A 144,179-nucleotide genomic window follows, 5' to 3' on the forward strand; every position below is an offset into this window, starting at 1 on the left:
TGTGGCACGGTTGCCTGAGGCCATTGAGTCCCTGGCTCATAGTGTGGCCGATTTCGGCGCCTCACAGGCCAGGAGTTTCGAGCAATTCGAAGCAGCACACGCCGCGAGTCGGTCCGAATTCGGGGCAGCACAGGCCGCGAGTCGGGCCGAATTCGGGGCAGAACAGGCCGCGAGTCGGGCCGAATTCGGGGCAGCAAAGGCAGCGAGTTGGGCGGAATTCGGGGCAGCTCACGCAGCGAGTGGCCAGGTGATCAGTGGTGCCGTGCAGTCACTGGCTGGTCTGATGCGGGCACAGGCCAGGGCAGTACGGGCACTCACTGCTGCCACACTCGCTGTGTCAGCCAGGCATCGCCAGGGCACCCGCCGCGCTGCAGCAGCACAGTGGTCTGTCCTTCAGCAGATTGCTGCGCATGCTGCAGTGCTGGCCCGGGCGAGTGCCAGTGTCTCAGGCGAGCAGCGAGCGCCTGCCATCAGCCAGCTTGCCCCCATTCCTGCAGCCACCACTGCCACTCCCCCAGTGGAGCTGCGACGAGCTGCTGGAGAGACTGCTGCTGCCCAGCCACAGCTGCAGCAGTCACCAGCCGGCCCCTCGAGGGCCAGAGCTCATCTAGGCCGACCCCCAAGGGCATCTGCCGTCACGCCATGTGCCCCTCAGGAGCCTTCCCCCAGCCTTGCAGCAGCCACTGGGCACACTTTGAGGAGGAGCAGCAGGGCGGCCAGGGGCCGCAAAAGGCTGGTCAAGGAATCGCCCTCGCGGGCCACAAAGTAGAGGGTGTGGGCAAATGTGTTTTTATATGGGGATGGTTGTTTTTATATGGGGATGGTTGTTTTGTTTATGGGGATGGTTGTTTTTGTAAGGCCGAGGATGAAGGCCATTTTTGTGGAAATGTTTTGTTATTCCTCCCCAGGTTGTGGGAGTGAGTCATGTGTGTGACTGTTTTTTGGGGGTGTTGTCTATTTTTGGGTTTCATGTGGGAAGGGCCCTGAGTTTGTTCAATAAAGCATTTTATTTATTCAGCTTGTCCATGTTTGATGTTTGAAGTGGTTGTTGCCTTAACCGGCTGAGGGCTTGCGGAGCGGCTGCATTCAGGTCCCTTCATTGCCACAAGCCATTCCCTGACAGGGGGCCTAGAAGTGACGTTCAATAAGCCGCCGACGGGCGGCCCTTGGACCTTGTGCCTCCCTCCTGGGCTGGTACTCCTCCTCCTCCTCCTCCTCCTCCTCCTCATGCTCCTCCTCCTGAGGTGGTGCTCCAGCGTGAGGTGGCAGTGCCTGAGTCCTGCGGATAGCCAGGTTGTGCAGCATGCAGCAAACGACCACGACCTGGGAGACTCTCTCCGGCGAATACTGCAGAGATCCGCCTGAACGATCCAGGCAGCGGAACCGTTGCTTGAGGACGCCAATCGTTTGTTCTATGATGTTCCTAGTGGCTTGATGGCTTTCGTTGTATACCTCCTCAGCAGGGGTCCTGGGCGCGCGGAGCGGGGTCATGAGCCAGGTACACAAAGGATAGCCTTTGTCCCCGATAAGCCATCCTCTTGGGGGAGGCTGTGCCTGGAACATGTCAGCCACAGTAGTCTGTCGCAGGATAAATGCATCGTGGCTGCTGCCTGGAAAGCGGGCATTGACAGCTAGGATGCGCTGCCTGTGGTCACACACTAGCTGTACATTGAGGGAATGGTAGCCCTTCCGGTTGCGGTAATCCTCGGCATTGTCGATAGGTGCCCGCAAAGCCACATGCGTGCAGTCAATGGCGCCCTGCACCATGGGGAAGCCTGCTATTCTTGCAAATCCCACTGCACGCTGCTGCTGCTTCTCCAGGGTCATGGGGAAGGAGATGAATTGGTGTCTCCTTCTGAAAAGGGCATTGGTCACCTGGCGGATGCAGCAATGCACGGCGAACTGGGATATGTTAGCAATGTCCCCAGCAGCGGCTTGGAAGGAGCCGCTTGCATAGAAGTTCAGAGCCAACGTGACCTTCACTTCCACCGACAGAGACGTCCTGCACCTCAGCTGTGGACGCAGATCTCTGTGAAGCAGCTGGCAGATCTCTGCAACCACCTCCCTTCTGAAGCGCAGCCTCCTAACACACTGCGCGGCAGGCATGGTGAGATAGGACACCTGCTGGCGGTATTTCCTGAGTGGGTAAGGCCTACGTTGCCGACGCCTGTTGCCCCCTCTGCGTCGAGCCAGGGCTGCCCCTCTCACACAGCGTCTGCGAGCCCTTCGCACATAATGCTGAAACTGAGGGTTGGCACCCCATGCAGCCCCCATAATATACTGGCAAACAATGACCACACAATGAAGGCGAATTGCCAAGCTCTGGCTCTGAAGCCAAAAATACCTCTCCTATGTTGGGCCAAAGCAGTAAGCTCTCTTCCTTGGTCTCTGTCCATAAATCCGTTGCACAAGAGTGATTGCTGCAAAATGGCTGGCCTTTATAGTTCAGGGTAAGTGCCCTTTAATTTGCGCTCCCCGCGGCCGCATGGCCTCTGCTGCGTTCCAGTTCACAGTTCTTAGGACCGCCACGCCCACATTGGGCGGGCGCGACTGAAGTTCCGGATTGGGGCGCACAAAGGGCGTTGCACGAGGAAATGACGTCATAATCTGCGCGCGCAGCTGAGCGCGCGCAAACACTTTGCGCCGGCGCTAAATGTCTACTGAAGTTGGGCGTAGGCGCAGATCGCGCTGCGCCCGGCCGCTAAGTGCCTAGCGCTCGAGATCTACTCCTCCTAAGGCGCTAACGGCTGGCGCACGCAACTGAATTTCTAGGCAAAGAAGCAGAATATTATTATAATCCTAATTAATGGGACACACTCGTGGTACTGAAAGAGACTGGTTGTGAACAAACATACATATGTTGTTATTGCAGTGATACACAGCAATATTCAGTAATGCCACTTTCCACTAAGTAAATAGCTCTATTATAATTTTAGTTTATAATTCAGAGCCACATTTTTTAATGAAATTTGAATCTTACCTCAAAAGGTAGTCTTATCAATGGCAATGGGCTGAAACATGTGCAATGATGATTATATTTTTAAACTGAAATAGTTTTGTTACCACTTCTTGCACTGTCAATTCATTCATTTAAATGTTCCACACCCTCCATGATTGATCAATGATAAACCCCAGCACCATCACAAAAGGTATAAATAAAATAGATAGTTTTGGCCTAAGCCATATAGCCCAGGAAGGTTCGACCCTCGTCTGTGCTCAGTTGGCTAATATCTACCAGGGTAGTGGGATAGCAAAAGCAAAGTAAAAGAAAATCAACCAATGTCACTGCTCCTTATTGTCAGTATACCTCAGAGTGAGAATATGGTTGGGTCTGACTATAATCTCCCTACAGTTGAGCAGTCTTCTAACACTCATTGTCCAGGTTCATACATAAAGAATTACCGGTTAATCAAGATACCAGAAAATTGTTGGACCTGTGGAACCATATAGCAGTATGATTCACTGCCTTCAGGAGAGGAGGGAAGAAATATGGCACTAACTATTTTCCATTACCATAGGCGCCAATTACAAAGACGCCGCTGAAACCGCATTAAGCGTGCCGACTATTCCCTATTCCCTGTCACAAATTCCAGGCTCTGTTTTATAATCAGGTTCAAATTTAACACATTACAAACTTTTCTGTTACCAGTGACAAAGATGAGCGAGCAGACTCGGCCCGCTTAATTCACCCTCTGACTGTAGCTGGAACAGCTTGTACTCATTCAAATATGCAACAGCAGCCCCGCCGCCTCCAGTCCCCTCGGGGCCTCTAGAACTTGTTACCGGCTTGTTGAGCTCCTTGTCGTTGCAGAGGATGATGCCCGACTTTTTGTTGTCTGCCAGGTCCAGGATCTCGGCCTTCAGGTACTAGAGGGCCCAATCCCAAAGCTTTCACGAGGAGGCAAGGACTCTTTTGCACAAAAGTATCTTTTTAAATTTCTTGGTTACAGTGCCAACTGCGGACAAAGCGCATTGACACCAACACGCCCGCTATAAGCGGTGGGGACTGTACTCCCTTTGATTATATGCTGTTGCACTGGAAAATATGGCTATCAAGGCTATGTCTGGAATAAAGATATATATTTGAGGTAGACCTTCCTCCTTTGTTGTATTTTGACACTGATGATTTTGTAGCTGGTGACTGTACTTGTCTAAAATGTAAACATTATCTACCTGCATTCAACAGTCACATTAAACAGCTGTGTAGCAGGTTTTACTAAAGGTATTAATACATCATGACTGACTCCTTCACTATGGTAATTCCCAAGGGTATTGTACTGTAATGGTCATGTTACTGGGCTAATAATCCAGTGAATATGAGTTCAAATACCACCAGGGCAGTTTGAGAATCTGAATTCAGTTAAAAAAAAAATCTGGAAATAAAAAGTGACCATGATGCTGTTGTTTTGTCATAAAACCCAACTGGTTCACTTATGTCCTTTAGGGAACAAAACCTGCGATTCTTACCTGGTCTGGCCTACATGTGACTCCAGTCCCACACCAATGTGGTTGACTCTTAACTGCCCTCTGAAGTGGCCTAGCAAGCCACTCAGTTGTATCAAAAAACCTTTCCCCAGCTGTTCAAGAAGAAGGCGCACCGCCACCTTCTCAGGGGCAGGCAATAAATATCGGCCTAGTCAGTGATGCCCATATTCTGAGAATTAATAGAAAAAATGATATTGAAAGCATTCAAGTAAAATAAGCACTGCCTTAGTTGTATTAAACCCACCCCTAGTATCATCACTCCTTTCCTTCTTTAGACTCTGCATTGAGCGAGTTGGTGTTTCAATCTCCATCTCAGTTCCTCTTACCTTCTCTTCTCTTTCCAAATAAACTGTCCTACCCGTATTCACGGTCACCCCCTTGACCTCACTATTTCAAGTAGCCTCTCTCTTCTTCTGGTCTTGATCAATGACAACACTGACACTCCCTCGTATCCCTCAAGCTATAACCTTCTATCCTGTTTTTTTTAATTTATTCATTCACGGGATGTGGGCATTGCTGGTGGGATTTGAACTCACGTCTCTGGATTACTAGTCCTGGCCTCTCGGATTACTAGTCCTGGCCTCTCGGATTACTAGTCCTGGCCTCTCGAATTACTAGACCTGGCCTCTCGGGTTACTAGTCCTGGCCTCTCGAATTACTAGTCCTGGCCTCTCGGATTACTAGTCCTGGCCTCTCGGATTACTAGTCCTGGCCTTTCGAATTATTAGTCCTGGCCTCTCGAATTACTAGTCCTGGCCTCTCGAATTACTAGTCCTGGCCTCTCGAATTACTAGTCCTGGCCTCTCGGATTACTAGCCCTGGCCTCTCGGATTACTAGCCCTGGCCTCTCGGATTACTAGTCCTGGCCTCTCGGATTACTAGTCCTGGCCTCTCGGATTACTAGCCCTGGCCTCTCGGATTACTAGTCCTGGCCTCTCGGATTACTAGTCCTGGCCTCTCGGATTAATAGTCCTGGCCTCTCGGATTACTAGTCCTGGCCTCTCGGATTACTAGTCCTGGCCTCTCGGATTACTAGTCCTGGCCTCTCGGATTACTAGTCCTGGCCTCTCGGATTACTAGTCCTGGCCTCTCGGATTACTAGTCCTGGCCTCTCGAATTACTAGTCCTGGCCTCTCGAATTACTAGTCCTGGCCTCTCTGGATTACTAGTCCTGGCCTCTCGGATTACTAGTCCTGGCCTCTCGGATTACTAGTCCTGGCCTCTCTGGATTACTAGTCCTGGCCTCTCGGATTACTAGTCCTGCCTCGCGAATTACTAGTCCTGGCCTCTCGAATTACTAGTCCTGGCCTCTCGAATTACTAGTCCTGGCCTCTCGGATTACTAGTCCTGGCCTCTCGGATTACTAGTCCTGGCCTCTCGGATTACTAGTCCTGGCCTCTCAAATTACTAGTCCTGGCCTCTCGAATTACTAGTCCTGGCCTCTCGGATTACTAGTCCTGGCCTCTCGGATTACTAGTCCTGGCCTCTCGGATTACTAGTCCTGGCCTCTCGGATTACTAACCCTGGCCTCTCGGATTACTAGTCCTGGCCTCTCGGATTACTAGTCCTGGCCTCTCGGATTACTAGTCCAGTAACATAACCACTATGCTGCCGTACCCCTGTTTTAATCCACTTCCTTCTGAATCTGCCTCTGCAAAAAACTTCCCCCAAGTTGCTTAAAACTGCACTCTCAAACTCCAAACTGCCTAGCCTTTGGCCCCATATTCGCCACAATACCTCTGTCTGCAGCTGTTGATTTGCTTAACTATTCCCTCACCTCCATCTTCGATGTCTGAATTCCCAACAAAACCATCATTGTCCACAAGTTGGGGAAATTTTAACCCCAAAAAATGAGGCTGGCGTGCCTTAGATTTAACCACCATTACAAATTTAACTCTGGCTGGTCGGGTTTCTCAGCGAACTAGCCAGCTAAAGTCAGGCCTCAGGGAACTAGCCAGGTAAAGTAAGGCGAGGACCGCTGGATCCAGGCGGTAAGTGCCTTTACACTTACCACCTGGATCCAGCGTCCCTGCCTCACCCACCCCCCCACGAGCCCTCCAATCCCCTCCATGAGGCCTCCGATCGCCTTTCTGGACTCCCCCCTCCAACCCAGATGCTCCTCGAGCCGCGATCCTTCCACCCCTCGATGCACCGGCCCCAATTCTTCCACCCCCCAATTCTACATCTCCAATCCTTCCCCCCCCCCAATGCTCCGGCCCAGATCCTTTCACCCTCCGATGCTCCGGCCCCGATCCTTCCCCCCCCCCCCCCGGCCACCTGATGCTCCTTCGGCCCCCAATCACTCCTCAGACCCCACACCTCCCTCCTCTCTGCAGCCTAGTGCCACAGGCCTACCTGCCCACAGCCAGCCAGCCTCTCCATCTGGCTGGCTGTGGGTGGGAAACAGAGCTTTGAAATGCAAATCAGGCCCTGCCATTAAATTCAGCAGGTTCTGTGGGAAACCTGTTCTTCTGGGTTTCCCGACTGCTTTCTAGCCCCCGCCACCACCCCCACCACCGCTCCCAATCCACTGCCACATTAAAATTTCAGCCCTTTTTCCCCGTGAACGGCCCCTATCTTCACTCCCATGCACCCAAGGGTGCAAACTTGAGCACACTAGCTTAGCCATCACATTCACATTCAAGTTCTACCCAGTCTAAACCATTCACTACTCTAGCCAGTACTGCACACCCATTCTTACCTTATTTCCTCTTCTTCCACTGGTCCACCACAGCAAGGGGCGGGGGAGCAGAAAAGGAGGAAGATGATGAAAGTGATGATGATGAGAATGATGAAAATGATAAGGAGGAGATGAAGGAGAGCGATACTTCTTGTTGGGTTATGATGATGATGATAATAATGACCATCCCACCCCATGCACCATTGGCACACCTCCCTCTCCCCTCAATTTTTTTATTCATTGATGGGATGTGGGCGTCGCTGGCTGGCTAGGCCTGCATTTAGTGCCCATCCCTAATTGCCCTTGAGAAGATGGTGGTGAGCCACCTTCTTGAACTGCTGCAGTCCATATGGTGTAGGTACACCCACAATGCTGTTAGGAAGGGAGTTCCAGGATTTTGGCCCAGCAACAGTGAAGGAATGGCGATACAGGTCCAAGTCAGGATGGTGTGTGGCTTGGAGGGGAACTTGTAGGTGGTGATGTTTCCATGCGTCTGCTGCCCTTGTCCTTCTAAGTGGTAGAGGTCGCGGGTTTGGAAGGTGCTGTTAAAGGAGCTTTGGCCTTTGCCACCCACATTCTCTATTCCACACAAATTCTAAGTGGGTGATATCTTGGAGGGTATGTCTACTTCAGACCTACATAATTTTACAAAAATAAAAGTATTTCTCAGTATTTTGAAACAAAATATGTTATATTGAAATTATAAGTTTATATTTTTTTAAATATTAATTTTTATATGTAACAATAAGGCCAGTGTTGAGGCTGGGACTGATCTTCAAATACTTTTACTGCATTTGGTAACAGCGCACAAGGGGAGATTTTCCTGGGACCGTGCCCAGTACACTAAGCGCCATGGGACGTTTTACTATGTTAAAGGCACTATATAAATACAAGTTGTTCGGAACATAAGAACATAAGAAATAGGAGCAGGAGTAGGCCATTTGGCCCCTCGAGCCAGCCCCGCCATTCAATAAGATCACGACTGATCTGATCTTGGCCTCAACACCACTTGCCCGACCGCTCCCCATAACCCTTGTTGTTGTTGTTGTACACTGGATCACCTGGGTTCAGAAAATACTGAAAAAGTGGCTGGGATCCTTTATTGCATGTGCTCTGACCCATCCGATTTCATGGTATTTGCTGCATCCAGGCAATCCAGTGCAACTGGGTGCCAACCCAGGAAAATCGCCCCTACACTTTTTGAAAAAAGACACAGCAACTTCAAACCAAATGATAATAAATAAATACAACATGTGGTAAAAGAACAAGTACTAGTTAGTGAGTGCTATTAAATTGCTGGCCTCACATGATCACAAGATAGTTTGAGATGAAGAAGGCTAGTTGATCTCATCCTTCCAGAATGCCAACCCTTCTGTCTTCCCATTACAACATCTAGCAAATTCTTAAATCAGTCCAGTGTCCTGGCATCAACTACCCTTCCTGGCAACTTTTGTGTGAAGAAGTATTTCCTAATTTTTTTCTTAAATTTGGCCTTTACAGCGTTGTTGCTCTCCTCAGCATTGCATGTCAGAATTGGATGGCTGTCTCATCTCACAATGACCAGAACTATACGCAATGCCCCAGGTGCAGCCTGATCAAGACACTCTATAGCTTCAGCATGACCTCTGGGAATCAGAACTCAACTGATTTGGCAATGTAACCCAGCATCTTACTTGCTTTGTCTGCCTTCTGATTCTATGCATATTTCAAACGCTGTCACAAAAGGCAGTCAGCGAAAAGGAGGAACAATGAGCTCTCTGCCCGCTTCTGCTTTCTTGCATGTGTTGCTCAGCTGAGGTCATTTGATTGATTGAAAGGTGGTGTGTGGGTAAATCTGTGATTTTTTTCCCCCTGAATTTTTACATTTTGTTCTGTATTGTGTCATAAATGTTATTTTTAGGGGTAGATAGTGAGTTGGGTGACAAAGTGACATGGTAGCTGTTAGTCAGAGAAACCTTTTTTTATTTTGGGGAAGAAGAACATTTGGGATAAAGATTTTTGCATAGTATGATAAGCGAGTTAACAAACATGGAAAATATACAATCAGAAAGCAAAGAACCACAAATACCATGCAGAAAAAATACAACTCGACAAAGAAAAGGTGGAAAACACACACTTAACTTGAGAACAAATTGACACATTCATGACAAACACTATGTTCAGACTATTCATAATGGTCACTAAAGACACAGGAAATGTTACTATATTGTAAGTATATAGCTATATTTTACACATCCTTAATTTCTACTAATTATTAGCTCACTATGTATTATTATTGCATCATGTTCCAAATGCCTTGTATTCATTAATATAACAGTATTGGAATATGGAGAGCATTAAATGCAAAATGTAAGGGCATTACAAAAATAACATAATTTCAGTACATGCATTTGATTTTTAAACTGAATAGATTAATTGATGCAACTCATCATCAGACACAGCAGCAACCAACATCACAACAAGCTTCACCAATCATCAGATGGCAAAAACTTCCATTTATTTTGATCTCAGAGGTTTTAGCCCCAGGGGTTGCTATGGTTACTTGATCAGGTGACACATAAAACAGCCTTCCTGTCCTGTTGTCATTGTCACCATGCATTGTCAGCCAGACCACCCACTGGGATTTGATTGGGTAAAAACACTGACAATATCCTTTACGTGCTACATAATGAGCTCTGTAAATATCCAAACTGGAACTGAGAAACTAATTAGAAAATGCCATAAGAAACAGTACTTAATATAAAAATATGAACAACGGAACAAATCTTCAGACTAACTGAAAACAGTACTCGCAAATTGCATTCCCCTTTACAGTGTGTGCAAATTTTTTTTCAAAATTCAATGGATTCCATTCTGGTTTCTTAAAATGATTACCAGTATCTGACACTGGGAAATAATTCTTCCACAAGAACGCATCTATTTGGATGGTTCAACAAAATAATACACTTGAGACAGCATTGGCCTATGGAAAAGATAGGTTTCAGTGGCACTGACAAAGTCTCTAGAATACACCAGAAATAAATTTACAGCAGAACTTGTGCGATAACGTGATGACAGACAAAAAAAATTCAAAACATTCTTTTTATTAAAGAACTTATTACAAAAGTCTGAATCTGCTACAGTAAAACATAGCTTTTTCTCTGGCTTTTTAAGTAACTAGACATAATGGCCTGGAGCTTCCGCATGATTCCGTCCAGATATCAGCTTAATCTGGGTGGAATCGAATGAAATAGCACTAAAGATCGTGGAATTTTAAGCATAAGTGAGTTGCGCCCATAACATTTTACGCTGAAGTATACATGATCTTTTACACTGGTTCAAAAGTCCATTCACCTGAAGCAGCCCCCACTCATAAAACTGGCCATGTCCCCAGGTTCGGCCTATATATTTTACCTCCTGGAACATGGACATGATTCCATCAGTTCTGGGAAGTTTACAATGGGCCGGAATTTGCGGTGGGTAATAACAGCGAACTAACAGCTAAAGTGTCGGGCTGCTTAGACAGTTTGTTGACATCACAGGAGGGAATCCCTACTATACTGCACTGAAATGACTTACACGTCAAAAAAGGCAAACTTCTCGCCACAGAGATCATGAGAGATCGCAAGATTTTTATGGGCAGCTTTCTTCGGGGCCAGAGGCAAACACATTTGCTTCACCACTGACCGTAAATTTCGAGCCATTGTTTTATTAAGCCATGTTCACTGGATCACAAGACAGATAGGGAAATGAAGACCATTTGGCTCATCTTAGCCGATTCATCCAGAAAATACCTACAGTCCCCTTATCACAGAATCAAATTGTTTCTTAAATGATTCCAGAATGATGCAAAACATTTTCAATACCCTGGAAGCAGACATATGCCTTATTTTGTGTTAGCCCACCATTATTTGAAGGAGCAGGCAGATTGACTTGTTACTAGGGGACTGAGGATACCTCAAGCAGCCCTGGCTAATGATAGCATTGAGGAGACCCCCAAAAAGAGGAAGAACACAGATACGACAAAATTCTAGTGGAAAATGCAACTGGTGTTCTTAAACCGAGATTTCAATGTTTGATCAGATTGGGGGCGGGGGCACTGTTCTGTAGCCATACCAAGATGTTCAAAATAATTTGCATCTGCTTTATACTGTAATAATAATTCTGCCATACAAAAAGGGGCAACCATGCGGTAAGACAACCAGGAGGGGTAACCTGAAGCTTTGGCAGTGGAAAAGGAGGAGCAAGAATAGTTGAGGGACATGTACAGCCATGGAGACTGATGTATAAATCATTGATTGACAGGACCTTCACAAAGGTCTATAAATGAGCTCCTGTCTGAACAGTCCTGTGGTCTTAAGTACAATATATTGGCTCCACCTAATCAGCACTACCTTTACTGTTATATATGCCTATCAACCTGCTACATTAATATGCCCCTTCTGAAAATACATCTCCACACTACATTCCAAAGCAGGTGCAAGCCGTATTACTGTTTTGTGTATGTGCTCTGACTTTGCTTGGCCAGTTCTTGCTCTTACTCTTTGTGTGGCTTTCCGCATCTAATCTACAGTGCTATGTGCAACCTCAAAGGGAGGAATAAGTGGGGTGGCCATCTGTTGCTCCTCGGTGGGGACCTAGTGACGCGACGGAGGCTAAATATACTTGTGGCTACTCAGCATATGTTCATACATGTGTGCAAATATATACGTATGGCACATTGCTAAATGTTCTTCAATATTATTATTTCAGCCTGTCATCTTTATTTGATGTGATGTCTACAATTGTGAATCAAAACCTAAACAAAATTCCAATTTTCTCCCATGCAGAAAATTGGGAGAAATTTTACTGACACCCAGAATATAATCACAAATAGTTCAATTGTTTTCACAATAATGTTCGAAATGTAACTGGCTGCCTGCTAACATTCACTTTCAAGGCTCACAAATGAATAATGCCGACTTGGATGAGGTGTTAGAGAGTGACTGACCTCTCTGCACTCATCCTCCCAATGAGTCAAAGGTTTCAGGAGAGGGGAGAAAATTAGCTCCAGTGCATTCCATCATATTACAACAACAACTTGTATTTATATAGCGCCTTTAACGTAGTAAAACATCCCAAGGCGCTTCAAAGGAACGATTATCAAACAAAATCTGACTCCGAGCCACATATGGAGATATTAGGACAGGTATGGTCAAAGAGGTAGGTTTTAAAGAATGTCTTAAAGAAGGTGTGGAGGTTTAGGGAGATAATTCCAGAGCTTAGGGCCCAGGCAGCTAAAGGTACAGCCGCCAATGGTGGAGCGATGTGAAAGAGGCCAGAATTGGAGTAGCACAGAGATCTAGGAGGATTGAAATAACAACAGAAAATGCTGGAAAAACTCAGCAGGCCTTGGCAACATCCGCGGAGAGAGAAATAGAGTCAACGTTTCAGGTCGAAACCCTTCGTCAGGACTGAAAAAACGCAGGAAATGAAACAGATTAAAAGGCCAGTTTGGGGGCTGGGAAATGGGGATGAGAGAACAAAAGAGAAGTGAAGAGACATTAAGAGGTATTCAAAATGAGATGAGATGGTGATTGGACTAGTAAAGAGACAAAAGACGGCTCTAGATGAGGTGTGAAATGCGCTGGCAGAATGAGAGACAGCTGCCATGTGGGAGAGAAAAAAAGGGGGAAGGGCACAAAACAAAGGTGTGGATAAAAAATATATATAAAATTGTAATAGGGGCCGAGGTTATGATCTGAACATGTTGAACTTGATATTGAGTCCGGAAGGCTGTAAAGTGCCTAACCGGCAGATGAGGTGCTGTTCCTCGATCTTACGCTGGGTTTCCATTGAACAATGCAAGAGCCCGAGTACGGTGAGGTCTGAGTGGGAATGGGGTGGTGAATTAAAATGACAGGCGACCGGAAGCTGAGGGTCACCGTTATGGACTGAACGGAGGTGTTCCACAAAGTGGTCACCCAATCTGCGTTTGGTCTCCCCAATGTAGAGGAGACCACATCATGAGCAGTGAATACAGTATACTAGATTGCAAGAAGTACAAGTAAATCGCTGTTTCACCTGGAAGGTGTGTTTGGGGCCCTGGACAGTGGGACGGGGGGAGGTATAAGGGCAGGGGTTGCATCTCCTGCGCTTGCACAGGAAGGTGCTGGGAGAAGGGGAAGGGGTGCTGGGGGTGATAGAAGAGTGGACTAGGGTGTCTCGGAGGGAGCGGTCCCTATGGAATGCTGAAAGGGGAGGGAAGGGAAAGATGCGTTTGGTGGTGGGATCACGTTGGAGGTGGCGGAAATGGCGGAGGATGATCCGTTGAATGTGGAGGCTGGTGGGGTGAAAGGTGAGGACAAGGGGAACTCTATCGTGGTTCCAGGAGGGAGGGGTAGGGGTGAGGGCAGAAGTGCGGGAGATAGAACGGACACGGTCGAGGGCCGTGTCAACCACGGTAGAGGGGAATCCTCGGTTGAGGGAAAAGGAAGACATGTCGGAAGCACTGGTGTGGAAGGTGGCATCGTCGGAGCAGATGCGGCGGAGACGGAGAAACTGGGAGAATGGAATAGAGTCCTTACAGGAGGCGGGGTGGAAGGAAGTGTAGTCCAGGTAGCTGTGGGAGTCAGTGGGCTTGTAGTGAATGTTGGTCAATAACCTATCCCCAGAGATGGTGACGAAGAAGTCGAGGAAGGGAAGGGAAGACTCGGAGATGGACCATGTGAAGGTGAGGGAAGGGTGGAAATTGGAGGCAAAGTGAATGAAATTGTCTAGTTCAGGGCGAGAGCAGGAAACGGCACCGATACAGTCATCAATGTACCAGAAAAAGAGGTGAGGGAGGGGACCTGAGTAGGACTGGAACAAAGAGTGTTCCACATATCCCACGAAAAGGCAGGCATAGCTAGGACCCATGCGGGTACCCATAGCAACACCTTTAATTTGGAGGAAATGAGTGGAGTCAAAGGAGAAGTTGTTCAATGCGAGATCTAGGAAGATTGTTGGGCAGGATCAGGTTACAGAGATCGGGAGGGGTAAGGCCATGGAGGGATTTGAAAACAAGGATGCAAATTTTAAAATCAAGGTGTTGCCGGACCAGGAGCCAATGTAGGTCAGCGAACATAGGGGTAATAGGTGATTAGTTCCCATTAATTTTACTTCAAAATTAGTCCATAGAAATCAATTACTTTGTGGTTAGGTGGTGTAACTTTTATTTTATGTTTTACATTGCCTCATTCTACCACAGAAAGTCTCCCTGTGGTAGAAGAATTCACGATACTAAAGAAATTAATCAATGGCATTCTGGACATGATTTTTGAATGTGTATGTTAAGTGAAAGGTTTTGCATTTTGTGTCAGTACTAAGCATTTCTTTAACACATAAAGGATAATTGTCTAACTCTATGCTATCAGCTGGAAGCCTCAGATGCTGGGAGTGCATATCGGAAATTTGGGCACATGCTGTGCATGATTTTCCAGCCATTTAAGTCAGTGGTCAGAAAATCCTCAATTTGTGCTCAAATTTGCAATATGTGCTCTCAGCAGGCGGGGGATCCCTGCCAGGAGAGTGAAGTTAGAAAATTACCCTTGCAAGGTACAAGCTAATGGTGGCATTTGGCTTATCATACAGTGTCATGAAAATTACTCTAAACCTCAGAATGTGCACAACATACTCTCTATCCCCTGCTCCTCCTCCATTGAACTCCCAGTCAGTCTACTCTCAAAATCCTGTGACTCTTAGGCCGCAATTTTATCATCGGGATGGTGGCGGGAGAGCTGGTTTTCGGGTTCCAGTCATGATCCTGGCTGCAGCCGTTCTGTCAAAGGGAATTTCCCTTGATTGGCCTTGTTAAGCCTGCCCTGCGGGCTTCCCGGTCAATTAACAAGAAGCGGGTCTGATGACGTCATTTGATGACGCGTCATCAGCCGGTTTCCTTAAAGGGGCCACGGACACATTGGGCAGGATTTTCATTGGGCCGTGGAGGCGGGATTGGAGGCGTGTGGGGGGTTAAATTCGCGAAATCGGGGGGCACAAACCCATCCCTCCCTCAACCCGCGTCCATGCCAGTTTCAAAGGAGGCGGATACCTGACCTGTGCTGGGACCTGCCTCCCCGAGGCGGGAAGGGGATTAGTGCCAATTAACTGCCTGTTAATAGGTAGTTAACAGGCAGTTTTTAGCCTAATCCCTATTTTTATTCCTGAAGTGTGGGATTCCCAACGGCTCCAAACCACGCCAAGTAAGTGAGGCGGACCGTCAGGCTGAAGGGCTTGGAAGGTTCGAGATGTCCGGTGTTCAGGTGAGTGATGGGTGCATGAGTGCAGAGGTAAATGTGTTTGGTGTGTGTAAAGTGTTTAAAGAAGTTTAATTACCTTTACAGCCTTCCTTCCTCGGGAGTCCCTCATCTCACCGGCACAGAAAGCAGAATGGCCACAAGCTGTCAAAAGTTGCAGCCTCTGCTTTCTGTTCTGGAGAGATCTCTAAATCAGCCTGAGAGGAAGGAATTAACTTAGTGTACAGATTGTCAGTGTTTGACAGCTTCAAACAGCTGTCAAACACTGATATTTCATCTGTCAAAAGCTCTTGACAGATGAAATGTCAATCTGTGACGTCACCTGTTGCCGGGTGGCCCTTAATTGGTCTGCTGAGCCCGCTGGGTGGGCTCAACAAGGTCAATCAAGTGAAAATCGAGTGGGTTGGCCACAACTTGATGGAGGCGGGACTACAACCCCAAAAGTTGTAGTCCCGCTTCCTACATACCTCCAGTATCAAAATTCAACCCATTGGGCGTGATCTTGCCAGCCCTGGGGAGGCGGGATTGCCGGGAAAATGGCAGAATCTGGGGGCAGGTGCCCATCCCACCCCCAACCCGCCTCCATGCCATCTTCCCAGGAGGTGGGTAGCCGACCCGCATCGGGTCCCATCTCCTGGTGGCGGGAAGGGGATTACAGCCACTTAACTGCCTGTTAACAGGTAGTTAACAGGCAGTTAAGAGGATTATCCCCATTTTTCCAACAGAGGCGCGGGCTTCCCAACGTCGGGAAACCCCGCCAGGGTCACCGAGGCGAGCAGTGGGTCTACGGGGGACGGAGGGGTGCAAAAATGCACTGTTAAGGTAGGTGATGGGTGCAAGTGTGGAGAAGTAAGTGTGTGAGGTGAGTGGAAAGTGATAGAAAATGTTTACTTATCTTTGTTTCTTCCTGCAGGCTTCAACAGTTGGGGATGCGGAGAGTCTCACATCTCACCGGCAGAGATGACAGATGGCTGCTGCATTCTCCGATTCAACAACCATCTAATTTCTGCTAATAAAAGAGATTTGATGAGTCTTGAATACAAGGACTCATCAAACAACGTAGAATGTCAGTGTTGACAGCTTCACAGAGCTGTCAAACGATGACAATTCATCTGTCAAAAATTTTTGACAGATGAAACGTCATACGCTGACGTTCTCTATAACCGACTTCCCCTTAATTGGCCTGCCAAGCCCGCTGGGCAAACTTAACAAGGTCAATCAAGGGAAAATAGCGTAGGTTGGCCAGAAGTCGATGGAGGCAGGACTAAAACCCAACAAGCAGCAGTCCCGCCTCCAACATGCCCCCAGTGGCAAAATCGCCCCCATTGAGTTTGACAGTTGTTCTGTCAGTGTTTAACAGCACTGAGGTGCTGCAAACACTGACAAGTACTACACAAAGATGGACGCTTGCACCCAGGCTCTCCAATGACTCCCTCTATATGCTTATGGAGGGAATCACAGCACGCAGGGAGGTTCTCTTCCCTTCCAAGGGTGGAAGAGACCTCCCCAGGACACCAACGCAGCCTGGATGCACATTGTACAGGAGGGCAAAAGCAGGGATATCATCAGGGGTCCCTGGCTGCAGTGGCGTCAACCTTTCAATGATCTCAGTGGATCACGAAACGTTACTACCACACTCAAACTCACCCTCCTGTGCCACTCAACACATCCCCATCACTTTGCCTTACATACCCTTCTCCTGCTCATCCTTACTCACACCAATTTACCTTGCAACTCCACCCATCCTTCTCTATCTACATTATCACTGCCCCATCTCACCAGCCACTCCTCACACTCACCCTCATCCTACTGCTAGCATACCAACTAACAACACACAAGGGTAGGCACTTGTGAAGTTTAGCCAATGTCCATGTGAAGTTTCTGGTAATGTGTTGTCATACAGTGAAATCTATATTTCAACACTACCCCTTATTGGACAGATCTGAGCGCACCTTGAGAAGTGTCTTACTGAGTTCAAGTGAATACTGAAGCATAACTCCCCCCCCCCCCCCTCACCACCCCCGCTATAGTGATGAGTGTGCATGGAATGGCTTGGACATTAAAGGGATGCTTCACGGTGCTGGTGTGGGATGGTGTCAACCTGGCACATCATGTGGCAGCCAGGGTTAACAGCGTCAAGTGAAGTAAATCTGGCCATGGTGATACCATCGCTGGCCTCCCGGGCAGCAATGTTGTCAGGGGCTGATGCCCTGTGTCCAGTGCAGCATCAGCTGATGGCGGAGAAGGTTGGTGATGTTGTTGGTGATGTTGGTGTGCCTGGCTGATCGTGGAAGGATTCGGAGGACCAAGCTCTGATTGTTTCAATGGCTCCGATGTTGCTGCAATAGATGGCAGCTGCAGGTGAGATGACAGAAGTGATCTGTCAATGGTGAGAGAGGTTGTTCCAATGAGGTGGCACTGGACATACAGTTGCCTCTTAACACTTACAAGCTAAAGAAATCTCTGTATGTCTTACCAATGAAGTAACCAAAAGTTTCTGCGCTCTGAAACTGACCATCTGTAACATGGCATCCTTTACACCACTTCTGCTGCTGTCAGCTTATCCGAAACATCAGAGCAGACTCAAATCACACTAGGGTGAGCTGGCGTGTCTCATGAGCAGCGGGTAACCCATGGGGGAGAATGTAAACTTGGAAGAATGCCTCAAAATAGCATTAAATTGGCTCTTAACAAGCCATTTAATTAGCTCAATTGTATCCCCCGCTGCTTGGTGTCGGGTCAGTTCTCTGCTGACAGACCCAGCACCTGGGAGACTCGCGTGGAGACGGGTTGACAATCTTTGTTATTTTGACAGCGGACCCGCCCTCTGAACGCAGGCAAAAGGTTGGAATTTCTTGCTTCACCATTCCTAATGCAGGCAAGGAGTCGTTATCAGAAAATTCCACAGCCCCAGCCCATGATTCACTGGCCATTAACTTTAATGGTCCAAAAATCAATGGCTAGGGGTGCAGAATTACCTGATGTGCAATCCTTGCAAGAGCGCTGAAGCAGAAACTCTAGCCTTAGAGTTAAGATAGCTAGATGAAGCACATACTACATTATTCAGAGAGAGAACCTATAACCCATGGCAGTCATTAGTGCAAGAACAGATTCATCTCGCCTCCCTAGGCTAATTTTAACCTTGGCTGTTTTAAGAACTAGATAGATTGAGGTGGGCATCCCAGACAGTGAATTCATCTAAAGTGTTTTCTGAAAAATAATTACTGAAGATTCTTTTCAAAATTTCTCTGAATAACAAACATTCTTCAAAAATTAACCTTATTGTTTATCACTACAGAAATAAACAGATGTTTAAGTTTATTGAGCTGGAATAGAATTATAAAGGTACCTAGATTTGTTAGCGTTATATATTACTTGTTTTTATGGGGGGGGGGGTTTAACCCTACCTGTCTAGCAGAAATGGGTGGGTGGGCAGTTAAAATTGGCCCAGTGACTTACCTACTGATGTCCTGCCTGGATCCTACCGCAAAGGTGCCAGTCTGAGTCTGGTTAGGTTCCAAAATTAAATATGCAGATTGGGGTCCAAAGACATCATTGGGCCCCGACTGCAATTTTAACTCTGACTTTAGCAGGGAAGTCTCTGCAGCTTTCCTGCCCGGTGAAACAGCAGGAAGCGGGTCCAGGACCAGAAGAGGCCATTTAAGGTAAGTTTTCTTATGTTCCTTGTGGGGCCAGGAGGAGCACGAGTGCTTCTGCGGGCTCCACAAGGAATATTTAGACGTTCCCTGCCCCTGGGATTCCCATTATCTTCCCTCCCGCAAAGCCCTCCTGAAACCTCCTACCCGCAACTTACCTTCTTGCTGGTGAACCTCCCTTTGGTGCCAGCCAACGGCCTCTTGTCACCCAAACCTCCGCTCCCACACCCCAGCCAGCTGCTGCTTCCCGCTCGTTTCAGCCAAGCAGCTGACCGGTGGCATGCAGATGAGGCCTAGGCTTTAAAATCACCCAGCCTTACAATGCGGACTTCGGGCATGTTTGACGCTTGCCCCGCCCCTGCCCACCCGAATTCCCCTCCCAGTAAAAATCCCCCTAATATTTTTTCTAAAATTTCTACTTTTTTTATTTGAGGAACAGAATACACGGAAGCACATTAAAGAAAAAGATACAAACAGTTGTAATGGGCATTCATAATACAAGGAAAAATAAAGCCTTTTACAGGTTAGTCTCATGAAGCTTCAGCCAAATGAATAAATTTACAAGTCACTGCATGTAGTAATTTTAAAGATGACATGTGAAGATCAACATTGATTTTATCAGCAGGATTTTGTCCCTTCAACTGCTCTGGGATGTTGTCAGCATATCAATTCGTAAATGGTGTTTCACTCTGCCTTCGAACTGTTTGTTCACCATTAAGTCTAGTGGCTGGAGAAGATCTGTACACAAAACAGGAAAGGATATAAGCACTTTATCTCACTTTTTGAGAATCTGGAGAAAATATTGAATTGTGTGTGCTGTAAAAAGGTCCAGAATGAGGGTGGTGCAATGTTTATGTGGTTGAGCACTTGTAAATTTAATGTTGTTGATGCTCAGAAATAAAATGGTGTTAATGTAATATTTCATACCATCATGGTTAGCCGAGTGTGTGATATCCCATTCTGAAGGGATTTGAAAGGCTGCATGGCCCTGCAATGCATCCCCTTAGTAAATGCCTTGGGGAGGCACTGTGCATGGTAACACAAACAAGCTAAATAAGCCACAGAGTTTTAATACAGGAATGTTGGATGCTCAGCAAGTTCACATAGAGCGAAGTCTACATTTTCAATCAATGAGAAATTATATTTATTCAGAAATGCATTTTTTAGTAACACATAATGCAGAATATGGCTTCATCATCAAGTCAATAAGGCCAATTCCGTGATTCCGGGAACAGTGGTTGCTGGATTCTTGCAAACTAGCACAGTAAGTGGAGTGGGCAGTTAACCTCATCAGATTCGATGGGATCAGTTCATTAACATAGATAAGTTCTCTCAATGTTTGCCACGAATTCAGGGAGCACACTGACTGCATGTGGGTGGGAAATATGAAGATCAACAGGTTTTAAAAGGGGGGTTACTCTTTACAAAGTATCCTGCTTGTTTTGCCTGATTGTTGCTGGAACTATGGAACCTCAACAGAGGGTAGGTGAAGAACTGACCTTTTCGATAAGGCAGTATTGAATATTTTGTCAAACAAGGTGAGACAAAGGACAAAGAAGGGTATCCATATTTGGGGCAGAGGGGAACCTCTTCTATGACCAACTGTGCAGCATATTGGAAGGAGATAGCACTGTGTGTGAATGTTGTCTCTCACATCTATAGGTAGTGAAAGAAGATGAGAAAGACATTCTCTGGAGGACGAGTACCGCGGTAAGGCTTTCTATACTTTGTCAACTCAAATTAAATCTATGCCTGTAGTAAGCATACCACAAGCATTGTGTTCCCAATGAAGTGTGTAATGAATTGTCACAGCTCCTCACATCTTACACACCCAAAATTTCATATTTGTAATGCTTTATATTGTACTTTGTGTCTGAAAGTTTGAAAGACTTAGAATGTCAGATATAATTTGCATGTTGTGGCACCAAATCAAAATGCCACCTCCAACTAATTTAATGCTTTGCAGTCATCCATTCACACAATGGGGACTGTAAACAGCGCACTGAGTTGCAACTCATGTTACATAGCTCTTCCCAGACAAGCCTCCACCCTGTCAAATCCAACAGTGGCAATACTCCTGTACGTGGGTGTCCAAGGTCTCAATTACAGCAGTCATAGAGTTCATAACAGAAAGTGGGTCTGTGTTAGCTTCTTTTATGCTTTAGGTCACCCCTTCTGATTGCCATGATAATGCCACCTACAGCATGGTGCTCTACATTGCTGGGCATACTCTTCCAGTTGTTGCAGGCTGTTCACAACAAAATCAAAGGATGTCATGAAGGCCTTTTACTCCTCCATTATCTCCTGTCTGAAGGCAGTAAGGTATCAATTTCTTGTCAATACAGCAGAGAGACACCTTGGGGGGAATTTTTCGGGGGGTCAGCAGGCACGTTCAGTGGCAGGTCGGGTGGGTAGGAAAAAATGTTTTGACAGCGGAGCGGGACCCCGCTGTCAAGCCACCGCCACGTGCCTTTCCCAGATGTCGGGTCTGTCAGCGCTGAACAGACCCGACACGCAGCGGTGGGGGAGGCAATTCAGGTCATTATGACCTTGTTAGCAGCCCATTAAGAAGTATTTTGAGCTCACCTTTACATTTTACGAGGTTGCCCACGGGGTCCACGCAGCTCGGGGATCACATCAGGTCGGGAGTTGTATGACTATGGGATCATCTCATTACTTGACGTCTGCAAATGTGCTATAAAAGCTCCCATCTCACAGCTGTTCACTTTCCAAGCTCAGAAGCTGTTACTGCATTTGGAAGACACTTTTGAGCTTTATGTAAGTTGCAAGTGTTTGGAGTAAACCCTCTATCAAGTGTCACATCATTGGAACAACCTCTCTCACCATTGACAGATCGCTTCTGTCATCTCAAGTTCACCTGCCATCTATTACATCAGCATTAGTGTCCTTGAAACTATCTCACCTTGGTCCTCAGAATCCCACCATGATGAGCCCCAACACCAGCATCACCAGGCACACCAGCAGCACTAACAACAACACCAACCTTCTCCGCAATCAACTGATGCTGCACAGGACACAGGGCATCAGCACCCGACCACATTGCTACCCGGGAGGCCAAGGATGACCTCACCATGGCCAGATTCACTTCACTTGATGATGTACACCCTGGCTGCCACATAATGCGCCAGGTTGACACCATCCCACACCAACACCATAAAGCATCGCTACAATGCCCAAGCCATTCCTTTCACATTCATGACCATTGTGGGGGGGGGGGGGCGGAGGTGTGCCGTTATGTCTCACCATTCACTGCAACTCACTAAGCCACTTCCAAAGGTGAGCACAAATCTGTCCAAGAACATAAAGTGTTGAAAATAAAGGTTTCAATGTTTGACAGCACATTAACAGAAACTTAACATTGCATAAAATACCCAAGTGTCTACCCTTATGTGTTGTTAGTTGGTATGATTGGACTAGGGTGAGGGTGAGTGTGAGGGGTGGCTAGTGAGATGGGGAAGTGATAATGTAGAGAGAGAGGGATGGGTAGAAGTGCAAGGTAAGTTATTGTGAGTAAGGATGTGCAGGAGTAGGGTAGGGAAGGCAGAGTGATGGGATGTGATGAGTGGCACAGCAGGATGAGGTTGAGTGTGGCTTTGTACTAATGTTTCATGATCTACTGAGATCATTGAAAGGTTTACGCCACTGCAGCCTGGTCCTCCTGATGACATTCCTGCTTGTATCCTCCTGTGCAATGTGCAAACATAGGATTACATAGGATATATGGCACAGAAACAGACCATTCGGCCCAACCAGTCCCTGCTGGCATTTATGCTCCACTCAAGCCTCCTCCCGTCTTTCCTCATCTAAATCTATTAGCATATCTCTCTATTCCCTTCTCCCTCATATGCTTGTCTAGCCTCCCCTTAAATGCATCTCAACTATTCGCTTCAACCACTCCCTGTGGTAGCGAGTTCCACATTCTCACCACTCTCTGGGTAAAGAAGTTTCTTCTGAATTCCCTATTTGATTTCTTGGTGACTATCTTATATTGATGGCCTCTAGTTATGCTCTTCCCCACAAATGGAAACACTCTCTCTGTATCCACTCTATCAAAACCTTTCATTATTTTAAAGACCTCTATTAAGTCACCCCGCAGCCTTCTTTTTTCAAGAGAAAAGAGACCCAGCCTGTTCATCCTTTCCTGATATGTATACCCTCGCATTTCTGGTATCATCCTTGTAAATCTTCTCTGCACTCTCTCCAGTGCCTCTATATCTTTTTTATAATATGGCGACCAGAACTGTACGCAGTACTCTAAGTGTGGTCTAACCAAGGTTCGATAGAGGTTTAGCATAACTTCCCTATTTTTCAATTCTATCCCTCTAGAAATAAACCCTAGTGCTTGGTTTGCTTTTTTATGGCCTTGCTAACCTGTGTCGCAACCTTTAGTAATTTGTGTATTTGTACTCCGAGATCCCTTTGTTCCTCTACCCCCACCTAGACTCTCACCCTCCAAGTGATAAGTGACCTCCCTATTCTTCCTACCAAAATGTAATACCTCACATTTATCTGTGTTGAACTTCATTTGCCAATTATATGCCCATTCTGCAAGTTTATTAATGTCCTCCTGTAATTTGTTGCAGTCCTCCTCAGTATTGGTGTCATCCGCAAATTTAGAAATTGTGTTTTTGATTCCAAAGTCTATCGTTAATATAAATTGTGAACAGTGGTCCCGGCACTGATCCTTGTGGAACACCACTAATCATCTTCTGCCACTGTGAATAGCTACCCCTACTCTCTGCTTTCTGTCTTGAAGCCAGCTAACTATCCATTCTGCTACTTGTCCCCTGACTCCGCATTCTCTGACCTTGTTCATCAGTCTATTATGGGGTACCTTATCGAAGGCTGCGTTGGTCCCCTGGAGGAAGTCATGGGAGAGCCTAGGTGCAGCTGTGCACCTTTGTGCAGTGCTTGTCAGTGTTTGCCGCACCTCAATGCTGTAGAACACGGACAGCACAAATGTCAAAATTAATTTGGTCATGGTCCCTTTAAGGAAACCGGCTGACGACGGTCATCAAATGACGTCATCCTTCAATTGGCCGGCAAATGCGCTGGGCAGGTTTATCAAGCCCAATCAGGGGGAAATCATTTTGGGCAGCGGGCTGGAGCCAGCAGTGAGGTCGGGACCCGCCATCGACATCGCCTGCCACGGACCCGCCGAGGTAGGGGAAATCGCGGCCCTTAAGTTCTCAGCCTGGCATGCTCCTTCCCGTTCCTCTCCTGTCCCCTCCACTTGGGCATCATCGCCCAGTGCGCCTTCTTCACACACACATGCCGCACGCAGGCACACCCATTTTAAAAGGCTCAGGACCATCTCCTCAAATTGCAACAGCCATTTTAACATAACCAGCCTACTGTCTGTCCTAGTCCTCTCTCTGTGCATGTGGGCAACCTTGGCCTGGATGCACACAATTTCTAAAGATGTTAGAAACTGCCGGAGCATCTCAAATAGCAACCTTGTGCCCAGTCCACTTCCCTTACTATGTGAAGGTATTGCAAAGCAGCATGTATTCTGTTTGCGGAGGCACTGCTCCTTCAGAGCAGAATTTTGAACTATTACATGCAAGGTGCCCCACTAGAATTGTGCCCCACAGGTTTTGCAAAATAAAAAGGTCACAGAAAAAGGGGCTAAAGTTATCTTCATGCTTTGCATGATGTCTTCTGAGAATGCATGGCTTCTTTGCCCCAATAGTAATAATGTTTTGAACGATGGAAACTCACATCTTGGCACTCCTCCGAATGCCATTGAACTTCTTTCAAATTTGATCCCAGATCCAAAGGACCAACGAGACCTCCATCCATGTAGCTTGGACCTGTGCTTTAGCAGAGCGATGACCTTCTGCTCCAAAATAGGGTCATCTCCTTTGCTCCACCCTTTGTAACAGGACCTTCATTGATTCCTCTGAAAACTGCCCTCACTGTCTGCATTTTTGTACAAAACAATTTGCACACCTCTGTTCTCACACCAATAGCAGTCCTTCTGTAGCCACTTTAAGGTAATAAACAGTCCCTCCCCCGTTAATGGTGAGCAGCAAGCCTTTAAGAGCAGATGGTTTACCAGATTTTGCTCTCCACCCACAACCAATCAAGCGACTGGTCAGCCTCCCTACACTTGCTTTCTACGTGCAGAGATTATATGGAAACTAGGGAGAGGAGCTAGCCTCACAAATTTCAGCAGAGCCAGCTCTTCCCGTTGCCTGCAAAGGCATGCTCATACCATTGGGAGGAATAAATTAACTGGATGGCTGCTGCATGTCAGTGTCTGGCTCTAAAGGTGTTGCTAGTCCAAAATCTCAGTCACTGTTGTAGGGCAGCATTATTGGCCCCGTAAACATATTCATGTCACTCCTGACCAACAAGGGGTGATATTCAACATTGTGAGATAACTATTTCAAATCACTGAGCTCTGCGTCCAATAGAACCTCTCAGAAACCCCAGTGCATTCTGTAAGCCAGCAGCTATTGATATTGCCTCAAGCTAAAATATTTCCCACCAAAGATATTTTTACTTATAAGTAGTAAAGTATGTGTTTTAAACGTATTTATTCTACACACCTGAAAGAATTGATAGAATGATGGCAACTATATCAGGAAAGTGCTGAAGTGGTTTTCATCAGATCATCTCTTTCATGTGTGTGTCTTACACCTGCCCAAGGAAGAAAACCTTCAAAGCCACAAGTGTGTTCATCTCAGAAACTCACTATATTGTCTGTTAGGTGTTACACTGCATATGGCCATGCCTAAACTGCTAAATATGTAACTCCCTGCAGCTGGAGAGTCTCATGAAAAACACTGGAACCTCATACTAGACATCTAAAGATTTAGACAGAATGGAATGGAATGTAATAAGAACAGAGATAAATGCCAACTATAACACTGCAATGATCAAAATGGCTGAGAATTCAAGTTCCATACAGAATAGACAGAAGGTTAAATACAACACTGAAGATCTGCTGGGGTAAAGGCATGGTTCATATATGCACTGATAGTAGTAAAGAAGCGCCATTGTTTTTGACCAATATATGTAAAAAAGATAGTTGTATATAAGAAATTGCTGCTTTTAATGTTGGGGGACATATACAAACTCTTAGGGGTCGATTTTAACTCAGGTGCGGGGAATTGTCGGGTTCCCCGAATTTGGTGTTTCCCACACGAATCTAAATGGGTCTGTGAGTTTGATGCAATTTTAACTCAATTGGCCAATTGATTTCCAACGTGTGGGAACCCTTGGCAATTGAATATTTCCAGTCAGAAAGCCGCAGAATATGACGTCATTATTGCTGCTGCATTTAGGGTCTGCAGCAAGCCTTGCTTCTTCTGCAGGCTGCCAACATTTTGCCCTTTCATGCTAGAGGGACCTGGAGGCAGAATGACCAGCGAGAGACCTAGGTCTGCTCCCAGGTTTGATGATGTGGCCCTGCAAGCTTTAGTTGAGGGAGCAAGAGCTCATAAAGAGGTGCTCTTCCCTTCTTCGGGGAGGAAGATGCCTCCCCAGCAGACAAAGGCTGCATGGCTGCAAGTGGCAGAGGAGGTCAACTCCTTATCGGCTACCCACAGAACCTGGATACAGTGCAGGAAGAGATTTCATGACCTTCAGTACACTGGAAAAGTGAGTATGAAGTTCCCATCACTCTCAATCTGATCTACATTGCCTCTCCTCACCAGCACTCAGCTTTAACAATCTCTTCCTCCACATCCCACTTCACACTGACATCCATGCACCCTTACCCATTCCCTCTCTCTCTATGCTCACATTCACCTAACTATTCGACTATGCAGCCCTCACACTCCCTATCACTCTGATGCTATGAAAACAACTGACAACACACAGGGAGGGCCCTTGGCCTTGCCACCTCACTCCATCTTTGTCTCCTTCTAAGCATCTATGCTATGGATTCTCTACACTCACTCCTTCATTCTCACTCAAACTCCACTTGTCTCCCTCATTGCAGGAAAAGAGAGCTCACAATAAAAGAGAATGAGCGAGGACAGGAGGAGGGACAGCCTCAATAGCCCACCTGACCCCCTGGGAGGAGGCGGTCCTGGAGATCGTAGGACTGGAGGATGAGGCGCAATTGGGGGATGGACAGATGGGTGCATCATAGCAAGCTGGTGACAGAATAGCTTTCCATCTCTCTCATTGACATTGCATGAGTCGCTGATAATGATTCTGAAGCTATAACAGATGGACCTATGATCATCTGCAATATGCATTGTGCATGTAACCTTGATCTCACATCTTTAACTCTTTCCTTCACTCCCCCACAGGACCATTGAGAGCCCCCGTCCCCACTGTCCAGGAGGAAGAGCCTGAGCTTCCAGACTCCTCAGAGGAATCTGCAACCTCTGAGGGCGCAGCGTCAGCAGAATTCAGCGCACCCAGCACCAGCGCAGGCACTCACACATCGGTGGGACCTTCAGGACATAGAGTAGTGTTGTCACCTGGTGTATCACAGCTCACAAGTGAGCATCAGCAGATTGTGGAGACAGGGACAGCAGTGGCGAGTGCTAGTCGGAGGGCGCAGGACTCTGCCAGCTCGGCTCAGCTGCATGTCGACTCTCTGCCTCTGGGTCCATCCATAAGATCAGCGGGGCTGGAACTCCAGGAACAGATGCAGGAGTCTCTGGCAGGTTTTGTCTCCAGGGTCGATGTGAGTGTGGAGCGAATGGAGGAGTCCATAGCGAACATGAGCAGAGCCTTTGTGGAGTCATTGGCACATGAACGCATCACCATGGAAAGGATGGCAACCTCCATGGAGGAGGTAAGTCGCCAGGGTATGGAAAACATGGTGAGTGCTCATAATAGAATGACATCTCTTGAGGAGCGATGGTCATCTATTCAACAGAGAAACCAGACCTTCGTGGAAGTCCTTCTGAGTAGGACTGCCAATGCAGATACGGGTCCCCATGGCCCCCTGATGTGCAGCAAGGTGCTCTCAAGCCATTTCCAAGCGCTGGCCCCTTCTGGCCTGTGCAGCTTCAGGTGGGTAAGCAGCAGCCTGGTGCTCCTGTTGCTGCTGATGATTTTCCTGGTTCTACTGGCGCCGCGGCTGGTGTTCGAGCTCATCTAATGCCCAGAAGGGAAGGAAATAAGTGGCTCCCATGCTTCTGGTATATGCCTCCATTGAGGAAGCGCTGAGTGAAGGTGGTGAGCGGGGTTTCCCAGGAGGTCACACTGGAGAAGTGTGTGAGGCTCCAACCTTCCACAGGTGTGGCTAAGCCTGGTAAAAGTTGCCCCAGGCCTGAAACAACAAAGTCCTGCCACCTGCAAATGATGACTGATCAAATCTCCTCTTTAGTGGTTGACCTGCAGCTGATAGTCAGCAAGCCAATAGTGCTCGCCCAAGGTTTCACAGGCATGATCCCCACCAGGCGTGTTTTACGTGGGAAAAGGGTTAAACAGGCAAGGGCCTGTTAAAATGGGATTATAAAGGCCAATCAGTGCTGTTTAAGGGCCCTAAATACTAGTCCCGCCTGTTGCAGGCGGGACTGATTCGGGACCATCAGACACGCCTGGGTTAAAATGGCTAGGCGAAGAGACTCGAGGTGTTCGGCGCCTTCCCGGATGCTTCTCCTGCTGAAATAGCGGGTGAGAAATGCCATACAAGTGCTTCAAACATAAAATTCTCATCTTTGTGTTTAAATCCCTGCATGGCCTCACGCCTCCTAATATGTTCTTCCCCCTGAAATATTTGTTCCTCTTGACTCCGCCCGCTTGTGTAGCCCCCTCTCTTCTCACCCCACCATTGGTGGCAGTGCCTTCAGCTGACTTGGCCTCACTCTGGGATAAAACCCTTCACTTCGCCACCTCCCTCTCCTCTTTAAAACCCTTCTTAAAACCCACCTATTTGACCAAATGTTTGGCCACCCCTCCTAATATCTCTTTCTATGGGTCGGTATTCATTTTTTAATTGATGCCTCTGAGAAGCACCTTGGGACATTTTTTAAAGGAGCTATATAAAAGCAAGTTGTTGTTGAGTGTGAAGCATTCATCCATTGATATTGTGTATAGTAATTTTTAGCCTATGGAATAAATATTTTGTTTGTGTGTGGACAATAGTTCCTTTTAATGCTCTCTGTCTTTCCTTTTACTTTTAAAAAGTAGTATGAACATATTAGGAAGGATATCCTTTGTGTTCACAAACATATCTATATATATAAATCGGTACTTCTGTCCTTCTGTCTGTCATCGCGTGTGCGTCTGGGGGGTATGCGCTCGAAAGTTACAGGGCGTACCTACGCGCGCGTTACCTCCAAAGAAAGCTTACACTTCCGAGACGGTTTTAAGCGTATTTACGTTTCGGCCGGGCTAAAATCGCGCCCGCGGTATCCCAAAAACCTTCAACGTTCCGCTCATTAGCATCTCATTATCCGCTCATTAGCGACAGAGTGACCTCGAGCTCGACCAATCGTACGCCGGGTTGCTGGCGTGTGCCGCCGGGCCAATCGGTGCGTGTGTGGCCGGGCCTTATCGTTCTGAACCGAGGTGAGTCGCCGCCATCTTGATTCCAAACTTTTCCTTTCTTTTTCCCGCTTTCTGCATCTTTAAAAAAAACGTTGCTTTTAAAACACATAGGCCTAGAAATTCAGTGCCCTTAGCGCCGATTTTGCGGCGCTAGAGGGCCTAGCGCTGCAATTGGCGCCGGCGCCGAAATTGCCTGGGGCCCTTCCGCCGCGGTAGACCGGTAGCGCTGCGCCGGCACCGATGACGTCATCGGTGTGCGCAGCGTCCCGGTTGCCATGCCGACGGGCCCCAGCGCCGAAATTCAGTTGCGGCCGCCTCGCCCGTGGCAGCCGCAACTAAGACTCTGGCAACAGAGTCTTACATGACTTTGCGCCGGCGCATTAAAGGCACCGCGGCGGCCGGCCGCTTTCCCGCCGGCCGCCTGGCCGCAGCTCCCTCCCCGGACTTCCCCCCCACCCCCCCCGGAACAGAAGCAAGCCCGGCACTTGTCCGAGGTGCCGGGCTCATTTTTAAAAAGATTTTCGCGGGCCGCGGCCGGGTGCAGGCAGCTCCTCCTTAAGGGAAGGAGGAGGCCTGCACTTCCCGAACCTGCCGCACCGCAGCGGGCGCCGCAGCGCCGGAATAGCGCCGATATTCAGCGCGTAGCGCCAGTTTTCAGGCGCAAACAGCTCTCAGCAGCGCCGGCAGCCGTTTGGGCGCAGAATTGGTGAATTTTGGGCCCGACCAGCGCGACTTAGCTCCGGCACTAACTTCCGGCGCTAAAGCCCTGGCTGCGCCAAAACTCAATTTCTAGGCCATAGTTTTTTTTAAAAATGATTTAGAAACGAATTAACTTATCTAATCTCATTAATTTTCCTACCTTTCCCCGTTTTTCCAGGTAGGCCTCGAAGCCTCGGCTTCTCCTTCGCACCCACGCCCGAGCTAGGCACCTCCCGGCCCCACTCGAAGGCTGGAGGGCCAAGCCTCAGCCCAGCGCCGCTAGGGTGCGCGCGCAGCAGGAGCTGAGACGCGGCGTCTCTCTCTGGCTTGGCCGGGGGGCGGGGCTTGCTGAGCGTCAAGCGTCACCCTGGCAACCGGCCCCCCGGCCGTCTCGCACAGCCGCAATCGGCGGTCTTCACCTCGGGGGGGGGCGCGACCCTCGGGCGGGGGGGCGCGACCCTCGGGGGGGGGGGGGGGGGCCGCGACCCTCGGGCGGGGGGGGCCGCGACCCTCGGGGGGGGGGGCCGCGACCCTCGGGGGGGGGCCCCCCGCCCTCTCTCCCCTCCCTCCCCCCCCGCCTCCCCCCTCCCCTCCCTCCCCCCCTCCCCCTTCTCCCCCCTTCTCCCTCCCCCCTTCCCTTCCCCCCTCCTCCCTCCCCTTCCCTCCCCCCCTCCCTCCTCCCTCCCCCTCCCTCCCCCCTCCCTCCCAGTCGCTCTCTCTCTCTCTCTTCCAACAACAACATGCCCTCGAAAAAGCCTCGGCACCGCCGGGCACTTGAGCAAGTTACTTATAAACAGAAAATAAAGATTCTCCTCTGTGCTGCATCAACCTGATGTTTTATGCCCAGGAGCCAAAGGAGAAAACCTACTCCACATACTTCAAGCAGGGGTCACTGGACAGTGACCAGGACTGGGAACCCTGAACAATTTTCTGATCCTAACCCAGAGGTGCTGAGGCTAAGGCGGGCAATTTTCCTTGGAGCTGCTCCCACTCCGCTGCCATAATTTCATTTACAAGCGTAAATGAGGTTTCCACCACACGTCCGGTGAGGTTACAGCAGCAGAGCAGGAGCAGTTTCAAGGAAATTCACGGCCCAATTGTTTTGCCCTTATCACTATTACTATTAAATGAGGAAACCGTACAGATGGGTTATTGAGCCTAAGACTTTCTTGCTCTGCATGGCTCAGCAACTCAGCGGACAAATCATCAGGAGAGCCTGCAGCAATGATATAATTATATTTTCAAGATATATATATATATATTTTTAATTTCCAGAATTATAGGATTCTGGTTCTCCCTTGCAATTTACCAAATGAGATTGCAGTCTTAGCTGGGTTATGGTGGAGATGCTGAACAAAAAAGAGGTGCTTACCCAGAGGAGTGGGAAAAACTAGAAATAAGTCACCCCATGCCACTCTCGCACCTACTGGCATTGACAGAATCTTGGGATCAAATTGACTGCCGAGCCAGTTGGAATTGAGACAGGGGAAGGGAGCAAGGGATCTTACAAAAATTCAGAATATTAAAAAAATAAGAGAACCCCCTCAAACCACTATAACAAACAATGCAAAAATGTATTTACAGTACTCAGTAATTCCCACATTAGTAACAGTAGAGGATTTCTCTAATCCGTTTAATGTGATAAATCAGTGCCAGTGGTGTTCTAATTGTTTTTATATTGTATCAATCTCTTCCCAGCAGCATCAATAAGAGTATTTTAGCAATACTATTGGATACATACCACACCACCATTACATGTTCTACCCAAAAAAAGGACCCTGATTAAAATGAAACAAGGGTTACCAACACCACAAAACAAATGTTTCTTTGCTTTGTGATTGGCAAGTGGGGCAGGGAAATGGCCACTTTATGTTCCAGTGTCATGTGTAGCCAGTCCCCTTGGAAGACTAGTGCACACTGAGCGATGTGAAATCATGCCTACAGGATATTTAAATGATGGTTTAATCATTTGGCAGAGCATAGTCTCTCTGTGTTGCAGTGCTGAATATAACAATCTTTTAAAGAAAGAAAGGAAGAACTTGCATTTATATAGCACCTTTCATAATCTCAGGATGTCCCAAAGCACTTTATAGCTAATGAAGCACTTTTGAAGTGTAGCCACTGTTGTAATGTAGAAAGCAGAGCAGCCAATTGTGCACAGCAAGCTCCCACAAACAGCAATGAAATAAATGACCAGATCATCTGTTTTTTTAAGTGCTGGTTGAGGGATAAATGGTGGCCAGGATACCAGGAGAGCTCCCCTGCTTTTGTCTGAATAGTGCCATAGGGATCATGAGAGGGCAGATGGGGGCCTCAGTTTAGCATCTCAACTTAAAGGTGGCACATCCAACAGTGCATCATCACTCTTTCAATATTGCACTGAAGTGTCAGCCTAGACTATGTACTCTAGTCTCTGAAGTAGGACTTGAACCCACAATGTTCTGACTGAGAGGTGAGAATGCTACCACGAGCCAAGGCTGATATTGTAGTATTGAGATGTGTTATTAACACATTATTGTTATTGCCGTCACAAAAATAAAATTTTGCCTAGTCATCCAAAAATAGAAATATCTGTTTCAAAAACAGTTTTAACATGCAAGCCACAATCAGTGGTTTTTAAATACACTAGAATACATACCATTTGAAGTACACTTCAATACTGCTTCAATACTTCCATAGCAATGCTTGTTTCATATGTTATGAAAGTAAATTCATTTTATTGTTTTTATTAATGCAGTGGTGTATACCTTTAATGTGCTGTGCAGGTGAATCTTATTCTTGTGCACTGTGAACTTTTACATAATTGGGTCTTGATGTGCCCTGCAACAATGTTCTCTTCCCTGGAAGGACTACCCTGGTGTGTGGCTGCCTGGCCAACTCACTAGCTGCGGGGAATATATAGCTGGCCTGTGACGAACTCTGACACACTTTCATCAGTAAAACCAATTTCATTTGCTAGAGTCACTGTGGATTCATTGCTATTCGAGGCAGCATGAACTGCCACTAACATGAGTGCCAACTGGCGATTACTGTACTACTCCACTTACTGCTGGAGGGCACCTCCTCACAAGGTCCACCGATCTGAGTGTAGAACAGTAGGCATTTATGAAATCACAGAATGCCGCACCCATAATTGCCTGTAATTATTGTCCAAGTGGGTCTGGATCACAACGCCTCTATAGCTTCTACTATTTGAAGCAAGCTCCTCCTATAGTGACCTGCATTACTGAGGCCTCCACTGGAGATGTCACTGCTGTAGACATGTGCTCAGCGGTAGACTCCAAACAACCATTCCGCCATGACAGCACATATTTATGTATTGGAGTCCTCCACGTGACCCAGATCACGTCCTACTGACAAACTAACACTGTCAAAAAAAACCAGATTCCCACTCCACGACCAGACCTCCCGGGAGTAAACCATCAGAAATCAATGCCATCCACAAAATAACTAGTTAATTAAATAATAATACTGAATTTAAAAAGTAAATAAAAACATTAGAGTTGTTGTGACTCCAGCCACTCACCCAACAGCTTCTGTGATGCTGGATAATTAACACCAGGGCTGTGGTGTATGTAACCTGTTCCACCTTAAGAGAACTTAAGCCTGTTCCACCTTAAGAGATGTACTACTTTCTCTGGCTGCTGTATACGTAATACCAGTGGTGACCACCGGTATATAAGTACTGTGTAGTGATATTGTATTTTAGTATAGTCCTGACCTCCAACTAGTAAAGACCTGTTGAACTTTATTCTTGTAGTCTGTGTCAGTAATTAATCTTAATACAACTGGAACACACAGACTTAACAAGGGCACATGCTGCAGTCAGCATCCATGAACAGCCCTTCTGTCACTTTGTATGCAAGTCTCACCGACCCTGCTTTTTCAGCAGGAATGGGGCGGTGACAAGACTAAATATAAACTTACCACTGACTTCCTTCTGAAGACCTGCCTGCTGCCATTCTGAAGCAGGCTCAATTTAGGCGACTAGCACTCCCACCAGAAACAGGCGGGAACTCATTATTCAAGGCAAATCGGGGTCTTATGACATTGTTAGTATCCAATACCATTTTTGTGCCGGTAAGCACGGTGCCCGCTGAATGATTAACCTGCCAGAATGGCCAGAACCAGCGTCATAGAGTCATAGAGTCATAGAGTAATACAGCACGGATAGAGGCCCTTCGGCCCATCGTGTCCGCGCCGGCCATCAAGCCCTGCCTAATCTAATCCCATATTCCAGCATTTGGCCCGTAGCCTTGTATGCTATGGCATTTCAAGTGCACATCCAAATGCTTCGTAAATGTTGTGAGGGTTTCTGCCTCCACAACCCTTTCAGGCAGTGAGTTCCAGACTCCAACCACCCTCTGGGTGAAAAAGTTCTTTCTCAAATCCCCTCTAAACCTCCCGCCCTTTACCTTGAATCTATGCCCCCTAGTTATTGACCCCTCTACTAAGGGAAAAAGCTCCTCAGCATCCATCCTATCTATGCCCCTCATAATTTTGTACACCTCAATCATGTCCCCCCTCAGCCTCCTCTGCTCCAAGGAAAACAAACCCAATCTGCCCAGTCTCTCTTCATAGCCGAAGCGCTCCAGCCCTGGTAACATCCTGGTGAACCTCCTCTGCACCCTCTCTAACGCGATCACATCCTTCCTGTAGTGTGGCGACCAGAACTGCACACAGTATTCCAGCTGTGGCCTAACCAGTGTTTTATACAGCTCCATCATAACCTCCTTGCTCTTATATTCAATGCCTCGGCTAATGAAGGCAAGTATCCCATATGCCTTTTTTACCACCTTATCCACCTGTTCCGCCGCCTTCAGGGATCTGTGTACTTGCACACCCAGATCCCTCTGACCCTCCGTCTTGCCTAGGGTCTTTCCATTCATTGTGTATTCCTTTGCCTTGTTAGTCCCCCCAAAGTGCATCACCTCGCACTTTTCCGGGTTAAATTCCATTTGCCACTGTTCCGCCCATCTGACCAACCCATCTATATCGTCCTGCAGACTGAGGCTACCCTCCTCGCTATTTACCACCCTACCAATTTTTGTATCATCCGCGAACTTACTGATCATACCCTTTACATTCATATCCAAGTCATTAATGTAGACCACAAACAGCAAGGGACCCAGCACCGATCCCTGTGGTACCCCACTGGCCACAGGCTTCCAGTCACAAAAACAACCTTCGACCATCACCCTCTGCCTTCTGCCACTAAGCCAGTTTTGTATCCAATGTGCCAAGGCACCCTGGATTCCATGGGCTCTTACCTTCTTGACCAGTCTCCTGTGCGGGACTTTATCGAAGGCCTTACTGAAATCCATGTATACCACATCCACTGCGTTACCCTCATCCACACACCTAGTCACCCCCTCAAAAAATTCAATCAAATTAGTCAGACATGATCTTCCCTTGACAAAGCCATGTTGACTATCCCTGATTAATCCTTGCCTCTCCAAGTGGAGACAAATTTTGTCCCTCAGGATTTTTTCCAATAATTTTCCTACCACTGATGTTAGGCTCACTGGCCTGTAGTTCCCCGGTTTTTCCCTACTACCCTTCTTGAATAATGGTACTACATTAGCGGTTCTCCAGTCCTCTGGCACATCCCCTGTGGCCAGAGAGGTCCTGAATATATGTGTTAGAGCCCCCGCAATCTCCTCCTTTGCCTCACACAGCAGCCTGGGATACATTTCATCCGGGCCTGGGGATTTATCCATTTTTAGGCCAGCTAAAACCGCCAATACCTCCTCCCTCTCGATGTTAATATGTTCGAGCATATCACAGTCCCCCCGCCCTATTTCTATGTCTACATCGTCCCTCTCCATAGTGAAAACAGATGCAAAAAATTCATTTAGAACCCCTCCTACATCTTCCGGCTCCACACACAGATTGCCACTTTTGTCCCTAATGGGCCCTATTTTTTCCCTAGTTATCCTCTTACCCTTAATATACTTATAAAACATCTTCGGATTTTCCTTTATTTTGCTCGCCAGTGTTATTTCATGGCCCCTCCTTGATCTCCTAATTTCTTTTTTAAGTATCCCCCTGCACTTTTTGTACTCCTCTAGGGCTTCCTCCGTCTTTAGCCTTTTGTATCTACCAAAAGCCCTCCTTTTTTTCCTAATCCATTCTCGTATATCCCCTGACATCCAAGGTTCCCTGTGGTTTTTGGAACCACCCTTGACCTTTACGGGAACATGTTGCCATTGTATGATCTCAATCTCCCTTCTGAAAGCCTCCCATTGCTCCGATGCGGATTTTCCTACAAGTAGCTGATCCCAGTCCATTTTGGCCAGATCCTGCCTTATCCTATTAAAATCGGCCTTCCCCCAATTTAGAACCTTTATTTCCGGCCCATCCCTGTCCTTTTCCATGACCACCTTAAATCTTACCATATTATGGTCACTATCACCAAAGTGCTCACCTACTAGCACTTTTTCCACTTGGCCGGCCACATTCCCTAGAATTAGGTCCAGTACCGCCCCCTCTCTTGTAGGACTTTCTACATGCTGGCTCACAAAGCTCTCCTGGATGCACTTTAAGAATTCTACACCCTCTGAGCCTTTCACACTCTGACTATCCCAGTTAATATTGGGGAAGTTGAAATCCCCCATTATTATTACCCTATTATTTGCACATTTCTCTGAGATTTGCCTACATATCTGTTCCTCTATCTCCCCCTGACTGTTTGGAGGCCTATAGTACACTCCCAGCAAAGTGCTTGCCCCCTTTTTGTTTTTAAGCTCCACCCATATGGCCTCATTAGAGGACCCTGCTAATATATCATCCCTCCTTACTGCAGTAATTGACTCCTTAATTAATATTGCGACACCCCCTCCTCTTATACCTCCCCCTCTGTCTCGCCTGAAGATTCTGTACCCCGGAATATTGAGCTGCCAATCTTGCCCTTCCCTCAACCATGTCTCCGTGATAGCAACAATATCATACTCCCATGTGTTTATCAACACCTTCAGTTCATCCACCTTATTTGCAAGACTCCTTGCATTAAAATAGATGCCATCCAGCCTTGCCCTTATATATTTGCCCTGTCTACCAAGCTGATTTGTTTTTTTCTCTATAATTGGCAGCACATCCCCCCCTATTTCAGCTCCCCTCTGTATCCCACCCCCCTGCCAAGTTAGTTTAAACCCCCCCCAACAGTGCTAGCAAACCTCCCCGCAAGGATATTTGTCCCGCTCTGGTTCAGGTGCAACCCGTCCGACTTGTACAAGTCCCACCTTTCCCAGAAGCAGGCCCAGTGATCCAGGAAAGTAAAACCCTCCCCCCTACACCAACTCTTTAGCCACGCATTCATCTGCTCTATCCTCCCATTCCTATACTTACTAGAACGTGGCACTGGGAGTAATCCAGAGATTACAACCTTTGAGGTCCTGCTCTTTAATCTGTTACCTAGCTCCCTAAATTCTTGATGCAGGACCTCATCCCTCTTTTTACCTATGTCGTTGGTACCAATGTGGACCACGACCACTGGCTGTTCACCCTCCCCCTCCAGAATGCCCTGCAGCCGCTCAGTGACATCCTTGACCCTGGCACCAGGGAGGCAACAAACCATCCTGGATTCACGTCTACGGCCACAGAAACGCCTATCTGTTCCCCTTACTATAGAATCCCCTACCGCTATTGCTCTCCCACTCTTTTTCCCCCCTTCCTGGGCATCAGGAGATCACCATTAAAGAGATCACTGGAAGCAGCACTGGGAATAATGAACAATAATTTCTTTGGCACTTTTTGGGCTGCAGTTTGAGCAGAATTGCTCTTCCTGCAGCTCACTGCAAATCCTCTCGCCGCTTCAATAAAGCTCTCTGCCCTCCGCTCTCCCCTATTGCCCAGCTCTCCCCTTTAATCCACTGCTACTGGCTCATGCTCCTACCCATATGGAGCTGCTCATCAATGACCTTGCCTCCAACATAAGGTCAGAAGTGGGGATGCCCGCTGATGGTTGCAGTGTTCAGTTCCATTCACAACTCCTCAGGGATAATGAGGCAGTCCGTGCCCATGTGCAGCAACACCTGGATGACATTTAGGATTGGGCTGATAAGTGGCAAGTAACATTTGCGCCACATAAGTGCCAAGCTAAGCAATATTGTTAACTATGAGACACAAAATGTTAGATTTCCATAAAACTACAGAAACGGAATTTTAAAAAATTCATTCACAGGATTTGGCCGTTGCTGGTAAGGCCAGCATTTATTGCCCATCCCTAATTGCCCTTGAGAAGGTGCTGGTAAGCTGCCTTTTTAAACTGCTGTAGCCTGTGTAGTGAAGGTACTCCCGCAGAGCTGTTAGGGAGGGAGTTCCAGGATTTTGAGCCAGCGACGATGAAGGAACGGAAATATATTTCCAAGTAAGGATGGAGGTGGTGGTGTTCCATAGAAAACATAGAAGATAGGAGCAGGAGTAGGCCATTTGGCCCCTCGAACCTGCTCCGCCATTTAATGAGATCATGGCTGATCATCCAAATTCAGTACCCTGTCCCTGCTTTCTCCCCATATCTCTTGATCCTTTTAGCCTTAAGAAATATATCCAACTCCTTCTTGAATATATTTAATGAATTGGCCTCAACTGCCTTCTGTGGTAGAGAATTCCACAGGTTCACCACTCTCTGGGTGAAGAAATTCCTCCTCATTTCTGTCCAAAAAGGCCTACCCCTTATCCTTAGACTGTGACCCCTGGTTCTGGATTCCCCGACCATCAGAAACATCCTCCCTGCATCTAGTCTGTCCAGTCCTGCCAGAATTTTATAAGTTTCAATGAGATCCCCTCTCATTCTTCGAAACTCCAGCGAGTACAAGCCCAATCGACCCAATCTCTCCTCATACGTCATTCCTGCCATCCCAGGTATCAGCCTGGTGAATCTTCGCTGAACTGCTTCCATGGCAAGAATATCCCTCCTCAGATAAGGCGACCAAAACTGCACACAATACTCAAGATGTGGTCTCACCAAGGCCCTGTACAACTGCAGCAAGACATCCTTGTTCTTGTACTCAAACCCTCTCGCTATGAAGGCCAACATACCATTTGCCTTCTTAACCGCCTGCTGCACCTGCATGCTTACCTTCAGCGACTGGTGCACAAGGACACCCAGGTCTCGTTGCACTTCCCCTTCTCCCAATCTATTGCCATTCAGATAATAATCTGCTTTCCTGTTTCTAACACCAAAGTGGATAACCTCACATTTATCCATGTTATATTGCATCTGCCATGCTTCTGCCCAATCACCCAACCTGTCCAAATCATCCTTTAGTTTCTCGGCATCCTCCTCACAGCACACACGCCCACCCAGCTTTGTGTCGTCTGCAAATTTGGAGATATTACATCTAGTTCCCTTGTCTAGATCATTAATATATATTGTGAATAGCTGGGGTCCAAGGACCGATCCCTGCAGTACCCCACTAATCACTGCCTGCCACTCGGAAAAAGACCCGCTTATTCCAACTCATTGCTTACTATCTGCCAACCAGTTCTCTATCCAAGTCAATACCTTGCCCCCAATCCCATGTGCCTTAACTTTACATGCTAATCTCTTATGTGGGACCTTATCGAAAGCCTTCTGAAAGTCCAAATACACCACATCCACTGGTTCTCCCTTATCTATTCTACCAGTCACATCCTCAAAAAATTCCAGTAGATTAGTCAAGCACGATTTACCTTTTGTAAATCCATGTTGACTTTGTCCGATCCTGTCACTGTTTTCCAAGTGCTCTGCTATTACATCTTTTATAATGGACTCTAGCATTTTCCCCACTACCGATGTCAGGCTTACCGGTCTGTAATTCCTCGTTTTCTCTCTACCACCTTTTTTGAATAGTGGGGTAACATTAGCTACCCTCCAATCCATGGGTACTGTTCCAGATTCCATCGAATGTTGGAAGATGATCAGCAATGCATCTACTATTTCTAGGGCCACTTCCTTAAGTACCCTAGGATGTAGATTATCAGGCCCTGGGGATTTATCGGCCTTCAATCCCACCAATTTCCCTAACACCATTTCCCTACAAATACTGATTTCTTTCAGTTCCTCCCTTTCATCAGACCCTATGTTCCCCAACATTTCCGAAAGGTTATTTGTGTCCTCCTTTGTGAAGACAGAACCAAAGTATGTATTTAATTGGTCAGCCATTTCTTTGTTCCCCATTATAAATTCCCCTGATTCTGACTGCAAGGGACCTATGCTTGACTTCACCAATCTTTTTCTCTTCACATATCTATAAAAGCTTTTACAGTCAGTTTTTATGTTCCCTGAAAGCTTACTCTCATATTCTATTTTCCCTTTCTTAATTAATCCCTTTGTCCTCCTTTGTTGAATCCTAAACTGCTCCCAATCCTCTAGGTAACTGCTTTTTTTGGCCAATTTATATGTCCTCTCCTTGGATCTTATGCTATCCCTAATTTCCCTCGTTAGCCACGGTTGAGTCACCTTTTTTGTTTTATTTTTATGCCAAACTGGGATGAACAAATTCTGTAGTTCATCCATGCGGTCTTTGAATGTTTGCCATTGCCTATCCACCGTTAACCCTTTGAGTGACATTCCCCAATCAATCCTATCCAATTCGTGCCTCAGACAATCGTAGTTTCCTTTATTTAAATTCAGGACCCTAGTCTCTGAGTCAACTATTTCATTCTCCGTCTTAATGAAGAATTCGATTATTTTATGATCGCTCCGACCCAAGGGGACGCGTACAACAAGATTGCTAATTATGAAGATCATTGATGAAGCAGCTGAAGATGGTTGGGCCTAGGACACTGCCCTGAGGAACTCCTGCAGCGATGTCCTGGGGCTGAGATTGTTGGCCTCCAAGCCATCTTACTTTGAGCTAGGTATGACTCCAGCCAGTGGAGCGTGTTCCCCCGAATTCCCATTGATTTCAGTTTTATTAGGGCTCCTTGATGCCACACTCGGTCAAATGCTGCCTTGATGTCAAGGGCAGTCACTCTCACCTCACCTCTGGAATTCAGCTTTTTTGTCCATGTTTGGACCAAGGCTGTAATGAGGTCTGGATCTGAGTGGTCGTGGCGGAACCCAAACTAAGGATTGGTGAGCAGGTTATTGGTGAGGAAGTGTCGCTTGATAGCACTGTCAATGACCCCTTCCATCAATTTGCTGATGATTGAGAGTAGTCTGATGGCCGGATTAGATTTGTCCTGCTTTTTGTGGACAGGACATACCTGGGCAATTTTCCACTTTGTCGTGTAGATGCCTGTGTTGTAGCTGTACTGGAATAGCTTGGCTAGAGGCACGGCTAGTTCTGGAGCGCAAGTCTCAGCACTGGCAAGGGGATGTCATGGGACCCCAATCTGCAAATTTCAAGAAGGACTCCGTTAGCTTTGGGCAGGCAGCTTGGCTGCCCATCTGGAAGCCTGCATAAAAATCACAGTCAACAGGATCTGTGCAGCTCACGGTTTGGGTTAAGTAACTTGATTTAACTGCCCACCCAGTTTCTGATGGGCAGATAGGGTTAAATTACCCCCACCGCCCATATTTTATCTTCATTAAAAAACTATACTGGCAAATATCACAAAATAATTACATACATGGAAATCTAAAATGAAACCCAAAGCAGCAAATCTATTTCCACCATTACTATATTTTGCTAAAAGAGATTAAGCTAAACAGATAAGTATTTCTGAGAGTCATGGCCGACAGAAGACAGGAAACATGGTAACACCCATTTCCACGCAAATATTACACATTATAACTAACTGCTAATAAACTTTGGAAAACAGAAATACTATTCTAATATTAACAAACCGGATCTAGATGACTCCATTTTTTTTACAATTTAACCTTTACACAAGCGAGTGCATAGAATCAGTATGATTAAGAACATGTGTTTCCTTGGTGATAAGTCTTTTATTTGCTAGGCAACACTTGAAATAGAATTTTCCCCTGGGATGTAATGGTGCACTTACTAAATCTCTTGCATTTTGATTCAGTAATTAGTTTTAAAGGCATTTTTACTTTGTATTGCAGAATGTTTTGTAATCATCAGAAAGACAATAGCTTCGTAATGTATGATGCAACATTTTACAGAATTTGATTTATAACAAAAATATTTAAAAACTGCCAAAAAAATCATGTATTACCGTGAATAAAATATATTTGAAACCCTTCATATTCTTTAAAATATATACAGCTCATTTGCACAAATATTCCCTGTGATATTCGAATTCTGACTAATACAACATAGGACTCTTAAATTGTGTATAAATCACACAAAATTTCTCTCTCTCTGGTGTTTGATGTGTAGCTTTGGAAACCCTAGAATGTGGTTTGACATTCACTTCATGTCACCCAATCTTTACTGATACCAAAGTGGAGCTTTGAATGCTCAGCCCTGTAAGTCACAGTCCCAACACTTTACTTTTGTTTTTAGTCAGCTGATGTCACTGTTGCCGTTTATCGGTACCCTGATGTCGTAGAATGTGGGTCTGCACCCATGGCTTTTGTCTTGCGATGTCCCAATCAATGGCCATGTGAAGAGCTAGACACTGAGCAAAGGCTAGCTACCTCTCCATGGAGAGGGATGTTTAGAGGGTGAACTTACCTTGGTCTTTCCCATACACCTTAAAGTTGCTCATTCAAGAAATTGCATTTTTGGCTAGGGAATAATGTGTGGCCTAAAGCCTACAGGTGGATAAAAATGTTAAAAACAAAATCGAAAACTTACCACTTCTCCATTTTTTTTAGTTTGTTACGAGATTAGTACCTTCATCCCCAAAGAGATGAAATATTAATATCACAACCTGTGACACGGTTTGCCAATAGGAGCTGCTCAAATGAAGGTTTTACTTTAGATCTACAAGAGAATGAAATCTAGAGGTGAATTTTCCAAGATCCTGCCCGAAATTGAACAGGATCATAGCAAAGTGATCTATGCTGGCTCTCAGACCACCAGTGCCTCAAATTTAAAATCCTCATTCTTGTGTTTAAATCCCTCCATGGCCTTGCATCTCCCTATCTCTGTAACCTTCTTCAGCCCTTGCCCCCCCGCCCCCCAACACCAAAGAGCTCTAATCCTCCGACCCGGTTTCTTGTTCATCTCGCCCCTTCCCTGTGGCATATCACTGGTGGCATGCCTTCAGCCAACTAGGTCTTATTGTCTGGAAATCCCTCTCTACATTCCTCACCTCTCCACCTCCCTCTCTTCCTTAGAAGTCACCTCTTTGACCAAGATGTTGGTCATCCCTCCTGATACCTCTTTCTCTGCCTCAATGGCCAATTTTTCACCCCATTTTGTCCATCTTATAGGTGCACACGACATGTTAAGATCAGGAATGTCACAGCCATTATTTCACAAGTTGTTTTTGTACAATATTGTAACAATTCTGGCAACAGACTGCCTTTTAAATATTCTACTCATATTTCAACAATTCTGCCTTTGTTAATTTTAACAAACATCATTTTATATTCACATTTACCTTTTGCTAAAATTAAAGACAAGAATTTCCCTCTTCTAGTGTCAGAAGCTGAATTTTTTTTGTTTCTCTTGCAAAAACCTCAAAAGCTCAGTCACTCTTCAAGTCATGTATTCTGAACCAGTCACTAAGTGGTTAACAATTAATAGCAACTCTACAGTAATACTGAAGTTACTATCCAAGATTATAGCTCACCTTCCTTTTGCTATCGATTCACTAATGTTAGTAGAAAAAGTAGCTTTAAGAATAAAGCTGACTTGTCTATACGCAAACATCTTTTTTGCAAATATTAGGAGGGAGAAAAGTACACCCTATTCTCTGCAAACTATACTGATCTGAGCTGCATAATAATACTTTTCACTTCATTGATAACTGATCAAATTACATTTAAAAAGAAAATGCACTTCCTTTACAATGTTACGAGATTTTTATATGACTAAAGATAACTGCTAACTGCATGTTGTCTGGGTAATAACTTAGAGATAGGCATGTGGCATATCAGCATTCTTAGCAATGCAGCAGCTATGGAATAGATTAAAAAACATGAAATATATCTTGAACCTCTCCTTCACATGACTCCGCTCTTTGAGTTATCTTTTGTATCTCCTCTCTTTCACACTCTCTCCACTGTGGCCTGCCCCATTATGTCAGTGTCCTTCACATTTTACCATTGCTTGGTGCACTCCTTCACATAGCACCCCATCAAGTCTCCTCCTGCCTGTCTTCCTCACAGTGCTATCCACTACATCTGCCCCTGTCTCTTTCTGCCACTGTCAGTCTCCAGCTTGCTATCCCCGTGGTTGCATTTCCTACAGCTCACATCATTTCACAGTTCTATTGCCACTAAGGCCTAAGCCTCACAATTGCATCTCAGCTTTAACAAAGTTTCGGAGACATTAAAGCCAATTTTCCTGCCCCTCCCCCACCCCAGTGCTAGACAGGAGCATTGAACCCAAAGTGTGCTATTTTCTCTGGCCCTAGGATTACTGGCATATCTTGTCCGTCAGCCATTTACGTGGCTCAGAGGCAGTCCCAATACAGGTCCACCCTCTAGCAAGGCCTAGCACTAGTGGTAGGGCTAGGAAAAATGAGAGACATCTGCAAATTTCTCAGGCCTGCAGCTGGGAGCTGGCTATAGTGATAAGGACCTTCTGTAGATTGGCAGCCAGAAAATCCCAATTGGACTTCTAAGGGGGAACTTTAACCTCAAAAACGGGTGGATTTGGGTCGATGGGGAGTTATAATATTTAAAATTTCAAACCCAAACCCAACCCGCCTCGAACCTGCCCACTTCCAGTTTTAACGGAGGAGGGATGGGGGGTGGATGACCAATCCACTCTAAAGAGGCAGGTCAGTCATTGAAAGCTTTTAAGGAGGCTCTGAGCCTCCATTTCTATTTTTAACATGTCGACTGGGTTCCCTGGCCTCGGGAAACCTGGCAGGTAAAAAGAGGCATAAAGGGGTGGATCCATAAAATATGTGCATGTGCAACATTGCTTGTGGCCAGGAGGAGCAGGAGTGTTTCCTCCAGGCCCTACAAACTTACCTGTAAATCCTCCCATGATCTGTCCGACCTCCACCTCCATGATCTCCAGCCATCCTCCTCCCGCCAATCTCCCCCGTCTCCCCCATGATCTGTCCAACCCCCCACCTCCACGACCTCTGACCCCCCGCACTATCTAGCCCCCCACCTCGACTCCCATCTACCCCTGCAACCATTATGTCATCCACCTGCAATGACCATCATGCCCCGCCCCCCTGTGACCACCGTCTCACTCCTCCCCCAACCACTAGACCTAACTGCTTTCCTACCGGACAGGCAGCTAGCCTGTCAATCAGCCTGTCTGGCAGTAAACCTGAGGAAAAAAATGAAAACACTGCAGGGCGTTCTGGGAAACCTGTACTTCCGGGTTTTCCATCCAGAACTCCTCCACCCGCCCTCTTTAAATATGCGCATCTGTAAATATCGGGGCCCTAGATTCTGGGGAGGCGGGGTGGGAAATATCAAATGCAGCGGGCCTACTCTCTGATATCTTCGGGCTGCCCAGGATTCTCGTGGACCCTTTGGCTGGTTAGAATTCAGGACCGGTCACAGCAACATCTTTTTCAGGTGACCCTGTGCTGGGCCGTCCAGCAAGCTCTGCAGTCAAAAAAATGAGGCGGCAGGCCAGGAACGGCCCTCATTTAACTGGTTCTGTCAAGTCTGTGCCTAGCGCAGGCACTGCCCAAGGTCTGCCTCCTCCCCCCACGCTCTCTCACTCTGCGCAACACCCCCCGCCCCCAACCGTAGAAAAGCCCCAGATATTCCAGGGCAGCGATAAAGGGCAAAGACACGGGTTGCAATTCTTCGTCCCGTTTTCTGACTTTAATGCCAGGGAATTGACTGTTTCCAGTGACAAGGATTAGGAAAATCAGTCCTATCAACAGCTGCCCATGCAAATAATAATGACATTGCAGAATCCCTTAACTGAGACTGGCTCACGCAACCCTTCTGAAATATCAAGGTCACCAACAATCCATAAAGCAAGACAAGTTCAACAAATTTGCTTTAAAACATTTTCATCATGCACAAAGCAAAATTAAATAAAAATAAACAACACAAATTGGTATAAACAAGATGTATAATGGCTTTATGAGTTATATTTTACAAATTCATTAATCTCTATCATGTAAGTATTAATTTGAATTAAAGGAAACTACTGAAGCAAGGGTTACTAATAAGAGTGAAAGTAGGTTGTAATGCCTAAAGCATAAGGCTGAGGAAATTACTGAATAGTTGAGATCACTTATTCAACCAAGAGGCAAAACCTTACCTTGGAACCTGAGAACGGATGTCAGCATTTGTTCCATTATACCCTGGAATTAAGCTGATTTTAAAAACAAGAAACATTTCCACTCTATAATTTCCAGCAGCTGCTTGGACATCATCTATTATTTTAAAGCAAGTACAACTCCAAATTATTAGTGTGAAAATTACCTACTGTAGCTATCTATTAAATTGTAATTGTAGAACAGCTGCTTAGACATTAGGTATTACTTTAAGCACCACGTTGCACACCATTGCAGCTTAGAGCTGCCAATCAGAAAACTGCTAACATCTCTGTATTTGGGTTTGTTAGTTTGTAACATTAAGACTGGAGGATAGAAAATCCGGCTGGGTACAGAACGGCAGAGCAATCCCGGTGGGTGCACCACAATTTGGGGCGGAACCCAAGTACGGGTAAAGGGACAATGCTCGAGCTTAAAGGGAAGTCATTTTTATTTGCTGTGGAAAGCTTCTTTTTAACTGCAGGGTCTTAGCTGGAAGGACAATGTGAGCAAAAGTATCCCTTTCAATGATGAAGTGTTAGTGGTCCTTCTGCAGCAATGGGTCTTTTTGGGGCAGAGTGCCATCCATCTGCAAAGGGAGCAGCTCCAGCTGCATCGAACAAAGTGGTGAAGCAAAGCAACGCCATCTTCCAGGTCCGACAAAAGAGGTTTTCAGGCACAAGTTCACACTCCTTCGCGCACTTGCTGCTTCTCCCTCCATGGAAAGTGTGGCACACAGGATTTGGTGTTCACTTGTCCCCCCATGAGGACATGTTTCCCTTTCCACAGTACTTTTGCACGGAATACAAGGTGCAAGGCAATTCTGTAGTGGGCCAATTTAACATCTTTCATTTAGCAGTTGTAGGTTCTGCTCCTCAATACTGCCATCACAAAGTGGTGGCACTGGCAGTGAAAAAAGAAAGAACTTGCATTTATATAGTGCCTTTCAGATCCTTAGGACATCCCAAAGCACTTCACAAACAATAAAGTCTGTCAATAAAGTCAGGGACTGTTGAAGGGATGGGCAAGGATAAGTTTGGAGATATGGTGCCACCATCTAGTAAGTATTTTCCATCTCTGAACATTTTCCTCACACTCCATTCTTCTTCCTGCCTCTGGGGCTACATTTGCTAAGCAACTGTATCATTCACAAAATGTTATGTTCCTTTGATGGGATTGTTTTGGGGATGCATTGTAACTGCACTTGAATCTTAGTGACTGCTATGAGCAGTATGCAGCACTTGTCCAATATTGTGCATCACTACAGTGCAGCATAAGGATTTTCGCAATGCAGAGTTCCCAGTAGCAAGTGGCATTTTTTTTTCATTATTCATTGATGGGATGTGGGCGTCACTGGCTAGGCCTGCATTTAGTGCCCATCCCTAATTGCCCTTGAGAAGATGGTGGTGAGCCACCTTCTTGAACCGCTGCAGTCCATATGGTGTAGGTACACCCACAATGCTGTTTGGAAGGGAGTTCCAGGATTTTGGCCCAGCGACAGTGAAGGAACGTCGATACAGGTCCAAGTTAGGATGGTGTGTGGCTTGGAGGGGAACTTGTAGGTGGTGATGTTCCCATGCGTCTGCTGCCCTTGTCCTTCTAAGTGGTAGAGGTCGCGGGTTTGGAAGGTGCTGTTGAAGGAGCTTTGGCGAGTTGCTGCAGTGCACCTTGTAGATGGTACACACTGCAGCCACAGTGCGCTGGTGGTGGAGGGAGTGAATGTTGAAGGTGGTGGATGGAGTGCCAAACAAGCGGGCTGCTTTATCCTGAATGGTGTCGAGCTTCTTGAGTGTTGTTGGAGCTGCACTCATCCAGGCAAGTGGAGAGTATTCCATCACACTCCTGACTTGTGCTTTGTAGATGGTGGAAAGGCTTTGGGGAGTCAGGAGGTGAGACACTCGCCGCAGAATTCCCAGCCTCTGGTCTGCTCTTGTAGCCACAGTATTTATATGGCTGGTCCAGTTCAGTTTCTGATCAATGGTAACCCCCAGGATGTTGATAGTGGGGGATTCAGCGATGGTAATGCCATTGAATGTCAAGGGGAGATGGTTAGAGTCTCGCTTGTTGGAGATGGTCATTGCCTGGCACTTGTGTGGTGCGAATGTTACTTGCCACTTGTCAGCCCAAGTCTGAATGTTGTCCAGGTCTTGCTGCATATGGACACGGACTGCGTCAGTATCTGACGAGTCTCGAATGGTGCTGAACAGTGTGCAATCATCAGCGAACATCCCCACTTCGGACCTTATGATGGAGGGAAGGTCATTGATGAAACAGCTGAAGATGGTTGGGCCTAGGACACTGCCCTGAGGAACTCCTGCAGTGATGTCATGTGATTGAGATGAATGACCTCCAACAACCACAGCCAACTTACTTTGTGCTAGGTATGATTCCAACCAATGGAGGGTTTTCCCCTTGATTCCCATTGACTTCAGTTTTGCTAGGGCTCCTTGATGCTACACTCGATCAAATGCTGCCTTGATGTCAAGGGCAGTCACTCTCACCTCACCTCTTGAGCTCAGCTCTTTTGTCTATGTTTGGACCAAGGCTGTAATGAGGTCAGGAGCTGAGTGGCCCTGGCAGAACCCAAACTGGGCGTCAGTTAGCAGGTTATTGCTGAGTAAGTGCCGCTTGATAGCACTGTCGCTGACACCTTCCATCACTTTGCTGATGATTGAGAGTAGACTGATGGGACGGTAATTGGCCGGGTCGGATTTGTCCTGCTTTTTGTAGACAGGACATACTTGGGCAATTTTCCACATTGCCGGGTAGATGCCAGTGTGATGCTGGGGACCTCAGGAGGAGGCCGAGATGGATCATCCACTTGGCACTTCTGGCTGAAGATAGTTGCAAATGCTTCAGCCTTGTCTTTTGCACTCACATGCTGGGCTCCACCATCATTTTCATAACTATTTACAGGTAGTCCCAAAGCAATGAGGGACCACGCACAGAATGGCATTTTCTCACAACCACTGTGACTGCTGCCATTGGGACCTTGGACACTCAGTTACAGGAGTCTGTCTCTGCCAGATTGGAAAGACTCAAAGATTGTTTAAAAAGTGAAGTGATGGTGGCTTGACCTAATGCTGTAGGGTGACGAGGTGTATCTCTTGCACCATGGACAATGGCCCCTCTAAGATCTGCATGGGCAGCAGCTGAGGAGAGCTACAACAAGGCACAAGCCTCTACCAGAACAGTCACTGAGAAGCGTGTCAGCGTCTCAAAAGGGTGTTTGCACCACCATGATATATCGGGAGGGGCTTTGAAATATGCTTTTAACCAAGTATCCCACATAGTTGCAGTTTGCTGCCCTGTACAACTTCACCATCCAAAAAGGCCGGAGCACGGACATTCCAGGAAGGTGGCCCTAGCTGCTTTGGAGGCAGAAAATCATAGAGTAGAGCACCAGGAAGACCATCATGCGGAGATCTGCTCAGTGACAGCTACAAGGGCTATCAGGACTCAACTTATCAATTCAGTGTTCCCATCGGATAACAAAGTCTACCTTTGTCAATACTGCTGTTACGCTATCATCACCCATCATAGAACACCACATCACATTAGACTTCATTGGCCCTACATGACTGCGCAAGTCTTAATCTTCTAACAGAATAACTCAGCACAACATATGTGCACCTTTTCTTGTGTGACTATAATCTCCATGAATAACAGAGCACAACAGAAGTAATACAAGGAACTTAAAAGCCAACCTACTCTTTTGTCACACCGTGCTTTCTCTTTGGTAGCTAAACATACCCTTTTTCTCCTCGTGCTTCTCCTGCGTGCAAACTGAGCACCAGTATTGCAAGAGGTGGTTGGCTCCTGCCGTACAAAAGGCTCATGGAACTGAGGTGACCCTCATTTCATGGCAGCTTGCCCCTGGGAGGGAGCCGCACTTCTGAAGCTTTTGCTTTGGCAGCCTGGTATTGCCTCTTACGTGCCACTTGCTTGGTGCTCTGAGGGGGAAAGTCAGATGCCTGGCATGTGCTGTTTTTCAGAGAAATGGCCATTCCAGTGAGCTCTGTGTCACTGATCAGCAGGCTGGCTGGTCTTATGACAGCTCTCAAATCCTGAAAGCCCTGAGAGACAGCAGCCTGTATCCAGGCCCCCAAGGTCTGAGAGCTGGCATGCAGGGTGTTGTCTAATCTGTCGTCTACTGCCACCAGAGCTGCAGTGTGTGTTTCCATGGAGGAGGAGGAGGTATCGACTGGTCTCAGTCCACTTCTGAGGCCTCCTTTGCTGCATCTCATCTAGCAGTGTCTGAAGGTCATGTCCTCGAGTAGAAAATGTTTTAAACGTACCACAAATTGCACATGAGCCACTCATAACAGCTATCGTTCAGTCAAATCACTGTGCCAAACATTCTCCTGCGTACCTGGAGCTCCCCCAGCCTGCTGCTGTGATATTCAGCCATTCTTGGCTTTTTAAAGATGACATTCCTGATTTTCCAAGCTCCTCCAAAGTACTACTCCCTTGGTACACAGAAGTTACCCTACTGAAGCGTTATTTATGGCGAGGCCAGCACTGGACAGCATCAGTAGATGCAAGTCCTGGTTTGGGGAGCAACACATGGAATTGTGGGGTCAGCATCCCAATAGATCTTGTCGTCCAATACAGCAAATTTTAATCTATAAATTCTGATTGGTAAATGCAAAGGAAACTAACTCAGAACAGTGAAGACATCAATTGCCTTGTTCAGTGATCTTGCTGCAAATCCAGCCATCCTCAAGTGCAAACTGTATTTACTGCCATGCATTTCTGAAGGTGCCTCGTTAACAGCCTAAGCACTGACTAAGGAAATCAATACATCCTTTTCATTGAACTATTTGCACAGTGCCTAGTGCTTCAACGTCTCCAAGAATCTGGGAATGACTTTGCAATTAAAAAAAAATCTATAGTGTGAATAATATTATTGTAAACACCTGGGAGTAATTTCAATGGAAATAAAAACAGGAGAGATGTAAAACGGGCCACTGAGTCGCTATCACTTGTTTTAAACTATCGCACAAAGACAAGATTACCCCCAGTACGTTTGTAGCAAATTCTTCTCCCTTCTCTGTTAATGGCAACACTACCATGGGGTCAGTAAGGCTGGATTACAGGTGCTAGTTATTGTAGCCTTGACTTACACAGTTTATTTTCAGGTCAAATATGTTGTAGGCTAGCACACATACTTGGGATACCTGGGGAGTATAGTTTCTTCCAGTAAAATAATGTTGGTGCAAGTATAACATTTTCCCTCATACTATTTTGTTCACATTGAAGCTTTTTCAATGGGATGCTATCCTAACTCAACCTTAAAGGGTAATCTTACTAACGCCTCTCAAAGCAACATCTGTCAAACTGCAGTAGGTTTGTTCTATCTGCTCAAAACTAGGTTGGAACTGCCAGAATGCATTAATCTTTCCTGCCATATGGAGAAAGATTTACTTTGATCTGTCCAAGGGTGAATTTGTTTGCAGGCAAAACATAACCTTTCCCACCTGTTGGTTGACATTTCCAAACGACTAGGAGATAAATCTGCTGAAAACTGTTTTTAAGCCAGGATTTTATAAAGGATTGCTATTTTTCATGTACATGAGGAATTTGTAAGAGATGCTGAAAAATATAGGCTGTGATTTTACCTCCGGGCAGGTTTTGGGCCAGTGGTGGCCTGGTGAGTTCGAAACTCACTGGCGGCACCAGAAAATAAGCCAGAGTTATTTTAACGCCTAGGCTTCACTGGAGTCACACAGCTGGGTTTCCCGCCCGATTCGCTGACACGCCGGGAAACCTGCCCAATTTCTGGCAGGACAGCCAGCGGCCTATTTAAAGTGGCAATACGCCTCTTATACCTAGGTTGCAGTGCCTTTTGCCTGACTTCACTGTGGAGTACTGCAGGAAGAAAGAGCTTCAAGATGAGTTGCAGGAAAGCTCCCAGGTTCTCTGAAGTCTCCTTGGAACTCCTACCGGAAGAGGTCAGGGTGACAAAGGGAGTTCTCTTTCGAGCCAGTGGGAGGAAGATCCCAAAACATCAAGTGCACTAGGCATGGAGAGAGATTGCTGAGATTGTCAGTTCCAGGAGCATCAGCCCTGGGACCTGGGTGTAGTGCAGGAAGTGTTTCAAAGACCTCACAAGAGTAGTAGAGATTAGTACAGCTCAAAAGTTTCACCTCCTTGGCTGAAAGTCATCTCTCATTGCATTAGAACTCTGCAGTCTATGTTGGAGTGTGTGGCCACCTCCAGGGACCCTGCAGCCAGGCCTTCTCAACTGGAGTCAATGTTCACAGCCTTTGCAGCTTTGGTGGAAACTCAGACGACTGCCATGCAGACTCTGAGCTCAAACCTATGGTCCACCTTGTAGAGGCAGATTTCCACCTTGGAGAGATTGGTGGAGCAAATGAATAGGGGTTTTCTGGGCAGCAATCTTCTTCTGCAGTCTGTTCTCCCTCAGATTAGTGAACATGATGAGCCGCAGCCCATGGCACAATGGGAGTGGCATGATATGCCCGCTCTCAGGATGTCAACATGTCGGCCACCCTCAAGCACATTGACTAGCAACTCATCGTGTCTCTGACCTTCATTTGTTCTACCCACATATATTACATTTTGACAACGAGGATGGGATCCCAAAGCCATTTTTAGGGATCATGGAAGGACTCAATGTTCAACCTTCGAGTGGAAAAGTTTAAGGTGAATTTGTGACACCTAAACTGAATTTTTGCGATGTTTTACTGTTAATGCTGATGCAGAATTGTCTTTGCGTGTGTGTATACACAGCAACAGTGGCATTGATTCTCACAGGTACACAGGTAGTGTGTTGAGTCACTGTTCGACGGGATCAGGACAATCATGGCCGCACCTACGGGATTCATTGGAAGCCTCAGCATGTATGACCGAGCTCATGAATAATTCAGTTCTTACATTTGAGCGGATGGAGATGTTTTTAGGGCTAATAACATTATTGAGACTCAAAATAAAGTAATTCGTGAACAGAAAAAAGCAATCTTTTTAACGGCGATCGGGCCAGATGTCTACAGAATGTTGACAAACCTACTCGCGCCAGAGAAAGTGAAGGATACGTCGTTTGAAGACATTGTCGAGAAACTCGAGGATCAATTCGACCCAAAGCAGTTAGAAATAGCAGAGAGCTATAAGTTTGGTACCAGAAACCAAAAACAAAGTGAAACCATTAGGAGTACATTGTAGCTCTTAAGAACCTGTCTTTGCATTGTAACTTCAGCACTTTTTTGGATCGAGCGTTGCGAGATAAGTTTGTGTGTGGACTGGTGGATAAGTGCACACAGTCCAAGTTACTGAACACACCAAACCTAACGTTTGACATAGCATGCAAAATTGTCCTATCTATAGAGATGGCGTCTAAGAATGCTAGGGAGCTCTGTCCAACTCAAGTGACTCGAGCAGCTGAGCTCTACAGTAACAAAGCCACCGCCAAACCTAAAGTTGTGAGACTGAGTCAAAAGCATGTCGATGAGAACAGTTCAGTGAATTGTTATCGCTGCAATGGAAATCACTCACCACAGTCCTGCCAATACAGAAATGTGAAGTGTTTTCACCGCCATATTTCAAGGCCATATTTCAACAGCTTGCAGAGCTAGATCGAAAGAAGGAAGTAAGAACCACTCAACAATATTGAAATGAACACACCTGATGTTGAAGAACTAGGCATCTACAGTATCTATGCCACTAGCGGCAACACCAACAGTCATGAGAAAGACTCCATACAAAACTTTTGACCATTGACCATGGACTGCTCTATCATGAGTAAGGACACATATGAGAGTAAGTTTAATCAAATACCACTTACAAAGAGTACCGTAGAGTTAAAAACCTACTCCGGAGAAATTCTAGAGACATGTGGACAAATGGAATGTACAGTTCAACACAATGGCCAGTCAGTAAAGCTGCCTATTATTATAGTGAGCTACAACAACAGGCCAACCCTCAGACTGGTTGGGAAAGTTAAAACTAGACTGGAAAAACATCTTCAGTGTAGATGCTACAAAGAAGCGACTCGACACAACGCTGAACAAGTACGAAAGAATGTTCTCAGACAGTTATGAGGGCATCACAAGGTATGACGCGCATATCCATATCAAGTTCAACGCGAAGCCTATCTATTGTAAAGCAAGGCCAGTCCCCTAAGCATTGAAAAGTCAGGTGCAGGAAGAGCTAGCGAAGCTCAGAGGGAACAGAGTGCTAGTAAAAACTGACAAAAGTGAATGGGCTACCCGATTGTGGTAGTGCTCAAAGCAGACAAAACTGTACACTTGTGCGGTGACTACAAAGTTACTCTCAACCAAGCAGTTGACAATTAGCAGTACCCGTTACCTACATCACAAGATTTGTATCTCTGGGTCAAAGGCTTTCTCCAAGCTTGACCCGTCGCACGCTTACACTCAGCTGAATGTTGACAAAGAGAGTCAACAGTATCTCACCATCAACACACACAAGGGACTGTACTCGTACACCAACCTGCCGTATGGTGTAAAGTCCTCCCCCAAAATCTTCCAGGCTACGATGGATAAGATTTTGCAAGGAGTTCCAAATTGCTTATGCAATCAAGATGATGTGCTGATCGCAACAAGCAGCGAGGAAGAAAATCTAGAAGTATTAGATTTAGTGCTTCAAAGGTTGAATGCCCACAATGTAAAATTGAAAAGGAGCAAATGTGCTTTTGTGCAGCCCGAGGTTGTGTACATTGGTCTGAAAGTTGATGCAAATGGTTTGCAACCAGTTAAGGAAAAGGTTGACGCTGTCATCAATGCCCCAAAGCCATAGAACGTGTCTGAGTTAAGATCTGTCCTTGGAATGGTCCAGTACTATGCACGTTTCTTACCTGAGTTAGCGACCATGTTAACTCCATTGCATGATCTCCTCAAGAAGGATGTCCAGTGGAAGTGGATGAAAGCGCAACAGGAAGCTTACAACGCTTGTAAGAGAAGTCTCTCTAGCGATGCTCTACTTGTGCACTATGACACAGAGCATGAGCTTAAGTTAGCATGTGATGCTTCCAGCTATGGTGTGGGAGCTGTCATAAGCCACCTAATGGATGACAGCCAAGAGAAACCAATCGCGTTCGCATCATGAACCCTCACAAAGAGCGAAAGACCAGCCGCGGCAGCAGCAGAACCATGAACAATAGCAGCACCAACAGCAGGAGCATCAACAGGAGTGCCAAACTGCTAGTCACCCATCTGAAGCTGCACAGGTCAGAAGACGCCAGCGTGCGACAACATTGCTGCCCGGGATGCAAGGGGCGCACTCATCCTGGCCACATTTGGAGAGCCTGCACAGTCAAACACTTTTGCCTCGCACCTTCTTACCAGAGCATCCACAATGGACAAGAACCTGCGGGTTCCTATCACTCTGACCACCATACTGACAATTGCAAGGCGCCCTAAGCCCTCAATGTGAAAGTCCCATTTGCGAAATGACACAGGCCACAACTTCAACAGTTTGCTATCAAATCTGTTTCTAATACAATGACAATGATGGCTGGTCCAAATACAAAACATCACAGCACCCAAGTGACTACCCTTGTGACTACTTGTGCTTTGTCTTCCTCTTATGCGTGCTCCTACGTGGTGCTTCCCCTGTGGCTTCAGCAGATGTGGAGGCCCCTTGCTCACTTTCTTGCTGCTCCTGTCTCGACACCTTTGGCAGCCATCCTCTGGGGTGGCGGACCTGTGCGGGCTCATCAACAGTCTGCTGCTCCTGCGGCTGTGCAGGGGCTGAGATGCCCATCTCAGTTGGGTGAGGACTCTGGTGGGGCTCTGATCGAGGGCTCTGCAGTGGCATGGTCGTGTGAGCGCTTGGAGAGGAGCCCCCACTTCTTTGTTCTCTGCCACCAACATCCATCTCATGGGTCAGCCCCACATCAGAGATAGCAAGTGGCTTGTCAGCACCTTGCTGCACTTCAGGGGGGCCATGAGGACCTGTTTCAGCACTGGAAGTCCTACTCCAGAGGACTTCCATGAAGGTCTGGTTTGTATGCTCAATAGCTGACCAGCACTCCTCAAGAGATGTCATTCTATCCTGAACAATTACCATGTTTTCCATACCCTGGCGACTAAGCTCCTCCATGGCTGCAGCCATCCTCTCCTCTACCATAGCCATCCTCTCCTCTATGGTAGCCAGACTTACCAGGGAGTTAGCCATCCTAGCCATCCTTTCCACGGAGGTTGCCATCCTATTCACAGTAATGCGTTCATGCGCCAATGCCTCCACAAAGGCTCTGCTCATGTTCGCAATGGACTCACAGCGACCCTGGAGACAAAACCTGCCAGAGACTCCTGCACCTGTTCCTGGAGTTCCAGCACGGCTCTCCTTCTGGATGGACCCGGAGGCACAGGGCTGACATGCAGCTGAGCCGAGCTGGCAGAGTCCTACGTCCTCTGATGAAGACTCTCCACTGCTGACCCTGTCTCCGCCATCTGCTGATGCTCACTTGTGAGCTGTGATACACCAGGTGCCAACACTACTCTATATCGCGAAGGTCCCACCGAGGTGTGAGTGCCTGCGCTGGTGTTGGGTGCGCTGAATTCTGCTGATGCTGCTCCCTCAGAGGTTGCAGCTTCCTCTGAGGAGTCTGGAAGCTCAGGCTCTTCCTCATGGACAGTGGGAACGGGGGCTTTCGATGGTCCTCTGGGGGAGTAAAGGAAAGTGTTAGAGATGTGAGGTCAAGGTTACATGCACATTGAATAGTGCAGATGATCATAAGTCAATGGCCCTGAAATTAGGATTGGGTGCTTGCCGCGCGTGCAAGCCCCCGATCTGCACTCACCCTGCGCACCGACATCTGAAGCCCGGGCCTGCTTGCATTTCCTGTCACTGGCCCGGTTCAGATGTCGGCGCAATGTGCTTACCTGATCCAGCGGCGTAGTTAGTGCGATGTGCCGGCTGGGATCAGATGAGCACTGTGCAGCCAATCAGGGGAGGGGAAACTCATTCATGAGTTTGACAGAAAGAGCTGTCAAACTCATGAAAACTCCTGGCCCCAAAACACTACTTAAACCTGAAAGAAAATTAAAAAAAACATTGCACTGCTTAAATGAGCAATAAAGAACTCTGAAAAACTATTTTAAACAATAATTTTAAAATTAAAAAAAAAAAAAAAAAATTTAAATCGGGGCTAAAACTAAACTTACCTTACTGTAAATTCTTTAAAAATAACAAACCTGTGGAAAAAAAAATTCTCAATTGTACTAAAAGCCCACTTACCTGAAAAACTAAGTACATACGTGTGGTTTTTCCACGCGTAAAGACCGGAGGCCTTTACACGCGCGCAACTCTGAAAAAAAAAAGGAATTTCACTGCGCACGCGCTGCCTGTGCAGTCGCACGCGTTCTGCCTCTTAACCCCTTGGGCCAGAGGACAGGAAATGCCGGTTTTCAGCGCATGCGCTGTGCATGCTGAAAACCGGCAATTCCTCCGGGCACACGCGTGAGTACCCCGTCCTTACTCACGCGTTGTGCCCGGAATTACTGGGCCAATCTGTTAGAGCATCAGAATCATTATCAGTGACTCATGCAATGTCAATGAGAGAGATGCCAAACTATTCTGTCACCAGCTTGCTGTGATGCACCCGTCTGTCCGTCCCCCACTTGGGTATCGTCCTCAATCCCAGCGATTTCCAGGGCCGCCTCCTCCCAGGGGGTGAGCTGGGCTATTGAGGGTGGCCCTCCTCCTGTCATGGCTCTTTCCCTTTTATTGTGGGCTCTCTTTTCCTGCAATGAGGGACACAAGTGGTGTTTGAGTGAGAATGAAGGAGTGAGTGTTTCATCAATGACCTTCCCTCCATCATAAGGTCAGAAGTGGGGATGTTCACTGATGATTGCAAACTGTTCAGCACCATTCGAGACTCGTCAGATACTGACGCAGTCCGTGTCCATATGCAGCAAGACCTGGACAACATTCAGACTTGGGCTGACAAGTGGCAAGTAACATTCGCACCACACAAGTGCCAGGCAATGACCATCTCCAACAAGCGAGACTCTAACCATCTCCCCTTGACATTCAATGGCATTACCATTCCCCCACTATCAACATCCTGGGGGTTACCATTGATCAGAAACTGAACTGGAACAGCCATATAAATACTGTGGCTACAAGAGCAGGCCAGAGGCTGGGAATTCTGCGGCGAGTGTCTCACCTCCTGACTCCCCAAAGCCTTTCCACCATCTACAAGGCACAAGTCAGGAGTGTGATGGAATACTCTCCACTTGCCTGGATGAGTGCAGCTCCAACAACACTCAAGAAGCTCGACACCATCTATCTATATATATAAAAGGATCTGTCCTTCTGTATGTCTGTCTGTATGTCTGTCTGTCTGTCTGTCTGTATGTCTGTCTGTCTGTCTGTCCGCTATACACTCAAAAGTTATAGAGCGTACCTACACATATGTTATATCAAAAGAAAGCTGATGATTAGGGGAGTGTCATAGGTGCATTTACTTTTTGGTCAGACAAAAATTGCTCAGACAGTATACAAAAAACTTTCAAAAATCCGCTCATTAGCGGTTGACCAATCCTACCGTTCATTAGCGTTGAGTGACGTGATGGTTGACCAATCGGTGCATCATGGGGGGCATTTGATTCCATGTGTGGGCGGGACCTAATCCTGCAGCCTCCCGAAACATAGCCGCCATTTTTTTCACTGCTTTTACTCAACAGCGAGCGGGGCAGCTGCGGCGGCCCGCCGGAGCGGGAGGTGAGTTGGGGTCACTCGGGCCGGGCCTGACAACCGCTCGGCCCCAGACACAGAGTGGGGGAGCGGCAGCGGCCGGCCGTCAACCGTGCGGCCCAAGACACAGAGCGGGGGAGCGGCGCGGTGGCCGGCAGCTCAGCTGAGGTCACTCGCGCCGGGCCTGACCGCTACGCCACGCACGGGGCCTCTGGCTCACCAAGGCTGGGCTCCCTCACTCTCTCTCTCTCTGCCTCTCTCTCTCCTCCCCCCTCTCTCTCCTCCCCCCTCTCTCCTCCCCCCTCTCTCTCCTTCCCCCCTCTCTCCTCTCCCCCTCTCTCTCCTCCCCCTCTCTCCTCCCCCCTCCCCCCCTCTCTCCTCCCCCCTTTCTCCTCCCCCCCTCTCTCTCCTCCCCCGTCTCTCTCCTCCCCCCTCTCTCTCCTCCCCCCCTCTCTCCTCCCCCCCCTCTTTCTCCTCCCCCCCTCTCTCTCCTCTACTTTTTTCATAACAACATGCCCTCAAAAAACCCTCGGCACCGCCGGGCACTCCAGCTAGTTCAGGATAAAGCAGCCCGCTTGATTGGCACTCCATCCACCACCTTCAACATTCACTCCCTCCACCACCGGCGCACTGTGGCTGCAGTGTGTACCATCTACAAGATACACTGCAGCAACTCGCCAAAGCTCCTTCAATAGCACCTTCCAAACCCGCGACCTCTACCACTTAGAAGGACAAGGGCAGCAGACGCATGGGAACATCACCACCTACAAGTTCCCCTCCAAGTCACACACCATCCTGACTTGGACCTGTATCGCCGTTCCTTCACTGTCGCTGGGCCAAAATCCTGGAACTCCTTTCCTTACAGCATTGTGGGTGTACCTACACCATATGGACTGCAGCGGTTTAAGAAGGCGGCTCACCACCATCTTCTCAAGGGCAATTAGGGATGGGCACTAAATGCAGGCCTAGCCAGCGATGCCCACATCCCATCAATGAAGAATTTTTTTTTTTAAATCCATAGCATAGATGCTTAGAAGGAGACAAAGGGCCCTCCCTGTGTGTTGTAAGTTGTTGTTGTCATTGCATCACAGTGATAGGGAGTGTGAGGGCTGCACGGTCAAATGTGACCATAGAGAGGGAATGGGTAAGGGTGCAGGGCTATCAGTGTCAAGTGGGATATGGAGGAAGAGGTTGGCAAAGCAGAGTGCTGGTGAGGAGAGGCAATGGGGATCAGATTGAGGGTGATGGGAAAGTCATACTCACTTTTCCTGTGTGGAGAAGGCCATGAAACCTCTTCCTGCATTGCAGCCAGGTTCTGCGGCTCATTGAAATGGAGTTCACCTCCTCAGCCACTTGCAGCCACCCAGCTTTTGTCTGCTGGGGTGGCTTTTTTCTTCCTGATGAAAGGAACAGCACCTCCTTATTACATCTGGCTTCGTGCACCAGAGCTTGGAGGGAGGGCTCATCAAATCAAGGTGCACACTTTTGCTTGATCGTGGACATTGTCGGGAAATCAACTCGTTTGCAGTCTCCAGAAGAAGCAAGGCTGCTTGTAGGCTTTAAATCCAGCAGCATTGATGACGTCATCGGAGGCGACTTTCTGTAAGAAAAGACTCATTGGGCCAGGGGTTCCCAGACGCAGGAAATCAACTGCCCAATTTGGGGAAAATCCCACTTTTTCAACACTTCACTTAGGAGTCGGGGTCCAGACATGATTTCCACCTGACACACCCCAGCCCGCCCACACTGGCAAAATCCAGCCCCTTGAATCACTTGTCAGCAAGTGCAGCGTTTGCCAAAATTGCAGAAACAAACCACCCAAATCTCCACTACAACCCTGGTCATGGCCAAGTAGACATTTTCAGAGAGTACATGTAGACTTCTGTGAGAAAGCAAATGATTATTTCCTGGTACTTGTCGATAGTCACTCAAAGTGGATTGAAGTGAAACACATGGGTTCAAATATTACAACTGAACGTACCATAGATGAGTTGAGGTCTTTCTCTGCATGTCATGGCTCACCTGAAGAGCTTGTTTCTGACAATCGCCCTCAGTTTCATTCTGCTCTATTCCAAGAGTTCATGAAATGGAACGGTATCAAACACACTCTCGTTCTACCAAATCATCCAGCTTCAAACGGAGCAGCCGGAAGGTCAGTCAGAATAGTAAAAGAAGCTCTCAAAAAGCAAGTGTTGCAGGGTTGTTCAGGGCTCAGCATGAACATATCGGGGATCAGCAGGGGCTCAGTCGGGGGGGAGAGATCGGCAGGGGCTCAGTCGGGGGGGGGGAGATCGGCGGGGGCTCAGTCAGGGGAGGGAGATCGGCAGGGGCTCAGTCGGGGGGAAATCGACGGGGGCTCAGTCGGGGGGGGAGATCGGCAGGGGCTCAGTCGGGGGGGAGATCGGCGGAGGCTCAGTCAGGGGAGGGGGGAGATTGGCAGGGGCTCAGTCAGGGGGGAGATCGGCTGGGGCTCAGTCAGTGGGGGGAGATCGGCAGGGGCTCAGTCGGGGGGGAGATCGGCAGGGGCTCAGTCGGGGGGGAGATCGGCAGGGGCTCAGTTGGGGGGGGAGATCGGCAGGGGTTCAGTCGGGGGGGCGAGGGTCGGCGGGGGCTCAGTCGGGGGGGTGAGGATCGGCGGGGGCTCAGTCGGGGGGGGAGATCGGCAGGGGCTCAGTCGGGGGGGCGAGGATCGGCAGGGGCTCAGTCAGGGAGCGGGGAGCGGAGAGCGAGGAGTCGGGAGAGTCGGGGATTGTGGGGGGGTCGGAGGATCGGCGGCGGTGGGGGTGGGGAGGTGTCGACCGGTGATTGTAGTCAGCCAGGGGATTGGGGGGGCCGGAGGATGGGGGGGCTCAGCCAGAGGATCAGCAGGGGGTGAGAGAGAATTGAGGCCGGCCACCGGACGATTGTGGCTGGCCTCAGCATCATCGATGGGGTGGGCGATCGGAAGCCTTGTGGTGGGGTCTCCGATCATGGGGGGTGGGTTAGGCAGGGACCCTGGATCCAGGAGGTAGGTATAAAGCAGTCCCCGCCTTGGTTTAACTGCTGGGTTTCACGAATTGTGTGAAACCCGTCCACATGCAGTTAAATTCAAAATGGAGCTGAAAAAAGAGGCTTCCAATCTCATTATAATATTTAAATTGACCTACCGGCCCCTGGCAGCGGGTTGGTTGCCCGTCCCCCGTCCCGCCTCCGTTAAAACTGGAAGTGGGGAGAGGGGGTTGGAAGTGGAATCAGGTCGGGAATCCCATTTTTAACACTTTAACTGCCCCCACGCTCCAAACCCCCTCTTTTTTTAAGGGAAAATTCTGGCCAATGTACTGGTTTGCTCTGGCAAGGTGACCTGCTTGATGCAGCTGCTGTCCCCTTTAGCAGCCTGGAAGAGGCCTGTAGTGAAAAAAATTAAGGGCGGTGGTGACTTTGATAGTCACTGATAAAGTATGGTCCCCGGACCAGTAGGCAGCATAACCTGCTGAAAGAGGCTGCATGGTTAAGCTACAGCCTGCGTGGTGAAGTGAAGCCTCCTCATGTACTGCTCCTCAGAAAACCCAAGGAAGTACATCTTGGGCTATAGACCCTGTGGGCTCGGTAGGGACGTTTACAAGCAGCTTCCCTCGCTTTCTGTCTTCTAACAGGTCCTCCTGCTGCTTGTCCTAGTTATTCGAGCTCCTGCTGTTTCTCTTTCTCCAACTGTTCATCCATCCAAAGGAGTGAAGCAAAAAACAGCCCCCATGATAAGCAGTGAGTGCTTAATGAGGTAAGTGGGGGGGAAAATCATAAAAAAGCAAACTAGAAGCTCCGAACAGCAGAGGGAGGCATTGAATGAAATCAGTATTTGTAGGGAAATGGTGTTAGGGAAATTGACGGGATTGAAGGCTGATAAATCCCCAGGGCCTGATAATCTACATCCTAGGGTACTTAAGGAAGTGGCCCTAGAAATAGTAGATGCATTGCTGGTCATCTTCCAAAATTCTATAGACTCTGGAATAGTTCCCATGGATTGGAGGGTAGCTAATGTAACCCCACTATTTAAAAAAGGTGGTAGAGAGAAAACGGGGAATTATAGACCGGTAAGCCTGACATTGGTAGTGGGGAAAATGTTAGAATCCATTATAAAAGATGTAATAGCAGAGCACTTGGAAAACAGTGACTGGATCAGACAAAGTCAACATGGATTTACAAAAGGTAAATCGTGCTTGACTAATCTACTGGAATTTTTTGAGGATGTAACTGGTAGAATGGATAAGGGAGAACCAGTGGATGTAATGTATTTGGACTTGCAGAAGGCTTTTGATAAGGTCCCGCATAAGAGATTAGCGTGCAAAGTTAAAGCACGTGGGATTGGGGGTAAGGTACTGACTTGGATAGAGAACTGGTTGGCAGACAGGAAGCAAAGAGTTGGAATAAACTGGTCTTTTTCCAAGTGGCAGGCAGTGACTAGTGCGGTACCGCAGGGATCGGTGCTAGGACCCCAGCTATTCACAATATATATTAATGATCTAGATGAGGGAACTAGATGTAATATCTCCAAGTTTGCAGATGACACAAAGCTGGGTGGGCGTGTGTGCTGTGAGGAAGATGCAGAGAAACTCCAGTATGATTTGGACAGGTTGGGTGATTGGGCAGATGCATGGCAGATGCAGTATAATGTGGATAAATGCGAGGTTATCCACTTTGGTGGCAAAAACAGGAAGACAGATTATTATATGAACGGCAATAGATTGGGAAAAGGGGAAGTGCAACGAGATCTGGGTGTCCTTGTGCGCCAGTCGCTGAAGGTAAGCATGCAGGTGCAGTAGGCAGTTAAGAAATCAAATGGTATGTTGGCTTTCATAGCGAGAGGATTTGAGTACAGGAGCAAGGATGTCTTGCTGCAGTTGTACAGGGCCTTGGTGAGACCACACCTTGAGTATTGTGTGCAGTTTTGGCCACCTTATCTGAGGAAGGATGTTCGTGCCATGGAGGGAGTGCAGCGAAGATGCACCAGACTGATACCTGGGATGGCAGGAATGACGTATGAGGAGAGATTGGGTCGATTAGGCTTATATTCGCTAGAATTTAGAAGAATGAGAGGGGATCTCATTGAAACTTATAAAATTCTAACAGGACTAGACAGACTAGATGCAGGAAGGATGTTCCCGATGGCAGGAGAGTCCAGAACCAGGGGTCACAGTCTAAGGATAAGGGGTAAGCCATTTAGGACAGAGATGAGGAGGAATTTCTTCACCCAGAGAGTGGTGAACCTGTGGAATTCTCTACCACAGAAGGCAGTTGAGGCCAATTTATTAAATATATTCAAGAAGGAGTTTGATATATTTCTTAAGGCTAAAGGGATCAAGGGATATGGGGAGAAAGCAGGGACAGGGTACTGAATTTGGATGATCAGCCATGATCTCATTAAATGGCGGTGCAGGCTCGAGGGGCCGAATGACCTACTCCTGCTCCTATCTTCTATGTTTCTATGTTTCTATGGAAATGCAATACTTACAATGGCTCACATATCTTAATGACTTAAGCGCCCGTAGTTGCGTGCCGCTTTAAATGCAGCCGCCAGTCTTGTCAGTCAGTTAGTGAAGCCAGTCCCACGTGCTTTCACTAAGCGTATTTGCTGCTGGGCTTCTGACCCCGCCCAGTTAAAATTGTGTTGGGGTCTAAATGATGTCACCATAACCACATTTGAATTTATTCATGAAGCATCTATCTCTTTCCGGTGGGTGCATTTGCAACTTGAGTCAGCTCCACATTAAAAATGCCAGTCAGTGGGCTTCTGGTGGGTATGGGTCGATAAGTCAATTTTCGTGATTTTAACCATGCCCTGTTCTCAACAGCGGATGGGGGGTGGGGAAGTTGGGGGTGCGGTGGCAGTGGCAGGGATGGGGGGTGGGGAGGTTGGGGGTGCGATGGCAGTGGCAGGGATGGGGGGTGGGGAAGTTGGGGGTGCGGTGGCAGTGGCAGGGATGGGGGGTGGGGAGGTTGGGGGTGTGGTGGCAGTGGCAGGGATGGGGGGTGGGGAGGTTGGGGGTGCGGTGGCAGTGCCAGGGAGGTTGGGTTAATGTTGCGGCCATCGTCGTGTGCCACTTTCCATTCCCACACCACCCACTCTGAGATGCACAATTTGGTATCAATTGGTAAAGGACAGTTCAGTGCAGTGAACCCTTGCCTGTTAGGAAGTCCACTCATGTAGAGCCCTACAGCTGGCAGAGAGAGGAGACTTTCATCTCACCAGTACAGATTCAAATCTGCCTCCTAGAATTGAAATGGCAATGTTCAAACCCACTGGGGTCAATTTTAACTCAGGTGCGGGGAATTCTCAGGTTCCCCAAATTTAGTGTTTCCCACACGAATCTAAATGGGTCTGTGAGATTGATACAATTTTCACTCAATTGGCCAATTCATTTCCAACGTGTGGGAACCCTTGGCAATTGAGTATTTCCAGTCAGAAAGTCGCAGAATATGATGTCTTCATTGCTGCTGCTTTTAAGGTCCACAGCAAGCCTTGCATCTTCTGCGGGCTTCCAAACTTTACCATTAAGAATGGCACGGGAGCCTGCAGGAGCAATGGCCAACGGGAGGGCAAGAGCTGCCCCAAAATTTGATGAGGCTTCACACCAGGTATTGCTGGATGGTGCTAGGGCCCACAGGGAGGTCCTGTTCCCTTCTTCAGGTAGGAAGAGGCCTCCCAGTCAGACCAAGGCTGTGTGGCTACAGGTGGCTGGGGAAGTCAACTCCTTGGGGCTCACACGGCGCACCTGGATGCAGTGCAGGAAAAGATTCCATGACCTTCATCGCACTGGAAAAATAAGTATGAAGTTTCCATCACCCTCAATCTGATCCCCATTGCCTTTCCTCACCAGCACTCAGCTTTAGCAATCTCTTCCTCCACATCCCACTTGACACTCACATCCATGCACCCTTAGCCATTCCCTCTCTCTCTATGCTCACATTCACCTAACTATTTGACCATGCAGCCCTCACACTCCCTATCACTCTGATGCTTTGAACACAACTGACAACACACAGGGAGGGCCCTTGGTCTTGCAACCTCACTCCATCTTTGTCTCCTTCTAAGTATCTATGCTATGCAATCTCTACACTCACTCCTTCATTCTCACTCAACCTCCACTTGTCTCCCTCATTGCAGGAGAAGAGAGCTCACAACAGGAGAGAGTGAGCCAGGACAGGAGGAGGGCCACCCTCATTAGCCCAGCTCACCCCCTGGGAGGAAGCCGTCCTGGAGATTGTCGGGGCTGACAGAGATGCGGAAGTTGGGGAAGGACAGACAGGTGCATCCCCGCAAGCTGGTGACAGAATAGTTTTCAATCTCTCTCATTGGCATTGCATGAGTCGCTGATAATGATTCTGAAGCTACATCATATGGACTTATGATCATCTGCAAAATGCAATGTGCATGTAACCTTGGCATCACATCTCTAACTTTTTCCTTGACTCCCCCAAAGGACCATCGAGAGCCCCCGTCCCCACTCTGCAGGAGGAAGAGCCTGAGATGCCAGACTCCTCAGAGGAATCTGCAACCTCTGAGGGCGCAGCGTCAGAAGAAATAAGCGCACCCAGCACCAGCGCAGACACTCACACCTCAGTGGGACCTTCGGGACATAGAGTAGAGTTGTCACCTGGTGTATCACAGCTCACAAGTGAGCATCAGCAGATTGTGGAGACAGGGACTGTAGTGAAGAGTCCTCGTCAGAGGGCACAGGACTCTGCCAGCTCGGCTCAGCTGCATGTCGACCCTCTGCCTCTGGATCCATCCATAAGATCAGAGGTGATGGAACTCCATGCACAGATGCAGGAGTCTCTGGCAGGTTTTGTCTCCAGGGTCGCTGCAAGTGTGGAGCGAATGGAGGAGTCCATAGCAAACATGAGCAGAGCCTTTGTGGAGTCAGTGGCGCATGAACGCATCAACACAGAAAGGATGTCTACCTACGTGGAAATGATTGCTGCCTCTGTGGTAAGGCTGGCTACCATAGAGGAGAGGAGGGCTACGGTAGAGGAGAGGAGGGCTACGGCCATGGAGGAGGTTAGTCGCCAGGGTATGGAAAACATGGTGAGTGTTCAGAATAGAATGACATCTCTTGAGGAGCGATGGGCATCTATTGAACAGAGAAACCAGACCTTCATGGAAGTCCTTCTGAGTAGGACTGCCATTGCAGATACGAGTCCCCATGGCCCCCCTGATGTGCAGCAAGGTGCTCTCAAGCCACTTGCAGGCACTGAGGGGGATCTGACCCATGAGAGGGAGATTGGTGGCAGACCTCAAGGAAGTGGGGGCTCCTCTCCAAGCGCTCACACTTCCATGCCACGGCAGAGCCCTCGGTCAGAGCCCCGCCGGAGTCCACACCCAACTGAGATAGACGGCTCAACTCCTGCACAGCCGCAGGAGCAGCAGACTGCTGACGAGCCCTCACAGGCTCGCTACCCCAGAGGACGCCCGCCAAAGGTGTCGAGACAGGAGCAGCAGGAAAGTAAGCACGGGGCCTCCACATCTTCTGCTGAAGCCACAGGGGGACCACTACGTAGGAGCACGCGTAAGAGGAAAATAAAGCACAAATAGTCACAAGGGTAGTCACTTGGGTGAAATGTTGTGTATTTTGTAAAAATGCCATCAGTTGTTTGTTTTGCATTAAAATTCTGATGGCAACTGCTGCAGTTCTGGCGTTTGTCATTTCGCGAATGGGGCTTTCACATTGAGGGCTTAGGATTACTTTCAGTTGTCAGGATGCTGGTCAAATAGCTCAGAATCCGTAGGGTTTGGCCATTGTTGATGCTCAGGTAAGAAGCTGCGAGGCAAAAGAGTTTGATTTACTAGGCTAAGCAAATCTGGCCAGGATGAGTGCGTTCTTGCATCCTGGGCAGCAATGTTCTCGCCTAATGCTGTCGCTGGTTGATGGGCCTCTGCAGGATGCTCGTTTTTGCCCTCCTCCTCCTCCTCCTCCTCCTCATCATCATCATCATTATCATCTGAGGAGGGTATGTGAGGAGCCACTTGGTCCTCAGGAATCTGAAAGCCACGACGCTGTGCCATGTTGTGGAGTGCACAGCAAGCCACGACGATTCTGGAGACCCTGGCTGCTGAGTACTGTAGGGCTCCACCTAATCTATCCAGGCATCTGAAGCGCATCTTCAGCAAGCCGATGGTTTGCTTGATTATGGATCTTGTGGAAATGTGGCTGGAGTTGTAGCGCTCCTCATCTTCGTTGGCTGACCTCCTCAACGGCGTCATTAGCCAAGTCCTCAGGGGATAGCCCTTGTCTCCAAGTAGCCATCCGTGAAGTTGGTCTGGCGGCCTGAATAGTGGAGGCACACTAGACTGGCGCAGTATGAAGGAGTCATAGCAACTGCCAGGGTACTTGGCACAAATATGCAAAATCTCCTTCTTGTGGTCACACACCAGCTGAACGTTGAAGGAGTGGAAGCCCTTGCGGTTGACAAAAATACCTGGATTGCGATGGGGTGCCCTAAGGGCCACATGTGTGCAGTCAATGACGCCCTGCACCCTTGGAAAGTCTGCCAGATGAGCTAATCCAACCGCTCGCGCCGTGACTTTTGTGCGATCCCTGGTGAAATGGATGTGACTGTGCGCGAGGGCAAAGAGGGCATCGGTTACCTGCGTGATGCAAGTGTGTACGGCCGATTGGGAGATGCCGCTGATGTCTGCTGATAATCCCTGGAATGAGCCTGAGGCAAAAAAGTTGAGTGCGGTGGTGACTTTGATGGCCACTGGTAAGGAGTGTCCACCTGGTCCTCTGGGCAGCAGGTCTTGCTGTATCATTGCACAGATGTCAGTCACTACCTTTTGCGAAAGTCGGAGCCGCCTTTGGCACTGCTGCTCAGTCATGTTGAGGTAGCTTACCCTGTGTCAGTAGACCCTGTTTGGGGGATCTCTCCTGTGCCGACGGGCTTCCATGCTCTGGTCCCTTCTGACCTGTGCTGCCTCAGGTGGCTGAGCAGCAGCCTGTCGCTCCTGCTGCTGCTGGTGTTGCTGCTGTTGTTCCTGGTTCTGCTGCTGCCGCGCCTGGTGCTGGAGGTCCTCTAATGCCAAGAAGGGAAGGGAAAAAAGGCCTCCCATGCTTCTGGTAGATGCCTCAGTTGAGGAAGTGCTGAGTGAGGGTGGCAAGAGGGGTTTCGCAGGAGGTCACACTGGAGAAGTGTGTGAGGCTCCAACCTTCCACAGGCGTGGTTAAGCCTGGTAAAAGTTGCCCCAGGCCTGAGACAACAAAGTCCTGCCACCTGCAAATGATGACTGATCAAATATCCTCTTTAATGGTTGACCTGCAGCTGATAGTCAGCAAGCCAATAGTGCTCACGCCAGGTTTCACAGCTAGGCTGAGCTGAGAGCAGGTAGGTGCAGTGGGGAGGGGTGGGGTAGATCGTGGGGGGGCGGTTGGTGGTCAGGGTGTATTCATTCGCGTGGGCGGTGGTTCTGATCCTGGGGGGGTGGAGATGGTTGTCGGGGGAGCAGATCTGGTGGGCGGGGGGAGCAGATGGTGGGCGGGGGGAGCAGGTGGTGGTCGGGGGGGAGCAGATGGTGGGCGTGGGGAGCAGATGGTGGGCGGGGGGAGCAGATGGTGGGCGGGGGGGAGCAGATGGTGGGTGGGGGGGAGCAGATGGTGGGGGGGAGCAGATGGTGGGCGAGGGGGAGCAGATGGTGGGCGGGGGGGAGCAGATGGTGGGTGGGGGGGAGCAGATGGTGGGTGGGGGGGAGCAGATGGTGGGCGGGGGGAGCAGATGGTGGGCGGGGGAGCAGATGGTGGGCGGGGGAGCAGATGGTGAGCGGGAGGGAGCAGATGGTGGGTGGGGGGGTGCAGATGGTGGGCGGGGGGGAGCAGATGGTGGGCGGGGGGAAGCAGATGGTGGGCGGGGGAGCAGATGGTGGGCGAGGGGGAGCAGATGGTGGGCGGGGGGAGCAGGTGGTGGTCGGGGGGAGCAGGTGGTGGGCGGGGGGAGCAGGTGGTGGTCGGGGGGAGCAGATGGTAGGCGTGGGAGCAGATGGTGGGCGGGGGGAGCAGATGGTGGGCAGGGGGAGCAGATGGTAGTCGGGGCGAGGAGCAGATGGTGGGCGAGGGGGAGCAGATGGTGGGTGGGGGGGAGCAGATGGTAGTCGGGGCGAGGAGCAGATGGTGGGCGGGGGGAGCAGATGGTGGGTGGGGGGGAGCAGATGGTGGGTGGGGGGGAGCAGATGGTGGGCGGGGGGAGCAGATGGTGGGCGGGGGGGAGCAGATGGTGGGTGAGGGGGAGCAGATGGTGGGCGGGGGGAGCAGGTGGTGGTCGGGGGGAGCAGATGGTAGTCGGGGGGAGCAGGTGGTGGCCGGGGGAGCAGATGGTGGGCGGGGGGGAGCAGATGGTGGGCGGGGGGAGCAGATGGTGGGCGGGATGGAGCAGATGGTGGGCGGGGGGTAGCAGATGGTGGGTGTGGGGAGCAGATGGTGGGTGGGGGAAACAGATGGTGGGTGGGGGGGAACAGATGGTAGTCAGGGGGAGCAGATGGTGGGCGGGGGGAGCAGATGGTGGGTGGGGGGAGCAGATGGTGGGCGGGGGGGAGCAGATGGTGGGCAGGGGGAGCAGATGGTGTTCGGGGGGAGCAGATGGTGGGTGGGGGGAGCAGATGGTGGGCGGGGGAGCAGATGGTGGGCGGGGGAGCAGATGGTGAGCGGGAGGGAGCAGATGGTGGGTGGGGGGGTGCAGATGGTGGGCGGGGGGGAGCAGATGGTGGGCGGGGGGAAGCAGATGGTGGGCGGGGGAGCAGATGGTGAGCGGGAGGGAGCAGATGGTGGGTGTGGGGAGCAGATGGTGGGTGGGGGAAGCAGATGGTGGGTGGGGGGGAGCAGATGGTAGTCGGGGGGAGCAGATGGTGGGTGGGGGGGAGCAGATGGTGAGCGGGAGGGAGCAGATGGTGGGCGGGGGGGAAGCAGATGGTGGGCGGGGGAGCAGATGGTGAGTGGGAGGGAGCAGATGGTAGTCGGGGGGAGCAGATGGTGGGCGGGGGGAGCAGATGGTGGGTGGGGGGAGCAGATGGTGGGCGGGGGGGAGCAGATGGTGGGCAGGGGGAGCAGATGGTGTTCGGGGGGAGCAGATGGTGGGTGGGGGGAGCAGATGGTGGGCGGGGGAGCAGATGGTGGGCGGGGGGAGCAGATGGTGGGCGGGGGTTTACGATCACGGGGGAGTGGAGCAGACAGTTCGTGGGAGTTGGGGGGGTGTTTACAGGGTAACTTGCTGGGCCTGCAGGAAACACTCCTGCTCCGTCTGGCCCACAAGCAATGCTGTAAAGGCACTTACCTCATGGAGTTAGACCTTCTCGCCTCCTTTCAGCTGTCTGGTTTCCTGAGGCCAGGGATGCGGACGACTGTGGTTAAAAATAGAATCACTGTTAAATGAAGGCACGCAGCCTCATTAAAATATTTAAATGGCCAACCCGCCTCCTGCAAGCAGAGTGGTCACCGTAACCCCACCCCTCGCCCAATCCTGCCTCCATTAAAACTGGAAGTGGGCATGTTCGAGGTGGGTTGGGTTCCTGTTTCAGATTTCTGCCATTTTAACCTCCCACCTGAACGACCCGTTTTTGGGGGTTAAAATTCCCTCCTTTATTTTTAATCCATTTCGGCCGGGTTACCCCAACCTCGGAAAACCTGGCAGGTAAAAGGAGGTGAGAAGTGCCGGATCGATAAGGTAAGTGCATTTACAGCACTGTTGTGGGCCAGGAGGGAGCCAATGTAGGTCAGCGAGCACAGGGGTGATGGGTGAACAGGTCTTGGTGTGAGTTAGGACACGGGCAGCCGAGTTTTGGATGACCTCAAATTTATGTAGGGTAGAATGTGGGAGGCCAGCCAGGAGTGTGTTGGAATAGTCAAGTCTAGAGGTAACAAAGGCATGGATGAGGGTTTCAGTGTGAAGGAATAAGCCATATAACTTATTCAAAAAAAAAAATTTCTTATGAAAAAATTCTGGCCTTATTTAAACATGACAAACTGGGTTTGGAAATTTAGAAACCTAACTATGAAAGCATTCTGGCTATTGAGATAAGATAGTTGTTAACCCTGAATAAATAACCATATTGAAACAGAAGGTGAAGGGCTCCGACAAGCTGAACTTTTGGGAACAAAACAATGGTTCACCCTGGATAAGGTGTTCTAATTTACACTTCGTAATGAAGCACATAAGATAAGGAACATCTGCCCTCGTAAAGATGACATAAAGTAAGGAACACCTGCCCTCACACCGTTTTTATATGGTAAACTTAGAACACCTAGAGATGAGACATGATTCTGGTTGAGGTGGCAGTAAGAGTTGCAGAAGTCAGCAGAAAAATGACTAAAGATAATTAGCTTGCATCAGCAGAAAACCTTAAAGGAAATACCACTGGAAAAGGGTATAAATATTGAACTCTCAAATGGGATAACAGACTTGCTTTAATCAGGCAAAGCGGTTCTCGGCTTCAGAGGCGGCTCTGTAGTCTACCACTCTTTGTACCTTGGGGAATCAAAGGTATTTGATATTGGTGAATATCCTGTATAAGAACTTTAAGAACTGTAATACTGTAGTGAAGTTAAGATTTAAAAGTAAGATTCTCTGTTAATAATGATAGCATTTTTTTCTCTTTTAGAACGGTTAATGTTGCGATTGACTCACCAACTGTAAATTGCATGTCGGTTCTTTAAAAAATCTATATATTTTTAGAATTGTCTCACATAAGACTTCTGTATCAAAAATTTGCAAACTCAATCTCTGTACACTCTTTGGAGAGGAGTTGCAGAATTCTGAGCGAGTTTCCCGGACCCTCATAATATCCGGAACGTTACAGTCCAGCTAAACTTATTAAAAGCGCTATCTGGAGGAAGGTAACATTCTCAGGTTGTTCCTTTCCTTTAGGAAGAGATAGCCCGGACCTTTAGACCCAATTAAGCGTCTTTAGGATTCGGCTACCTCGAACTTTAGTTGAAAGTGAACGTCTGAGAAATACGCCTGATCCAGGTTAGTCCTAAAGGGGCTAGGACTAGTAAATATACCTTCATCAGCAGCAGAAGAGCTGAGGCAGGGGCGGAGACGGGCGATATTAGAGAGGTGGAAATAGGCGGTCTTAGTTATGCCACGGATATGTGGTCAGAAGCTCATTTCAGGGTCAAATATGACACCAAGGTTGCGAACAGTGTGGTTCAGCCTCAGACGGATGTTAGGGAGAGTGATGGAGTCAGTGGCTAGGGAATGGAGTTTGTGGCGGGGACCGAAAGCAATTACATCGATCTTCCCAATATTTAATTGGAGACAATTTCTGCTCATCCAGTACTGGATGTCGGACAAGCAATCTGACAATTTAGAGACCGTGGAGGGGTCGAGAGAAGTGGTGGTGAGGTAGAGCTGGGTGTAGTCAGCGTACATGTGGAAACTGATGCTGTGTTTTCAGATGATGTCACCAAGGGGCAGCATGTAGATGAGAAATAGGAGGAGGCCAAGGATAGATCCTTGGGGGACACCAGAGGTAACGATGGGAAGAGAGTGGGAAGAGAAGCCATTGCAGGTGATTCTCTGGCTACAATTAGATAGATAAGAATGGAACCAGGCGAGTGCAGTCCCACCCAGCTGGATGACGGTGAAGAGGCGTTGGAGAAGGATGGAGTGGCCAACTGTGTCAAAAGCTGCAGACAAGTCAAGAAGGACGAGGAGGGATAATTTACCTTTGTCACAGTCACAAAGGATGTCATTTGGTACTTTGATGAGAGCCGTTTCGGTAGGGCAGGAAACTGATTGGAGCTATTCAAACATGGAGTTGCGGGAAAGATCTCCCTCTGCTTCTTCCCCACAAATATTGGGGCCACTGTATCAGCCAATGAGCTGGAGGTGGGCAGGACTTATGGTAAGATTTACAAAAGACAGTCTATTTTGCAGCAAATAAAGTCTATTTACTCGCCAACTGTAAACAGAGTCTATTTCAACAGTGCACTACAACAGTCTATTTACACAGCAAACACAGGTCAATTTAGTATCTATGAACTATAGCAAACACAACTCAGGACCGAAACTACAACAAAGTCTCCCGATAAAAGCAGGATTATTTCTCCAGCAAAATGCAGTGAATGGAGGATAGTTACATAATACAAATTATGTGTGCAAAATCAATCCCAGTCACTTACAGCAGTGCAGTCTCCAGGTGTGATTGACCTGGGAATTACCCATTCAGCTCCATTCTGGCTGAGACTTGTGATGTCACTATATGCAGCCAAATTTATATGCTTAAACACAGAGTTGTTTTAAATGTTTTGCGAATGTAAACAGCTTTACCTGTGCTCTGAAAACATTTAAAATTTGATATTCAAAACTCATCCGAAACTCTGCTGCCCACATCCTGTCCCATACAAGCGTGTTGAGCTTGAATAAAGGGGACTATGAAGGTATGAGAGCGGAATTGATTAGAGTGGACTGGGAAAATAGATTAAAGGGTAAGACGGTACATGATCAGTAGTGTACATTTAAGGAGTTATTTTACAACTTCCAAAAAATATATATTCCACTGAGGAAAAAAGGGTGTAAAAGAAAAGATAGCCATCCGTGGCTAAGTAAAGTAATTAAGGATAGTATCCGACTAAAAACAAGGGCATATAAGGTAGCCAAATCTAGTGGGAGGATAGAAGATTGGGAAGTCTTTAAAAGACAGCAAAAAATAACTAAAAGATTGATTAAGAAAGGGAAGATAGATTATGAAAGTAAATTAGCAAAAAATATAAAAACGGATAGCAAAAGTTTCTATAGTTATATAAAAAGAAAAAGGGTGGCTAAAGTAAGTGTTGGTCCCTTAGAGGATGAGGCTGGGAAATTAATGGTGGGAAACATGGAGATGGCAAAAACGCTGAACAAATATTTTGTATCAGTCTTTATGGTAGAGGACACTAAGAATATCCCAACACTGGACAAACAGGGGGCTCTAGGGGGAGAGGAGCTAAATACGATTAAAATCACTAAGGAAGTGGTACTTGGTAAAATAATGGGACTTAAGCCGGATAAATCCCCTGGACCTGATGGCTTACATCCTAGGGTCTTGAGGGAAGTGGCGGTAGGGATTGTGGATGCATTGGTAATAATTTTCCAAAACTCCCTGGACTCAGCAAAGGTCCCGGCAGATTGGAAAACTGCTAATGTAACACCCTTATTTAAAAAGGGTAGTAGGCAGAAGGCTGGAAACTATAGACCTGTTAGCCTAACATCTGTGGTTGGTAAAATGTTAGAGTCCATTATTAAGGAGACAGTAATGGGACATTTGGATAAACATAATTTAATAGGACAAACTCAGCATGGTTTCATGAAGGGGAAGTCATGTTTGACAAATTTGCTTGAGTTCTTTGAGGAAGTAACATACAGGGTGGATAAATGAGAACCAGTGGACGTAGTGTATTTAGACTTCCAAAAGGCATTTGACAAGGTGCCACACAAAAGATTATTGCTCAAGATAAAAAATCACAGGATTGGGGGTAATATCCTGGCGTGGGTGGAGAATTGGCTCGCTAACAGAAAGCAAAGAGTTGGGATAAATGGTTCATTCTCAGACTGGCAATCAGTAACTAGTGGTGTTCCGCAGGGGTCAGTGCTGGGTCCCCAACTCTTTACAATCTATGTTAACGATTTGGAGGAGGGGACTGAGTGTAACATATCAAAGTTTGCAGATGATACAAAGATGGGAGGGAAAGTAGTGAGTGAGGAGGACATAAAAAACCTGCAAAGTGACATAGACAGGCTAAGTAAGTGGGCAGAGGTTTGGCAGATGGAATACAATACTGGAAAGTGTGAGGTTATGCACTTTGGCAGGAAAAATCATAGAGCAAGTTATTATCTTAATGGCAAGAAACTGGAAAGTACTGTAGTACAAAGGAATCTGGGGGTACTGGTGCACGAAACTCAAAATCTAGTATGCAGGTGCAGCAAGTGATAAAGAAGGCCAATGGAATGTTGGCTTTTATTGCTAGGGGGATAGAATATAAAAACAGGGAGGTATTGCTGCAGTTATACAAGGTATTGGTGAGACCGCACCTGGAATACTGCATACAGTTTTGGTGTCCATACTTAAGAAAAGACATACTTGCTCTCGAGTCAGTACAAAGAAGGTTCACTCGGTTAATCCCGGGGATGAGGGGGTGGTCATATGAGGAGAGGTTGAGTAGATTGGGACTCTACTCATTGGAGTTCAGAAGAATGAGAGGCGATCTTATTGAAACATATAAGATTGTGAAGGGGCTTGATCGGGTGGATGCGGTGAGGATGTTCCCAATGATGGGTGAAACTAGAACTAGGGGGCATAATCTTAAAATAAGGGGCTGCTCTTTCAAAACTGAGATGAGGAGAAACTTCTTCACTCAGAGGGTGGTAGGTTTGTGGAATTTGCTGCCCCAGAAAGCTGTGGAAGCTACATCATTAAATAAATTTAAAACAGAAATAGATAGTTTCCTAGAAGTAAAGGGAATTAAGGGTTACGGGGAGCGGGCAGGAAATTGGACATGAGTCTAGGTTCGGAATGGTCATGGCCCTGTGGGTAGTGGAGCGGGCCCAGGGGCCATGTAGCCTGGTTCTGCTCCTACTTCTTGTGTTCTAATTCTGTGTTAGATTTCAGGAGATGATTTTATTCCTGTTCCTGGCTGGGGTGGAGATTGCCTTTACAGAAGGTAAGTACTGTAGAAAATATAGGGACAGAGTGATCTCCTGGAAGAGTTTCGATCGCCTAGATGGGTCGGAGAGGAATTTCCCAGATTTTTTCTCCCAAATTGGCCATTGGGTTTTTTATCTGGTTTTTCGCCTCTCCCGGGAGATCACATGGGTTCGGATGGGATGGAGAGTGATAGAAGATTTGAAGTTAGGATCAGATCAGCCATGATCTTATTGAATGGTGGAGCAGGCTCGAGGGGCCAATTGGCCTACTCCTGCTCCTATTTCTTATGTTCTTATGTTCTTATGTTCTTATACCAAATCCAACTGGCCCATCACTCCTATTCGTGCTGACCTACAGGATGCCAAGATCAGCTGAGGCAGGTATAAGTGAGAAGTTTCTAGCCTGAAGAGTCTAGAGAGTTTCATTAGCGATTTCTGTAGCTGGGAAACACCTTTTTCTCATCATTTCTTTTATCATTCTAACTACACAGATCTGGACTTGCTTTTCCCTGCTTCTGACAGGGTCAGACCATTGGCAGATTTTTCACCCACTTCCGACCTGCAGTGAGGATTTATCAAGAGGCGGTGTGGCATTCCTTATGGGAATGCTCTTGCATGCCATTATTATGGAGGATTACTAATACACTTTACAGGATAGCTGGTGAATTAATTACCTTTGCCATCACAGCAAGGCAGCAGTGAGATAGAGCCATCCACTTCTAAGAGGTTATTGGCTTCCCATGGTCCAGGGTGCTCCCGCAGAACAGCCCCTCAACTACCTCAACTGAGAGTTCTTCCACTCCTGCAATGTACAGATTGTGTGTGATAACATGCAGAGGATACTACATGTCAATGCCAGACATAATGGAACATTCATCCTTTGAAATGTGGTCCTTCCTGCCCTTTTCAGGGAAGAAAATCAGGTCAAAGGATGGCATGAGCTGAGTGCCTCTTCATAAACTCTATGGCCTTATTCTTGCACAGATTAAGTTGTTTTAAGATGGGCATATCCTCTCTAATGATTCATCTCTCATGCACTAATTTCTCCTTCAAAAAGATACAGTAAATGAAGAGAAGCTAGCAGTTGCGGAGTGACTGCCAAGTGGCATGGGAGAGCTGAAGTAAGAGGTATGAGGGTATCAGACTGTTAAAATGAAGGATGTCTATCTCTATTCCCCCCACCCCGCAGCTCACCTATTGGGTTTATAGGGATACATCAATATTTTTTCCTCGTCTGGAGAACACTTAGTCATACATCACATAAAAACCAACATTGAGATGCTAATGACACACAAGGGAAAAATATAGGAGTAAAACAAACTTTGTGAGTGATGAGAATATTTGCAATTTTGTCAATAATTCTTAAGCCTTTAGTTGTGCCTGCAATTTGTTTGACTTGAGTAGAAATTTCTTCACCCAAAGGATTGTGAATCTTTGGAATTCTCTACCCCAGAGGGCTGTGGATGCTCAGTATATTCAAGGCAGAGATCAATAAATTTATGGATACTAAGGGAATCAAGGGATATGGGGATAGGATGGGAAGGTGAAGTTGAGGTAAACGCTCAGCCATTATCTTATTGTATGGCGGAGCAGGCTCGAAGGGCCGAATCACCTACTCCTGCTCCTATTTATGTTCTTATTAAGAGAATTGAACATTAAAACGTCTGTGGTTTAAAGTTACTGAACATGGACAATACAACACTTACCACTGAACCACTTGTTAACTATGGAACAAGTTCAGAAATCTTGCAGAAAATCAGGTCTGAAAATAAATATCCAAAGTCTGCAGTCATGAGTCCATCAAAGCACAACTAAAACCTCAAAATGGAACCAACTGAAAATTGTAGAATATGTTTACTTGAAGACTGCAGCTAGTGCATGACTTCAACAACATTTAACCCATTATGGTGCAGCATATGGAGAAAGATAAGGCTTTCATCAACCTCAAGATCCATATCTGCAGCTTGTTTATTCTATCAACTGTTACCTATAGTTTTGTAACTTGAACCATGGGTTGCAGTGATAATCATAAGCTGCTAGTGTTCAAGAGAAGTTACCTAAATATATTGCTAATTTCACCAGAACCAAATCTAGTGATAATTATGTATGACTACAGATGTATATGTATTTTTCTGCCTCCCAACAGATAAAAAAGACTGACAAATCATCTTCCAAATAGAGCATGTTCATGGTTAGACATTTGAAAATGTTCTGCCATATGATTTTAACAAGCTTAATTATGGTACAAAGCCATTGCTCATCACAGAAAGGCATATAATGACCTTTTGCAACCAATTAAGCTTTCAAAGATATGTAATGTTATTTTGTCATTTTAATTAATGGCTTTTTCTAATACAGGAAACATTTTCTTTGACAGTCTTAGAAATTGCTAATTAGTAATTTTATTATTTTCAATAAACAGAAATGTCGCACTGTTACTGAACATAATGGCTATCATAAACTGCTGGCTATTTACGAACACCTGAACTCACAGTGAGATATAAGCACAGCATCCAAAAGGAATACAAATAGGTCACTTTTTTCACAGTTTTAAGAGCAAGTTTCAGGCTCTGTCAACTTTCATTATACCCCAAAATACTGCAAATTTTGGATTTATGAAGTGCAGGGATTCAATCAAGCCAAACCCAAAGGTTCATTAAAATACTTCTTCCCAATCTCAACTGTGGGGTTTAAACAGGGTCAGTTCCAAGCATAGGTTACACACTGAGGTATTTTATGTGTCAGTCAAGCTTAAAAGCAAGTAATACAAATCAATGAATTTACTTCTCTTTCTTTAAACCTTACACTGCATACTGTATTTGCATTTATTGTTTCCCAATTGAAAAAGACTGAAAGGAACTGACAGAAGAAAACAGAGTGAAGATTCTGGAGGCTGTGGAAATCTCTATCCTCATGAGTATGCATTGAATCACACACGTGCAGAGTGCTAAACCTGTCAGCAACTGATGCAAATTGGCACTTTTCATTTGCACCACTGTGCAAACAGCCAAAACTGTCCCAGCAAACGAGGTTTAACAGAGATTTTAATGTTCATAAAGTGCAAAAACTTCAGGCTTTAAATATGATGGCTCAGATTTTCCACACAAATAGCATAACTCCAGTAGAATACATCAGGACATTCTTTGGGAGCCATTCCGCTAGCTGCCCAGCCATCCCCTCATTCTATCATTTTCCATGAGAAGTGATATTGGGCATATAACACATAGCCCAGATATGGGTGGGTGTTTTATAATTAGAGGCGAATGACGGGAATATATCAAATGATGTGTTTCTGGTCATTTGTGCCATAAATCTTATATATTTACAGCACAGAAGGAGGCCATTTGGCCCACTGTGTTTGCGCCAGCTCTAGAGTAATCGAAACGAATCCCACTGCCCTGTTCTCACTCCTTAGCATTGTGTCTTCCTCTGCTTCAAATATTTTCCAATTTTCCTGAATAAGTGGTACAATCTCTGCTTCAACCACTCCCAATGACAAAGGATTCCATGCTGCAACAACTCCTGTAATGTCTTACCTTACTCTCAGTGAGTTTTAAATTGATGACCTCTCATCAGCAACTCCCCAACCAGAGGAAATAGTCTTTCCTTATTCACTTCATCAAATCCCTTCATAATAAAAAAAACCTCCATTAAATCTTCTCTTATCCTCTTCTCCAATAGAAATAGTCCCAGTATCTAAAGTCTCTCTCGATGGCTTTTTGGATAGCTGAGGCACAGCTATACATGCTTAACCAAGCCAGCATGTTACGATGACAACAGGCCCTTCCTGTGGAATCCTGCCCCCAACTTTATAAGCTGTATATTATCATTTGTTAACTGCATTATTCAGCATTGTTTTCTTTTAAACCTTTACGTCCAGATTGGACTTTAAAAAAGCAGCCAAAACTTTGTAGAAAAAAACTAACTGGAGCAGCACCAGACTGTTGTGCAAAATTTTGCTGCTCTAGGTTGTCAGTGAGGATTACAAATCAATGGTAATTTTTTCAAATTCCTGAAGTTGGATGGAGCATAATACTATAACAACTTACATTTATATCAAGAAGCTCCAGCCTGGAGCTCTGATAACGTGTGTCATATTCAAATTCCATTCCTTAAGAGCTAAAATATTGCAGGTTATTTTCCTATATTCTTGTTTGAGGTGATATTGGAGTTAGATATTCTATTTGAAAAGATAGACTGTGAATCTCTGTTTAATATATAGAAACAGCGGATTAACTTACTGCGTGACTGTTATTTCAACCTCGTTTGAGACTCATTAACAATCCCCACCCACACACTCAATTCCGTTAACTGGGCGTTGGAAGCTTGCTTCCTGAGAGGTGACAACAGAAGCTGGAGAGAGGGGGAGGTGTCAGTGGACTCCGGAGAGAGGGGAAGAAGGGGAGTGGGGCAGTTGTGTAGTCGGCCCAAATAGAGAAATTTGCTGCTGGTTGAAGATTGCACAATCTGCTGGGTGCTGCCTACAGTGACATCGACTCACTGCTCGCACATACACACAAAATTCTAGGTGAGTTAGTGTCTCATTTGCCTCTCAAGATGAGCTGCCTCTGAGTCTCTCCTCATAACTATAGTTTCCTCAGCATCATCCTGTTGAATCTCCGTTGTACGCTCACTATGGCTTTAATGCCCTTTCTATAATGGAGCACCCAAAACTGCACACATTACTGTAATTGTGACCTAACCAATGTTTTGTATAAATTTATCATTATATCTTTACTCTTGTACTCTATGTCCCATTTATAAAACCCAAAGTGCTGTTAAGCCTTTTTTATGGCTTTATCTACCGGCACATGGACTTTGGGTGTATTATGTACTTGAACCTCTAGGTCGCTCTACGCTTCAGTGTCTTTTCACTGAGTATATACTCCCATTCCTTGTTTTTTCTCCCAGAATGCATTCACACATCCACATTAAATTCTATTTGTCACCTGTCTGCCCATTCTGCAAAGGATGGCACAATTACTATGGGTGGTGATTGGGGGATTTCATTTTTAAATCCTTCTGAAAGGGGTTGAACTGATAAAGGGCAATCGGTTAAACTATCCAGCCCTGAGATTTGGATTTTTTTTCAATTCTGCTTTTCTTCGGCTGCTCCAGAGATCAGCTATTCTATGATGTGACAGGATTCTGCCACAACAATTGTCCCTACAAAATTATTTAAATAACATTGACCCTGCAAATGTAAATAGGATCAGGGGCACATCTTTGCACTGGGCAGAATTCCTGCCATGTTGCATTTCTTTTGGTGTTACCAATGAGCAAAAGATCTAGGTTCACATATACATGTCATATACAATACTTCCTATTTCCATTCCCACTAAACAGATCTTTTCACACCTAGTGACCCAACTGAACAACACAAGAATAATGAAATTGCATGGGTCACGTCTAGTCTTCTCACTAGGAAAATATATCACGTTGCTCTTTGGCAAACACATTATTTATTCCTTTGTATCATAATTGTGTTGAAATATATCTATGTCATTAGCAAAAGAAAATAAATAAATGATATAATGAGGCTAGAAATGATTGTTAATGATATAAATCAATGAGTACATTCACATGAAATTCTTCTATCCACTATTTAAACGCTAGTGTTAACCTGTTTATTTCAAATGGGTTAACACTTCTGCTAAAATGGCAGACAGAGGAATGTCATACATGTGTGTTAAGCATTCCTTTTCTAATATCAACAGTAGTAATTTTTAGGCTATTGAGTATAAGATTTTGAAACATCCAGAAGCATTCTCAATCAAGTAATGGCAATGGATTTGGATGTGGCAGGAGATTTCTACCATAACACAATTGATATTAATAAATCCACAATTCATAAACTGAAACGATGTCAATGAATTTTCTTCCTTTGTCTATTCCACAGTTCCTTTACAGTTCTAGTTGCATTATTCTATTATTTTCTGTTCTTTTATTCTTGAAATATTTGAACATTAGCATCAATATTGTGCATATCTCAATGTTAGGCATCCATAAATGATATGAATAGCAACTAAGTATTAGCCAATTAAAATCAAAGTTATTGAAGGCAATGTGAAATTGGGGACATCCACCTACAAAGCTCCATATAATTTCCTTGGTGTAAAAGCAACAAAATTCAGAAATATATCATTTTATTGCTAAATATTTCAAAGCAAATGTGCTTAGAAATTTTCACTCGAAGGTAAGAACATTGTGGCAATTATGCAGGGTGAGTAGATATGTGAAAACTGCTTATTTGTAACAAGTACAAGGAGTATATGATCCATTACAGTACACAACCTGTTAACTATAACTAAATACGCACTTCCCCATGTGAGCTAAAAACTTACCAATTATTACGTATTCATTATGAATGTCTTTCACTATTTAATCAATTTAAAGTTTTAGTGTGTGGATGGCTCATCTAAATCTTTGAATATTCACTTAGAAAGGGTACCACTGAGTGTTTTTTTCATAAGTGTTATTGCTAAAAATGTAGTTGTGATAATGCTAGCTGTAAGAGGTAATGCTTTGGAGTTTTTGGATTTACTTTCTTTGTAGCCCAGTTTTTCTCTTTGTCTGTGTCATTTGCCACCATATACCTCCTCTAGATGAATGAACAGGAGGATCTGGGCTCAATCCTGCTCTGTGATTATCTGTCAGGAGGAATTATTCAAGTGGTGTGAAGTGGACATGATCAATTTTCCCTGCCTCCAAGACAGAACAGCCAGCAGTGTAAGTGAACATTGAAAGGAGTCAGCCAAGTAAAGCAAACAAAACTTGAGTTCCAGATAGATGTGAAGCTCAAACTTCAGAAACTTTAATTACTAGTTAAGCAAACAACTACTTCAGCTACCAGGGAACTTACTTTGTACTTACTTTGTATCTCTTTAAAGAATTGTTGGTACCTCAAATTCAGCTGCTGGAATTGTCAACTCCAAAACTTCCACTTTAGCATTGCCATATTTGCCAGTTGGTGATGCTGCACAAATGTTTACATTCTGGTTTTCAAAAATAATAAATATATACAGGGCTAGGCATGAATCAGTAAAGCAATATTTCATTTCATTGTCAATCAAGGAATTGCATTGTTCTTTGTGTATAAACATGATAAAAGCATCTTGCAGGATACTTCACTTCACTTCACAATTGTGACACTGTTCCTTTAACAATTATTGTCAATGGTTTCACTTTTGATCATAGGTAATACATCAACTTGCTGACAATATGTGTGATTCAAGATAACAAGAAGCTAAGTACTAAATAAAGAAAAATTAAGCATGGTGAATGTCAATTTTAAAACATATAACCATTTATTGTTCTGTTTAGCAAATTATAATCTGAAATTATGTTCTTTTACAGACTGATATGTATCATTTACGAATAAGAACAACATTGTTTTCTTTATACATAAAATGATTTATATATCCCATAATGGTCATAATATACACTTTTAATATCCATTCTGAAACACCACTTGGAAAGGATTAATCATAGAAAGCAATCTTAATCGATATAATTACATTTTATTTTGTGTTAAATAGACTTAGAAGGCAAGCAGTAAATTCAGGTACTAATTGTCTGAACTGTAGATCCTACCCCAATTACTGGCACTGGCCGGAAAATACCACCATACATAATAAATAAATAATACTTTTTCTACTTTATTCACACAGCAATTAAAGAAGCTTTAAGGTACTCAAATTTTGTCAGAATAAAACAATTGTTATTTGGATAGAGTTTTGAAAGTGACAATTATTCCTCTAAATTTTGAGGTCTAGATATGCAGTCAAAATTTTTAAATAAAAAAATCCTACGACGGGATTCTCATTACAACTTTAACAACATTAATACATTTTGGTACAAATCAAAGCACTCCAAGGCTAGCTAAGCACACTGTAAATAAATCAGTGCTCACTGTCCTCTAAACAAACATCATTCCCTCCGGGTTTCTTCCAAGGCAATTATATTTACCATCTGGAAACGAAACTTAATTTACTATAAATTTATCCTTTAACATATCAGTCATATATGATATTACCAGGTTTAACAGACAAAGAGATAATCCACTGTGACATAACATGATTTTAGAAACAAGAAAATATGATTCCAAGTTCATTTCAATACGGTTGGTCTGAGCGTTTGTATATCAGGAATGTGTACGAAAAGGAAATCGAAGCAAATAGCGCCAACCTCTCAAAAACGTTTGTTATAGAGTCGGTATGTTCAACACAAAAAATAAAAAAGTCAATTAAGACGTAAAATGGCTAAATGCAAGTATATCGATTGACAAATAATAATCGTATCCCATTTGTTTTGGATACAAGAGCTGCAACGCCTTGCTTCCTACCATCGAACTCCAACGTCAAATCTTTTTTGTCATCAATTACTGGCCGCCAAATATATAACGAGACTTTATTTTTTAAATCAAATGTGGCTAGAAAAAAACATTTCAAACGCACTAGTTTGCGCAGTAATTCATAACAGATCCTTTGCCTAAAGGTATAAACAACTGGTAAGGGGAAGGGGCGGCATCACGTTCTCTGGAGAAAACCTTTGTATTGGATTTTTGTTGGGAACCAAATACAAGACTTCGAACCAGCAGTGCACAGAGTCATCTGCTTAACCTATATGTTCGTTGAATTGTTTTTTTTAACAAATCCAGTATTGCATTCGACTTAACAATCAAGCCAACGATAAATCAGTCAAACAAACCAAAGAGCGTCCTAAAGCAATATCATAATTTCATTGCGTGCCACGTCCCTTCTCAAATGTCACAAGTGTGTTTTCTGCAAAACTTACCCATTCGAGGAGGCGCACAAACCCCAGAGGCTCCTTCGCGATGCGAAATGTACCAGATGCTACAAGCTAGCAGGATAAAGTGTAAAGAATATTTTAGAGAAAATGACTCTGAACAATCTTACTATTGTTTTATTTCACCAATGTAACTTGAAATGTGTGGACGTGTAGCTCTTACCTGATTAATTATGTCCATCTCTGAAGGTTGTGATTATGCTGATTGGTGTGAAGACCACAGCGAGCTATCCCAGTCCAGCCGCTGTTGACAGCTCAAAATGTAAATCTCGCAAAGATTCGGATTTGCCGAAAATTGCCGAAGACTGACGGAGCTGGGGGGGAGGGCGGGCTGACGCGAGGGGCGGGCGCCGCGTCTCAGCCGATCCTATTGGACAACCAAGCTTCGCTCAGGCGGCCGAGTCGGGGAAGGCTAGTTCTGATTGGCTAATGGCTCTACACCAGCCAGCACTATTTCTATTGGACAGCCACAGCCAACGCCTTTGTTGCCTTAGCGATGGCAGGTGCGCGTGAATCGGAGCAAGTGACACAGTATTAAAGTTGCATCGAATACAACAAGCAGTAATTACATTTCCAATTTGGCCAAACAGATCCTATTAATTTACAAAATGCAACATATTAAATACTTATACGAGGTGTATTTTTTGCATTTTCCGCACTACAGCTTGGATATTGTCGGGGGGCTGGTAGTCTTTGCTGTGACAAGTGCACTCAGCCATTTCTTGATGTCACCCGGAGTGAATCATTGGCTGAAGACTGGCATCTGTGATGATGGGAACCTCAAGAGGAGGCTGAGAAAAATCATCCACTCCTCACTTCTGGCTCAAGATGGTTGTGAACACTTCAGCCTTGTCTTTTGCACTCACATGCTGGGCTTTGCCATCATTGAGGATGGGGATATTCATGGGGCCTCCTCCTTCTGTTAATTGTCCACCACCATTCGGGACTGGATGTGGCAGGACAGTAGAGATTTGACCTGATCCGTTGGTTGTGGGATCGCTTAGCTCTGTCTATAGCATGCTGCTTCTGCTTTTAGCATGCAAGTAGTCCTGTGTTGCAGCTTCACCAGGTTGGCACCTCATTTTCAGATATGCCTAGTGCTGCACCATGCTCTTCTACACTTCTCATTGAACTAGAGTTGGTCATCTGCAATGTTCCCCCTAATTGTTTTTGGGTGTGCAGCCCCTTTAATGGGGTGCGCAGCCCATTCAAAATTTCGCACATACAAAAGCTCCCATTTGAAAAGCCAGTCCCGGGATGCGCGGCACCTCCAGACAGCTGCATGGCTGTGTGGTCGCGTAGCTTAAAGGGAGCTTTGGTCATCCGGTCTGATGGTGATGGAGGAGTGAGGGATATGCTAGGCACGAGGTTACAGATTGTGGTGGCATACAATTCCGCTGTTGCTGATAGACCACAGAGCCTCATGGATGTCCATATTTGAGCTGTTAGATCTATTAAATAAAAACAGAAAATGCTGGAAATATTCAGCAGGTCAGGCAGCCTCTATGGAGAGAGAAACAGAGTTAACGTTTCAGGTCGATGACCCTTCGTCAGAACTGTTCATCGACCTGAAACGTTAACTCTGTTTCTCTCTCCACAGATGCTGCCTGACCTGCTGAGTATTTCCAGCATTTTCTGTTTTTATTTCAGATTTCCAGCATCCACAGTATTTTGCTTTTGTAGTAGATCTATTCTTAATCTGTCCCGTTTAGCACATTGGTAGTACCACATGACATGATGGAGGTTATTGTCTGTGTGAAGATGGGACTCGGTCTCCACGAGAAGGATGAACCATCCGTGGCTAACTAAGGAAGTTAAGGATGGTATCAAATTGAAAGAAAAGACATACAATGTTGCAAAGATTAGTGGTAGGCCAGAGGATTGGGAACTTTTTAGAAACCAGCAAAGGATAACTAAAAGAATAATAAAGAGGGAGAAGGTAGATTATAAGAGTAAACTAGCAAAAAAAATAAAAACAGACAGTAAGAGCTTCTACAGGTATATAAAAAGGAAGAGAGTAGCTAAAGTAAACATTGGTCCCTTAGAGGATGAGACTGGGGAATTAATAATGGGAAACAGGGAAATGGCAGAGACTTTGAACAAATATTTTGTATCGGTCTTCACAGTAGAAGACACTAAAAGCATCCCAATAATAATTGATAATCGAGGGGCTATAGGGAGGGAGGAACTTAAAACAATCACTATCACTAGAGAAAAAGTATGGCAAACTAATGGGACTAAAGGCTGACATGTCCCCTGGACCTGATGGCCTACATCCTAAGGTCTTAAAAGAAGTGACTGCAGAGATAGTGGATGCATTGGTCGTAATCTACCAAAATTCCCTGGATTCTGGAGCGGTCCCAGCGGATTGGAAAACCGCAAATGTAACGCCCCTATTCAAGAAAGGAGGGAGACAGAAAGCAGGAAACTATAGGCCAGTTAGCCGAACATCTGTCGTTGGTAAAATGCTGGAATCCATTATTAAGGGAGTAATATCAGGACATTTAGAAAATCATAATACAATCAAGCAGAGTCAACATGGTTTTATGAAAGGGAAATTGTGTTTGACAAATTTACTAGAGTTCTTTGAGGATGTAACAAGCAGGGTGGATAAAGGGGAACCAGTGGATGTGGTGTATTTGGATTTACAGAGGCATTCGATAAGGTGCCACATAAAAGGTTACTGCACAAGATAAGAGCGCATGAGGTTGTGGGTATTATATTAGCATGGATAGATGATTGGCTAACTAACAGAAAACAGAGAGTCGGGATAAATGGGCCATTTTCAGGTTGGAAAACTATAACTAGTGGGGTGCCACAGGGATCATTGCTGGGACCTCAACTATTTACAATCTATATTAATGACTTGGATGAAGGGACCGAGTGTACTGTAGCCAAATTTGCTGATGATACAAAGATAGGTGGGAAAGCAAGTTGTGAGGAGGACACAAAGGGCTGGACTTTACTCACTGAGACGCGTTGGGGGCGGGACTGCTGCCTTTCGGGTTCTAGTCCCGCCCCCAGCGACGTCTGATGTACAGACGCTACTTTCCCCTGATTGGCCTTGTTAAGCCCTCCCTGTGGGCTTGCTGGCCAATTAAAGGAAAACTGGTGTCAGATGATGTCAGTTGATGATGCTTCATCTGCCGGTTTTCTTAAAGGCACATGAACCATAAATTTTTGACAGATGATTTGACAGTGTTTGACAACATTGAGGTGCTGTCAAACACAGACAATCACTGTACAAAGGTGAGCCCTTGCACTCAGGCTCTCTAGTGACTCTCTCCTTAGGATAAAACAGATGGCAGCTGCAGATGAGGGTACAGAAGTGATCTGTCACTTCTCCCATTGAGGAGCGGCCACACAAACACTTCCAAGCTTGTTACCTACAGAAAAATCTAAACACATTAAAAATGACTTTCCCAATATTTCCTTACCTCTGATACTCACCAGTGTCCCATTGCATCCTTCACACCACTTCTGCAGCTGTCATCTATACACCAACATAACAACAGACCCACAGCACGCCTCACGTACCCTGGCGGGGTTCCCCGACATTGGGAATCCCGCAGCAAAAGTCTAAAAATTGGAAAAAGTCTCTTAACTGCCTGTTAATAATCCTCTTCCCGCTCCCATTCTTTTTGACTTTCCCAGCAGTCCCGCCTCCAAACCTGCCTCCTCAGGGCTGGTAAAATCCAGCCCAAAGTGTCCGCAAAGCGATATAGGTACGCTAAGTGAGTGGGCAAAAATTTGGCAGATGGAGTATAATGTGGGAAAATGTGAGGTTATCCACTTTGGTAGGAAGAAAAAAACCCAAATTATTATTTAAATGGAGAGAGACTACAAAATGCTGCGGTATAGAAGGGTCTGGGGGTCCTCGTACATGAAACACAAAAAATTAGCATGCAGGTACAGCAAGTAAGTAAGAAGGTAAATGGAATGTTGGCCCTTATTGCAACCTACTTATAAAAGTAGAGAAGTCTTGCTACAACTGTACAGGGCGCTGGTGAGACCACATCTGGAGGACCACGTGCAGTTTTTGTCTCCTTATTTAAGGAGGGATATACTTGCATTAGAGACAGTTCAGAGCATATTCACTAGGTTGATTCCTGAGATGAAGGGGTTGTCTTATGAAGAAAGGTTGAGCAGGTTGGGCCTATACTCATTGGAGTTTAGAAGAATGAGAGGTGATCTTATTGAAACATATAAGATTCTGAGGGGGCTTGACAGGGTAGATGCAGGGAGGATGTTTCCCCTCGTGGGGGAATCTATAACTAAGGGCCATAGTTTCAGAATAAGGAGTCGCCCATTTAAAACGGAGATGAGGAGGAATTTCTTCTCTCAGAGGATCGTGAATCTTTGGAATTGTCTACCCCAGAGAGCTGTGGAGGTGGAGTCTGTACAGGGCTGGATTTTGTCAGTGTCGGCGGGCTGGGGCGTGTCAGGTGGAAATCGTGTCAGGACCCCGACTCCTAAGTGATGTGTTGAAAAAGTGGGATTTTCCCCTAATTGGGCAATTGATTTCCTGCGTGTGGGAACCTCCTGACTCCCCAAAGCCTTTCCACCATCTACAAGGCACAAGTAAGGAGTGTGATGGAATACTCTCCACTTGCCTGGATGAGTGCAGCTCCAACAACACTCAAGAAGCTCGACACCATTCAGGATAAAGCAGCCCACTTGATTGGCACTCCATCCACCTTCAACATTCACTCCCTCCACCACCGGCGCACTGTGGCTGCAGTGTGTACCATCTACAAGATGCACTGCAGCAACTCACCAAAGCTCCTTCAACAGCACCTTCCAAACCCGCGACCTCTACCACTTAGAAGGACAAGGGCAGCAGACGCATGGGAACACCACCACCTACAAGTTCCCCTCCAAGCCACACACCATCCTGACTTGGACCTGTATCGCCGTTCCTTCACTGTCGCTGGGCCAAAATCCTGGAACTCCCTTCCTAACAGCATTGTGGGTGTACCTACACCATATGGACTGCAGCGGTTCAAGAAGGCGGCTCACCACCATCTTCTCAAGGGCAATTAGGGATTGGCACTAAATGCAGGCCTAGCCAGCCAGTGATGCCCACATCCCATCAATGAATTAAAAAAATTTTTAAAAATGAGTCTTTTCATACAAAAAGTTGCCTCCGATGACGTCATCAATGCTGTTGGATTTAAGGCCTGCAAGCAGCCTTGATTCTTCTGGAGACTGCAAAGGCTCTGCAATTTATACGAAGGAATTGAATTGTGGAAAATGTGAACAATCAAGCAAAAGTGTGCTCCTCGAATTGATGAGCCCTCCCACCAAGCTCTGGTGCACGGAGCCAGCTGTAATAAGAAGGTGCTGTTCCTTTCCTCAGGGAGAAAGAAACCACTCCAGCAGACAAAAACTGTGTGGCTACAAGTGGCCCAGGAGGTCAACTCCATATCGATGAGCCGCAGAACCTGGCTGCAATGCAGGAAGAGGTTTCATGACCTTCTCCACACAGGAAAAGTGAGTATGATTCTCCCATCACCCACAATCTGATCCCCATCGCCTCTCCTCAACAGCACTCTGCTTTGCCAACCTCTTCCTCCACATGCCACTTGACACTTACATCCCTGCACCCTTACCCATTCCCTCTCTCTCTATGGTCACATTCACTTAACTATTCAACCATGCAGCCCTCACACTCCCTATCGATGCCATGACAACAACAACTTTCAACACACAGGGAGGGTCCTTTGTATCCTTCTAAGCATCTATGCAATGGATTCTCTACACTTACTCCTTCATTCTCACTCAAACTCCACTTGTGTCCCTCATTGCAAGAAAAGAGAGCCCACAATAAGAGGGAAAGAGTGAGGACAGGAGGAGGGCCACCCTCAGTAGCCCAGCTCACCTCCTGGGAGGAGGCGGCCCTGGAAATTGCCAGGATCGAGGAGGATACCCAAGTGGGGGATGGACAGACGGGCGCATCACAACAAGCTGGTGACAGAATAGTTTGGAATCTCTCATTGACATAGCATGAGTCACTGATAATGATTCTGATGCTCTAACAGATTGACTTATGACCATCTGCAATATTCAATGTGCATGTAACCTTGGCCTCACATCTCTGACTCTTTCCTTTCCCCCCCCACAGGACCATTGAAAGCCCCTGTCCCCACTATCCAGGAGGAACAGCCTGAGCCTCCAGACTCCTCAGAGGAAGCTGCAACCTCTGAGGGTGCAGCATCAGCAGAATTCAGCGCACCCGGCACCAGCACAGGCACTCACACCTTGGTGGGACCTTCGCGAGATAGAGTAGTGTTGGCACCTGGTGTATCACAGCTCACAAGTGAGCATCAGCAGATGGTGGAGACAGGGACAGCAATGGAGAGTCCTCGTTGGAGGGCGCAGGACTCTGCCAGCTCGGCTCCACTGCATGTCGACCCTGTGCCTCCAGGTCCATCCTGAAGGAGAGCGGTGCTGGAACTCCAGGAACAGGTGCAGGAGTCTCTGGCAGGTTTTGTCTCCAGGGTTGCTGTGAGTGTGGAGTGAATGGAGGAGTCCATCGTGAACATGAGCAGAGCCTTTGTGGAGGCATTGGCAAATGAACGCATCACCGCGGAAAGGATGATAACCTACGTGGAAAGGATGGCTACCTCCATGGTAAGGCTGGCTACCGTAGAGGAGAGGTTGGCTAAGGTAGAGGAGAGGATGGCTACGGCCATGGAGGAGCTTAGTCGCCAGGGTATTGAAAAGATGGTCATTGTTCAGAATAGAATGACATCTCTCGAGGAGCGATGGTCAGCTATTGAGCAAACAAACCAGACCTTCATGCAAGTCCTCTGGAGTAGGACTTCCAGTGCAGAAACGGGTCCTCATGGCCCCCCTGCAGTGCAGCAAGGTGCTGTCAAGCCTCTTGCTAGCTCCGAAGTGGGGCTGACCCATGAGTGGGATGTTGGTGGCAGAAAACAAGGAAGTGGGGGCTCCTCTCCAAGCATTCACACGACCATGCCTCAGCAAAGCCCTCGATCAGAGCCCCACCAGAGTCCTCACCCAACTGAGATGGGCATCTGAGCCCCTGCTCAGCCGCAGGAGCAGCGGACTGCTGGCGAGCCCACACAGGTTCGCCACCCCAGAGGACGCCGCCAAAGGCGTCGAGACAGGAGCAGCAAGAGAGTGAGCAAGGGGCCTCCACATCTGCTGAAGCCACAGGGGAAGCACTATGCAGGAGCACACGTAAGAGGAAGATAAAGCACAAGTAGTCACAAGGGTAGTCACTTGGGTGCTGTGGTGTTTTGTTTTTGGACCAGCCATCATTGTGATTGTATTATAAAGTGTTTTAATGGCAAACTGTTGAAATTGTGGCCTGTGTCATTTTGCAAATGGGACTTTCACATTGAGGGCTTAGGGCACCTTGCAATTGTCAGTGTGGTGGTCAGAGTGATAGGGTTCCGCAGGTTCTTGTCCATTGCTCTGGTAAGAAGGAGCGAGACTAAAGTGTTTGATTGTGCAGGCTCACCAAATCTGGCCAAGATGAATGCGACCCTTGCATCCCGGGCAGCAATGTTGTCACGCGCTGGCGCCTTCTGGCCTGTGCATCTTCAGGTGGGTGATAGCAGCTTGGCGCTCCTGTTGATGCTCCTGCTGTTGGTGCTGCTGTTGCTCATGGTTCTGCTGCTGCCACGGCTGGTCTGCATCCGAATCTGAGGTCCAGGAGGAAAGGAATTAAATGGTCGCCATGCTTCTGGTATATGCCTCAGTTGAGAAAGCGCTTAGTCAAGGTGGGGAGAGGGGTTCCCCAGGAGGTCACACTGGAGATGGGTGTCAGGCTTCAAACTTCCACAACACTGAGTATGCCTGTTAAAAGTTCCCCCAGACCTGAAACAACAAAGTTATGCCTCCTGCAAATGATCATTGGTGAAAACTCCTTTGTAATGGTGGAGCTGTAGCTGTGAGTAAGCAATCCACTTGTGAGGCCACCAGCATTACTTGGCGTGTTCCAGAGGAGGCGTGTAGGATGGGGGGATTGTCTAAAAATCGGAAAGGCCTCTCAAAATGGGATTATAGAGGCAATTAAGTGGTTGTTAAGGGTCTTAAGGGCCTATCCCGCCTCTTGGAGGCGGGATGGAAAGGGGGTCAGAAAACATGCATTTGGGAAAATTGCTCAGAGGCGGGATGGAGGCGGGATCAGGACCGCCCGCCATTTTTGGTGATTTTAACAACTCACGCACTTCCAATCCTGCCTCCTCAGGCCTGGCAAAATCGAGCCCAAAGAATATATTCAAGGTGGAGATAGACAGATATTTGAGCTACAGGGGAGTCAAGGGTTATGGGGAGCGGGCGGGAAAGTGGAGTTGAGGCCAAGATCAGATCAGCCATGATCTTATTGAATGGCGGAGCAGGCTCGAGTGGCCAAATGGCCTACTCCTACTCCTATTTCTTATGTTCTTATGTTGTTATAGGACTGTGCGGTGGTCACTCCTAACAGTACTGTCAAGGACAGATGCATCTCCAACAGGAAGATTGGTGGGGACGAGGTTAAGTAGGTTATTCTCTCATGTTGGATCTCTCAGTACCTGATGCAAGCCCAGTCTGGCAGCTATGTCCTTCAAGACTTGGCCAGCTCAGTCAGTAGTAGTACTATCGAACCACACTTGGTGATAGATATTGAAATCCCATTCCCAGAGTACATTCTGTGCCCTTGCTACCCTCATTACTTGCTCCAAGTGGTGTTCAACATGGAGAGGTGCTGATTCATCAGCTGAGGGAGGGCTGTAGGAGGTAATCAGCATGACACTTCCTTGCCCAGTTTTACCTGAAGCCATGAGACTTCATGGGGTCCAGAGTCAAAGTTGAGGTTTCCCAGGGCAACTCCCCCCAACTGTATACCACTGTATCTCTACCTCTGCTGGGCTTGTCCTGCCTCTGGGACAGAACATACACAGGAATGGTTGTTGGAGGAGTCTGGGACACTGGCTGATTTTGTGAGTATGAGTATGTCAGGCTGTTGCTTGGCTAGTCTGTGAGAGCTCTCCCAACTTTGGCACCAGTCCCCAAATACTAGTATGGAGGACATTGCAGGGTCGACTGGGCTGGGTGTGCCTTTGTCGAGTCCTGATTCAATACCTAGGTCGCAGCCGACTCGTCTGTCCGGTTTTATTCTTTTGTTTCTTTCTAGTGGTTTGATACACCTGAGTGGCTTGCTAAGCCACTTCAGAGAACAATTAAGAGTCAACCACATAAAGGACATTAGTGAATCAGTTGCTGGGCCCAGTGCTCCATTGGAAATCAGTTTAAAAAGACCAGTAGTGAGATTGAAAAATTATCAGGCTATTGTTGAAGTTATTTTTTTTTCTGTCGCCTGAAATGTTTAAGAGATCGTTGTGGCTATTACTGTGCTGTTGTTTGTTTTTCTATCCCTGCTGCCATAGTGCCACAAGCAGAATTTCACAATTTCTGTGCTTTTTGGAAAAACAGAGAGATGCCAGGCTGGTCAGGCTACACCCCTAAAGAAGAAATATATAGGCAACAATGCACATACATCCACCTATCCAAGGAACAGTGTCTGTGGAGGCTTCAATTCACCAGGGAAGCATTATGAGGTTATACTATATACCGACCACTACAGGAATGGCATGCCATTGGCAGTGGCAGTCATGTCTAAACCGAATGTTTGTGCATCAGGATTATTTTAAGCTGTCAGTGGGGATGTTGTGAATTTCAGCCAATCAGCTGTGCATAGATGTGTGAAGCAGGTCACAGCTGAATTGTTTGCTCGAGCATCACAGCTCATCTCCCCCATGGGAAATCAACAGTAGCATGAGAAGACTCTGCAATGTTACAGACTGGCCAGATTCCTATAGGTGTAGGAGGTTATGGATCACAAGGATTCTAATTTCTCGATGTTCAGCATGTCTACAACCTTCAGCATCAGATTGTACAAGTAAATGCTCGCTTTCCGAGCAGCTGTCACATTGCCTTTCATTTTAAACCAGTCCATGGCTTCACCAATATTGACCCCGATAAACAAGTCTCAGGATGGTTCCTTGGGGATTAAGGCCTTAGCTTATGGCCTTATAGCTTATGACATCTCTGTGGAAACTTTGGACTCCAGCTGATTGCAGAGATGATGAGGTGCATGCTTCCACCAGAGTCACCATCGAGCACAACATTTGCATGCAGAAGGAGCACTTCCTGTGACTGGATCACTATGAGGGTGTCGTGCCATACTGCCCAGCAAGAGATTCTAGGATTGTTGCCATCTGCTGAGTGGCTTTGCAGGCCATGGAGGAGGAAAGCCCCAGGTGCAGCAAGGGAACCGAGGACTTGGAGCAACATGAAGAGCCAGCAGAAGAGAACCTTTAAATTTTGCATCAACACACGATTTGCACCTCCCCTCCTCCCCCAACAGGCGAACTCCCAATCAAAAACATTTCTAATGGCTGCAGTTTACCTATAATATTATAATGAGGTTGATCCCAGAAATTAGTGGGGTCAGCACTAAGGATGCTGCGCTGGTACATATTACAGGTCAGGCTCACATACAATCAGAAAATCTTAATTCCAGCCACAGAAGAACACCAGCTACTACATTTGTGTGAAATTTCCCTTTTGCCTAACAACTGTCCTATGGCCTTTCACTGTAAGATTGCCAACTTGTGTCAAAATAGACCAAGTTTGTGCTGTGACTGTAGAAGTTAGGTTATTTCACTAAGGACCCTTGCAGCCAGCAGGGAAAAGACACTTTCATTTTATCCATCTGAATTGAAATCAAGCCTAAGTGCTAATTGTGAAAGGACAGTGTGTGAGTTCAATATGCCATCCAATTGTCCTGTACATTGCTTTTAATTATGAGACACAATAGTTTTTGTTGTGATAGTTCTTCAATATACATTGCAGTAAACTATCCAAAGTTATCAAAAATTATCAGTTTACTTTTCAAGTAAATCTGTTCATAAGTTAGTAAGTAACCATTAGCTGCTTCTTTTATAACAGTGTTTAGCACTTTTAACTTACAATTTTTACCTGTCATTCACCCTTCCTCACTGTTGTTATTGGGCGTTAGTACTTCGCTTTTATTTTTCAACTAAAAAGAAACAGGAGCAGTAATGCACAACAAATTACTGTAGTGAGATTATTGCTAAAAGTGGGCATCAGAATATCTCATCACTCAGAAATGCTAGTGCACAAATGTGGTTTGAATGAGTAATGTTGTGCATTCTTCATCCCTGACTTTCTTCATCTCGAAGCCATTGTTTTCGGTCCTCGCCACAAACTCCGTTCCCTGGCCAGTGACTGCATCCCTCTCCCTAATATCTGTCTCAGGCTGAACCACACTCGCCCCTCCCTATCTCTGTAATCTCCTTCAGTCCCACAACCCTCCCGAGATATCTGCACTCCTCTAATTATGCCCTTTTGAGCATCCCTGATTATAATCGCTTAACTATTGGTGGCTGTGCCTTCTGTTGCCTCAGCCCTAAGCTCTGGAATTCCCTACCTAAACCTCTGCGCCTCTCTACCTCTCTTCCCTCCTTTAAGACGCTCCTTAAAACCTACCTCTTTGACTAAGCTTTTGGTCACCTATCCTAATTTCTCCTTATGTGGCTCGGTGTCAATTTTTTTGTCTTATAATAACTCCTGTGAAGCACCTTGGGACGTTTTACTACATTGAAGGCACTATATAAATACAAGTTGTTGTTGTTGTTGACAGGGTAGGCTGTTGTTGCAAACACCTCCCTTAAACAGTTCAGCAAACGTAGACATTGAACTCATCTATTCCATGGTATGGCAGTTTGCAAATATTAACATCCCACTTAAGTGGCTCCAGCCATCAACAACTTTGTTTTGGATTTAATTGATTTCTGAACAAGGCAGAGATAAAAACAACGAAAATCCATCCAAGGTAGCCATGCCTCATTTAATATGTTAGGTCTGTATATTGGTTAACACTGCCACTGGAATAATGATCTTCACATAGAGATACATCTGGCTGAAGCTTTTTGTTTAATTAATTTATTCTAGCTACCTAAAATGGTGCAAGATAAAATACATAAATGGCCATATTCTAAACAATCTGAAGTGGCAAAGCTCTCTTTGTTAAACAGTAAGTTTTGCATTGCACTACCTTTTATTTTTTGATGGTGTCAGTTGAAGTTCACCTTTCTGAGGTAATGTTAACCAAATTAGCCCTGTTCCAATAGATCACAGGCTACTGATCTAAACCATTACATCAGTCAGGTTCTTTATGCCAGCTATTTCTTTATAAATTTAAATAATCAACATATATGTAATCATTGGACCAAATAGCCTTTAATCATTAAGAAGACCCACAAATATCTCAGCTTTAAGTTATACAACATATATCTGTTAAAATGTTTTGAAGTATTTTTACTTTAAATTTGTTGTAATACTTCTCATTTGTATGTTCAGCGCTGCGGTAAGTAGCTATTAGAACAGTTGTGGCCCCTGGATCAAATCAGAACTTGAGAAAAGACAGGGATGGCTAAAGCCCATTTGGCCCATAGATGCTCATCCCTGGCCTCCAGTACCCTAACTCCCATCACAACATCTAAGTGTATCTTGAACAACCTCAATATTTTTGCCTCAATTTCAAACATTTGTCACACTTTAAGTAAAGAAGTCCTTCCTGATATCTTTTCAAAATTAATTTTAATCAACTTCCATTTACATTCGCTGGTGCTACTTTCTGGCCTTGGTTTGAAGCTATAATCTTACCTATTGTGGTGTATGTAACCTGTTCCACCTTAAGAGAACTTAAGCCTGGTCCACCTTAAGAAAGGTACTACTTTCTTTGGCTGCTGTATACGTAATACCGGTGGTGACCACACCGGTATATAAGCACAGTGTAATAATATTGTATTCAGTATAGTCCGACCTCCAACCAGTAAAGACCTGTTGAATTTACTCTTGTGGTCTGTGTAGTAATTCTTACTATAACACACAGACTTAACAGTGGCGACGAGTCCGATTCTTACCCTGCTGCAGTAATTTCCACGGCGACTTCGTCCACAGACAGGACGTCGAAGAGAGGTTTCCACCCTCATCACCTACGGGAAGACACGTCGAGCGGCAGGCATCGAGCAACCGGAGTGCAGAAGACATCCTGACCTCGAAGCCTCCATCAGCGACTGTCAGCTTCTTCTACCTCGTGGTGGGTAAGCCGGGCAGCGACGCGACAGAAAGTCAACCGCGTTGGCTGTACAGACGGGGCTGGGAAGACGGAGGAATAAGGGCGGTGAGGTCGATCGCGACCAGAGATACGGGCCGGGCCGCTTTCGAGCGAGAGGCGCAGCGCGGGACATCGATCGCGACCGGAGATAAGGGCCGCATTCGGGCTAAAGGCGCAGCGTCTGGGGAAACTGAAGGCGCGAGAGCCACGGTGAAGCGGAGACAGCGTCGGGGGATGGGTGAAGACCGCCAAGCGCGGGAAAACCGCCATTTTGTGGGCGGAGGACGACGGCAAGAGCGGGAAGCCGCCACCTTAGATAACATTAAAAATACGATAAATTGCTACGATGCCTAAACATGGGAACATTAATGCCTTCGACAGTGATATAGAAGACTGGGCTATGTATGTAGAACACATACAAAACTATTGTAAGGCAAATAAAATTCCTGAGACAGATAAAGCACTAACATTACTAAACTTAATGGGTGCGAAGACATACGGGCAATTGAAACACCTGTTATCACCAGATGAACCGGCGGATAAGACGTTCGAACAGATTGTTACTGTCCTACAAAATCATCTTAGCCCCACGCCGCTGATGCTAGCGGAACGATTTAAATTTTACGATAGAAGACAGCTGCAAAGTGAAAGCAATGCTAAATATTTGATGGAATTACATAAGCTAGCAAAATATTGTCAGTTTGGAACGGGACTGACAGAGGCACTTCGAGGTAGATTTGTGTGTGGTTTATTTAAACAGGATACGCAAAGGCGACTGCTCGAGGAGAATGAGCTGTCTCTCGAGAAGGCGGTCACTATGGCAGCAGCACACGAGGCCGCAGCGAGAGGCACGGCAGTAATGCAGCTACGGCCACCGGAACTCGGTACAAACAAATTGGGTTTGAGTTCTGTCAAATGTTATCGTTGTGGAAAGACAACGCACGATCAGAACCAGTGTTGGTTTAAAAACCAAGAATGCAGAACGTGTGGCAGGCTTGGCCACATAGCTAAAGTATGCCGGTCAGGAAAGAAGACCAGCAATAAAAAGTCACCGCAAGGAAAATATGCAAAGGTACACAAGGTGACAAAGAACAGTTTGACCGAACAGAAGTCAGATTCAGACGCTAGCAGTAATGAACTGGATAGCTTAAGAATACACAACGTTGGTAAGGATACAGACCTCCAGACAATTTGGGTCACTCTTAAGATAGCAGGAGTCCAAGTAAAAATGGAATTGGACACTGGATCGGCATTGACGGTCATGAATAAGAAAGATTACAGAAGGTTATTCCAACATATTCCCTTACAGGATACGGAGATTATATTGAAAACGTACACGGGGCAAAGAGTGTACCCCATCGGAAAAATAGAGGTAGAAGTGGTCCACAAGGGCGAAGGAAGCCAAGTAATGGACTTATATGTGCTACCTGAAGGAGGTCCACCACTACTAGGACGGGAGTGGATTAGGAAAATGAATATGGACTGGCACTCCTTGAAAGCACTAACGGTAGATTCCGGGGAAACAGCTGTCAAACCTAAACGATTGTCCAGAATATTGGATGAGGCTAAAGAGGTGTTCCAGCCGGGACTGGGAACACTGAGAGGAATTACGGCAAACATCAAGATTGATGAACATGCACAACCAAAATTTTTTAAAGCCAGACCGGTACCCTATGCAATACGACCTGCGGTTGAAGCGGAGCTGGAAGCACTAGAGCGTTCAGGGGTACTGTCTAAAGTAGATTGGAGTGAGTGGGCTACGCCCATTGTTCCCGTTATGAAACGTCCTGCGAACAATAAGCCAGGAGATCCAGGGAAGGTTCGCATCTGTGGAGATTTCAAGATCACCGTTAATCCGGTGCTTCACACGGTGCAGTATCCGCTTCCACGGATTGAGGATATTTTCGCTTCACTGTCTGGCGGGAAACACTTCACCAAGATAGACCTGGCGCAGGCGTACTTGCAGATGGAGGTTGAAGAAGAGTCACGCCAATACCTCACGATCAACACGCATCGAGGGTTGTACCGGTACAATAGGCTGGTTTTTGGTGTGGCATCGGCTCCAGCAATTTGGCAGAGGGCCATGGAGCAGGTATTACAGGGAATTCCAGACACACAATGTTACCTGGACGACATTCTGATCACAGGTGATGGTGATGAACAGCATCTCGCTAACTTGGAACTGGTGCTCAACAGACTGAAAGAGTATGGACTTAGAGTAAATCGGCAGAAATGTGAGTTCTTCCAGAAGCGGATCTCGTACTGTGGTCATGTCATTGACCGGGAGGGGCTTCATAAGTCTCCTGACAAGATAGCGGCAGTTGTAAAGGCTCCCGCTCCGGAGAATGCCTCTCAGTTGAGGTCGTTTCTAGGATTAATTAACTATTACCATAAATTTCTGCCAAATCTATCCACGGTGCTGCATCCGTTGAACGCTCTTTTACAGAAAGGGGTACCATGGGACTGGGGCGAAAACTGTAAGAAGGCATTTCGCAAAAGCAAAGAATTGATCACCTCAGAGGAAGTGTTGGCTCACTTCAACCCGACACTGCCTATTCGGTTGGCTTGTGATGCTTCTCCATATGGTATTGGGGCAGTACTCTCACATAAATTGCCAAATGGCACGGAAAGGCCAGTCGCGTTTACATCCAGATCATTGACCTCCGCTGAGCGCAACTATGCGCAGATCGATAGGGAGGCCCTTAGCCTTGTATGGGGAGTGAAGAAGTTTAATCATTACCTACAGGGCCAAAAATTCACACTTCTGACGGACCATCAACCGTTGGTGTCCATTTTTAACCCTAAGAAGGGTGTTTCGGTGATGACAGCACAGCGCCTCCAGAGATGGTCTCTTTTCTTAGGGGCACATCAATATCAGATAGATTTCAAAGGTACGAAACAGCATGGCAATGCTGATGGCCTGTCGCGCCTGCCACTACCTGAAGATGAAGACACGACGGAAGTTGACCCTGTTGAGTTATTTCATTCGACCATTATCGAGTGTTTACCTGTCACCAACGCAAGTATTGAAAGAGAAACCAGGAACGACCCGACACTGTCCAGAGTCTACGAGGTGACAGTGAAAGGATGGCCAACATGGGGTGATCCTCTGTTACCGGCATTCTCGGCAAGGCGAGACCAGCTGTCCGTCTGCCATGGTACTTTGATGTACGGGACAAGAGTGATTATTCCTCCCAAGTTAAGGGAAAGAGTTTTAAAAGAACTACATGAAGGTCATCTGGGGGGAGTTAAGATGAAAAGTCTTGCTAGGGCTTATGTATGGTGGCCGGGTATTGACCAACAGATTGAGGAGTTAACGAAAAGCTGCGCTGGGTGTCAAAAAGTGCAAAATGCACCTCCGATAGCACCGCTACACCCATGGGAATGGCCTTCAGCCCCATGGCAACACGTACACATTGACTTTGCTGGTCCATTCATGGACTCCATGTTCCTAATCGCGGTGGACGCACATTCCAAATGGCCAGAAGTCATCAAGATGAATACCACTACTTCAGAAAAGACAATTGCGGTGTTAAGAACAATATTCGCAAGGAACGGATTGCCAGAACAGATCTGTTCGGACAACGGACCACAGTTTGTATCGGAAGAATTCCAACAATTCTTAAAGAAGAATGGAGTTAAACATTATACCTCTGCCCCATATCATCCGGCGACAAACGGGTTGGCTGAAAGATTTGTCCAGACATTCAAAAAGGCTATTAAGGCCATGAATGATGATCAGATTCCGCTGCAACACAAGGTCGATAAGTTCCTGATGTCATATAGAAACGCCGATCATGCCGCGACTAACCAAAGTCCTGCTATGATGTTTTATAACAGGAGGTTACGGTCCAAGTTGGACTTGTTAAAACCAAATGTGCGGAGGGAAGTGGAAAACAAACAGTTTCGGCATATTAACAGCAAGACCACTCGAACTTTCGACGTAGGACAACCAGTGATGGCAAGGGGCTATGGAAACGACAAATGGCAGTCCGGAACAATCCGGGCCAGACAAGGACCTCTGATGTACACCGTAGATATTGGTCATAATGTGATAAGGCGTCATGCGGATCAACTGGTAGAGTCGAGAGCAAGGGTCGAACCCATGGTTGTGACAGAGACAGCCGTGGAAGACGTTCATGAACCTGAAGCATCTACCTCGGCCGAGAATGTATTTGATGTTGATGACACCCAATACATTGGCAACCAACTAGAGGAGGCACCTCAACAACAAGAATCAGAGACCACTGAAAGGCGTTATCCAAGCCGAATCAGGAAGCCTCCTGAGAGACTGAACCTTTGAACTGTTATACCTGAAGTTATATATGTATATATGTTATGTTTATTTGGGGATATGACTGTTAAGCTAAAAAGGGAGGATTGTGGTGTATGTAACCTGTTCCACCTTAAGAGAACTTAAGCCTGGTCCACCTTAAGAAAGGTACTACTTTCTTTGGCTGCTGTATACGTAATACCGGTGGTGACCACACCGGTATATAAGCACAGTGTAATAATATTGTATTCAGTATAGTCCGACCTCCAACCAGTAAAGACCTGTTGAATTTACTCTTGTGGTCTGTGTAGTAATTCTCACTATAACACACAGACTTAACACCTATGACACAATATTTTATATTGCTTCCATAATGTCAGATAAGGCCATCTTTGATCACTTCCTTGTATCACTCTCCACCCACATCCTCCTTTCTCCTCCTAACCCCACGTCCTATTGTGTCTGCCCTTGGATAAACTCGCCCCCAAGTCACTTACAATGGCACTTTCAAATTCCCAACTGTCTAGTCTTTGGACCTCCTATCACTATCACTATGCAGCGCTGCACTGTCGGAGGTGCCGTCTTTCGGATGAGACGTTAAACGTCAGCTCTCTCAGGTGGACATAAAAGATCCCATGGCACTATTCCGAAGAAGAGCAGGGGAGTTATCCCCGGTGTCCTGGCTAATATTTATCTCTCAACCAACATAACAAAAATAGATTATCTGGTCATTATCACATTGCTGTTTGTGGGACCTTGCTGTGCGCAAATTGGCTGCCGCGTTTCCCACATTACAACAGTGACTACACTTCAAAAATACTTCATTGGCTGTAAGCGCTTTGAGACGTCCAGTGGTCGTGAAAGGCGCTATAGATGCAAGTTTTTCTTTTCTTCCAATGACATTTCTGCAGCTACTGATCTGCTCAATCACATTACACCACCACCTTTGTTACCCTTGTCCCCATTAAAAGCATTACTCTCTATCACCATGGTCGTTCCCCCTGGTATGCCCCTCATCTCCACTCACTTAAGTCCAAGGGATGCAGACTTGAACGTTTACGGCGGTCAACTGGTTTAGCCATTCAGCGCCAGATCTGGCTGGACCACATAAAGCACTATCGGGTCCTGCACTCCTCTACCAAAACTGCTCACTATTCCAAGTTCATCCTGGAATGTAAAGATAGCCCCCACTACAAACCATCTTCTTAAACCCCTTTCCCCTGTCTCCTCCACCCTCATCTCCAACAACAAGTGCAAGGAGCTCATAGACTACTTTGTCACTAAGATTGACACCATCCATTCAGCTGCCTCTGCTGATTCCCTCCCTTCCCCTAGCCCACTGGGCCAAACTTCCTACGGTACAAGGTTCACCCCGCTCTAGCCCTGAACTCGCACGTTTATTCTAGTTTCTCTCCTATCTCCCCTTGTGCCTTTTCCAAGCTCATCTTGTCCATGAGACTCACTTCCTGCTCCCTCGACCCTATTCCCACCAAACTGCTGAACATCCAACTTCTCTTCCTGGCCCCCAAGCTCGCTGATGTTGTTTATGGCTCCCTCTCCTCAGATACTGTCCCCCTCCCCTTCAAATCTGCCGTCATCACCTCTCTCCTCAAAAATCTCAAACTTGACCCCTCTGTCCTTGCAAACTTCCGCCCCATCTCCAACCTCCCTTTCCTCTCCAAAGTCCTTGAACATGTTGTTGCCTCCCAATTCCATGTCCATCTTTCTCACAACTCCATGTTTGAATCCCTCCAATCAGATTTCATCCCGCCACAGTACCGGTTTGGAGGTGGGACTGCTGTCAAAACCACAAAGATTGACAGCGGGTCGGTATCCTGCTGTAAACCCGCCTCCTTGTCAGTTTCCTAAGTGTCAGGTCTGTCATCCCTGAACAGACCCGACACCAAATGGCGGGTCAGCCAATTTAGATAGTTAAAATCTTATTAAAAGGTAATTAAGAACCATTCACCCATGTACTTACCATTTTACCAGGTTTTCAACGAGGTTCCCAGAGAGCGGTTATCACATCAGGGAAGTATGTCGGGTTCTCAATGACTGTGGATTGCTGTAAATAGGTGAAAGCTGCAAAAGTGGTATAAAACCTACCATTTCACACCTGTTCACTTCCCAATCTTAGAAGCTGGAGCATTAATGATTTGGAACCCACTTTAGAGCTTTATGCAGGTTGCAAGTGTTTGGAGTAATTTCTCTATCCACTGTCACCTCCTTGGAACAAGCTATCTCAACATTGACATTACTTCTGTCATCTCAACCTCACCTGCCATTTATTCCATCAGCATCGGTGCCCTTGAAACCATCTCACCTTGGTCCTCAGAATCCCAACACGATCAGCCCCAACACCAGCATCACCGGGCACACCAGCAGCACTAACTTCCACACCAACCTTCTCCGCAATCAACTGATGCTGCACTGGACACAGGGCATTATTACCCGTGCACATTGCTGCTTGGGACGCCAGCAATGACCTCACTGCGATGAAATATGCCATTCATCAGGCACGCTGTATTCTCTGTGTTTGATTGTGCCTGTGACTGTGACAAGCAGGGGAGTTTAGTTTCAGTTCCATTTCCTTACCTGTATTGTATTGTGTGTAGGGCTCCGCCCATACCTGGCCCCTACTTAAGCAGGCCCCAGCGTGTCTCACAGGCAGTACAGCAGATCTCTGGATGAGAGACACTTCTCCACTGTGTATTACTTTCTGAGTTAATAAAAGCCTTGCTTTGCTCCGTTAACGTTGGGTCTCAGATTCATTGAGGCACATCACTCACCATGTCCAGATTTTCTTCACTTAACACTGAACACCCTGGCTGCCACATGATGCACCAGTTTGGCACCACCCCACACCAGCACCATAAAGCATTCCTACAATGTCCAAACCATTCCTTTCACACTCATCACCATTGGTGGGGGTTGGGGGGGACCTCATGTCTCACCATTCACTAGAACTCACTAAGACACTTTCAAAGGCGCACACAAATCTGTCCAAGAAGGCAAAGTGGTAACAATGAGAATTTTAATGCTTGACACAAGTGCCAGGCAATGACTATCTCCAAAAGCGAGAGTCTAACCATTGCCCCTTAACATTCAATGGCATTACCATAGCCGAATCCCCCACCATCGACATCCTGGGGGTCACCATTGACCAGAAACCTAACTGGACCAGCCGCATAAATACTGTGGCAACAAGAGCAGGTCAAAGGCTAGGTATTCTGCGGCGAGTGTCTCACCTCCTAACTCCCCAAAGCCTTTCCACCATCTACAAGGCACATGTCAGGAGTGTGATGGAATACTCTCCACTTGCCTGGATGAGTGCAGCTCCAACAAGACTCAAGAAGCTCGACACCATCCAGGACAATGCAGCCCGCTTGATTGGCACCCCATCCACCACCTTAACATTCACTCCCTCCACCACCAGCGTACCGTGGCTGCAGTGTGTACCATCTACAAGATGCACTGCAGCAACTCGCCAAGGCTTCTTCAGCAGCACCTCCCAAACCTGTGACCTCTACCACCTAGAAGGACAAGGGCAGCAGGTGCATGGGAACACCACCACCTCCAAGCTCCCCTCCAAGCCACACACCATCCTGAATTAGAAGTATATCGTCGATCCTTCATCGTCGCTGGGTCAAAATCTTGGAACTCCCAACCTAACAGCATTGTGGGAGTACCTTCACCACACGGACTGCAGCGGTTCAAGAAGGCAGCTCAGCACCACCTTCTCAAGGGCAATTAGGGATGGGCAATAAATGCTGGCCTTGCCAGTGATGCCTACATCCCATGAACAAATGAAAAATAAACAACACATTAACAGAGTTTACACGAACATTGGCTCAAACACCCAAATGCCTACCCTTGTGTTTTATTAGTTGGAATGATTGAACTAGGATGAGGATTAGTGTGAGGGGTGATCAGTGAGATGGGGAAGTGATAATATAGATAGAGAGGGATGGGTAGAAGTGCAAGGTAAGTTGGTGTGAGTAAGGATGTGCAGGAGTAGGGTAGGGAAGGCAGAGTGATGGGGATGTGATGAGTGGCACAGCAGGATGAGGTTAGAGTCATAGGGCAGGATTTTCATTCAGGAGTCGGGTTGGAGGCGGGACTACAACTTTCGGGGTTGTAGTCCTGCCTCCATCGAGATGCGGCCAATCCACGCGATTTTAACTTGATTGACCTTGTTGAGCCCGCCCAGCGAGCTCAGCAGGCCAATTAAGGGCCACCCGGCAACAGGTGACGTCACAGGCTGAAATTTCATCTGTCAAGAGGTTTTGACAGATGAAATATCAGTGTTTCACAGCTGTTTGAAGCTGTCAAACACTGACCATCTTATTTCTAACCTGAGTCCTTCTCCACAGACTCAGTTAGAAATCTCTCCTGCGCAGAAAGCTGAAGGCTGTCACTTGTGCCAGTGAGATGAGGGACTCCCGGGACCTAAAGGAAGGAAGGCTGAAAAGATAAGAAAAGGTCATTTAAACTTCTTTAATCACTTTAGACACACCAAACACACTTACCTTTGCACTCATGCACACATCACTCACCTGAACACCGACATCTCGACCCCTCCAAGTCCTTCAACCCGACGGCCCGCCTCCCCTAACTTGGCGTGGTTTGGAGCCGTCGGGGAATCCCACACTTCAACCTTAAAAATAGGGATTAGGCTCAAAACTGCCTGTTAACGACCTGTTAACGGGCAGTTAATTGGCACCAATCCCTTCCTGCCTCGGGTAGGCGGGTCCCAGTGCGGGGTGGATACCCGCCTCCTTTGAAACTGGCATGGAGGCGGGTTTGGGTGCGGGACCCCTGATTTCGGGATTTTAACTCCCCACACGCCTCCAATCCCGACTCCACAGCCCAATGAAAATCCTGCCCATAGAGTCATTGGCTACATTCCCTAGAATTAGGTTCAGTACCGCCCCCTCTCTTGTAGGACTTTCTACATGCTGGCTCAAAAAGCTCTCCTGGATGCACTTTAAGAATTCTACACCCCCTAAGCCTTTCACACTCTGACTATCCCAGTTAATATTGGGGAAGTTGAAATCCCCTACTATTATTACCCTATTATTTCTACACTTCTCTGAGATTTGCCTACATATCTGTTCCTCTATCTCCCCCTGACTGTTTGGGGGCCTATAGTACACTCCCAGCAAAGTACTTGCCCCCTTTTTGTTTATAAGTTCTACCCATATGGCCTCATTAAAGGAACCTGCTAAGATATCATCCCTCCTTACAGCAGTAATTGACTCCTTGATTAATATTGCAACACCCCCTCCTCTTTTACACCCCCTCTGTCTTGCCTGGAGATTCTATACCCCTGAATATTGAGCTGCCAGTCTTGCCCCTCCCTCAACCATGTCTCTGCGATAGCAACAATATCATACTCCCATGTATTCATCAACACCTTCAATTCATCTGCCTTACTCGCAAGACTCCTTTGCATTAAAATAAATGCCATCCAGCCTTGCCATACTCCCTTGTGCCATTACATATTTGCTCTGCCTTCCAGGCTGACTTGTTTTTTCCTCTATATTTGGCTGTGCATCCCCCCCTACTATAACTCCACTCCATATCCCATTCCCCTGCCAAGTTAGCTTAAACTCCCCCCAACAGTACTAGCAAACCTCCCGGCAAGGATGTTGGTCCCGGTTCAGGAGCAGCCCATCCGACTTGTACAGGTTCCACCTTCCCCAGAAGCAGATCCAGTGATCCAGGAAACTAAAGCCCCCCCTCCTGCACCAATTCTTTAGCCACGCATTCATCTGCTCTATCCTCCTATTCCTATACTCACTAGCACGTGGTACCGGGAGTAATCTAGAGATTACAACCTTTGAGGTCCTGCTTTTTAATCTGCTACCTAGCTCCCTAAATTCTTGTTGCAGGACCTCATCCCTCTTTCTACCCATGTCGTTGGTACCAATGTGAACCACGACCTCTGACTGTTCGCCCTCCCCCTTCAGAATGCCCTGCAGCCGTTCAGTGACATCCTTGACCTTGGCACCAGTGAGGCAACATACCATCCTGGAGTCACGTCTGCGGCCACAGAAACGTCTATCTGTTCCCCTTACGATAGAATCCCCTATCACTATTGCCCTCCCACTCTTTTTCCTCCCCTCCTGTGCAGCTGAGCCACTCGTAGTGCCACGGACTTGGCTCTTGCTGCATTCCCATGAGAAACCATCTCCCCCAGCAGTATCCAAAACGGAAAATCTGTTGGAGAGGGAGATGGACCCAGGGGACTCCTGCACTACCTTCCTAGTTCTTTTACTCTGTCTGGCGGTCACCCATTTCCTGTTGAGTGTGGCTTTGCAGTAACGTTTCGTTAGCTACTGGGATCATTGAATGGTTTGCGCCACTGCAGCCAGGTCCTCCTGACCACATCCCTGCTTGTGTCCTCCTGTGCAATGTGCAACCAGGCTGCGTTGGTGTCCTGGGGAGCTCTCTTCCGCCCATGGGAAGGGACGAGAACTTCCCTGCATGCTGTGTCTCCCTCCATAAGCATATGGAGGGAGACATGGGAGAGCCTCGGTGCAGCCGTGCACCTTTGTGCAGTGTTTGTCAGTGTTTGCAGCACCTCAATGCTGCAGAACACTGACAGCACAAATGTCAAAATTAATGTGGACATGGTCCCTTTAAGGAAGCCGGCTGATGACGCGTCATCAGATGACGCGTCATCAGATGACGTCATCAGCCCCGCTTCCTTTTAATTGGCTGGGAACCTCGCAAGGTGGGCTTAACAATCCCCATCAGGGCAAAATCACTTGGCCGGCCTCCCATCTTCCACCCTCCATAAACTTGAGCTCATTCAAAACTGCTGCCAATATTCTCACTCGCATCAAGTTCACCCATCACCCCATGCTCGCTGACCTACATTCGCTCTCAGTCCGGTAACACCTCAATTTTAAAATTCTCATCCTTGTTTTCAAATCCATCCATGGCCTTGCCCTTCCCTATCTCTTTAATCTCATTCAGCCCTATAACCCTCCAAGATCGCTGCGCTCCTCTAATTCTGACCTTGTGCGCATCCCCGATTTTCATTGGTCCACCTGCCTTCAGCTACCTAGGCCCCAAGCTTTGGAATTCCCTCCCTGAATCTCTCCGCATCTCTACCTCTCTCTCCTCCTTTAAGACACTCCTTAAAACCTACCTCTATCACCAAGCTTTTGCTCATCGGTCCTAATATCTCCTTATGTGTCTCGGTTTGTTTGATTATGCTCCTGCGAAGCACCTTGCGACGTTGTACTATGTTAAAGGCACTATATAAATGCAAGTTGTTATTGTTGTAATGTAAAGTGCTTGCTTCACCAATCTTTTCTCATAACTTAAGCAAAATACTCCAGATGCTAGAAATCTGAAATGTAAACAGAAAATGCTGGAAAACACTCAGCAGGTCAGAAAGTATCTGTGGAGAGAGAAACAGAGTTAACGTTTCAGGTTGATGACCTTTAATGAGAACTAGAATATGTTAGAGATTAACAGTTTTTAAGCAAGTATAGACCCAGGGAAAAGGGGAGAGGGGAAGGTGTGTGATTGGGAAGCCCAGGACTCTGATCCAGTGACAATGAAAGAACGGTGATATACATTGTACGTACTACAGCCACTGTGCGCTAACGGTAGAGGGATGGATATTGAGCCTAGTGGATCAAGTGTCCTGAGTGGTGTTGAGCTTCTTGTTGTTCAGCTAGATAGTGAGTATTCCATCACACTCCTGACTTGAGCCTTGTAGATGTTGGAGAGGATTTAAGGGGTCTGGAGGTAAGCCACTTATTACGTAGTATACAACCTCTACCTTGCTCTTGTAGCCATGTTGTTGGTATGGCTGATCCAGTTTACCTTCTGATCAGTGGTGGCTTTCTGCTCGCCCTGCTCGCAGCCGCCTGATTCACACCCCAGTTAAAATTGGGCTATTGGGTCTATTTCAAAAATTCGATAGCAAATTAGTGTTAAATAATTGCAGTGCAAAAAAACCATCCATGCAATATAATCAGCTTAGCTCTCTATATTTTATACGTGAATCATAAAAATACATAGCAGGTACCAATTATTCGGCTCAATTTTTTCATCAGTATTGCTTAGCAACTCCAAATGATTAATTTGCTTCTGAGTGACACTATTGTGGTTTATTCTAATTTGTTGAATAAGACACTAAAAGGAAAATATAAAATCTGCTAAAGTGTTGGAAATACATCTTCATTTATTCTTTAGCACTTACTCGATCTTACATTTCCTGCATGTATTTCCTGTACTTATGCTCTGTAATTTAACTTCGAGCCTGTAATCTAGCATCTGGGCTGCTGATTGCGACAGTGATGTTTCAGCTTCAGTCTCCAATATTGGTTAGTTTGAACTAGTGCTCTGTAATTCAGAATGAAGGTCATCACTTTAAGATCTTTCATCCACTTCTACATGCATTATGATCATGCTGATATTTGCAGAAATTCTAATAAACTTAATTTTCGTTGGGTTGTCTGTAAAACTGTATTTAAAATCCTAGGATTTCATTTGTATCTATAAATAAGATTGGTATAATATCTTAATTATAGTGGAATCACAGAACTTTCAAGTGAATTTGAGAAAATAGTTTAATTGTTCATTTTGTGTTAATGCAAAAATAAATTAGGATTCAATAAAATGCTGTAAAATTATGCTTTAATGATATCTATACATAGCATAATGTGGAGAAAAACTGTTATTTGGCAGTTCTGTTAGAAAAGGTTAATTGAAGTTAAGATACATACAAGTCCTCTCTCTTAGGCAGTCCCTTGGAACCGAAGATGACTTGCTTCCACATTAAAAATGAGTTCGCAGGTGACTGATGAGTCCAATGCGGGACCTACAGTCTCTGTCACAGGTGGGGCAGACGGTGGTTGAAGGGGCGGGTGGGTGGGGTGCTTGGGTTGACGTGCGCTCCTTGCGCTGCCTGCGCTTGGCTCCCGCTTGCTCCTGGCGAAGAGACACGAGGTGTTCGGTGCCTTCCCGGATGCTTCTCCTCCACTTTATGCAGTCTTGGGCCAGGGATTCCCAGGTGTCGGTGGGGATGTTACACTTTTTCAAGGAGGCTTTGAGGGTGTCCTTGAAGCATTGCCTCTGCCCACCTGGGGTTCTCTTGCCGTGCCGGAGCTCCGAGTAAAGCGCTTGTTTTGGGAGTCTCGTATCGGGCATGTGGACAATGTGACCCGTCCATTGGAGCTGATCGAGCATGGTCAAAGCTTCGATGCTGGGGATGTTGGCCTGAGCAAGAACACTGACGTTGGTGCGCCTATCCTGCCAATGGATTTGCAGGATCTTGCGGAGGCAGCGTTGGTGGTACCTCTCCAGTGCTTTGAGGTGACTGCTGTACATGGTCCATGTCTCTGAGGCATACAGCAGGGCGGATATCACTGCTGCTCTGTAGACCATGAGCTTAGTGCCGGGTTTGATGTCCTGGTCTTCAAACACTCTCTTCCTCAGGTGACCGAAGGCTGCACTGGCACACTGAAGGCGGTGTTGGACTTTGTCATCGACATCTGCCCTTGTTGACAGTAGGCTCCCAAGGTATGGAAAGTGGTCCACGTTGTCCAAGGCCTTAACATGGATTTTGATAATCGGGGGGCAGTACTGTGTGGTGGGGGCAGGTTGCTAGAGGACCTTTGCCTTACGGATGGTTAGTGTAAGGCCCATGCTCTCGTACGCTTCGGTGAAGGTGTTGACGATGGTTTGGAGTTCGACCTCCGAGTGAGCGCAGACGCAAGCATATTCTGCATACTGTAATTCGACGACAGAGGATGGGATGACCTTGGGATTCTTTAGCGCAGTAAAGACCATCTACGGCCCAAGCACCCAAGGCCCTTCCCCACTGCAGGCCAAGAACGGAGAGGTACTCATCAAGGACAGAGAGGTAGTCAGTGCCTGCTGGAAGGAGCACTTCGAAGATCTCCTTAACCACGACTCTGTCTTCGACACGAGTGTCCTCAACTCCATCCCATAGCATGCTACCTGCCACCATCTCAGTACAACCCCAGCCCGGCATGAGGTTGAAAAGGTTATCCGACAACTGAAGAACAACAAGGCCTCAGGAGCAGATGGAATCCCTGCCGAGGCACTAAAGCATGGCGGAGAAGCACTACTGGCGTGAATTCATGAACTCATTTCTCTTATCTGGAAGGAGGAGAGCATGCCAGGGGATTTCAGAGACGCCGTAATTGTGACCATCTTAAAGAAAGGTGACAAGTCCGATTGCGGTAATTACAGAGGAGTTTCCCTGCTGTCTGCCACAGGGAAAGTCATCGCAAGAATCCTCCTCAATCGCCTTCTCCCAGTGGCCGAAGAGCTCCTCCCAGAGTCGCAATGCGGATTCCGCCCACTAAGGGGCACAATGGCCATGATATTCACCACACGTCAATTACAAGAGAAATGCAGGGAACAGCACCAATCACTGTACATGGCCTTCTTTGATCTCACAAAGGCCTTCAACGCTGTCAACCGTGAGGGAATATGGAGTGTCCTCCTCAAATTTGGCTGCCCTCAAAAGTTTGTCACTATCCTCCGCCTGCATCACGACGACATGCAAGCTGTGATCCTGACCAATGGTTCCACCACAGACCCAATTCACGTACGAACCGGGGCCAAGCAAGGCTGTGTCATCGCACCAACGCTCTTCTCGATCTTCCTTGCTGCAATGCTCCATCTCACCCTCAGTAAGTTCCCCACTGGAGTGGAGCTAATTTACAGAACAAACGGGAAACTGTTCAACCTCCATCGCCTCCAGTCCATGGTTCTGTCCACAAGCCAAACATTCTCCATCAAGGCTGCTGATTTTTATTTTTACAAGATTTCATTGTCACCATATGAAATTTGTCCACCTAAGCTTTAAAAATAGGCATTTTATCAATTGCAATTAAGAGTGATGGATGCAAATTTGAAATGTTACTAAAACCTGGGATAAATGAAACCATGAGAATAACAATCAATTAAGATTATAATCAGCAGAACATTCTTTGTTAATATACATCATGGTTATCACATAAGTATACATGATTTGAAAGTAGGTTTCAAAGGATTTAAATTGCAATACTTAATTTAAAACAGAAAACCTTCATAATGTCACTTTCAGAGTAAATTTAAAGAAGCAATGTATGCAAATGAGACATAGCAGTGATCAGTGATCAAGTTTATTTAATAGGAGATAAATTAAAGACTACTGTTTTAGTAAGCCCTGTAGTTGGTTCTTGTTTAGAAATGCTGGAATTCAAAGCTTGCCCCAAGGAAATTCATATAATAATCTCTGAAGCATGAAAGATACTTGCCCTTTTTAATAATATTTTCTTGTCTCCATGTGATGTATTCACAATATTACAAAAATCAACTCTGATGGAGCCTTGCAAAATTAGCCCTCATGTTTCACCCAATAGTGAATGAGCAGGAAGAGCATTTACATTTCTGTGAAAGCGGGAAAATATGCATATCTATGGAGATAAATACTAAAGAAACACTAGAGGGCTTACTCACCCCATTACAGTGAAGGCATGCGGCAATACTTTTGAAGCTGGGTCAATGATTATAATGCATTTCATTTGTCACAGCTATTATGGTCTCGGTGTGGTAATACTTATTAAACTATGTGACCTGATATGCTGAAAGGTCTAATTTACAGCTAATTTAGAATTTTTAGTAATAATAATAATTACTGCAGGGTCATTTATATTTATTTTTATATATAGCATTCATGAGGGCAATTCTAGTGGTAACAAGAGACCATTTTATAAGCATAAATGAACAAAATGTGTAAATTTAACAGTCAGTGAGTGCTTTGACGTGATATGTTGTCCTTTTTTGATCAATTTTCTTCATATTTGTGAATGTTGCAAGCAAGATTAACTGCTGAAATAGAGCACTTGTCTCTATTCACTTGCAGACTAAACAAGTGTCTTACTTATAAATATATATGATTCTGAGTGCCCATACTGTTCTTTTTTGAATAACGAATAAAACCCTGTGATATTAACATTCAAATGCTCAACATGTTTACTTGAAACTCCTCTGCCCACTATTTGAATTCCTCTCAGAAATGGTTTTAGTTTTTTTTTATCACTGAGCACCAGTGATAGTGACACTGCAGCTGGTGTGAAGCCCATTTTTAGTTAACTTATTTTAATTTTTGTTAATTCTGGCAGTCTCTCAATTTTATCTGCTTGAAAAAAATCTGACTGCCGCATCAGCTGTTTTCACTTGGTAGAAATTGATCCAAGCTGGTAAACTATGCACTCCATATGTGTTTGAGCATACATGTACACAGGTTGGGCTTCCCCTCCTGAACTAGTGTAAACAGGCTCTCTGATCACATCACTGATGATATGTTGTCAATATTGCATCATTAAAGGTAAAGCCACTTTATTGCTGTTTCTTTGGTTTAACCAGAAGATCTCCCATGGCTATGCTCATGGTTGGATGGAGGAATTTGGCCCAGATTTTGCTGTGGGTAATGAAGGCAAACTGTCAGTGTTCGCCGTCATTACCCCTCTCAAACTGACCGTAACTTCAGGATATGTCACATGCACATCTAAACGTGACCGCAACTTCAGGATATGTCGCATGCGCATCTAAACGCGGAAATCATGAAGTTGCAGTCAGTCATTCAATGCTCCGACACAGGCTGCGCTGTAGAACACCATCCCGTCCCCCCCTCCCCCATCCCGCCCATAGCCGGCAATCAATGAAATCAGTGTAACTGATGAAAACCTGGGCATTTCCCCACTAATGTCACGGTTAAATACTGCATTAAATGTTAAGTCTTGTTGGATTAGGTGTAATTGAGGTTTTAACAGTGTGTTGTTGACTGCTAAATGACTGTTCTGGCCCTGAAAAAATCATTTTTATATTTGTGGAGTTTCAAATCTCTCCATTATGATAAAAATTACAATTTTTTTAAAACTCAAAAAAATGTTTTTTTTTAAGTTTGTTCATGATATTTCAGCTTCTACCTTATCCCCATGTGAGAGTTCCAATTTTTATTTCATGCTCTGTAGCATTTTTAAAAAGTCTGGATAAAGGCTGCTTTTCATTTCTTGCTTTGCTGGCTGTGAGAATTCTTCAATGTGATTGGTTGCTTAGACAGCTTGTTGAAGTCACTGCAGCTCCTCACTGGGAATTCCCATTACAGAGTGCTATAATCAATTGCATGTCGAGAAAGGCAAACTTTCTTTGGGGCCAGCGGCAAGCTGTGGGACCTGTGGGACCTTCATTTCCACATCCAAAAGGGTTGACAGGTGTACGGAATACAGATTTTGGTCCTTGATCAATTCTCTTTTAAAGGTAGGTCCAGTGGAGTTCCAATCCCTTATTTGTGCAATGGAGGAATGTATCAAGGTGCCTTTCTGTCTCTCATCTACCATCTCCACTTGCTTTTTCTCATTTGTGATCTGTGTTTCCCTCAATGCTCTCTCCTCAAACCCATTATCTAAATGGGGGCTTGGTTCTCTGATGGTGCTGGTGGCAGGTGGAGTGATTTATGTGGTCTGTTCCTAACTGGAACTCGCTAGTTCTGCCTCATCTTGGGACGAGCTTATAGAGGACAATAGATGTGTTGCTATGGTTTCAGGATGCAATGTCTTGAAATAGAGATAAGATCCAGTATTTGGTACTTCATGTTCCTATTGTGCAATATATACCTCCATATTATTGAGTGAGAGAGTGAGAAAAGGACACAATAAGAGAAAAAAATTAGGGCACTTGCTAGGCAGAGGCAACATTCCTGAAAACTCTCCCTCCCTTACCCCTTCCATTGATTCAGAGCCAAATAGGCCAAGAAATAAACAAAGAGAGAACTTACATTTTTATAATGGGAGTGAGCAGTGAGGCAAGCAGCGAGGCTTAAAACCGGCAGCGAGGCCCGCCCAGAGCGACGGACCTGGGAGTGAGCAGTGAGGCGAGCAGCGAGGCTTAAAACCGGCAGCGAGGCCCGCCCAGAGCGGCGGACCTGGGAGTGAGCAGTGAGGCAAACAGCGAGGCTTAAAACCGGCAGCGAAGCCCGCCCAGAGCGACGGACCTGGGAGTGAGCAGTGAGGCGAGCAGCGAGGTTTAAAACCGGCAGCGAGGCCCGCCCAGAGCGACGGACCTGGGAGTGAGCAGTGAGGTGAGCAGCGAGGCTTAAAACCGGCAGCGAGGCCCGCCCAGAGCGGCGGACCTGGGAGTGAGCAGTGAGGCAAACAGCGAGGCTTAAAACCGGCAGCGAGGCCCGCCCAGAGCGACGGACCTGGGAGTGAGCAGTGAGGCGAGCAGCGAGGCTTAAAACCGGCAGCGAGGCCCGCCCAGAGCGGCGGACCTGGGAGTGAGCAGTGAGGCGAGCAGCGAGGCTTAAAACCGGCAATGAGGCCCACCCAGAGCGACGGACCTGGGAGTGAGCAGTGAGGCGAGCAGCGAGGCTTAAAACCGGCAGCGAGGCCCGCCCAGAGCGGCGGACCTGGGAGTGAGCAGTGAGGTGAGCAGCGAGGCTTAAAACCGGCAGTGAGGCCCACCCAGAGCGACGGACCTGGGAGTGAGCAGTGAGGCGAGCAGCGAGGCTTAAAACCGGCAGCGAGGCCCGCCCAGAGCGGCGGACCTGGGAGTGAGCAGTGAGGTGAGCAGCGAGGCTTAAAACCGGCAGCAAGGCCCGCCCAGAGCGGCGGACCTGGGAGTGAGCAGTGAGGCGAGCAGCGAGGCTTAAAACAGGCAGCGAGGCCCGCCCAGAGCGACGGACCTGGGAGTGAGCAGTGAGGTGAGCAGCGAGGCTTAAAACAGGCAGCGAGGCCCGCCAATTCAACAGCGGGGGAGAGAGGTAAAAAGTAATCAAAGTGTGATGTCACCAGGAAGCAGGTAAGTGATTGGTTGGTGAGTATTTCTCTCTTTTTTTAAACTGTAACTCTGGTTTATAATCTCTAAGGTCTCTCTGGTGTAGCGGGGACTGTTGGTTAAACCAGTTAACTGTAGTGTAATTAGTGGGATTGATTGATTTAATTTAAATTCAATTAATTAAAGGGTAAGTCATGGCAGGACAGCCCGGCCATGTGATATGCTCCTCCTGCGATATGTGGGAACTCAGGGACACTTCCTGTATCCCTGACAACTACATGTGCAGGAAGTGCATCCAGCTGCAGCTACTGACAGACCGCATTGCAGCACTGGAGCTGCGATTGGATGCATACTGGAGCGTTCACGATGCTCAGGACATCGTGAATAGCACATTTACGGAGTTGGACACACCGTAGGTAGAGGTTGGACAGGAAGAAAGGGAACGGGTGACCAACAGGCAGAGTACTAGGTGCAGGCAGGTAGTGCAGGTGTCCCCTGTGGCCATCCCTCTCTCCAACAGATACACCACTTTGACTACTGTTGGGGGGGATGGCTTATCAGAGGAAGGCAGCAGCAGCCAACTTCCTGGCACCAGGGGTGGCTCTGCTGCACAGAATGGGAGGAAAAAGAGGGGTAGAGCTATAGTAATAGGGGATTCAATTGTAAGGGGAATAGATCGGCGTTTCTGCGGCCGCAAATGAGACTCCAGGATGGAATGTTGCCTCCCTGGTGCAAGGGTCAAGGATGTCTCCGAGCGGCTGCAGAACATCTTGGAAGGGGAGGGTGAACAGCCAGTTGTCATGGTGCATATAGGCACCAACGATATAGGTAAAAAGCGGGATGAGGTCCTAAAAGCGGAATATAGGGAGTTAGGAGATAAATTAAAAAACAGGACCTCAAAGGTAGTAATCTCAGGATTGCTACCAGTGCCACGTGCTAGTCAGAGTAGAAATAGAAGGATACTTCAGATGAATACGTGGCTAGAGGAATGGTGCCAGGGGGAGGGATTCAAGTTCCTGGGACATTGGAACCGGTTCTGGGGGAGGTGGGACCAGTTCAAACCGAACGGTTTGCACCTGGGCAGGGCTGGAACTGATGTCCTAGGGGTAGTGTTTGCTAGTGCTGTGGGGGAGGGTTTAACCTAAAATGGCAGGGGGTTGGGAACCTGAGCAGGGAGACAGAGGAATCAATGGTTTAAATCAAACGTGGCCACAGTAAATAATAATTCTAATAGGTCTAAGAGCGTTAAAAAAACAAGCCTGAAGGCTTTGTGTCTTAATGCGAGGAACATTTGTAATAAGGTGGATGAACTGGCTGCGCAAATAGCGGTAAACGAATATGATTTGGTTGGGATTACGGAAACGTGGCTCAAGGATGGCCAAGACTGGGAACTCAACATTCAGGGGCATTCGATATTCAGGAAAGATAGGCAAAAAGGAAAGGGAGGTGGGGTAGCATTACTGGTTAAAGAAGGGATTAACACAATTGTAATAAAGGATATTAGCTCTGATGATGTGGAATCTGTATGGGTAGAATTGAGGAATACTAAGGGGAAAAAAACGTTAGTGGGAGTGGTATATAGACCTCCAAACAGTAAGGCGGAGGTTGGGGATGGCATTAAAAGGGAAATTAAAGAAGCGTGCAATAAGGGCACAGCAGTCATCACGGGTGACTTTAATCTACATATAGATTGGGCCAACCAAATTAGTAACAATACTGTGGAGGAGGAATTCCTGGAGTGTTTACGGGATGGTTTCCTGGACCAATATGTCGAGGAACCAACCAGAGATCAGGCCATCTTAGACTGGGTATTATGTAACGAGAAAGGATTAATTAGCAATCTTGTTGTACGAGGCCCCTTGGGTCGGAGCGATCATAATATGATCGAATTCTTCATTAAGATGGAGAATGAAGTAGTTGACTCAGAGGCCTAGAAATTCATTGTAGCCACTTTTGGGGCGTTAAGTTTGCGCCCGCCGCCAAATCGAGGCCACTTCTGCGATATTCATTAGCTTCGCCCTAAGAGTTTGCTCGAGCGCTAAAACTGGTGCTGGACGCCTCTCTTTAGGTGCTAAGCCAGAGGTGCTGAGCGAGAGCGCCCAGGCCGGGCGCAGCGCAGGTGCGGCCATCTCGTGATTGACAGCAGACACCCTGGCGCCGGCCAGCTCTTAAGGGGGAAGGGTCGACTTTGTCTGCTGCCACGCCCTGGATAGTGGAGCCCTCCAGCTAGGCCTGAACACTGCTGCTGGACCCAAATAGCGCCTGAAGCCATGCAGAGGGCCCGTGAACGAGTGCAGCGCTTCTCAGAGCGTGATCTGAGTGTGCTGGTTGGTGGTGTGGAGAAGAGGCGCCATATTTTGTACCCGGACAATGGCAGGAAGGCGCCGGTCCGCACCTACCGGAGAGCCTGGAGGCATGTCGCCAGCAAGGTGTCAGCCAACAGCGAGGTCCCCAGGACCGGTGTCCAATGCCGCAAAAAGTTTAATGACCTCACGGGGATTGTCAGGGTTAGTACCCTTTCCAGTGACCTCCTCATCCTTGCATGTGCACCTCACATTATGGGCAAAGGGACCTGAAAGCCCTAATGGTCAGCCCTCATCCAGCAGCTATGGGACAGGCATGAACATCAATTGCACATTCTGCACTTAACACACTGGCCAAGCTATTCCACCATGGGAGGCAGTGCACACAAGATCAGGGCGACACACTGGCCAGACTATTCCACCATGGGAGGCAGTGCACACAAGATCAGGGCGACACACTGGCCAGGCTATTCCACCATGGGAGGCAGTGCACACAAGATCAGGGTGACACACTGGCCAGGCTATTCCACCATGGGAGGCAGTGCACACAAGATCAGGGCGACACACTGGCCAGGCTATTCCACCATGGGAGGCAGTGCACACAAGATCAGGGTGACACACTGTACTTAGAGGCCGTCCTTTCTCTTGCAGGCCAAGCTGGCCAATAACAAGAAGAGCCGCACTGCGACCGGGGGAGGCCGACCCCAGATCCAGCCGCTCACCGAGCTGCAACATCGCGTGGAGCGCATCATGGGTGCCCGGGTGATTGGCCCCGTTGCATGTGGAGATGCCGACCCTGTTCTGGGCACCAATGGAAAGGACATCAACGTTTGGACCTCTCTCGTCCCACTTGCGCATCAGATCTACATCCTTTGCCACTGTCCGACCAATGCGCTGAATGCCACCACTCATGCATCCCTCGCTGACGCCCTCTCCTCACTCTAAAGCTACTCTTGTGCCTTCCTGCTTTCAGATGGTGAGGAGGAGGTCCCTGAACTTGCCAGTGACAGCCCCTCAGAGGAGGAGGAGGAGGAGCAAGAGGAAGGCGGCCCATCAGGGGAACCCTCAGCCGTGGCAACCCATGCCAATGTAGGGGACACGTCTTCCCTGGAGGGGAGCGTCGCGGAAGTGTCGGAGGGGAGGGGAGCTCATGGGACCTGCGGCCTGCAGAAACGCGGGAGGGGGGTGCCAGCTCGGCGGCCTTCTCCCCAGAGGGGGGAAGGGTCGGAGGGGAGTCCAATTGCTGGGCCCAGCGGCCTCCAGCAACGCAGGAAGGGTCGGCCAGCTCGGCGGCCTTCTCCCCAGAGGGAGAGTCCGGCCTCCAGTCCGGAGGTGGTCTTCGCCGAGGAGATGGAACGCCTCGAGGACTTGTCCGCGGACTCGGAGCGCCGGCACACGGAGCTCATGGGGGTAGTGGCATGGTTGCCTGAGGCCATCGAGTCCCTCTCTCAGAGTGTCACCGACGTCGGGGCCTCACAGGCCATCAGTTTGGTGTAATTCGGGGCAGAGCAGGCAGCGAGTCGGGCGGCATTCGGGGCAGATCAGGCAGCGAGTCGTGCGGCATTCGGGGCAGCTCAGGCAGCGAGTGGGCAGCTGATCAGTGGTGCCGTGCAGTCACTGGGTGCTCTGATGAGGTCACTGAACAGGTCAACACGGGCACTCACTGCTGCCACACTCGCTGTGTCAGCCAGGCATCGCCAGGGCACCCGGCGCGCTGCAGCAGCACAGCGGTCTGTCCCTCGGCAGATTGGTGCGCATGCGGCAGTGCTGGCCCGGGCGAGTGCCAGTGTCTCAGGCGACCAGCGAGCGCCTGCCATCCGCCAGCTTGCCCCCATTCCTCCAGCCGCCACTGCCACTCCCCCAGTGGAGCTGCCAGGAGCTGCTGCAGCGACTGATGCTGGCCAGCCAAGCTGCAGCATTCAACAGCCGCCCGCTCGACGGCCAGACCTCGACTAGGCCGACCCCCAAGGGCATCTGCCGTCACGACATGTGCCCCTCAGGAGCCTGCCCCCAGCCTTGCAGCAGCCAATGGCCTTACTTTGAGGAGGAGCAGCAGGGCGGGCAGGGGCCACACAAAGATGGCCAAGGCATCGCCCTAGCGGGCCAAAAAGTCGAATGTGTGGCCAGTTGTGTTTGTTTTTTGAGGCCAAGAATTGGATGTTTGTTTTTTGAGGCCAAGAATTGGATGTTTGTTTTTTGAAGGCCGAGGATGTGATGTTTGTATTTTACGAAGTCCGAGGATGACGGCCATTTTAGTTGCACTGTTTTGTTAATCCTCTCCAGGTTGTGGGAGCGAGTAATGTGTTTGAGTGTTTTTTGGGGGTTTCGTCTGTTTTTGGTTTTCATGTGGGAAGGGCCCTGAGTTTGTACAATAAAGCATTTTATTTATTAACATTGTCCATGTTTGATCTTTGAAGTGTTTGTTGCCTTAACCACCTGAGGGCTTGCGGAGCGGCTGCAATCATGTTCTTTCATTGGCACAAGCCATTCCCTGACAGGGGGCCTAGAAGTGACGTTCAATAAGCCACCGACGGGCGGCCCTTGGACCTTGTGCCTCCCTCCTGGGCTGGTACTCCTCGTCCTCCTCCTCCTCATGCTCCTCCTGCTCCTCCTCCTGAGGTGGGGGTCCAACGTGAGGTGGCAGTGCCTGAGTCCTGCGGATAGCCAGGTTGTGCAGCATGCAGCAAACGACGACGAATTGGGAGACTCGGTCCTGCAAAAACTGGAGGGCTGCCCCGGAGCGATCGAGACAGCGGAACCATTGCTTGAGGACGCTGATTGTTTGTTCTATGATGTTCCTAGTCGCTTTATGGCTCTCATTGTATGCCTCTTCAGCAGGGGTCGTGGGCGCGCGGAGCGGGGTCATGAGCCAGGTACACAAAGGATAGCCTTTGTCCCCGATAAGCCATCCTCTTGGGGGAGGCTGTGCCTGGAACATGTCAGCCACAGTTGTCTGTCGCAGGATAAAGGCATCGTGGCTGCTGCCTGGAAAGCGGGCATTGACAGCTAGGATGCGCTGCCTGTGGTCACACACCAGCTGTACGTTGAGGGAATGGTAGCCCTTCCGGTTGCGGTAATCCTCGGCATGCTCCAGAGGTGCCCGCAAAGCCACATGCGTGCAGTCAATGGCGCCCTGCACCATGGGGAAGCCTGCTATTCTTGCAAATCCCACTGCACGCTGCTGCTGCTTGTCCAGGGTCATGGGGAAGGAGATGAATTGATGTCTCCTTCTGAAAAGGGCTTCGGTCACCTGGCGGATGCAGCAATGCACGGCGAACTGGGAGATGTTAGCGATGTCCCCATCAGCGGATTGGAAGGAGCCGGTGGCATAGAAGTTGAGAGCCACCGTCACCTTCACTGCCACCGACAGAGACGTCCTGCGCATCAGCTGTGGCTGCAGATCTCTCTGAAGCAGCTGGCAGATGTCTGCAACCACCTCCCTTCTGAATCGCAGCCTCCTTACACACATCGCGGCAGACATGGTCAGATAGGAGGACTGCTGGCGGTATACCCTGGGTGGGTAAGGCCTCAGTTGGCGACGCCTGTTGCCCCCTCTGCATCTAGCCAGGGCTGCCACTCTCTCACGGCGTCTGTAAGCCCTTCTGGCATAAGGCTGAACGTCAGCGTTGGCACCCAATACAGCCCCCATTATATGCTGGCAAACAATGAGCTCTCAATGAAGGCAAAGATAATTGCTAAGCTCTGGCCTGAGCCAAAAATACCTGTCCTAGTGTTGGTCCAAACCAGTAAGCTCTCCTCCTTGGTCTCTCTCCAAAAAACCGTTGCACAAGAGTGAATGCTGCAAAATGGCTGCCCTTTATAGTGCAGGGTAAGTGCCCTTTAATTAGCGCTCCCCGCGGCCCGCCTCGGCTGTGTACCGTTCCACTTCACAGTCGTTAGGGCCGCCCGGCGCACAATGGGAGGCGCGAGTGAAGTTCCGGTTCGGGGCGCACAAAGGGCGTTGCACTAGTAAATGACGTCATGATCTGCGCGTGCAGCAGGGCGCACGCTAAGACTTTGCGCCGGCGCTAAATGTGTACTGAAGTTGGGGCGAGGCGCAGATCACGCTGCGCCCGGGCGCTAAGCGCCTAGCGCTCGAGATCTACTCCTCCTAAGGCGCTAACGGCTGGCGCGCCCAACTGAATTTCTAGGCCAGAGACTAGGGTCCTCAATTTAAATAAAGGAAACTACGATGGTCTGAGGAGCGAGTTGGGTAGGATTGATTGGGGAATGGCACTCAAAGGGTTGACGGTGGATAGGCAATGGCAAACATTCAAAGACCGAATGGATGAGCTACAGTATTTGTTCATCCCAGTTTGGCATAAAAAAAAAAAAAAGGTGACTCAACCGTGGCTAACAAGGGAAATTAGGGATAGCATAAGATCCAAGGAGAGGACATATAAATTGGCCAGAAAAAGCAATAACCCTGAGGATTGGGAGCAGTTTAGGATTCAACAAAGGAGGACAAAGGGATTAATTAAGAAAGGGAAAATAGAATATGAGAGTAAGCTTTCAGGGAACATAAAAGCTGACTGTAAAAGCTTTTATAGATATGTGAAGAGAAAAAGATTGGTGAAGTCAAGCGTAGGTCCCTTGCAGTCAGAAACGGGAATTTATAATGGGGAACAAAGAAATAGCGACCAACTAAATACATATTTTGGTTCTGTCTTCACAAAGGAGGACACAAATAACCTCCAAGAGATGCCGGGGAACATAGGGTCTGATGAAAGGGTGGAACTGAAAGAAATCAGTATTTGTAGGGAAATGGTGTTAGGAAAATTGATGGGACTGAAGGCCGATAAATCCCCAGGGCCTGATAATCTACATCCCAGGGTATTTAAGGAAGTGGCCCTAGAAATAGTAGGTGCATTGCTGGTCATCTTCCAGAACTCGATGGACTCTGGAACAGTACCCATGGATTGGAGGGTAGCTAATGTTACCCCACTATTCAAAAAAGGTGGTAGCGAAAAAGCGGGGAATTATAGACCGGTATGCCTGACATCGGTGGTGGGGAAAATGCTAGAGTCCATTATAAAAGATGGAAAGCAGTGACAGGATCGGACAAAGTCAACATGGATTTACAAAAGGTAAATCATGCTTGACTAATCTACTGGAATTTTTTGAGGATGTAACTGGTAAAATAGATAAGGGAGAACCAGTGGATGTGGTATATTTGGACTTTCAGAAGGCTTTCGATAAGGTCCCACATAAGAGATTAGCGTGCACAATTAAGGCACATGGGATCGGGGGCAAGGTGTTGACTTGGATAGAGAACTGGTTGGCGGACAGAGAGCAAAGAGTTGGAATAAACGGGTCATTTTCCGAGTGGCAGGCAGTGACTAGTGGGGTACCGCAAGGATTGGTCCTAGGACCCCAGCTGTTCACAATATATATTAATGATCTGGACGAGGGAATTGGATGTAATATCTCCAAATTTGCAGACGACACAAAGCTGGGTGGGAGGGTATGCTGTGAGGAGGATGTCGTGAAACTCCAGTATGATTTGGACAGGTTGGGTGATTGGGCAGAAACATGGCAAATGCACTATAATGTGGATAATTGTGAGGTTATCCACTTTGGTGGCAAAAACAGGAAGGCAGATCATTATTTGAATGGCAATAGATTGGGAGAAGGGGAAGTGCAAAGAGACCTGGGTGTTCTTGTGCACCAGTCGCTGAAGGTAAGCATGCAGGTGCAGCAGGCGGTTAAGAAGGCAAATGGTATGTTGGCCTTCGTAGCAAGAGGGTTCGAGTACAGGAACAAGGATGTCTTGCTACAGTTGTACAGGGCCTTGGTGAGACCGCACCTTGAGTATTGTGTGCAGTTTTGGTCGCCTTACCCGAGGAAGGACGTTCTTGCCATGGAAGGAGTGCAGCGAAGATTCACCAGGCTGATACCTGGGATGGCAGGAATGACATATGAGGAGAGATTGTGTCGATTGGGCTTATACTCACTGGAGTTTAGAAGATTGAGAGGGGATCTCATCGAAACCTATAAAATTCTGTCAGGCCTGGACAGACTAGATGCAGGAAGGATGTTTCTGATGGCTGGGGAGTCCAGAACCAGGGGTCATAGTCTAAGGATAAGGGGTAAGCCATTTAGGACTGAAATGAGGAGGAATTTCTTCACCCAGAGAGTGGTGAACCTGTGGAATTCTCTGCCACAGAGGGCGGTGGAGGCCAGTTCATTAAATATATTCAAGAAAGAGTTGGATATATTTCTTAAGGCTAAAAGGATCAAGGGATATGGGGAGAAGGCAGGGACAGGGTACTGAATTTGGATGATCAGCCATGATCTCATTGAATGGCGGAGCAGGCTCGAAGGGTCGAATGGCCTACTCCTGCTCCTATCTTCTATGTTTCTACAGCACCTTTCATGGCCTCATGGCATCCCAAAGCACTTTACAGCCAATGAAGCACTTTTGAAGTTTAGTCACTGTTGTAATGTAGGAAACACAGCAGTCAATTTTGCACATAACAAGGTATCACAAACAGCAATGATATAATGACCAGATAATCTGATTTATTTTTTATTAATGTTGGTTGAGGGATAAATATTGGCCAAGAACCATTTCTTCACATTGGGTCAGCTCCAGCTGCGGTTGTCGCCTGCATGTGCGCATTCATTTTTGATGGTTGAGCAGCCTTTTCCTGGAGGCACACACAAGACATTCAGATGATAAAAATTGTCAGAGCACCCAGCCAGCCAGTCAGCCAGCCAGCCAGTTCCAGTCCGCCCTATGGCTAATAAATATCTCTTCTTGTGTGAGGGTAATCCAATGCAGCATGCATGGTGGTGGCACAGGCTCAGAGCAGATCTTTCAGCTTTTAGACAACACTGTGCAAACTAATTGTGTGCTGTGCAAAAATTGTGAGCATGCAGCTTTTCTTCAGTTGTATAGAAAAGGGAAAGGTTTGTTTGGATGCTTTGCATGGTACCTTTGTGAGGGTTCTACAATTTTCCTTATTGCACTATTCCTCAACGTTAATGAAGTATGCAAAGGTGTGTAAGCTTACTTTGGCATTCCTCCTCATTCCAATAAACTTTTTCCTCATTTGAATCCAGGTCCTACCAACCTTGGAGACTCCATTCCTTCTGTCTGCTACCTCCATCCTTGTAGTTGGTACCTCTGCTTTCATTGGCAGGTGGCCTTTTGCTCCAAAGAGGAAAACCATCTTTTCATGCACTTCCTGCAATAAAATCTCGAATGTCTCTTCCTCAAAAGGGGTAGTTTGCTTCACATTGCCCTTTGCCTCAATTGTATCTTCTACCAAAATTTATTTCAGAAAGGACCATTCTCTTTTAAGAGCTGATGCCCCAACCATTTGTCCTCCCAGTTTGGTTCCCAGTACCTGTTTTCCAGGTGCTGGGTGCCTAATACTATTAGGGGCCAGAGCTAGTCTCATAATTCCTGGTGTGACCAATCCCCACACTGGTGCCACAGGTGTGCATTGGAATTGCTAAGATCACAACTTTGGGGCTTAGGTGCCTGCTGACCTAGGGAGCTTAGGGAAAACTGTTGTTCAATATTGTCAGAACATATTGTGCATCTATAATAATCAACTATGTCAGAATTTGAGCTGCTTCCCTAATAATATAATAAATAAATTATTTGAACAATAACAGAAGAAAAGCTGTAAGGCAACTAGTGAATTGTTACTATACAGCAACGAACCTTGGTCTCCAGTGATGTGAAGATTCTAAAAGTAAAGATAGCTTCTATGGCTTCTGTTTCAGTATTATGGAGGATGAGAATAATGAAGGCATAGTTCGATTTTTAGTAATCTGGCAGTCCTATTGTACCTTGCATCATAAGGTAAGGACATCAGGCCGAAGAAATACTTAATCAGTATCAGGACTCACTTCAGCCTGTAATGCTTAAGAATTATGCTCTTGGTGACACTCAGTTGTTTACTTTGTATAAATTACTAGTCTCCAGCATTTATCCTTTATATTTTAACGTATGGGCATCCTACCTTCTATCAAGTTCAAAACTTGTCATGGGTAATGCCCAGAGTTAAAGTTGAAGTCTTGAAGGTACATTTATTTAGGGTTGCAAAATTCTGGGAATTTTTAAAAGAGGAAGCTTTCCATGGGAATTTTCAGGAATTTATGGGAATTTTGAGTTTTTTTGCACACTGATGCTTTTTGTCTCTGACCCTTATATTATCTTTGTCATCAAAATAGACATACTGTTCCATACAAATAAAAACAGGCTTTCAATACTTTATTTAGGTTATAATTTTGAACTTTATTGAACCCCCACAAAAAAGACCCATCTAAAATAAAATAAAAAGAGTGTCAGCTTATTGAGTCTGTAATTTGTCCTTATTTTGTCCCTTTGAGTCTTCTACTCATGAGTCTTCTGAGTCTTCTACTCATCATTGCTCCTCCTGATTCTCTGACTCTGGCTCTGACGTGTCCATTTCCTCCTCTGTGTCACTGTCTAGCTGTGTGGTGGATACTTCTGTATCTGGCTCAATAAGTTGTAGGTTCGTCCGGATAGTCACCAGTTTCTCCACTCTCTTGTTAGTCACCTGTTGTGCACCTTTGTATGCGTATTCGCAAAAAGTGACCAGCTTCGTTCAGAGGCCGCTGATGAAGGTGGGATTTGGAGTATCACCGACGCAATGGGTGACAGGACCTCAGATGCACAAAGTCCCTTCCACCAGGTATGTGCACTGATATGCTTGCATGATTTCCATATCCCGTCCCCATTCCAAAGACCTTGCTTGGTAGAGAACTTTGCCAGACTTCCCAGAACTTTGCCCACGTCCAGATTGAGGTGGCGTGAGAGGGTAGAAATCACAATGGCCCAGAAATTCGGGTCGGAGGCTTCCCGCGGCTGCAAGCCTCCGACCTGCACTTACCTAGCGCACCGGCCATTGTGCTGTGGGCCCACATGGGATTCCGATCCTGGGCCTCCTCCAACTGCCGGCGCACAGTGCTTGCGTATCCCAGGGGCGCAGTTAGTTCGAAGTGTCCCCTGGGATCACGTGGGCCATGGAGAGCCAATGGTAGCAGGGAATGCTTCATTTATAAATTTGACAGGAAGAGCTGTCAAACCTATAAATACTATAAGCCCTAAAACAAGCGGCGGCGGACCTGAGTGGAGCGGGTGGCGGCGGCGGAGCGACTACAAAAGCGACCCCGAGGACCAGGTAGGCCCCAGAGCAGCGGCGGACCTGAGTGGAGTGGGCGGCGGCGGCGGAGCGACTACAAAAGCGACCCCGAGGACCAGGTAGGCCCCAGAGCGGCGGTGGACCTGAGTGGGGCGGGCGGCGGCGGCGGAGCGACTACAAAAGTGACCCCAAGGACCAGGTAGGCCCCAGAGCGGCGGCGGACCTGAGTGGAGCGGGCGGTGGCGGCAGAGCGACTACAAAAGCGACCCCAAGGACCAGGTAGGCCCCAGAGCGGCGGCGGACCTGAGTGGAGCGGGTGGCGGTGGCGGAGCGACTACAAAAGCGACCCCGAGGACCAGGTAGGCCCCAGAGCGGCAGCGGACCTGAGTGGAGTGGGCGGCGGCGGCGGAGCGACTACAAAAGCGACCCCGAGGACCAGGTAGGCCCCAGAGCGGCGGCGGACCTGAGTGGAGCGGGCAGTGGCGGCGGAGCGACTACAAAAATGACCCTGAGGACCAGGTAGGCCCCAGAGCGGTGGCGGACCTGAGTGGAGCGGGCGGCGGCGGCGGAGTGACTACAAAAGCGACCCCGAGGACCAGGTAGGCCCCAGAGCGGCGGCGGACCTGAGTGGAGTGGGCGACGGCGGCGAAGCGACTACAAAAGCGACCCCGAGGACCAGGTAGGTTTACCAATCTCAGAGCTCCGAGAGCAGGAGAGAGAAGTAAAAAGTAATTGAAGTGTGATGTCACCAGAAAGCAGGTAAGTGATTGGTTGGTGAGTATTTCTCTCTTTCTTCTTTTTTACAAGCTTGAATTCTGTGTTTTATAGTTTCTAGGGTCTCTGTGGTGTAGCGGCGACAGTTGGTAAACAAGGGCCATTGAATATATCATTTAATTAGTGGTTTTGATTTAATTTAATTAAAGGGTAATTCATGGCAGGACAGCTCGGCCCCGTGGTATGCTCCTCCTGCGCTATGTGGGAAATCAGGGACATTTCCTGTGTCCCTGGTGACCATGTGTGCAGGAAGTGTATCCAGCTGCAGCTACTGGCACACCGCATTGCGGCGCGGGAGCTGCAGATGGATGCACACTGGAGCATTTGCGAGGCTGAGGACGTCATGGATATCACGTTTAACCAGTTGGTCACACCGCAGGTAAAGGTTGCACAGGCAGAAAGGGAATGGGTGACCAACAGGCAGAGTAGCAGGCACAGGCAGGTAGTGCAGGAGTCCCCTGTGGCGATCCCCCTCTCAAACAGATATACCACTTTGGATACTGATGGGGGGATGGCTTACCAGGGGAAGGCAGCAGCAGCCAACTTCCTGGCACCAGGGGTGGTTCTGTTGCACAGGATGGGAGGAAAAAGAGGGGAAGAGCTATAGTGATAGGGGATTCTATTGTAAGGGGAACAGATAGGCGTTTCTGCGGCCGCAAACGAGACTCCAGGATGGTGTGTTGCCTCCCTGGTGCAAGGGTCAAGGATGTCTCAGAGCGGCTGCAAAGCATTTTGGAAGGGGAGGGTGAACAGCCAGTTGTCGTGGTGCATATAGGTACCAACGATATAGGTAAAAAATGGGATGAGGTCCTAAAAGCTGAATATAGGGAGTTAGGAGGTAAATTTAAAAATAGGACCTCAAATGTAGTAATCTCAGGATTGCTACAAGTGCCACGTGCTAGTCAGAGTAGAAATAGAAGGGTATTTCATATGAATACGCGGCTAGAGGAATGGTGCAAAGGGGAGGGATTCAAATTCCTGAGACATTGCAACCGATTCTGGGGGAGGTGGGACCAATACAAACGGGACGGCCTGCACCTGGGCAGGACCGGGACCGATGTCCTACGGGGAGTGTTTGCTAGTGCTGTTGGGGAGGGTTTAAACTAAAATGGCAGGGGGTTGGGAACCTGTGCAGGGAGATAGAGGAAAGGGAAACAGGGATAGAAGCAAAAGACAGGAAGGAGAAAAACAAAGGTGGCAGTCAGAGAAATCAACGGTTTAAATCAAATATGGCCACAGTAAATAATTCTAAAAGGTCTAAGAGCATTAAAAAAACAAGCCTGAAGGCTTTGTGTCTTAATGCGAGGAGCATTCGTAATAAGGTGGATGAATTAGCAGCGCAAATAGAGGTAAATGAATATGATATGATTGGGATTACGGAAACGTGGCTCCAGGGTGACCAAGGCTGGGAACTCAACATACAGGGGTATTCAATATTCAGGAAAGATAGGCAAAAAGGAAAAGGAGGTGGGGTAGCATTGCTGGTTAAAGAAGTGATTAACACAATTGTAAAGAAAGATAACATTGGCTCTGATGATATGGAATCTGTATGGGTAGAACTGAGAAATACCAAGGGGCAAAAAATGTTAGTGGGAGTGGTGTATAGACCCCCAAACAGTAATGCAGAGGTTGGGGATGGCATTAAAAGGGAAATTAGAGAAGCGTGCAATAAGGGCACAGCAGTCATCATGGGTGACTTTAATCTACATATAGATTGGGCTAACCAAATTAGTAACAATACTGTGGAGGAGGAATTCCTGGAGTATATACGGGATGGTTTCCTAGACGAATATGTCGAGGAACCAACTAGGGATCAGGCCATCTTAGACTGGGTATTATGCAATGAGAAAGGATTAATTAGCAATCTTGTTGTGCGAGGCCCCTTGGGTCGGAGCGATCATAATATGATAGAATTCTTCATTAAGATGGAGAGTGAAGTAGTTGACTCAGTACCTAAGGTCCTGAATTAAATAAAGGGAACTATGGTGGTATGAGACGCGAGTTGGGTAGGATTGATTGGGTAATGTCACTCAAAGGGTTGACGGTGGATAGGCAATGGCAAACATTCAAAGATTGCATGGATGAACTACAGAATTTGTTTATCCTAGTCTGGCATAAAAATAAATCAAAAAAGGTGACTCAACCGTGGCTAACAAGGGAAATTAGGGATAACATCAGATCCAAAGAGAGGACATATAAATTGGCCAAAAAAAGCAGCAAACCTGAGGATTGGGAGCAGTTTAGGATTCAGCAAAAGAGGACCAAGGGATCAATTAAGAGGGGGAAAATACATTATGAAAGTAAGCTGGCAGGGAACATAAAAACTGAATGTAAAAGCTTTTATAGATATGTGAAGAGAAAAAGATTGGTGAAGTCAAGCGTAGGTCCCTTACAGTCAGAATCAGGGGAATTTATAATGGGGAACAAAGAAATGGCTGACCAATTAAATACATATTTTGGTTCTGTCTTCACAAAGGAGGACACAAATAACCTCCCAGAGATGTCGGGGAACATAGGGACTAATGAGAGTGAGGAACTGAAAGAAATCAGTATTTGTAAGGAAATGGTGTTGGGGAAGTTGACTGGATTGAAGGCCGATAAATCCCCAGGGCCTGATAATCTACAATCTAGGGTACTTAAGGAAGTGGCCCTGGAGATAGTAGATGCATTGCTGGTCATCTTCCAGAACTCGATAGACTCTGGAACAGTTCCCATGGATTGAAGGGTAGCTAATGTTACCCCACTATTCAAAAAAGGTGGTAGAGAAAAAGCGGGGAATTATAGACCGGTAAGCCTGACATCGGTGGTGGGGAAAATGCTAGAGTCCATTATAAAAGATGTAATAGCAGAGCACTTGGAAAGCAGTGACAGGATCGGACAAAGTCAACATGGATTTACAAAAGGTAAATCATGCTTGACTAATCTACTGGAATTTTTTGAGGATGTAACTGGTAAAATAGATAAGGGAGAACCAGTAGATGTGGTGTATTTGGACTTTCAGAAGGCTTTCGATAAGGTCCCGCATAAGAGATTAGCATGCAAAATTAAGGCACATGGGATTGGGGGCAAGGTATTGACTTGGATAGAGAACTGGTTGGCAGATAGAAAGCAAAGAGTTGGAATAAACGGGTCATTTTCCGAGTGGCAGGCAGTGACTAGTGGGGTACCGCAGGGATCGGTCCTAGGACCCCAGCTGTTCACGATATATATTAATGATCTGGACGAGGGAATTGGATGTAATATCTCCAAATTTGCAGACGACACAAAGCTGGGTGGGAGGGTATGCTGTGAGGAGGATGTCGTGAAACTCCAGTACGATTTGGACAGATTGGGTGATTGGGCAGAAACATGGCAATTGCAATATAATGTGGATAAATGTGAGGTTCTCCACTTTGGTGGCAAAAACAGGAAGGCAGATTATTATTTGAATGGCAATAGATTGGGAGAAGGGGAAGTGCAAAGAGACCTGGGTGTTCTTGTGCACCAGTCGCTGAAGGTAAGCATGCAGGTGCAGCAGGCGGTTAAGAAGGCAAATGGTATGTTGACCTTCGTAACGAGAGGGTTCGAGTACAGGAACAAGGATGTCTTGCTGCAGTTGCACAGGGCCTTGGTGAGACCGTACCTTGTGTATTGTGTGCAGTTTGGTCGCCTTATCTGAGGAAGGATGTTCTTGCCATGGAGGGAGTGCAGCGAAGATTCACCAGGCTGATACCTGGGATGGCAGGAATGACGTATGAGGAAAGATTGTGTCGATTGGGCTTATACTCACTGGAGTTTAGAAGATTGAGAGGGGATCTCATCGAAACCTGTAAAATTCTGTCAGGCCTGGACAGACTAGATGCAGGAAGGATGTTCCCGATGGCCGGGGAGTCCAGAACTAGGGGCCATAATCTAAGGATAAGGGGTAAGCCATTTAGGACTGAGATGAGGAGGAATTTCTTCACCCAGAGAGTGGTGAACCTGTGGAATTCTCTGTCACAGAGGGCGGTGGAGGCCAGTTCATTAAATATATTCAATAAGGAGTTGGATATATTTCTTAAGGCTAAAGGGATCAAGGGATATGGGGAGAAGGCAGAGACAGGGTACTGAATTTGGATGATCAGCCATGATCTCATTGAATGGCGGAGCAGGCTCGAGGGGCCGAATGGCCTACTCCTGCTCCTATCTTCTATGTTTCTATAACTAAAACTTCAAATTAATTTTAAAAAAACATCATATTTTTAAAATAACTATAAATTACATGAAATAACTATTTTAAACAATAATTTAAATTTTTGAAAAATTAATTACATTTTCTAACAGGGCTAAAAATTAACTTACCTTTCTTTAAAGTATTTAAAAATAATAAACCTGTGGAAAAAATGTTTTAATTTTAATTAATTCACCACTTACCTTGTTAAAAGCAGGCCTTGCGCCTGCTTTTTAAAAGTGTAACTCCTGGAGACTTACCCTCCCGGAGAAGCCTGCAAAAAAAACGTAAGTTCAATGCGCACGCACTGCCTCTCCGGCGCATGCTTTCCACCTGTCAACCCCTTTTTTCAAGGGAACGGAAGTTCCGGTTTCCCGCGCATGCGCAGTGCATGCATGAAACCGGCACTTATGTTGGGCCTACGCATGCGTACTCACACGTGGGGACCCGAATTTCTGGGCCACTGTAAGCGCTGTTGATCTGCTCTCCAGAAAGTATTGGTCTCCCAACATGCTTTGGATCCAGCATGTATGCTGCAGCATGAATCGGCTTGACACAAAATTCTTGACGCGTCTGTATGACTTGAACAATTGCCTTCTCCTCTGCTTTGAGCAGCAGGGATGCGGGTAGGGCAATGCTGATTTGTTCTTTTAAATCAGCAAAAAGCCTGAGAACATCTGACAAGACAACGTAATCTCCTTCAATCTGAGCAATTGCAGATGCTACTGGTGAGAGCAGTTTAAGGTTGCTAACCAGTCTCTCCCAAAACACACCATCTAGCAGTATTTTCTTGATGGTGGTTTCCATATCCCCAGACTGGGATATTGCCATTTCTTGCAGCGACTCCTTACCCTCCAGAAGGCTGTTGTACATTATGACAACGCCAGCCCATCTAGTGTTGCTGGGCAGATTCAGTGTGGTGTTCTTGTTCTTTGTCGTTTGCTTGGAGTTGTATGTTGCTGCAACTACCTGTTTTCCCCTGACATACTTAACAACTTGCTTGGCTCTCTTGTACAGTGTTTCCATAGTTCTCAAACCCATGATGTCCTTGAGGAGCAGGTTGAGCCCATGAGCTGTGCACCCAATAGACGTAATATGAGGGTAGGCCTCCTCCACTTGAGCCCAAGCAGCCTTCATATTCGCAGCATTGTCAGTAACTACTGCAAAGACCTTTTATAATCCAAGATCGTTGATGACCGCTTTCAGCTCATCAGCAATGTATGTGCCTGTGTGTCTGTTGTCCTTCGTGTCTGTGCTCTTGAAGAGCACTGGGAGAGGAGTGGAAATGATGTAGTTTATGATGCCTTCCCCTGAGATAACTGCAACACAGTCTGCCATTTCTATTGTTTCTTTGAGCTTTCCTTGGACTCTGTTATACTCAGCCTCCAGCAAATAAGTAGACAAAGCATGTCTGGTGGGAGGACAGCATGCAGGGCGAATAATATTGAAAAATCTCTTCCAGTACACATTGGCTGTGAGCATGAGGGGTGAGCCTGTTGCATATACAGCTCGAGCAAGGCACTCATCTGCATTATTCTGGCTATGGTTATCCATTGTATCCTTCCAAATGGGCCAGGATTTGCTGATGATAAGGAGCCTGATATTGAATGTTAACCACCATCTTCTTGAATGGAAGCAGAGGAACTCTGGGCTGACTGCTGTGAGCTTTGTAGCATTCTTTACATATGGCTTTGTACAGTGTTTGCACATGTACACAGTCTTTCCATCTTTAATGCCTGGGGTAAAATGCTTCCACACATCTGACGGTAAACGTGGCATTGTTCTATGCAGAGAAATAAAGGGCATTCATCTCTGTGTCGAACTGCGGTCGATCAGCACGATTGCAACAGGGTGAGTACATTTTTCCTGATGCTCCATGTGATGGAAGCATGACCTGTGCACGCACGATGCTACATCACCAATAGAGGGAGCTAATCGCTCATCCACTCATCCAACCAATCAGGACACAGTTGTTCACAGTCACACACAAAACTTGTAATTATTAAAACAAGCCAAGTAAGAAGATAAACATATATTGATTAAGAAATTCCTTAATAATTAAGATTCCATCTCTGTTAGTAATTTTAAGAGAGGGCCTGTGAAAAAAATGAAAGAAATACAAAAAAGAACAAAATTATGCTAGCATGTGCTTTTTTGGGTAAAATTCCCAAAATTCCCAAGCTAAAGTTCCTGTGGAAAATTTCTGGAAATTTACCAGAAATTTACCGGAAACTTTCCACCCCTTCGCAACCCTACATTTATTAGAAGATTTATTTGAACTGTTGTCTATATTAAGGTTTGAACAAGGTTTTATGCCCCTTTCCTTACCCATCAATACAGAATTAAAATGTATTTTCTCTTGTCGTTTGACTCACTTTCCTGTTTTAACCGTCTCATTTTGAAAGGGAACTTATCCTTGTGGCTCCATCCTACAGCTCAGCTAAGATAAGGAACTTATCATCTGTTATTTTTATTATATGCCCATGTTTCTCAGGGTTCTGAGAGGGCAAGCATTTATGCTGTCACACAAATGTATTTTTCAATAGAAAACATGGTCAGTTCCTGAACATGCAACATCAACAATGTCAAGTGTATGTTTGATAATAACGCTGTTGCAGCTTTTATATTTTGCTTCAATCATCCCAACTCCATACATTAAAGGCAGTCTGCAATTGGTGGCTGAGGGGAGACAATGAATATTGACTGAGAGATTGTCTAATGACCCTCCTACTCCACCGAAGGCAAATATAGTCAGATGTTAGGGCTCATTTGCATTTAAATTGAAAGAGTCTTTTAAACATTAATAATAGATTTCAGATGAGTAAACAACAATACTTCAAAAGGTTTGCCAGCTCTTTATTACATGTTACAAGCTCAACAGTATTTCTACTTACAGAGGATTTCTTGTAAACATTACTGAGACTGTAATTTCTTATAAATGGATGCCAGTAATGGATATCCCTGCTTCTATTGGGTATGTCTATAAGAACAAGCGTACAGACTGTAAGATTTCTACATTGCAATAGTGACTACACTTCAAAAGTACTTTGTTGGCTGTAAAGCGCTATGGGATGTCCGGAGGTCATGAAAGGCGTTGTTTAAATGCAAGTCTTGCTTTCTGTACACCATGATCTCTCAGGAAACACCATGAGAGAGGAAAAGGAACACAAATGAATTCAAAAATCTTTACACCTTGTTGGCTGTGTTGAATTGCATTAAAGTTTCAGGGAGATTTCTGCCCATTTCTACATCCCAAATTTTTTGCTGATTTGGATAATTATTTAGTGAATACAGGTAGACTATCCTTTATCCGAAAACCTCGGGACCAGCCGAGTTTCGGATAAAGGAGAATTTCGGATTTCGGAAGGTGGGTCGGCAGGGGTCCGCGGGGGGGTCGGCGGGGGTCCGCGGGGGGGTCGGCAGGGGGTCATGCGCACGACTTACGCTGACGCTCAGCGTAAGTCAGTCGGGGTCGGCGGGGGTCGGGGCCGGCGGGGTCCGCGGGGGGGTCGGCGGTTGTCGGGGCTGGCGGGGTCGGCGGTTGTCGGGGCCGGCGGGGTCCGCGGGGGGGTCGGCAGGGGGGATCGGCGGTTGTCGGGGCCGGCGGGGTCCGCGGGGGGGTCGGCGGTTGTCGGGGCCGGCGGGGTCCGCGGGGGGGTCGGCGGTTGTCGGGGCCGGCGGGGTCCGCGGGGCGGGGGTCGGCGGGGGGTCGTGCGTACGACTTACCCTTTATCCGAACTTCCGAAACCGGAACCCTCTAAAAACCGAAGGTTTTTTCGTTCGTACGCACGACTTACGCTGAACGAAAAAACCTTCGGTTTTTAGAGGGTTTCGGTTTTCGGAAGTCCGGATAAAGGGTAGTCTACCTGTACTATCTGTTAGAAATATCACTGACTATATATTGACAGGTAAGCAGAGTTGAACTACTCTCTACATACCAGTTAAAGTTAAAATTTAAACACATTGATTGTGAATATGAAACTCAAGTTTATTTTGGTCAAAATGACTTTTAAATCAAGTCTTTCTTGGCTTTGTGTCTCCATTGAAAGCAACATCATAAAATCATACAACGCAGACCCATCACGCGTAGTTTTCTTCTGCATAATCCTCACTATATTTATCATATTGTGGTGGAGCCACGAGGGGGACTCTGATCTAATGTACATAATTATCTTTAACAAATTATTAGCTACAGAATGAATCTGTATCTTTGTTCATATCATTGCATGTACATAGCGCAGTCCCTTTAAGAATGAGACCAAACGCGATGACGTCATCACATTGATCACGTGATCCTCCAGCGGCGAGAAAACGTGATGACGCGTATAGTGTTGCTAGGTCTGCGCTGGGAGCTATTTACTCTAATCCCAATCCTCTGCCCTTTTCCCTTATTGTTTTATATTCTTTCTTTTCAAATATGTATCTAATTCCCTATTAACTGTTGTTACTGCCTACTTCAATAACCACTTGTGGTAAATCATTTTAACTTCCTCCTTCATTCTTCTAGTGATAATCTTGTGTCTAGGCCCCTTTTTACTGATTCACAATTCACTGCAAACAATCTTTTACTAGTTAAATAAATGGTGTGGAATTCTTGGGCAGCACACATCCAAATTTACCAATATGTGTTGCCAGAGGACAAGGCTCCCTGTTGCAGTGCCAGCTCATTGGGTATACTCACCACTGAGGTAAGACTAACTGGACTATGATTTCCAGGCCTATCTCTTCCTCCTTTCTTGAACATGGGTGTAATTTTTACTTCCTCCAGACCTTTGCCACAATTTCTATTTCCAAATAATTTTTGAAAATTATCGTCGGTGTCTTTGCTATCTTCTTTCCAACCTTCCTCGATGTTCTGCGATTCTTTTTTACTTTTAGCGGAATTAACTTTTCAATACAGACTCCTTTTGAATACTTATACCCAGTAGTGGCTCTTCCACATCCTCCTCAGTACTCCTACAGACCCACTTTCACTTTCCTCTGTAAGAACTGAGGCAAAATACTTATTAACATCTCTGAATGTTTCTAAATGGTTTCACCCTTCCTTTGACTAACCTGTTTACTTCTTATGTGCTTATAAAAACCCTTGTTCTTTCCTTTACATTGACCACCAGTCTTTTTCATACCCCCTTTTCACCTTCCTAATGTTCCTTTTTGCCTCCCTTCTATACTTTTTATATTTCTCAAAGTTTTCTTCTGCATAATTCTCACTATATTTATCATATTGTGGTGGAGCCACGAGGGGGACTCTGATCTAATGTACATAATTATCTTTAACAAATTATTAGCTACAGAATGAATCTGTATCTTTGTTCATATCATTGCATGTACATAGCGCAGTCCCTTTAAGAATGAGACCAAACGCGATGACGTCATCACATTGATCACGTGATCCTCCAGCGGCGAGAAAACGTGATGACGTCATGACGTCAGGCTGGGGAGCCGCCCTAGCCAGTCCTCGTGGAGCCAGCAAAGAGTACAGACCTGTAATGTAGTTCTCCTGTGTTTTCGTTTTAAACTCTGTTGATTAGTATTAAACATCGTTTGTTTGATAGGCTGACTTGACCTCAGTCCTTTAGTTAGGAATCTAGCCATTCCTACAGTGGTGACCCCGAATTTTCGTGAACAATTTTCGCGGAAGAAGCGAAGCGTGACGAAACATGGATGCGAACTCCGTGGCTTTGAAGCTCCCACAGTTTTGGGAACAGGCGGCCTCCTGGTTCGTCCAAGCAGAAGCACAATTCGATCTCCGAAACGTTGTTGCGGATCAGACCCGTTACCTTTACGTGGTCTCCGCACTCGACAGCTCCACGGCCTCACGGATCATCAGCCTGCTCGAAAAAACCCCGGTTGACAGCAAGTATAATACTCTCTGTTCTGGACTTATTACATGCAGATAGCACCCTCTGGTGGTAGCTATTGTATAGCAGTGACGTTCTAGACAGATGGACCATTTTATATGCAGATAGCACCCTCTGGTGGTGGTTATCGTGTTAGCAGTTTGTACTCTATGGCAGTGAGGTCTGGGGACCACTAACACAACAAGATTTTGCAAAATGGGACAAACACCCAATTGAGATCCTACATGCGGAATTCTGTAAAAGTATCCTCCGGACTCAAAGGAAAACAGTAAACAACGCATGCAGGGTGGAACTAGGCCAATACCCATTAATAATCACTATCCAAAAAAGAGCCACCAAATTTTGGAATCACCTACAAATGAGCAACCCCCAATGCTATCACTACGACGCCCTGAAATGCCAAGAGCTGACCATAAAGAAGAATACCCTCAGTCAACTAGTCCTGGGACTCAATAAAGTAACTAATAACAATACTAACAATAACCAGTCCCAGGACAGTGACAGGGTAACACAAAGAATTCGACCCAACACAATCGTCGCTAAGCAAAAGGAAAAATATCTGTCATATTGGGCAGAAACCACAAAAACCCAAAGCAAACTCAATTGCTACTTGGCCCTAAACAGACAATACAACATAGCTGATTACCTGACCATGGTAAAGGATAACAAACTGAGAAGAACCTTGACAAGGTACAGACTTAGCGAACATAGCCTAGCGATCGAAAAAGGCAGACACAGGCAGACCAGGCTGCCAAGAGAAGACAGGATATGCTCTCACTGCAGTCAGGGAGTAGTTGAGACAGAGATGCACTTCCTCACAGCCTGTGGAAAATATCAGGGCATCAGAGAGAATTTCTACCAAAAATTCTCACAAATATGCCCTGAATTCAGAAATCTGACTGACAACCAAAAACTCCCATTCCTACTGGGGGAGGAGAGAAGCTGTGTAACACTGGCGGCACACTATGTTACAGCTTGCCATGAACAGAGGGACAACCAGTAAACTAAGACAGGAGTATATATGGACAGGGCGAATGTGTATTTATAAACTCAGGGATGTACCTGTTTATACGCTGTATGAATGGAACCGCGTTTATGTGTTCAACCATAAATGTATTTTGATGCTTTGGCAACATAAGATGTACCTTATCATGCCAATAAAGTGATTTGTATTGTATTGTATGAAGCAGAGGTCATTTGACCTTTCTACCTTTCTTCCTGTGAGAGGTCATTTGACCTCTCTACCTTTCTTCCGGTGTGACCCAGGAAGTGAAATCCCAGGAAGTAGAATTCCAGGAAGAACCTGACTTGAGTAATGGAGAATCTGCCATGAGGGGTTCCATCCTCAATCCAATGTAATCTGATTTCATATGTTAGGCCAAGCGCAATATCTGTGAGTATCTTTGTTTGTTAGCATAAAGGGCAGCACGGTGGCATAGTGGTTAGCACTGTTGCCTCACAGCGCCAGGGACCCGGGTTCGAATCCGGCCTCGGGCGGCTGTCTGTGTGGAGTTTGCACATTCTCCCTGTGTTTGCGTGGGTTTCCTCCGGGTGCTCCGGTTTCCTCCCACAGTCCAAAGATGTGCAGGTTAGGTTGATTGGCTATGATAAATTGACCCTTAGTGTTAGGGGGATTAAATACATGGGGTTACGGGGATAGGGTGGGATATGTGTTGGTGTAGGGGTTACGGGGATCGGGTGGGATATGTGTCGGTGCAGGCTCGATGGGCCGAAATGGCCTCTATCTGCACTGTGGGGTTTCTGTGATTCCTGTGAATAGCAACGTTGTCAGAGTAGTATTTTGACAATAATATGTTTATAAAAGGTTAATATTTGATAGTTACTGAAGTTAGTCCAAATGTTAGTTAGTTATACAATTAGTCTATTCTACTGTTGTAAATATGTTATATCTTATGTAATATCGAATGTATAGTACTCAGTTTATGTACAAAACACACTTTGTCTTTGTTTACAGTTTCACAAATTTGTTCAAGTAAAGCTTCAAACAGCAAATGGCTTCACGAGGAATTATTTTGAATAAGTGTTTAACTTGCTGGATAACTAGATAGGAGCACGTCTAGCGCGGCCAGTACACTCTCAAAGCATGGTTAATACAGGTCTTCGGGCTCACGAAGGCGGAGCGTGCCCGCCGGCTACTCGCTTTGCCCGAGCTTGGCAATTCCAAGCCATCTGAGTTAATGAGCCAGATGCTCACGCTCCTTGGCTCAGAACCACAATGTTTACTCTTTCGGGAGTTATTCCTGAGTCAACTACCCGAGCAGGTTCAGGCTGCCCTCGCCAGATCGGAAGCCACAGATTGCGCAGCACTTGCTGCAGAAGCAGATACGGTTTATGCGGTTACGCAGCAATCCTGCGCGGCCACGAGGCACCCCTCCCCCGTGAACGCCACCCCGATGCCTCCATCCCCTGGCTTGTGTTTTTACCATGCCGGTTTCGGCGCGAAAGCCAGAGGCTGCCGCCCTCCCTGCAGTTTTTCGTGCCTAAAAAAAAAAACCGACATCAACACCAGCAGCAACTCCAGAAAAGGAGGACCGAGTCTGAGGACGTTCCGCGGCCGCGATGGCAATTGGAAATTCCAGGATGCTCCTCTACATTACAGATTCCCTCTCAGGCTGGCGTTTTTTATGCGACACCGGGGCGCAGTGTAGCATCCTTCCTGCCTCAGCACTCGATATTCAGTTTGGGATGCACGGCCCCTCCCTCATGGCAGCTAATGGCGGGGCCATTCGATCCTTTGGCAAACGGCGGGTCCAGGTGTGCTTCGGCGGGCAACGGTTTCAGTGGGAATTTATTGCAGCCAAGGTTTCGCAAGCCATCCTCGGCACGGATTTCTTATGCGCCAACAGCTTCTTGGTGGATGTAAGAAATCGTCGATTGGTCAACGCGGCCACCTTCCACTCCATCCCTTGCTTCCGCAGTTCCGCAACGTCGCACACTGTCTCCTGCGCGTTGCCCTCGCCGGACGAGTTCACTCGCCTATTAGGTGAATTCCCGGAGCTGACCAAGCCCACTTTCTCCTCCTCGGCCACTAAGCATGGTGTCGAACACCACATTACTACGACTGGCTCTCCAGTTTACGCACGAGCTCGGCGCCTGGAACCCGGCAAGCTCGCGGCTGCGAAGGCACAGTTTGCCACGATAGAACGGCTGGGGATTATTCGCCGGTCGAATAGTCCCTGGTCCTCGCCTCTCCACATCGTCCCAAAGCCTGGTGGTGGATGGCGGCCATGCGGGGACTACCGACGCCTTAATGTCGCCACTACTCCCGATCGGTACCCGATCCCGCATATGCAGGATTTCTCTGCCCATTTGGCGGGAAACTCAATCTTCTCCAAGGTCGACCTCGTCCGTGGCTACCACCAAGTTCCCGTACACCCGCAGGAGGTCCAGAAAACGGCTGTCATCACTCCATTTGGACTGTTCGAGTTTCTAAGGATGCCATTTGGGCTCAAGAACGCCGCACAGGCTTTTCAGCGACTGATGGACTCGGTCCTGCAGGATCTTCCGTTTTTATTTGTCTACCTTGACGATATCCTGATAGCCAGCTCTACCAAAGAGGAACACGTCTGCCATCTCCGCACCCTCTTTCGGCGCCTCAGCCAACATGGCCTCATAATCAACCCGGCCAAGTGCCAGTTCGGCCTACAACAGATTGACTTCTTGGGCCACTGCATTACTTCGGAGGGCGCAATTCCGCTGCAGTCAAATGTCAAAGCAATTACGGCATTCCCAAGGCCGCAGTCCACCAAGGCTCTTCAAGAATTCCTGGGCATGGTGAATTTCTACCACCGCTTTGTGCCCAAGGCATCACGACTCATGCAGCCCCTCTATGAGGCCCTCAAAGGCAAGGCCAGAAAGGATACAATAGCCTGGACGGTCGAAATGGACAACGCTTTCGACAACACAAAAACCGCTCTAGCCAATGCAACTATGTTGGCACACCCTCTGCCAGGTGCCACCATCGCCCTTTACCACCGACGCTTCCGACTATGCCATAGGCGCTGTGCAGGAACAGTGGGTCAACGGGAC

The 144,179-nt window shown here is 47.0% G+C and overlaps 1 long non-coding RNA gene across 1 annotated transcript; it reads right to left on the bottom strand.

Moving 5' to 3' along the window:
* Positions 1–19,454: 19,454 nt before the first annotated feature.
* Positions 19,455–85,934, bottom strand: LOC147111051 (uncharacterized). The gene is made up of 3 exons (XR_015080032.1): positions 85,795–85,934; positions 85,620–85,685; positions 19,455–19,811 (listed from the first exon to the last, which is right to left on the bottom strand). It is a non-coding gene; the product is annotated as an uncharacterized LOC147111051 (long non-coding RNA).
* Positions 85,935–144,179: the final 58,245 nt, after the last annotated feature.

The sequence above is a fragment of the Somniosus microcephalus genome, chromosome 11 (genome assembly GCF_052327205.1).
Source record: "Somniosus microcephalus isolate GS21.2 chromosome 11, FLI_Smic_1.0, whole genome shotgun sequence".
Classification (NCBI taxonomy): domain Eukaryota; kingdom Metazoa; phylum Chordata; class Chondrichthyes; order Squaliformes; family Somniosidae; genus Somniosus; species Somniosus microcephalus.